The following is a 144,179-nucleotide window of genomic DNA, read 5'->3' on the forward strand; positions in this document are numbered from 1 at the left end:
AGGAAACTCACGCACGGCATGCAAATGTGCCTTTATAAGGTGCAACCACAACGGAGGGGTATCTGCTGAGAGGCCAGACAAACGTGTGGCTCCTGAAGAGGGGCAGCAGCCTTTTCAGTAGTTGCAGGGGCCCATTGTCTTCTCGATATACCCAGGGGCCTTGTAACACTAACCAAAACGGCCTTGCTGTGCTGGTACTGCGAACGGCTGAAAGCAAGGGGAAACTGCAGCCGTAATTTTTCCCGAGGGCATGCAGCTTTACTGTATGGTTAAATGATGATGGCGTCCTCTTGGATAAAATATTCCAGAGGTAAAATAGTCCCGTATTCGGATCTCCGGGCGAGAACTACTCAGGAGACCGTCGTTATCCGGAGAAAGAAAACTGGCATTCTACGGATCGGAGCATGGAATGTCAGATCCCTTAATCGGGCAGGTAGGTTAGAAAATTTAAAAAGGGAAATGGATAGGTTAAAGTTAGATATAGTGGGAATTAGTGAAGTTCGGTGGCAGGAGGAACAAGAGTTCTGGTCATTTGAATACTGGGTGATACATACAAAATCAAATAGGGGTAATGCAGGACTAGGTTTAATAATGAATAAAAAATAGGAATGAGGGTAAGCTACTACAAACAGCATAGTGAACGCTTTATTGTGGCCAAGATAGATACGAAACCCACGAATGCACAGTAGTAGAAGTTTATATGCCGACTAGTTCCACAGATGACGAAGAGATTGATGAAATGTATGATGAGATAAAAGAAACTATTCAGATAGTGAAGGGAGAGGAAAATTTAATGCCGGCCGCGGTGGCCGTGCGGTTCTGGCGCTGCAGTCCGGAACCGCGGGACTGCTACGGTCGTAGGTTCGAATCCTGCCTCGGGCATGGGTGTGTGTGATGTCCTTAGGTTAGTTAGGTTTAAGTAGTTCTAAGTTCTAGGGGACTTATGACCTAAGATGTTGAGTCCCATAGTGCTCAGAGCCATTTGAACATTTTTTTTTTTTTGAAAATTTAATAGTCATCGGTAACTGGAATTCAATAGTAGGAAAAGGAAGAGAAGGAAACATAGTAGGTGAATATGGAATGGGGGTAAGAAATGAAAGAGGAAACTGCCCGGTAGAATTTTGCACAGAGGATAATTTAATCATAGGCAACACTTGGTTCAAGAATCGTAAAGGAAGGTTGAATACATGGAAGAAGCCTGGAGATACTAGAAGGTATCAGATAGATTATACAATGGTAAGACAGATTTGGGAACCAGGTTTTAAATTGTAAGACATTTCCAGGGGCAGATGTGGACTCTGACCACAATCTATTGGTTATGAACTGCAGATTAAAACTGAAGGAACTGCAAAAAGGTGGGAATTTAAGGAGATGGGACCTGGATAAACTAAACCAGAGGTTGTACAGTTTCAGGAGAGCATACGGGAACAATTGACAGGAATGGGGGAAAGAAATACAATAGAAGAAGAATGGCTAGCTTTGAGGGATGAAATAGTGAAGGCAGCAGAGGATCAAGTAGGTAAAAGACGAGGGCTAGTAGAAATCCTTGGGTAACAGAAGAAATGTTGAATTTAATTTATGAAAGGAGAAAATATAAAAATGCAGCAAATGAAGCAGGCAAAAAGGAACACAAACATCTCAAAAATGAGATCGACAGGAAGTGCAGAATGGCTAAGCAGGGATGGCTAGAGGACAAATGTAAGGATGTAGAGGCTTATCTCACTAGGGGTAAGATAGATACTGCCTACAGGAAAATTAAAGAGACCTTTGGCGAAAAGAGAGCCACTTGTATGAATATCAAGAGCTCAGATGGAAACCCAGTTCTAAGCAAAGAAGGGAAAGCAGAAAGGTGGAAGGAGTATATAGAGGGTCTATACAAGGGCGATGTTCTTGAGGACAATATTATGGAAATGGAAGAGGAGGTAGATGAAGATGAAATGGGGATATGATACTGCGTGAAGAGTTTGATAGAGCACTGAAAGACCTAAGTCGAAACAAGGCCCCGAGAGTAGACAACATTCCATTAGAACTACTGATAGCCTTGGGAGAGCCAGCCCTGACAATACTCTACCATCTGGCGAGCAAGGTGTATGAGAGAAGAGAAATACCCTCAGACTTCAAGAAGAATATAATAATTGCAATCACAAAGCAAGCAGGTGTTGATAGATGTGAAAATTACCGAACGGTCAGTTTAATAAGCCATGGCTACAAAATACTAACGCGAATTCTTTACAGACGAATGGAAAAACTGGTAGAAGCCGACCTCGGGGAAGAGCAATTTGGATTCCGTAGAAATGTTGGAACACGTGAGGCAATACTGACTCTAAAACATATCTTAGAAAATAGATTAAGGCAATCCAAACCTACGTTTCTAGCATTTGTAGACTTAGAGAAAACTTTTGACAATGTTGACTGGAATACTCTCTTTCAAATTCTAAAGGTGGTAGGGGTAAAATACAGGGAGCGAAAGGCTATTTACAATTTGTACTGAAACCAGATGGCAGTCGAGGGGCATGAAGGGGAATCAGTGCTTAGGAAGGGAGTTAGACAGGGTTGTAGCCTATCCCCGATGTTATTCAACCTGTATATTGAGCAAGCAGTAAAGAAACAAAAGAAAAATCCGGAGTAGGAATTAAAATCCATGGAAAAGAAATAAAAACTTTGAGGTTCACCGATGACATTGTAATTCTGTCAGAGACTGCAAAGGACCTGCAAGAGTAGATGAACGAAATGGACAGTGCCTTGATAGGAGGATATAAGATGAACATCAACAAAAACAAAACGAGGATAAAGGAATGTAGCCGAATTAAATCGGGTAATGCTCAGGGAATTAGATTAGGAAATGAGACGCTTGAAGTAGTAAATGAGTTTTGCTATTTGGCGAGCAAAATAACTGATGATGGCCGAAGTAGGGAGGATATAAACTGTAGACTGGCAATAGCAAGGAAAGCGTTTCTGAAGAAGAGAAATTTGTTAACATCGAGTATAGATTTAAGTGTCAGGATGTCGTTTCTGAAAATATTTGTATGGAGTGTAGCCATGTATGGAAGTGAAACGTGGATGATAAATAGTTTAGACAAGAATAGAATAGAATCTTTCGAAATGTGGTGCTACAGAACAATACTGAAGATTAGATGCGTAGATCACATAACTAATGAGGAGGTATTGAATGGAATTGTAGTGACGAGAAATTTGTGGCGCAACTTGACTAGAAGAAGGGATCTGTTGGTAGAGCATATTCTGAGGCATCAAGGGATCACCAATTTAGTATTGGAGGGCAGCGTGGAAGGTAAAAATCGTAGAGGAAGACCAAGAGATGAATACACTAAACAGATTCAGAAGGATGTAGGTTGCAGTAGGTACTGGGGGATGAAGAAGCTTGCACAGGATAGAGTAGCATGGAGAGCTGCATCAAACCAGTCTCAGGACTGAAGACCACAATAACAATGACGAGAACCTAGGGAGGATCTAAGCATTGGATAGACTGGGTTGTAACGTAAGTATTTCGCTCAAGATTTACAGTGCTTCTCTGCAGCTCAAAAGTCAGCTGACGACCTGGTAAATGACAGAATGCATAAAAAAAGAAACAAGAATAGAGACCTTGAAGAGGCCATCTGTAGAGGTGACATAAGGAAAGACGTTAGGTTGAATATTAAGTTGCGTTTCCTGAATGTTATATTTTGTAAAGTTTATGTGCCTTTTTTCAGAATCTATGAAGGCTATAATTATGTAATTTTGTGCGCTTATTATTACAAACCCAACAAATGTTGTCTCAAGAGTAAATTTTGAAATTATGAGTGTAAGATGTGACATGTGGAAAAGTGCTTGGAATTCTGCCTGAATTTTATATTATGGTTACAGAATTATAATTAAAAAATTATCAAAATTATCATATTAGATATATAAAAAAACGGATAAGAGAAGCTTACTACATGCAAAGATATCAAACAGAAAAAAATTTGCAGAAATCTCTTAAACAGTTTCTGGGACAATGGTGCACACATTATTTTTTCAAAATAATATGTTTAAATTTCATAAAAAACAATAAAATTATATAAAACAAGGAACTTAACAGTAAATGTATTAATTTTGTGTAAAGCATGGTACACAGTGTCATTGCCATATCTTCAAAACTGTGTATGTGTTGCATCTTTTAAATATTGTTTCTTTTTCATGAATGTCCACCTTTAGTTCACAAATTTATGTAACTTGTCTCTTACTCGTTGGCGATATTTGCAGAAATGAGAGGTTATTAATATTAATTACTATGACACATTTTCTCTATCGAAAGTTTTGCGTCGATTGTACTACATTTAAAAGAGTAATGATGGCTAGATAATGTCGCTGCGATAGTGCGTTGCACGCAGCCAGGGTCATGGGTCTCGTCAAAGATGCTAGCTTGGCTTCTTCCCGCTGGTTAAATATATAATTTATTATCGCAAAGCATCAAGAATAAGTTATTTTGTAAATAGTTCCATTACTTAGATTTCGTATCATTTTTTATTCTCTATTCAAACATAAATATGGGCCATCTTCTTGCACTTATACTGTAGCGTAATTCTGTTTCGCGTTATATTTTAGCGTTATTTAATCCCATATTATATCCGAATATGGGAAACATCTTTCTCTCTTTTAAATACCGTAATGCTAACACTACAGGAGGTATCCGGCGATTTGTAGTTGTAGTCAGCTTACAGAATCACTGCTCATCGCGACTCTAATGTGCCTCCCAGTATCGATGGGAAGCGTCGGTTTGTTTCATGTTCAGAACAAAATGAGTTTTAAATGTCTATCCGATAGCGGAAGTCCCAAATCTTGATTCTTGATGTTGTGGGTCGAAAGATGTAGAAGGTGCCACGCTTCTGTTATTTTTAATACGTGGTCCAAAATCTGCACTCTGTAACACTTCGTTGATTGGTCGTGGAATGTACAAGACTAAACATATACAAATGTGATGAAATCGGCCAGCTCTCTCACGTATGGAAGAAACGTGTTCCCAAAAAGTCTCACTAGTACGAGTACATTCCTGAGGCAGCTTAATCAGCAGTAAATGTATTCTATCGGTTCTATGTCTAAAGACTTTGTGGGCCCTGACAGTGTCGATTCTCCTTCGTATCTGTTCTGCTACGTTTCGATATGAGCAAGTTGGTTTTGCAAAATAAGTGAATTAAAAGGATGTTGAGTGCTTATTTTTAAAACGAGGATGTGTTTCTTCGATTCTATCTTCAATGAAAGTTACAAAAGTTTATCCTATGTAGGTGCCATCACTCAGGTCAAAACTGTCGAATGATATTCTTCTACTTTATATTGTGACAAAAGTTTAAACTGTAGGACAGCTAGTGCTGCTGGATCTGCAATCCTCACCTGAACAAAACCTTCTTCTTTAGTATATATATATATATATATATATATATATATATATATATATATATATATATAAGCAAGTCCTAAAAGTCTTTGCCATCGGCCGAAGAAACATTTACTTGGTTTCAGGTGGCCCGACGTAATGACTTGCTATCTTGTACAGTTGATGCAGTAGAAACCATAAGATCAGTGACCAGCGGAAGGCGTCAGCCGACAGTAATCGTACTCACTGGCTGACCCATGTGTGTGTCCACCTCTGTGACTGACATCAATTTGCAATGAAATGCGATACTCTAATGATGGTGAGGATCGATATTAACTGTATAATCTAGTCACTGTAAGACTGTACGCAGTGAATTTACTAAATTCTACCACGTTTAAAAAACCCATCCAAATTAGTGAAACTGTACTCTGTAACAATGTAGGGGGTCAAAAAACCTGCCTCTGTGTCATGGTTAATGCAGAGAGACACTTTACTATCAAGAAGCGTCCTCCAAGAAACGTAAATTATGTAAACAACTTAAGCGTTTCGAGAAACATCCATATAGCCATAATAACGTCCAGAAATAACTGGAAGAGGAAGCGAATTAATGCACCAGTTGTGGAAGCTGCAAACGACAGTTTTCAGAAAGTAAAGGAATGTTTCCCTCAGCCTCAAGAAGTCACTTATACATAAACAACGCTTCGTTAACATTGCACTAATGATATATGACCAACTTATAAAGGTGGTTGCTACAGCTCGAGGTGTAAAGTACACAAATGTACACATATTCGGCTGCTAAGTGAAGCATTCATTTTAGGAATACTTCGCTAAGCTGTGGCAATAATAACTCCTGGTTGTATCTTTTAATCCAGGATTTAAATCCCAGGAGTGAAACACCAGCTCTCAAGTTTGGAAAGTAGGAGAACTGCACAATAGCTAAACTGTTCGGAGTGACCTAATGCCAGGAGGTGTTTTATAGCGGCGCACTCCACGTTGAAGAGCAAAATATTCATTCTGGATAACTAAGTTTAGAGGAAAACCTCGGGAATAGTTCCCTACACCTGTTTTCAGCCATCATGGGATGTTTACACCATTCAGTACATGACGTGTGCCGGGAAGAAACGAACATTTACGAAGAAGCGCTCGTCCGTCCCACGTAGAAAATAAGAACTACTCTGTTTTCAATGGGTTCACAGTTTCTTCCATTTGAAATTATGAGGAAAGGAAACGCTGTACGTGATTGTAAATTAAGGTATTGTTTTCTTTTCCGCACTGAGAATTTGCTGTTACAACTCAGTCGCTAAATGCAGTCAATTTTGCTGATCATGCAAACAAAGACTATGCACATGACCACGGCTGCAGTCTACATAAAAATCTTCGCAGACATTTTCATTCATATTTCATGGGCGTTTTTAGACTGTAGCAACATTACAAATAGGTATGTAGTGGAGAGGTGTAATGGCCTTAACGTATGTAACAAAACAACCTAATTCATCGCGCATCATCAAGTAAGTTCTAAATCTCTGTCCTGTTACAAAATAACATCTTTATGCTCTGAACATTAGTATGGCGATATGCACACACAGCTCAAATAATTATAATTTGCTAATCATTGACAATAACGCATACGTATGTGTCACTATGTTCCTTCTAGAAAGTAGAATCGTGTGGCATTGTTGGCTGGGAGTTCTGCAAGACAGGTTTAGCCAGCTAACTGGACATGTTCTTCTGACCTTCGCGTACAATGGCACCTTCCTTTCACTAAGTGTGAGAATTAGGAGTTTAAGTGTATCTGAAGAGTGTAGTGACTTTAAAATGTGTATGCAGTGTGTTATCATGCTTCTGTTGGATGACAATTAGAGAAGGGACAGGGTGAAACCTGTGCCCCATATCAAATAAGCACAACTGGGGCGGCCGGGCTCAACCTACTAAGTCCCAAATTATCTATTTTTGAAATCTGATTTTTTTGTTCCTTACTTCTAATACCTATACCAAATGAATCACTATAAATACGAAAATGGCGTAAGGGTATTTGTGCGTACTGACATAAAGGCTGCCCTCTAAATAGGGCACTGGGATCTATACGTATCGGTCTAGCATATTAAACTGGATTCACGTTTGGTCCTTTCTTATGATACGGCACAAAATATTTCATATACTGTGTCACAGGGCATTTAACGCAATACGGTTTTAGTTTCCGTTTGTATTCAGCTGTTAAATGTCTCCTTTCTGTGTTTCTTTGGCCAGTAGCCGCGCGGGGTAGCCGTGCGGTCTAGGGCGCCTTGCCACGGTTCGCACGGATCCCCCCCCTCGGAGGTTCGAGTCCTCCCTTGGGCTTGGGCGTGTGTGTTGTCCTTAGCGTAAGTTAGTTTAAGTTAGATTAAGTACTGTGTAAGCTTAGGGACCGATGACCTCAGCAGTTTGGTCCCATAGAACTTACTACAAATTTCCATTTTGATCAGTTATATGACCAATGCCATCAAACTTAACGCCAAGTATCACTCTCAACAGACTAGATGGAGACTCTAATGGACGTACAAATTTTTTTCTTCCAGTATCTACATTCAGATATGCAACTGTAACAGCATGTCTGAAACCAAATAACGCCAGTGCATTTTTTCCAAGCACTGGTCTGTGGAGAAGCCAGTCATTAATGAGGGTCATTTCCAACATAAGTAGGACCCAATAGCAATTTTCCGATATTTTCCCACTAATCATAGTGATCAACTCCTATCTTGTACGCACTATATGACTTCAAAATAGCAGGTTGGTGCACTTGTGTCTCCTTATTTGCTTGTCTATTGTATCTGGTAGTTGCTACTAAAGATTCAACGCTGTAAACATTTGTACCAGATGTAAAACACTTAGTGTCGTTCCATCTAACAAATAAGACCTCACTATTGCTGTAGAACTGAGAGTCATATTCATCTTGAGCTGTCCTTTACAGTAACTTGCATCTCTAAAGTGGACAATCGCCACCTCGATTCTCTCTGTCTCAATTGCACAGTAACCCGTCTGAGATAAATCAGAAGATACAGGAATTGTAACCATATTTGCGAATATGATGAAAATCCAGCTACACAGTTTATTGGTGACAGTGAAAATTTGTGCCAGACCGGGACTTGAACGCCCATTCCCGCTTTACGCGAGTGGTCGTCTTGAACCCTTCTGCTTCCTTATCACGCACCCCAGACAGATCACAAATTTCATACATCAGTCTTTTGCCTGCATCCTATACCCGCACAGATACTGTTAACTCTTAGACGGATAGGCGAATGATCAAATTCGTAGCCTTGTTTTTAGGCAAAAAATACTATATTGCGGTGTCTGTGCTGGTTCAATGTACTCTGCAATGCCCTTCAGACATGCATACAGTACATAAATCTTTCTGGCCCGAGTAACACACACGAAAATAATATATTGAATGTGTAAGACGTGTATATTTCTATTGTCTATTGTCAAACCACAATTTATGAAAGATGTTTATATTTTATTAATAGGATTAAGTAGGAAGAATTAATATGTGTCATGTTGGAAATAATTGTGGTGGCAGGGAACGTCTGCACTAAAGTATTGTTGGCAGGAGACACCGCACATTGATATAATTTTAGCCCGCATCTCGTGGTCGTGCGGTAGCGTTCTCGCTTCCCACGCCCGGGTTCCCGGGTTCGATTCCCGGCGGGGTCAGGGATTTTCTCTGCCTCGTGATGGCTGGGTGTTGTGTGCTGTCCTTAGGTTAGTTAGGTTTAAGTAGTTCTAAGTTCTAGGGGACTTATGACCACAGCAGTTGAGTCCCATAGTGCTCAGAGCCATTTTTGATATAATTATAAAAAGCGCGGGAGAGACCGCGAATGGATACATTTTAAGAAAAGAGCGGGAAAGACCGCGCATTGATACATTTTGTAACGGTAGCAGGGATTGTCTGCACCAGAAAGCATTGCTGGCGGGAGAGACCGCACTTTAGCGTTCGTAGGAAGTCAGTAGTAAGCGAGAAGTGAAGCGAGTCGGTAGCAGGTCAGAAGCGAGAGGTTGAGAGGCGCGGTGTGCCTGCCAGCCACCAGCTATGATTTACAAGAGATTATAAACGGATGTAAAGAGACATCAGCAAACTATTATCATAAGAAGTACTAATATTTTTGAATTATTTTTTTGAGAAACTCAACACTACTGAAGGTATGTTTGTGCAATGCTAGTTGTAAGATTATTGTAAAAAGTAAGTCCCATTTCAACGTTTGTAAAATCATTTCATTCAGAATAAAATTAATTTTTGCCAGCAATATTGCATTACTGATTATAATCCATCCCAAAAACCATCAACATAAAATTTAGTAAAGTTCCTCTTATGATAATAGTTAGCTGATGTCTCTTTACATCCGTTTATAATCTCTTGTATCAATGTGCGGTCTCTCCTGCCAACAATACTTTAGTGCAGACGTTCCCTGCTACCACAATTATTTCCAACTTGACAAATATTAATTCATCCTACTTAATCCTATTAATAAAATATAAACATCTTTCATAAATTGTGGTTTGACGATAGACAATAGAAATATACACGTCTTACAAATGTTTCAACAAATTGCTTGGTATACTAACAGACACTAACATGTATCACTGAATAACTGAAATGATGACGCCAAGCATCAGTGTCCTTTTTAGAGCACACGTTAATTTGCTGCAATGCACTGTAATGAACGTGGCTGGTATGGAGCTAACACTGCAAGGAGTTCAGAAGTCAGACTGCTGGTTACGAATACTCACAAAAAAGGTCATTGCCACGTTTTTTAAATATGCATATATTATCAATAATGTAAATACCTATAATATCGAAAAGTGTGGCTCAGTATTCAACAAGCAATTAAGGACATAATCTTCTGTTTTCATCTTCAGTAAGCATGAATTTGTTTTAAAAAACACCAATAAATTACACAGAGCAGTAAGAGTAAGAAAATCGCATTTAATTATAGATTCATAAATAAACATATGTAGTGTCGTCTAAATAGGACACTGGGATATAATGGGTTAAGATCACCATAAACAGTGTCACGTGACGTCACTCCATTTGATACTGTGGAGAGCTCTGAAATAGAATGTAGTACATTGTCGCAACGTCCGATGACCATGAAAGCTGCACCGCCATACCTCCTCCCGTCTGACGTAAGAGTCAAAAGGACAGCAGCCAACAGCAGGTGGCGTACCCATGCGGTTACCCGTGCAAGTACGAGTACTGCTCGACGTCACTTATCTTCGGTGATGTGATGAGAGTCGGTGTTGCCATTGTCCCATTTTAATGATGCATATTGTCAACTTTTGTTGTATGCCCCATCCTTCCTTGAGCACTTTTCGTTCACGCTAGTAGTGTTACATAACAGCCACTAAAAGAAATTGAACCTTTTCGACATTCCCCTAGGATGTCTTGTAAGAACAAAAGTTGTAAGGTGTGTGGCGGAGCGCACAATTCCCGCCAAAGTCATATTCCCCCCCCCCCCCCCCCCCCCTGTTCCACTCACGGATCGCGCGAAGGGAAAAACGACTGTCTGAACGTCTCAGTACGAGCTCTTATTTCCCTTATCTTTGAATGATGATCATTACGCGATTTGAAAGTTGGTGGTAATAATATATGCTCTGCATTCTCGGTGAAGATTAGATTTCGGAATTTAGTGAGCAGCCCCTTCTGTTTAACGCGCCGTCTATCTGCAAGTGTGTCCCACTTCAAACTTTCTATGAGATTTGTAACGCCCTCGCGATGGCTAAATGTACCAGTCACGAATCTTGCCGCTCTTCTTTGGACCTTCTCAATCTCTTGAATCAGACCCAACTGGTAAGGGTCCCATACAGACGAACAATACTTTAAGACTGGACGAACTAACGTATTGTAAGCTATTTCCTTTGTTGAAGGACTGAATCGCTTCAGGATTCTACCAATAAACCGCAATCTAGAGTTCGCCTTACCCGTTACTTGTGTAATCTATTCATTCCATTTGAGATCATTTCGAATAGTCCCACGCAGATACTTGACTGATGTTACCGCTTCCAAAGACTGATCATTTATTTTGTACTCATACATTAATGATTTTCGCCTTGTTATACGCAGTAGGTTACACTTAGTAATACTGACAGATAACTGCCGGTCATTGCACCAAGCATTTATTTTCTGCAAATCCTCATTGATTTGTTCACAACTTTCGTGTGATACTACTTTCCTGAAGACTACAGCATCATTGGCAAACAGTCTAAGGCCGCCGTCAGTACCATCAACCAGATCGTTTATGTAAATCGTAAGGATTGGAGGAAGCATACCGTATAAGTAAACAGCGTACGAGTATTGTAAGGATTGTAATGAACTAGGAAGGCATTTTAATTTATATGTACAGAGGCTGTGCACATTTCTGCAGCACTAGGTGGCGGAGACCCTGGTGAAGTAGGGCAGAGTGTCCAGTGGCGCCGGGTAGCTGTAGAGCCAGGTGGGGCCCTGTATGACGGGGTGCTCCGGGTCCGCCTCGTCCCTCCAGCTGCCCCTGGGCAGGTAGATGTCGCGCTCCACGTCGTCGTGGTACAGCACCGGCGCCACCAGCACGTCCTCTCCCAGAAGGAACTCTGCACACGCAAAGCACACACTGTGTCACTACTGGTCTGCTATCACACAGCTGATCCTGCAAAGTAAAGTCACAAAGATTTAACCACCTCTTCAAAAAAATGAACCTACGCAATTTACATTGTGTCTACTTGCTGGAACATAGCTGCAGTTCTGGCACCGCAGTACGCTACTATGGAGTCAAAACAAGATGGCACAGTCTAATCCCACTTCATCAGTGTCCTGCGCCATTATCTTTTCTTCCTTTTTCTCACATCTAGTAGCATGCTATGATACTGAGACGTTGGGTGTACTAGGACTGCAAATATAAGACTGAAAAAAAGGAAAAAAAATTGACCTAACTTTACTTTTCAGGGCAATGATAAAACTTTATTATAAGACCTTCTACTTATTAGGAAAAAGCCATACATTTAAGTTCTTTCTTGTCTATTGTGAAACACACAGACAGCAAACATAAAAGCTCCACACTTTTGCCTCGTAGCCCCACTACAAGAGATTTACATGAATCCATAAAGCGTGAGCGACACTAAAATGGGAAAGCCTTTTCTCAGTAATCGATCGTTCAATGTTTTAATATCGCTTTCAGTTCTATATCGTGTGCTAATGTTTTTCATTTCGACATATTTCGTACGTATAAGAAACGTCCTCATAAAATGTTCTATGCATTGCATTCTGTCCCTGTTTTCCTCAAAAATGCTGTTTCCTCTGCCCTCCTAAATATCTCCAATTGCCTTGCTACATCACTAACCTGTCCTTTCTTCGGTTAAATGTTTTCCACGGACATCCGCTCTTGGCATTTCTCTCCAGAACTCTGCATTTGGTATAACCTCAGTCAAGATGCACTTTAATCTCAATAACCAATTTCATTTTCTCCGGTTTTATAGTGATTCACATTACGCTGGATACAATGTGGTGATGCAGAATTATAGTATGAAAAGCATATTATTCCTTTTCATGAAATTATTTCGCAGCCATTCGCTTCTTTCATCGTACCCAAATAATTATTTTACGATCATTATACTTATTTCAATGAGGTCTGATGAATCTGTTGTTCGTAATGTCCTTTCTATTGCGATTTTCCTTTTTGGCCATTAACTACCTACTGTCATGTAGACTTATTTAAGTGTCATTTTTGTTATTACTAATACATAATTTTCTATAAACACTGCAGTATTTGTTGTACGCAGACCCCGGCAGCAGCGGTACTCAGTAGCATCACCCACTCCCCTCTGCCCCCCCCCCCCCCCCCCTCACGCCAGTATCCAGCTCCGTCCCATCGGCCACTTGTGTGCCAGCTTCCACGCCCTATCGCTACACTTCTGTGGCTATTTAGCAGTCGCAAATTTAATTTCTGGCTATTAGATATTATTTCATGGATGAAAACTGACATGCGGCTAAACAAAGGAAGGCTTAGAACTTTGACCATGAATCGAGTTACTAAAGATAATTTTATAAAAGTGGAAAACCAAATGTTGTTCTCTATGATAATGGTTTCCAACTAATTTTATAATTTTGGATATGTGAGTTGCAAGACCATGAAGTAGAACTGAAATACTTTGTGACATACCATCATCCAAGCAACTCTTATGAAAGCTACATGAGAGAGCCTGGAATGCATTTTTAGAACATACTGCCCTTAGCAGCATAGTACATGGAGATGATTGCTACAAACTATAAGGGAAATTTAACTGTTTCAATCATTACAGTACTGGGTGCACACCAATGTAAATTATGAGAGAAGGAAGAGACTAGTGTATCATTCAAGAAATTATAGTATTCCCATCTAGGAATGAAATGGGAACCGATTAGTGATAGAGGTTGTCTAAACTACATATGACGAAATGGGTAGTGGTCAAGATAATGAAACAACATGTCCAGTTACACTATAAGGCAATGACACAGCGCCCTTGTAAAGGCATAAGAGGAGAAAGGTCAACATGGTCGCTGAAAATGACCGTACGATCAAGAACATTCACCAGTAGTCAAAGTTATCAGCTGGCATTTCGAAACTGTTTCATATTTATTACGCTACAGTTGATGTAGCTGATATACCACAAACTGACGATTATTTTTTTTCGTTGTTCCTCAGTTTAAATAGAAGTTCAGTGCTGGGAACATGGATCAGAAATTGTATAACACTAGAGTGGACTTGTAACACCATAGCTCTAATGCTGTACTGATTTATTTTGCTTTTGTTTCATTTAACGTTACATTGCTGTGCTTCTGTAAATGTGTGTGATTGAATCGATAACATAAAATTGTATACTGCTTTCTTTATACAAACTTTGATGTCATGGTTTGGTTCTATGCTGTGTAGCATATCTGTTATTTAAATTCTTTGTCCCATTTGGGGGGAACAAAACTTACTGCATATAATTGTAATTTTGTGTGAATAATTTTTTGTAGAAATACTAATATGTGCAAATGTTCTGTTTTGTTTAAAATGATTGTTTGCTGTTATGTAAACTGCTGATCCTCACTTAGGGTTCTTAGTTAGTTTGTATGTAAAAGGTGTAGTGGTTCCCCTCGGGAACGGAACTGTTTAGCGCGCGCAAATTGTAGTTGGCCTAGGTAGGAAAGGTGGAACTGATAGTCAGTCGGGGACGAGCAACGAGTCGGGGACGAGCAACGAGTCTGTGCACTGCCATGTAAAAGATGCATATTGTGCTGGTTCCGGGAGAGGCTTTTCCTGCTTCTTTCCAAGGCCTCGGATGGATGGATAAATAGCTGGAACTATTCTGGAATTTGTATCTATCATCGCCACCAAGAAATGACAGTCCAGCAATTCTGCCTGCAATTCCACCTACCGACAAGCAGTTACCACCACATTGCGCAATCATTGCATCGGAATGCTATAATGATGTACAGTGAAGGATCAGCTTAATGGATGTGTTAGTGTGCTCAAATATAAGGTAAATTTTATCTGAATTTATGTACCTACCTTGACTTTTCTCCTCATCATAACACCTCTCAGGGTCCTCTCCGTTTGAACTAGATTACCGAGTGTCCTTACTGAAAGTACATTAAAACCCAGTTTTCTAGTTAATGCCCCCTTCGAACATAGTAAAGAGAAAGTTAAAGTTAATGTGGCAAGAGAGTGAGTTAAAGTTAATGATGCTTGCTGAAATAATTTTCCTAGTAAAACTGCTTATTAATGTGTTGTTGCCAACTTCAAATTAAAATTTCTCAAGACTGAGGCTTATAGAGTTTTGCTTAGTAAATGATCACATTACTGCCTGTTGTTAATCGCAGAAAGTGAGTCAGTACCTTACATAAATGTTAATTTTATGTCTCACGGTAGTAAAAGTGGAAAACTGCATAGTAGGAAATTATATGTTCATGATTACTAAGTGTTTGTCTCTCTTGTGTATTATAAGGGCATATTAACAGTATAACAGGATCCACAGTTTGTCTAGTGTGATAATGCGAGATAACAAATAACGGAAAGATCTTTATTTATGAAAATCATAATCTATTTATTAGAAAAACAGTGATAAGTAACCTGTCAGTGAATTTCTACTAACTCTCATTTTAAATAGTAAAGTATTTAACTGAGAGAGACTTAACCTAAACCTATGTCCAATTTATGATCCTAGAGGGAATGTTAATGGTAGTGTTATAAAGACCACTCAGTTTGTGTAAACCCTGAAAGTGATAGTGTTTTTCTGTACCTGTTATAATTTTGCAAATAGTTTGTGCTGCTCCAACTGATAGATTCAATCTTACCGTAAACATATGACTGTGTCAGAGTTCATTGCACTCGCGTGTGGCCAAGTATAGGTTGTGTTTATCCATTAAAGTTACTAATAACTATTTTCTTGAAAGAGAATGTTAATCATTCTCTTGCCTAGTTAGGCTGGCGACCGTTTTCGTTATCCGTTAAACAGTGCAGATAGGCAATATTTTGTTTGTCACTGTTCAAATATTTACGTAATTCTGACTTTCATTTCCGATAAGCCACCTCCGTTAGGAATAACACGGTCAACATAACAAAATTCCTCTCAGAGGGTAACACGGCTCTGTTGCTTTATACCATAATTGCTATAACAAAATAGTTTTATGTCAAAACCTGTTTCCAGTTTCGAGGTTATGGTATAGCAGTAGCAGGTGGAGTGTTATACGTGGCTTTTTCGTAACAGGACTATTTGTTCTGTTGGGGCATAATAAGTAATAAACCAAATTTGGTATTTGATTACGTGAGCTACGTAAATGCTGTTGTAGTGTTATACACTAACGAAAGTTCTTCAGAGAACCTGCAACCTACGTGGAATTGGGTGTGGTGCACCCAAGGCCCTGAGCTGCCTTTAGCAATTCTTATTCTTATATTTCTGGTCCATAAACTTTCTTAATTTATTCTATAAATCTCTAAAAGTGTTCACTGCAACTGTAAGTCTAACAGCGAGGATTGAGTCAAATGCATAAAATATAACTATGTACTGCTTGGTGATACTGTACAACTGAGGACTTTAATTTGGAAATTATTTACTACAATATGTCCAAAGTTAATGAACGTATTGTTTTCTCATTCATGACATTAACAAGTAATCTGAGCTCTAAAAATATTGATTCAAACTATTGAAGAACTCTTTTAGGGGAATTTGGATTTCACGCAACATTAGCTGCGATGCATGCTCTCTCGACTGTTTTGGTGCTTTGGTCATGGATTTTAGGTAAAGAACCTCCTCGCCAGCAATTTCTTGATCGAGTGGGCATTCCATTTTTCTTCATTAACGGACTCCCAATGTTATTCTGTGTTTCATTCTTGCTGCTCCCGCATCAGGAGGAGTGGCAGCAGCTTGTACGCATGTCAGATGGCTCCAACGCAACATCTGCCCTCTTACCACGGGCGGTGTCTCCATCTAGCACTCCACTACTCGTGTTGTGCATGTGAACAGTGCACGTTACTCTTTCTGTGCCCCTCTGCTGACATCACACGGCACGATCTCAGTATCCTTCTGCCTGTACCAATTCCTGCCATTGGTTCCATATTGCATACGAATAATGTAAATCTCTATGTCTGTAAACTAATGCGAAGTACATGGTTTCCTTCCTATTCCATTCACATGCAGTCCGCAGAGAAAATGATTCCTCATATGCCACTGGCGTGCGTTAGTCTAATCTTGTCTTGGCAGTTCTTCCGTGAACAACAACATGGGGCCACGGTCGTATTTTTCTAGATTCGTCACTTGGTGCTGATTCTTGGCTGTACGTAAACAGGCTTTCACAGACCCGTTGAAACCTGTTTTCACGCGTCTGACACTTCAGGTCACCTACACGAGTCTCTCACATCGGTCGACCAGTTACGTGACCTTTCGTGCTGCAGTTCTTTGTACACTACTGGCCATTAAAATTGCTACACCGAGAAAAAAATGCAGATGATAAATGGGTATTCACTGGACAAATATATTATACTATAACTGACATGTGATTACATTTTCACGCAATTTGGGTGCATAGATCCTGAGAAATCAGCACTCAGAACAACCACCTCTGGCCGTAATAACGGCCTTGATACGCCTAGGCATTGAGTCACACACAACTTGGATGGCGTGTACTGGTACAGCTGCCCATGCGGCTTCAACACGATACCACAGTTCATCAAGAGTAGTGACTGGCGTGTTGTGACAAACCAGTTGCTCGGCCACCATCGAGCAGACGTTTTCAATTGGTGAGAGATCTGGAGAATGTGCTGGCCAGGTCAGCAGTCGAACGTTTCCTTCATCCAGAAAGGCCCGTACAGGACCTGCAACATGCGGTCGTCCATTATCCTGCTGAAGTGTAGGGTTTCGCAGGGATCGAATGAACGGTAGAGGCACGGGTCGTAACACATCTGAAATGTAACGTGCACTGTTCAAAGCGCCGTCAATGCGAACAAGAGGTGACCGAGACGTGTAACCAATGGCACCCCATACCATCACGCCGGGTGATACGCGAGTATGGCGATGACGAATACACGCTTCCAATGTGCGTTCACCGCGATGTCACCAAACACGGACGCGACCATCATGATGCTGTAAACAGAAACTGGATTCATCCCAAAAAATGACGTTTTGCCATTCGTACACCCAAGTGCGTCGTTGAGTACACCATCGCAGGCGCTCCTGCCTGTGATGCAGCGTCAAGCGTAACCGCAGCCGTGGTCTCCGAGCTGATAGTCCATGCTGCTGCAAACGTCGTCGAACTGTTCGTGCAGATGGTTGTTCTCTTGCAAACGTCCCCATCTGTTGACTCAGGGATCGAGACGTGGCTGCACGATCCGTTACAGCCACGAGGATAAGATGCCTGTCATCTGGACTGCAAGTGATACAAGGCCGTTGGGATACAGCACGGTATTCCGTATTACACTCCTGAACCCACCGATTTCATATTCTGCTAACAGTCAGTGGATCACGACCAACGCGAGCAGCAATGTCGCGATACGATAAACCGCAATCGCGATAGGCTACAATCCGACCTTTATCAAAGTCGGAAACGTGATGGTACGCATTTCTCATCCTTACACGAGGCATCACAACAACGCTTCACCAGGCAACGTCTGTCAACTGCTGTTTGTGTATGAGAAATCGGTTGGAAACTTTCCTCATGTCAGCACGTTGTAGGTGTCGCCACCGGCGCCAACCTTGTGCGAATGCTCTGAAAAGCTAACCATTTGCATAGCACAGCATCTTCTTCCTGTCGGTTAAACTTCGCGTCTGTAGCACGTCATCTTCGTGGTGTAGCAATTTTAACGGCTAGTAGTGTATAAATTCAGCATCCTCTGCTAGTGCTGTTTGTTATAGGTCCATGTACCTGAGCAGTATTCTAAAAAGGATCGATTATTGTGGTTACGGGGAAACTATGTTACGTAGCCACTAGCCTTAGTTCCCTCATTTATGCAACAGTTGTTGTTTGTGGCGCCGTACGGTTGCATGGGATGAAACACAGTGTTTATGGAGGGTAGGGAGGGCTATTGTAAGTGCAAACATCGAAGGTTATTACGATTTTTGGTAGATATCACACTACGTGCATCTGGAATGTCTTTCCTGAATACTTAGAGAATTTGCCTTGTGCCACGCTGGGCATGATGAGATGTAGGAAAGATATATGCGGCTGTAACTCAAAGAGACGCGCAGTTGCACTGAATGTAGTTAAAAACACTGGAATCCAACTGGAGTATGATTTCCCAATGTGGTATCACTTCCACATTGGTGTCGCTGTATATTTCAGCAACTGCAAAACTATCTCATAGATTTTCTGAATTCTGCACACCTACGAAAACTTACACCTCAAACTGGTAGTGTATAATACAATGACACTTACCAGTTATAGAGAACGAAAATAAAAAAAAAAAAAAATAAAGGTTCTGGCTTTGTTACATTCCAGAGGAATTGTCACATTCCAGATATGACATTTGATTCTCTGTCCCGATGTCCTTGTTAATGGTATGCACTATTTTCCTTTAGTGGAGGGAACGTTGTATCCTTGAATTATGGAAACATGGTTCTGTCTTTTCTTATGTTTTAACTGTTGGGGTATCGTTCTGCGGTAAGAACAGGAAATAAGTCTAAAATCGCCGTGAATGTATGTTGGGATCTCGGTAACTGGGAAATGAGTGTGTGGCCAGTTGGTGACAGAAGAAGCTGCGCATCGTACCTGAGTCGGTGGCGAGGGCCGCCTCGTCTGTGGGGTCGAGCCACCAGATGGGGGGGTTGACGGGGCTGCCGTCCCGCACCGCCTTCCTCATCAGCTCGACGATGCGCGGCGCGTACTGGGCGTGGAGCGCCGCCATGCTGCGGCTGATCGTCACCGTCTGCAACACGGGCCGCTCTCAGCTGCAGGCTTGCGGGGGCGCTCCCAGTTCTCAAAAAGTAAATGTTCTGTGCTTCGTATACAAAACCACACTCTGATTAAACCTGGTAATTTCAGTGCTGTGAAAAGAGACAAGCTCAAGAAACAAACGAGGTGTAAGATTTATCTCTCAACGTATGACTGCGTGACACGCGATATCAGATAGGCAGCACACTTGTAAATTCTTTCTATTTACGGCAAAGACTTCCAACTTTGTACAACAAAATTGTCTATACAGTGTGTTACAGGTTTAAGTGCGATTATATATATATATATATATATATATATATATATATATATATATATATATATATATATATATATATATATATATTACTTCTGCGTCTAGCAATCTTCCACAAACACGTCACATAATTTACTATCTGATGTTTTCCACATGGTCGTAACTACGCCACTAAGTGGAGTGTGCCTGGCAATATAGACTGCTCGTTTTGCGTCCACGCGTCCAAACTTCAACACCTGACCTACTACCGACGGGAAAATAAGCATTAATCACTTGATCTTGGCACTTGTACTAGGAGATACTAAACACCCTAAAAACATACTATTCCTAATAGCTACAATTATTTGTTTACAAATTAAGTGAATACTGCTGTAATATTGTTCAGTACGCCGTCCTTAGTCACCAATAAAAATGTGTGCACTTGTAGCTGTTACATCCTGTATACAGGGTGTTACAAAAAGGAAATTGGCAGGAAAAAGACTCAGTTCGTGTGTGAGAGGAAGAATTTCTCAACATGAAAATCGAATCAATGTCAGTCTCTATTTAAACAGTTTTTGGGAGGCAGGCTCCCCCACTTACGTAGAACTATCTGCCCCCAGCTTGCATGATGTAAATACTGTAAGCACCAACAAATGGAAGGAAGTGCAGTATGTTAGCCACAGTTTGCAGTGACTGTTGTCCAGGAACTGGGGACGCATTTCTGCATGCAACAGAGGTCTACATCTACAACTACATTTATACTCCGCAAGCCACCCAACGGTGTGTGGCGGAGGGCACTTTACGTGCCACTGTCATTACCTCCCTTTCCTGTTCCAGTCGCGTATGGTTCGCGGGAAGAACGACTGTCTGAAAGCCTCCGTGCGCGCTCTAATCTCTCTAATTTTACATTCGTGATCTCCTCGGGAGGTATAAGTAGGGGGAAGCAATATATTCGATACCTCATCCAGAAACGCACCCTCTCGAAACCTGGCGAGCAAGCTACACCGCGATGCAGAGCGCCTCTCTTGCAGAGTCTGCTACTTCAGTTTATTAAACATCTCCGTAACGCTATCACGGTTACCAAATAACCCTGTGACGAAACGCGCCGCTCATCTTTGGATCTTCTCTATCTCCTCCGTCAACCCGATCTGGTACGATCCCACACTGATGAGCAATACTCAAGTATAGGTCGAACGAGTGTTTTGTAAGCCACCTCCTTTGTTGATGGACTACATTTTCTAAGCACTCTCCCAATGAATCTCAACCTGGTAGCCGCCTTACTAACAATTAATTTTATATGATCATTCCACTTCAAATCGTTCCGCACGCATACTCCCAGATATTTTACAGTAGTAACTGCCACCAGTGTTTGTTCCGCTATCATATAATCATACAACAAAGGATCCTTATTTCTATGTATTCGCAATACATTACATTTGTCTATGTTAAGGGACAGTTGCCACTCCCTGCACCAAGTGCCTATCCGCTGCAGATCTTCCTGCATTTCGCTACAATTTTCTAATGCTGCAACTTCTCTGTATACTACAGCACCATCCGCGAAAAGCCGCATGGAACTTACGACACTATCTACTAGGTCATTTATATATATTTTGAAAAGCAATGGTCCCATAACACTCCCCTGTAGCACGCCAGGGGTTACCTTAACGTCTGTAGACATCTCTCCATTGATAACAACATGCTGTGTTCTGTTTGCTAAAAACTCTTCAATCCAGCCACACAGCTGGTCTGATATTCCGTAGGCTCTTACTTTGTTTATCAGGCGACAGTGCGGAACTGTATCGAACGCCTTCCGGAAGAAAAATAGCATCTACCTGGGAGCCTGTATCTAATATTTTCTGGGTCTCATGAACAAATAAAGCGAGTTGGGTCTCACACGATCGCTGTTTCCGGAATCCATGTTGATTCCTACATAGTAGATTCTGGGTTTCCAAAAACGACATGATACTCGAGCAAAAAACATGTTCTAAAATTCTACAACAGATCGACGTCAGAGATATAGGTCTATAGTTTTGCGCATCTGCTCGACGACCCTTCTTGAAGACTGGGACTACCTGTGCTCTTTTCCAATCATTTGGAACCCTCCGTTCCTCTTGAGACTTGCGGTACACGGCTGTTACAAGGGGGGCAAGTTCTTTCGCGTACTCTGTGTAGAATCGAATTCGTATCCCGTCAGGTCCAGTGGACTTTCCTCTGTTGAGTGATTCCAGTTGCTTTTCTATTCCTTGGACACTTATTTCGATGTCACCCATTTTTTCGTTTGTGCGAGGATTTAGAGAAGGAACTGCAGTGCGGTCTTCCTCTGTGAAACAGCTTTGGAAAAAGGTGTTTAGTATTTCAGCTTTACGCGTGTCATCCTCTGTTTCATGCCATCATCATCCCGGAGTGTCTGGACATGCTGTTTCGAGCCACTTACTGATTTAACGTAAGACCAGAACTTCCTAGGATTTTCTGTCAAGTCGGTACATAGAATTTTACTCTCGAATTCACTGAACGCTTCACGCATAGCCCTCCTTACGCTAACTTTGACATCGTTTAGCTTCTGTTTGTCTGAGAGGTTTTGGCTGCGTTTAAACTTGGAGTGAAGCTCTCTTTGCTTTCGCAGTAGTTTCCTAACTTTGTTGTTGTACCACGATGGGTTTTTCCCGTCCCTCACAGTTTTACACGGCACGTACCTCTCTAAAACGCATTTTACGATTGCCTTGAACTTTTTCCATAAACACTCAACATTGTCAGTGTCGGAACAGAAATTTTCGCTTTGATCTGTTAGGTAGTCTGCCTTCTATTACTCTTGCTAAACAGATAAATCTTCATCCCTTTTTTTATATTCCTATTAACTTCCATATTCAGGGATCCTGCAACGGCCTTATGATCACTGATTCCGTGTTCTGCACTTACAGAGTCGAAAAGTTCGGGTCTGTTTGTTATCAGTAGGTCCAAGATGTTATCTCCACGAGTCGGTTCTCTGTTTAATTGCTCGATGTAATTTTCGGATAGTGCACTCAGTATAATGTCACTCGATGCTCTGTCCCTACCACCCGTCCTAAACATCTGACTGTCCCAGTCTATATATGGTAAATTGAAATCTCCACCTAAGACTATAACATGCTGAGAAAATTTATGTGAAATGTATTCCAAATTTTCTCTCAGTTGTTCTGCCACTAATGCTGCTGAGTCGGGAGGTCGGTAAAAGGAGCCAACTATTAACCTAGCTCGGTTGTTGAGTGTAACCTCCACCCATAATAAATCACAGGAACTATTCACTTCTACCTCACTACAGGGTAAACTACTACTAACAGCGACAAACACGCCACCACCGGTTGCATGCAATCTATCCTTTCTAAACACCGTCTGTGCCTTTGTAAAAATTTCGGCAGAATTTTCTCTGGCTTCAGCCAGCATTCTGTACCTATAACGATTTCAGCTTCGGTGCTTTCTATCAGCGCTTGAAGTTCCGGTACTTTACCAATGCAGCTTCGACAGTTTACAGTTACAATACCGATTGCTGTTTGGCCCCCGCATGTCCTGACTTTGTCCCGCACCCTTTGAGGCTGCTGCCCTTTCTGTACTTGCCCGAGGCCATCTAACCATAGTCCAGTCCACGCCACACAACCCCTGCTACCCGTGTAGCCGCTTGCTGCGTGTAGTGGACTCCTGACCTATCCAGCGGAACCCGAAACCCCACCACCCTATGGCGCAAGTCGAGGAATCTGCAGCCCACACGGTCGCAGAACCGTCTCAGCCTCTGATTCAGACCCTCCACTCGTCTCTGTACCAAAGGTCCGCAGTCAGTCCTGTCGACGATTCTGCAGGTGGTGAGCTCTGCTTTCATCCCGCTAGCGAGACTGGCAGTCTTCACCAAATCAGATAGCCGCCGGAATCCAGAGAGGATTTCCTCCGACCCATAGCGACACACATCATTGGTGCCGACATGAGAAACCACCTGCAGATGGGTGCACCCTGTACCCTTCATGGCATCCGGAAGCACCCTTTCCACATCTGGAATGACTCCCCCCGGTATGCACACGGAGTGCACATTGGTTTTCTTCCCCTCTCTTGCTGCCATATCCCTAAGGGGCCCCATTACGCGCCTGACGTTGGAGCTCCCTACTACCAGTAAGCCCACCCTCTGCGACCGCCCGGATTTTGCAGACTGAGGAGCAACCCCTGGAACAGGACAAGCAGCCATGTCCGGCCGAAGATCAGTATCAGCCTGAGACAGAGCCTGAAACCGGTTCGTCAGACAAACTGGAGAGGCCTTTCGTTCAGCTCTCCGGAATGTCTTTGCCCCCTGCCACACCTCGAGATGACCTCCCATTCTACCACAGGTGAGGCATGAGCCTCAATGTGGGCAGTATCCCGGGCAGCCACAGTCGTAGTCCGATCGTGGGATGCGTGAGACGAGCTGGCCGTCCCCGACAAACCCCCATCCGGACCCCCACAGTGATGCCCATTGGCAACAGCCTCAAGCTGTGTGACCGAAGCCAACACTGCCTGAAGCTGGGAGCGAAGGGATGCCAACCTAGCCTGCATCCGAACACAGCAGTTGCAGTCCCTATCCATGCTAAAAATTGTTATGCAAAGAACGTGTGAACTAATCTACAGAGAGCACAAATAATTCGACACAAAATTTAAACTGTTATTAAAATACAAGATTGCCTAGTAAATGCAGTAATGCTGCTACTTGCGCACTACTGACACACTGCTCGGCGGCGGAAGGAGACTACGCGATTTTACACTATTCAGGTTCTAAAACGCGATGCTACAACTCTCAAATACTATAATACGCCAGAAATTTATGAATTAAACAATGCAAGTACCAAAAACACGAAAATAAATTAAGAATTAAACTATGTAACAAATAAGCGAGCTAAGAGTATACGACTTGCTGCTGCAGCTGCTTATCCAACGGCGGCAGGGAGCACACTGGCTGTGACCAACCGGCACTGGCCGTTCAAAACAAAAACAGAAGACAGACGACTACGTGAATTTACACTCTTCAGGTACCAAAGCACGATGCTACAATCTCAAAATAATACGCCCGAAATTTATGAATTAAACAATGCAAATACCAAGAAACACGCAAATAAATTACGAATTAAACTATATAACAAATAAGCGAGCTAAGAGTATACGACTTGCTGCTGCAGCTGCTTATCCAACGGCGGCAGGGAGCACACCTGTTTGTTCACTTCTCACTCTTCACCTGGGTATGAAGATTCCCAGTACAAGAAGTAAGTTGTTCTTAATTATCCTGATTAATTTCATGCACATAAGCCTGCTTTTTCATAACTAGACTTCGCACTGGTGAATTTGATTTTCGACTCTATCTATATCTCTGTTAGTAACTCTGCTTTGGCACCACTGTCTTCGATAGTATCTCCATTGCTGTCGTGCAGAGATGGCATTGATTGTTTCTTGCCGCTGACATACTTCACATACGACCAGAATCTCTTTGGATTTTCTGCCAGATTTCGAGACAGTTTCGTTGTGGAAACTGTTATAGGCATCTCGCATTGAAGTCCGCGCTAAATTTCGAGCTTCTGTAAAAGATCGCCAATCTTGGGGATTTTGCGTCTGTTTAAATTTGGCATGTTTGTTTCGTTGTTTCTGCAACAGTGTTCTAACGTGTTTTGTGTACCAAGGAGGATCAGCTTCGTCGTTTGTTAATTCATTTGGTATTAATCTCTCAATTGCTGCCGATACTATTTCTTCGAATTTGAGCCACATCTGGTCTACACTTATATTATTAATTTGGAATGAGTAGAGATTGTCTCTCAGGAAGGTGTCAAGTGAATTTTTATCTGCTTTTTTGAATAGGTATATTTTTCGCTTATTTTTCGTGGATTTGGGGATTACAATATTCAATTTCGCTACGACAACCCTGTGTTCACTAATCCCTGAATCGGTTTTGATGCTCGTTATTAACTCAGGATTATTTGTTGATAAGAGGTCAAGTGTGTTTTCACAACCGTTTACCATCCGCGTGGGTTCATGAACTAACTGCTCGAAATAACTTTCAGAGAATGCGTTTAGCACAATTTCGGATGATATTTTATGCGTACCTCCGGAATTAAACATGTATTTTCGCCAACATATCAAGGGTAAATTAAAGTCACCACCAACTATTATTGTATGAGTCGGGTACGTGTTTGAAATCAAACTCAAGTTTTCTTTGAACCTTTCAGCAACTGTATCATCTGAATTGAGAGGTCGGTAAAAGGATCCAGTTATTTTATTCCGGTTGCCAACAATGACCCCTGCCCATACTAACTCACAGGAAGTATCTTCTACTTCAATTTCGTGACAATTTAAACTACTTCTGACAGTAACAAACACGCCATCGCCTTTCAGTGACTGTAACGATTTGAGCATCAGTGCTTTCTATTAGCGCTTGTAGCTCTGGTACTTTGCCAACACAATTACGACAATTTACAACTGTTATACCAATGGTTCTTGTATCTACGTTCTTCCTGTGTTCAGCCTGCACCTTTTGTGACTAAAGCCCTTCTTGTGTTTTCCTGAGACCCTCTAACCTAAAAAACCGCCCAGTCCACGCCCCACAGTCCCTGCTACCCATTTTGCCGTCGCCTGCGTATAGTGGACACCTGATCTATTCAGCGGAACCCGAAACCCAACCACCCTTTGGCGCAAGTCGAGGAATCTGCAGCCTACACGGTCGCAGAACCGTCTGCGCCTCTGATTCAGACCCTCCACACGGCTCTGCACCAGAGGTCCGCAATCGGTCCTATCGACTATGCTGCTATTGGTCAGCTCTGCTTTCATCTTGCAAGCAAGACTGGCAGCCTTTATCACTTCTGTTAGCCGCTCAAAACCAGGGAGAATCTCCTCTGATCCAAAGTGACACACATCATTGGTACCGACGTATCCACCTGCAGTTCGCTGTACCCTGTGTATCGTCAAGTAGGCTGATTGGCTGACAGCTACCAATCGTTGACGACATGGACATCCACGAATAGCCTCTTTCGCCCGCCGCGGTGGTCTAGCGGTTCTAGGCGCTCAGTCCGGAACCGCGCGACTGCTACGGTCGCAGGTTCGAATCCTGCCTCTGGCATGGATGTGTGTGATGTCCTTAGGTTAGTTTGGTTTAAGTAGTTCTAAGTTCTAGGGGACTGATGACCACAGATGTTACGTCCCATAGTGCTCAGAGCCATTTGAACCATTTGAGCCTCTTTCCTTCATCTTCCCTTACGCCATGACTAGCCAATCATATTAGAGGGTCAATTAAAAGTTTTACAACAGTGACGTTAGACATCGATAGTCTGTAATAAATAGAAGCACCTATCCCCATGCAAAACCAGTCGTGCTCTGAGGAAGGCCATTGAAATTCGGCCGAAACGTCGGTTTTAGTTTATTATCGTTGTTAGTGTTTTAGTAATGACGCGGCATAATACCCAGAAGAATTTTAATGACTATGACACCGGACGCAGAAGCCTACGTTCTTATATAAGTTTATTCTTTGTTTGAAATATTGTTACGTCTTCCAATTCTGTAGGGCTGTCTGAAGTTGTTCAACCATCCACTGCTTCCCTTGAAATCACTGCAGTCTATGTCGCACGCAGTTTGATGTACATCAAGTAGTAGGTCATTATCATTCACATCCTGTAAGTTGTATGGAGCATCCCTGAAACGCACAAACACCAGTTTTTGTTACAAGTGCGCCTTGTTCTACCTTGAATATCCGCAGTTTTCTTATGCACTACACAGTCATACTGCTGCGGACTTACTCGAAATCTGTTAATAATTTTTTTTTTTTGCTATACTGTGGATGATCTTCGATGTACGTAATTATGTTTAGTACCTGCTCCTTGGACAAGGATTGGCCTTTACCACGTTTCACTGGAGACGGGATTTGTGCCTCCCTGTCTCACAAGTATGATGAACTACACGGTTCGGAACCTGTTTCAATATCACTTTCGCTTGTTAAGCACCTATCGTCATCATCATACTCCTGCACATTGTCCGCACATTCGCGCGTATACGCCACCACACACTCCACTGGCTCATATTGCAGAAATGCTAATATTTCGTCTGCCTTTTCTTTCTCGCTCTGTGAAATTCCTTTGGTTCCTTGTTAACGAATTGGCAATTCGGCGGCTATTGTTGCTAAATGCAGTGCTTGCTTTGTTTATCGTTGCCTTTGTTCGCTTTATACCACACATTTAGCACAGCAGCACTGCTGAGAGTCACTCGTCGACTAAGCGGTTCGACTACACCCCTTAGCCCTACGCTGTGCTCACCACTGGATGCCGCCAGTCCCGCCACCTGTTGCCATTAGCAGTCAATATTGTAGTTTCATGGCAGACAATACGTGGGCATCGAATGCCATAATCATCATTTGCCTTTTGCGACCACGCACTAAAGGGGTTCCTTGCGACTGTGAGAATACTTTCGTAGAAAAATGCACGAGGAGGATACGTAAGATCAGATAATGTGTCAGTACTGTAATAACGAATGATGCCTGAAATAGTGTTTGTACCCGTTGAATTCACAGATGCAGCTACACTACACAAGGCACGTTCGAGTGTGCGATCGTGAGTATTTGTCATACTACGATCACTTACCACATTTGCTATTTTATTAACGAATTTTTTTAGAGAAAAAAGGCTGCCGATAAGTTTTCCTTTCAACTATTATTCTATATTTATGCTCACTTCACGAGACATACGTGGCAAGATGAAATACGTTGACTGATTCTTCATAGAAGCTACGATATCTGAATTTTAAGAGTAAACCTGTACCAAATGCAAGGCGTCTCCGATGTAATAGGAGTTTTGTGTGTGCCTCTGACTGCCGTTTTCGCATTTACAAAAAGAATTTCTAACGTTAGGAGCGGGGTGGTAATGAGGATTCTGCAGCATTTCCCATGGGGTAGGCACCCGAAAGAAGCTTCGCTGTTTGCTACGTGCAGAAGCAATGACGTCACAAGCACCCTCCTTATCAGTGACATCAATAATCTTACCACTGATATCACCTTAATCATCAGTGGCGCTATCAAGCCACGCTTCCGTCTCTTCCCCTTCCCCAGTGTACATTCAGTCAAAAACCAAAATAGCAGAATAGCGCAATTGTGCTAGTGTGATATTAGAGTCCCCTCCCCTAAATCCAGTGAATCACAGTTCAGTACGAGTCATCCAGTCGAAATTCAATACGGCAGAAATAACTCACTTGTGTCTTATACCCCACTATTTCATAACCAATCATAGTGAAGTATTAAACTGAAGCAACCAGTTGGAATGCAGTTTAATGAAATAATTACAATGGCTTACTTGTGATTTGTATCTCTTCACACACACCTCGCTGTCTCCAGCCAATCACATTGAAATATGAATATCAGATACAGTTTTAACAAATTAATGGAATAAATTACAATATATCCAAGTTGGTGGAGCTAGCCAAGTTTCAATAAATAAAGCACTCCGTCTTCAGACCACGAGTGGCCTATCGGGACCATCCGACCGCCGTGTCATCCTCAGTGGAGGATGCAGATAGGAGGGGCGTGGGGTCAGCACACCGCTCTCCCGGTCGTAAGATGGTATTCTTGACTGAAGCCGCTACTATTTGGTGGAGTAGCTCCTTAATCGGCATCACAAAGCTGAGTGAACCCCGAAAAATGGCAACAGCGCATGGCGGCCTGGATGGTTTCCCATCCAAGTGCTGACCACGCCCGACAGCGCTTAACTTCGGTGATCTCACGGGAACTGGTGTATCCACTGCGGCAAGGCCGTTGCCAAGCTTCAATATATAAGTAAAATAAATTAAACAAATTTAAAAATGCAACTTGGTGCAACTAGCCCAGTTGTGATTCGTACCCTGTGCTCCTTCCCTCTTCTTCAGCCGGCCATAGTGTAACATTAAAATGAAGTGTAAAACTTTCCAGTACTGTTTCCAAGATTGGAAAATTCAGAAGGAGCGTTGTAGAGCCAGAGGAGGGAGAATATTGAGGGTAACAGTAACGAAATATGTGTGGTTTTGAAAGGAAATGTTTTACAGTAATTGTCTAGTGATTTCGTAGCCACACCTAGTAGCCCACACGCCACATTACCGCCGTGCAGCATGTATTGGCGTGCAAGAGCGTTCGGTTTTTCATGCAGAGTATGTGCGATGCTGGCCACGGCAGCAGTTGTGGACCTATCTGTGTCGAAAATTTGCTAGTTTGTCAACAACCGCTTAGTCTGCGAGGTGGGGATTCCATAGCAAGGCACTGAGGTCCGGAGACTATGCTAAAAATATGTAGGAGTCAACGCCATACTAGGTGTGTGACTATCGTAATAAGACTGGCAACATTGCGAGCGATCCGGCAACTTACGTAGATCAGCGTATTCATCCCTTCCAGATGCTCAGTCCGAGTTTCAGCTCCGTACAGCCATCACCTGATTTTTGAGGGCGCCATCACTTCAGCCGTGGTTTTGTTGTGTGTTACGAAAATGAAACAGCGGAATTTAGAGCAACGTTATGGAATCCGCAGTTGTGGCCTTTGAAAAGTGATTCACAATGACACTGACTATCAAGAGCACAAGTTTTTCCACGGAAAAAATAATTTTTGGAAGGTCGAAAACACGTTGAAGATGAACCTTACTCAGGAAGACATTCAAAACGACAAAAACAAGGAACGTGCCCTCCTCTTGTGGGATCAGACCAACGTTTAACAATAAGGATGATGGGTGAAACACTTTCACCGTATAACAAATTTTGACCGAAGTTTTGCACATGTGAAAGGTTTGTGCCACAATGGTGTCGACAAACCTCGCAACTGAGCGGAAGATCAATCGAAGAATCGTCTGAATTGATGTTCTTGTGAGGATCACCAATCACCATGAATCGTTCAGTCGTGTAATGGAAAGTGATGAAGCTTGGATTTTTCAGTAGGATCCTGAGACAAACCGGCAAAGTGAGGTGTGGCACACTGAGTCATCTCCTCGGTCAAAAAATGGTCGAATGAGCGAGTCATTAATCAAAACAATGAGATGGCACTCCAACCAGTCGTAACACCTCAGGTTCCAGAAGCAGAGCAAGATGGTCTGTCCATCCAGCAAGATCGGGAGACTGGTGGAAATGTTAAAGACGACATGAGGTTACGGAAACCACGCATTTACAATATACCTTGTCATTGTGGCATGTCCTACATTGGCCAGACGACAAAAACAGTGGCTATCAGGTGCAAGGAACATCAAAGGCACACACGATTAAGACAGGTGACAAAATCAGCCATTGCTGAACATTGTCTAGAACTAGATTAAGCCATGAATTATGATGAAACCAAGATTCTAGCACAGCCACCCGGATTTTAGAACAATGTTGTAAGGGAATCGATAGAGATAAAAGTAACTGACTATCTCATGAACCGCGACGTGGGGTACCAGCTAAGCACAGCCTCAGTCCCTGCTCTAGAGCAGTTAAAGGAGCAAGGGGACAGCTGCAGAACTCCATGAACAGAAGAACCGGAAGCGTGGATATAGAAAACGATCGCCAGACAGAGTGCCAGGTTCACCGGACCGAAGACGGAACGTCCAGGAGCGGGTCCGACGGGCTCGGACCGCAGAGGGAACATTCAGAGCCGCAGAGGACCGAAAACTGAACGGCAGCGCACCAGAAGATCGTAGTGAGCGGGAAAGGACCGCAGGGAGAACGCCTGGCAACCCAGACAGAACCCCAAACACACCAGGAGCGGGTCTGGTGGGAGCGGACCGCAGAGGGAACGCCCAGAACCGCAGCGGACGGAAAAGGGAACAGCATTGCTCCAGTTGAGTTTAATTGATGAAAGGAGAAAACATAAAAATGCAGTAAATGAAGCAGGCAAAAAGGAATACAAACGTCTCAAAAATGAGATTGACAGGAAGTGCAAAATGGCTAAGCAGGGATGGCTAGAGGACAAATGTAAGGATGTAAAGGCTTATCTCACTAGGGGTAAGATAGATACTGCCTACAGGAAAATTAAAGAGACCTTTGGAGATAAGAGAACCACTTCTATGAACATCAAGAGCTCAGATGGAAACCCAGTTCTAAGCAAAGAAGGGAAAGCAGAAAGGTGGAAGGAGTATATAGAGGGTCTATACAAGGGCGATGTACTTGAGGACAATATTATGGAAATGGAAGAGGATGTAGATGAAGATCAAATGGGAGATACTATACTGCGTGAAGAGTTTGACAGAGCACTGAAAGACCTGAGTCGAAACAAGGCCCCCGGAGTAGACAACATTCCATTGGAACTACTGACGGCCTTGGGAGAGCCAGTCCTGACAAAACTCTACCATCTGGTGAGCAAGATGTATGAAACAGGCGAAATACCCTCAGACTTCAAGAAGAATATAATAATTCCAATCCCAAAGAAAGCAGGTGTTGACAGATGTGAGAATTACCGAACAATCAGTTTAATAAGCCACAGCTGCAAAATACTAACACGAATTCTCTACAGACGAATGGAAAAACTGGTAGAAGCCGACCTCGGGGAAGATCAGTTTGGATTCCGTAGAAATACTGGAACACGTGAGGCAATACTGACTTTACGACTTATCTTAGAAGAAAGATTAAGGAAAGGCAAACCTACGTTTCTAGCATTTGTAGACTTAGAGAAAGCTTTTGACAATGTTGACTGGAATACTCTCTTTCAAATTCTAAAGGTGGCAGGGGTAAAATACAGGGAGCGAAAGGCTATTTACAATTTGTACAGAAACCAGATGGCAGTTATAAGAGTCGAGGGACACGAAAGGGAAGCAGTGGTTGGGAAGGGAGTAAGACAGGGTTGTAGCCTCTCCCCGATGTTATTCAATCTGTATATTGAGCAAGCAGTGAAGGAAACAAAAGAAAAATTCGGAGTAGGTATTAAAATCCATGGAGAAGAAATAAAAACTTTGAGGTTCGCCGATGACATTGTAATTCTGTCAGAGACAGCAAAGGACTTGGAAGAGCAGTTGAACGGAATGGATGGTGTCTTGAAGGGAGGATATAAGATGAACATCAACAAAAGCAAAACGAGGATAATGGAATGTAGTCGAAGTAAGTCGGGTGATGTTGAGGGTATTAGATTAGGAAATGAGACACTTAAAGTAGTAAAGGAGTTTTGCTATTTGGGGAGCAAAATAACCGATGATGGTCGAAGTAGAGAGGATATAAAATGTAGACTGGCAATGGCAAGGAAATCGTTTCTGAAGAAGAGAAATTTGTTAACATCGAGTATAGATTTAAGTGTCAGGAAGTCTTTTCTGAAAGTATTTGTATGGAGTGTAGCCATGTATGGAAGTGAAACATGGACGATAAATAGTTTGGACAAGAAGAGAATAGAAGCTTTCGAAATGTGGTGCTACAGAAGAATGCTGAAGATTAGATGGGTAGATCACATAACTAATGAGGAGGTACTGAATCGGATTGGGGAGAAGAGGAGTTTGTGGCACAACTTGACCAGAAGAAGGGATCGGTTGGTAGGACATGTTCTGAGGCATCAAGGGATCACCAATTTAGTATTGGAGGGCAGCGTGGAGGGTAAAAATCGTAGGGGGAGACCAAGAGATGCATACACTAAGCAGATTCAGAAGGATGTAGGTTGCAGTAGGTACTGGGAGATGAAGAAGCTTGCACAGGATAGAGTAGCATGGAGAGCTGCATCAAACCAGTCTCAGGACTGAAGACCACAACAACAACAACATTGCTCCAGCAAGTCGCAGCGAGCGAGCGCGGACCGGGGAGAGAACGCCTGCAATCGCCGGTGGAGGAGGAAGGTCGCAGACATAAATACTGGACCAGGTCCACTCGAGGAGCAGTCTCCAGTCGCACCTGATGGAGGTTATGAGCTACGTTACTGAAATATCCTGCAAGAACGACGCTGATATCCGGCAGAACAACCGACAACCCAAGATGTTAATGCTGATTTGCTTTTTTGGCAGTTGGGCTATCGCACACAAAGAATTTGTGCGTCCAGGACAAACTGTCAATGAGGTATTTTACAAACACTCCTTGAAAGACTCCAGAAAAGGGTGAGTCGAGTAAGACTGGACTTTGCAGAGAAGTGGATGCTGCATCATGACAACATCTCATGACCACTTCCATCACGGAATTTTTTAGCACAAAAGGCATTCTTGTTGTTCCAAAGACACCTATTCACCTCAACTGAACCCATGTAACTTTTCCTTTAGCCAAAATTGAAAAACGTTTTAAAAGGATTTTGGGACTCAGATTCACCAATCCCGAAGACAGCGCGACCACAGAGCCAGCAGAGGATGTCATCAAAACGCCACGGGACGACCCCATGGAGACGGATTGTCATCCTACCGATGGGGCTGGACCCGCCCACGCCATAGCAGCCGACGCCTTCTGCATCTTGCTATGGTCCTCAGGCCCACCTCAGGGGGTGGACATGTACCTGGGGGCGTTTCTGCCAGAGTGGAGGCCAGATGGCAGGGTAAGACTGGAAGCTTGACGTCTCCTGCAGCCACAGCTTCCAGTCCCTCAGAGCATCAACACTCCTGCCTCCCCCGCCGTTGTCGAGCTCCCTATACGACGACGGTCCGTCGCTTTGGGGGGGGGGGGGGGGGGAGGAATGTTACGGCGTAAAGTCAAGTGCCGGCACGCCAGTCGGAAACGAGAGAGCAGAGAGGGCTCTCAAGAAGACGTCAGTCAATCGCACGCTGACCGACTCCTCTCCAGGACGACAACGCAACGGCAGCGGCCTCTACGCGAAGAGGACATAAGCGCCGCTCAGACTGGTCGCGGCCCACTTCTACAGATTAGGTACTTCAAGACCAGCGACTTAGGAATTCTCTAGACTGAAGAACATTGTTTATTTGTGTGTCGCCCCTTGCTTGCGACACATCTGTTTAACACACAGTGAAGTATTGTCATGTATTTCTCGTAATAAAACTCGTTAATGCGATTTGCCTTAACCATCCGAGAAGCAGGTTCCCTAGACACTCCATCTCTGACAACCAGGCAGAATTCAGACCCTACCATTTGAAGTCTTTCCGCGCTGCTACCAAGGCTGACTTCGCCGCTGTAGCTACCGAAGAGAACTACTTCGAAGGCGACATTATTGTTGTTTGAAAGAAAGTAGAAACTTTGGTAGATAAAAAATCAGCCTCATTACGCTCCTCACACATTTAGTATTTTATTGTATGAGAAAGGTGATGTAACCTTCTGTAATCATAATCGATTGTACACTGTCATCAACGTCACCTGTGGTATAATTTTCGCTGTGGTCACAGAAAGCTTTCTTGCCGCTACAGTGTTTACATATATTAACGTTTGCCGCAAAGTGCGCCAGCTTACCTCTTGGTCGAAGTCCCAGGGAACGTAGGAGAATTGTACGGTGGGCATGAAGACGTTGGCCTGCAGCCAGCGTATGAACAAGTCCTTGGTGGGAACGGCTCCTTTGTAGCCGTTCCCGCCCACCATGTCTGGCAGCACGAAGTTGTGCCCGACCATGTTCATCTGCAGCAGCGTCGTCACCAGCGACTTGAGCCCGTTGTCGATGGTCCACGCGCTGTCCTTGTCGATCATGCGGAAGTAGACGGGCACGTGCTGGCTGCGGACGCTGGCCCTCACTTCGATCATGGGCCCGAACTGGGCGGCGGTGTTCACGTAGTCCTCCGTGAACTTGACAGGGTTCAGCTCCACGGGGTCCATGTCGGGCAGCTGCGGCAGGAAACTCGTCTCGCCGGCGTCGAACTTGAACGAGTCGATCCCGGTCTCATTGCGGAGTGCCTGAAATGATTTTCGCACCACAACTGACGCTTGTTTTCGTAAATTCGCAAATAACCTCAAATCAATGCGGGGAAAAATGGAATATATCGATATTGTGTGAATGAAACCGTCTAGATCAGTGGTCGACAAACTGTGGCCCGAAAGAAGTGTCCGTACGGCCCGCGGTTCCCAGACATAATTCATAATGGCACGCTTCTAGTAACTAACACCGCAAATCCAAAAACGTCAACTAACGTTAAGAGCGTCTTAAGAGTGTATTTTTCTTGTTGAGTTACAAACAAAAATATTTACAGAGACAGTAATATTTCAAGATGCGCTTAGCATTAATTGGTGTTGGTAAATTCGGCAGGGAACTAAGGCAAGACAAGCGTTTACGTCAAGACCAGAGTGGTATGTAGCGTGACAGCTCCGCGGTGAATAGACGTAACAGGGGAAATTTTTTATTGTTTCTCTTTCAATGGTGATAACTCACGAGTGTGCCCAACTAACACCTAGAAGCTACTCCGGTATAAATGTCAGACGGAGGTAACGAGGATTCGTGATTGCGCCTTATAGAGACTGCTCAAAATGGTTCAAATGGCTCTGAGCACTATGGGACTTAACATCTGCGGTCATCAGTCCGCTAGAACTTAGAACTACTTAAACCTAACTAACCTAAGGAGACCACCCACATTCATGCCCGAGGTACGATTCGAACCTGCGATCGTAGCGGCAGCGCGGTTCCAGACTGAAGCGCCTAGAATCCCTCGGCCACACGGGCCGGCGTAGAGACTACAATCTCGAAATGTACTACATGCCCGTAGAACTCAGATGAAAACAAATTAACTTTTTTGTTATAAAATCCAGTGAGCGAAAGAAAAATGACATTCAAAACATTTAGAAAACGTTTGTAATCGTGTATCATACTACAATTACTATTATTTAATAACGTAATATACTAACTAATGTTGGGTCCCAAGTTATAGTAAGATTGATAGAGAAACGTGTGGTAAAGTGGCCAGGACGAGGAAACCGACTGTTGCATACACTACTGACCATTAAAATTGCTACACCAAGAAGAAATGCAGATGATAAACGGGTATTCATTGGACAAATACATTATACTAGAACTGACACGTGATAACATTTTCACGCAATCTGGGTGCATAGATCCTGAGAAATCAGTATCCAGAACAACCACCTCTGGCCGTAATAACGGCCTCGATACGCCTGGGCATTGAGTCAGACAGAGCTTGGATGGGGTGTACAGGTACAGCTGCCCATGCAGCTTCAACACGATACCACAATTCATCAAGAGTAGTGACTGTCGTATTGTGACGAGCCAGTTGCTCGGCCACCATTGACCAGACGTTTTCAGTTGGCGAGAGATCTGGAGAATGTGCTGGCGAGGGCAGAAGTCGAACATTTTCTGTATTCAGAAAGGCCCGTACAGCACCTACAACATGCGGTCGTTCATTCTCCTGCGGAAATGTAGGGTTTCGCAGGGATCGAATGAAGGGTAGAGCCACGGGTCGTAACACATCTGAAATGTAACGTCCACTGTTCAAAGTGCCGTCAGTGCGAACAAGAGGTGACCGTGACGAGCAACCAGTGGCACCCCATACCATCACGCCGGGTGATACGCGAGTATGGCGATGACGAATACACGCTTCCTATGTGCATTCACCGCGATGTCGCCCAACACGGATGCGACCATCATGATGCTGTAAACAGAACCTGGATTCATCCGAAAAAATGGCGTTTTGCCATTCGTGCACACACGTTTGTCGTTGAATACACAATTGCAGGCGCTCCTGTCTGAGATGCAGCGTCAAGAGTAACCGCAGCCGTGGTCTCCGAGCTGATAGTCCATGCTGCTGCAAACGTCGTCGAACTGTCGGTGCAGATGGTTGTTGTCTTGCAAACGTCCCCATCTGTTGTCTCAGGGATCGATACGTGGCTGTACGATCCGTTACAGCCATGCGGATAAGATGCCTGTCATCTCGACTGCTAGTAACACGAGGCCGTTGGGATCGAGCACGCCGTTCCGTATTACCCTCCTGAACCCACCGATTCCATATTCTGCTACAACCCGACCTTTATCAAAGTTGTGATGGTACGCATTTCTCCTCCTTATACGAGGCATCACAACAACGTTTCACCAGGCAACGCCGGTCAACTGCTGTTTGTGTATAAGAAATCGGTTGGGAACTTTCCTCATGTCAGCACGTTGTAGGTATCGCCACCGGCGCCAGCCTTGTGTGAATGCTCTGAAAAGCTAATCATTTGCATATCACAGCATCTTCTTCCTGTCAGTTAAATGTCACGTCTGTAGCACGTCATCTTCGTGGTGTAGCAATTTTAAGGGCCATTAGTGTATTAATTGATGTTGGTAAATTCGGCAGGGAACTATGGCAAGTTAAGCGTTTTCGTCTAGGCCAGAGAGGTATGTAGCGTGACAGCTGCGCGATTAATAGACGTTACAGGAGAAATTTGTTATTGTTTCTTTTCCAGTAGTGATAACTCATGAGTGTGCCCAACAAACACCTAGCAGCTGCTGCGGTATAAATGTCAGACGGATGTAACGCCTTACAGAGACTGCCATCTCGAAATGTACTACCTTCTCGTAGACATTTGTGATCATGTATCATACTACAATTACTGTTATTTAATAATGTAATATACTAACATGTTGGATCCCAAGATATAGTAAGATTGATAGAGAAACGTGTGGTAAAGTGGCCAGGTCCGCAGCTCGTGGTCGTGCGGTTGCGTTCTCGTTTCCCACGCCCGGGTTCCCGGGTTCGATTCCCGGCGGGGTCAGGGATTTTCTCTGCCTCGTGATGACTGGGTGTTGTGTGATGTCCATAGGTTAGGTTTAAGTAGTTCTAAGTTCTAGGGGACTGATGACCATAAATGTTAAGTCCCATAGTGCTCAGAGCCATTTGAACCATTTTGAAAGTGGCCAGGACAGGGAAAGGGACTGTTGCATATTTTGTGCTTGAACATTGCTGCTGTCTGTCGAGAAGTTGTCAGACGTAGTAACATCGCCATTAGGCCTACTGTCACGGAGTTTGACAGGCGAAGCTAGTTCCGTTAAATTTTAAGTAAAAACGTCTTTTTTGGTCGCCTCATGTAAGATACGTCATATATATAATATTGTTGTTCCATTTATATGGAGAGCGATAATTTTTTTTACAGGATCATTGTTCAAACAGCGTCTTTTGGCCTCCAAATGTAGTTCCTTGTTATTTATTTCAGTCTGACAGTGTCGTCTGGGGATCATTGATGTCGACATGACTACCAATAAGAGTTAATTACTTCCAAAAAACACATATAATACAACAGACAAAACCGACTTCTAATTCCTTCATACACAAAGTTATCGTTCCCCTTTGACAGAATTTTGAATTAACGGTAAGTAAGTTATACTGTTTAAAGCCGTCACTGTTCTGTTATATTTAGCCCAACACAAAAGCTCGATTGAAAAAGGTATACTGAAGGCTCTCAGTACTCTTCAAAATATTGGGGTGTGAAAATGCCGACATAATGTGTCCGTAAACCAGAAAAACAAACATGGGACCCTATTCCCATAGCATTGGCCACAGTTCCATCTTATGCACGGAAGACTGGTCACTACGTAAGCCTTCAGAAGTACGTATGTACTACCAAAATTTTCTTTTCTTTTAAGTTAACACTATTTTAAGTAGATTAAGGAAGGGCAAACCTACGTTTCTAGCATTTGTAGACTTAGAGAAAGCTTTTGACAATCTTGACTGGAATACTCTCTTTCAAATTCTGAAGGTGGCAGGGGTTAAATACAGGGAGTGAAAGGCTATTTACAATTTGTATAGACCAGATGGCAGTTATAAGAGGCGAGGGGCATGAAACGGAAGCAGTGGTTGGGACGGGAGTGAGACATGGTTGTAGCCTATCCCAGATGTTATTCAATCTGTATATTGAGCAAGCAGTGAAGGGAACAAAAGAAAAATTCGGAGTAGGAATTAAAATCCATGAAGAAAAAATAAAAACTTTGAGGTTCGCTGATGACATTGTAATTCTATCAGAGACAGCAAAAGACTTAGAAGAGCAGTTGAACGGAATAGATAGTGTCTTGAAAGGAGGATATAAGATGAACATCAACAAAAGCAAAACGAGAGTAATGGAATGTAGTCGAATTAAATCAGGTGATGCTGAGGAAATTAGATTAGGAAGTGAGACGCTTAAAGTAGTAAATGAGTTTTGCTATTTGGGGAGCAAAATAACTGATTATGGTCGAAGTAGAGAGGATATAAAATGTAGACTGGCAATGGCAATGAAAGCGATTCTGAAGAAGAGAAATTTATTAACATCGAGCATACATTTAAGTGTCAGGAAATCGTTTCTGAAAGTATTTGTATGGAGTGTGGCCATGTATGGAAGTGAAACGTGGACGATAAATACACTCCTGGAAATGGAAAAAAGAACACATTGACACCGGTGTGTCAGACCCACCATACTTGCTCCGGACACTGCGAGAGGGCTGTACAAGCAATGATCACACGCACGGCACAGCGGACACACCAGGAACCGCGGTGTCGGCCGTCGAATGGCGCTAGCTGCGCAGCATTTGTGCACCGCCGCCGTCAGTGTCAGCCAGTTTGCCGTGGCATACGGAGCTCCATCGCAGTCTTTAACACTGGTAGCATGCCGCGACAGCGTGGACGTGAACCGTATGTGCAGTTGACGGACTTTGAGCGAGGGCGTATAGTGGGCATGCGGGAGGCCGGGTGGACGTACCGCCGAATTGCTCAACACGTGGGGCGTGAGGTCTCCACAGTACATCGATGTTGTCGCCAGTGGTCGGCGGAAGGTGCACGTGCCCGTCGACCTGGGACCGGACCGCAGCGACGCACGGATGCACGCCAAGACCGTAGGATCCTACGCAGTGCCGTAGGGGACCGCACCGCCACTTCCCAGCAAATTAGGGACGCTGTTGCTCCTGGGGTATCGGCGAGGACCATTCGCAACCGTCTCCATGAAGCTGGGCTACGGTCCCGCACACCGTTAGGCCTTCTTCCGCTCACGCCCCAACATCGTGCAGCCCGCCTCCAGTGGTGTCGCGACAGGCGTGAATGGAGGGACGAATGGAGACGTGTCGTCTTCAGCGATGAGAGTCGCTTCTGCCTTGGTGCCAATGATGGTCGTATGCGTGTTTGGCGCCGTGCAGGTGAGCGCCACAATCAGGACTGCATACGACCGAGGCACACAGGGCCAACACCCGGCATCATGGTGTGGGGAGCGATCTCCTACACTGGCCGTACACCACTGGTGATCGTCGAGGGGACACTGAATAGTGCACGGTACATCCAAACCGTCATCGAACCCATCGTTCTACCATTCCTAGACCGGCAAGGGAACTTGCTGTTCCAACAGGACAATGCACGTCCGCATGTATCCCGTGCCACCCAACGTGCTCTAGAAGGTGTAAGTCAACTACCCTGGCCAGCAAGATCTCCGGATCTGTCCCCCATTGAGCATGTTTGGGACTGGATGAAGCGTCGTCTCACGCGGTCTGCACGTCCAGCACGAACGCTGGTCCAACTGAGGCGCCAGGTGGAAATGGCATGGCAAGCCGTTCCACAGGACTACATCCAGCATCTCTACGATCGTCTCCATGGGAGAATAGCAGCCTGCATTGCTGCGAAAGGTGGATATACACTGTACTAGTGCCGACATTGTGCATGCTCTGTTGCCTGTGTCTATGTGCCTGTGGTTCTGTCAGTGTGATCATGTGATGTATCTGACCCCAGGAATGTGTCAATAAAGTTTCCCCTTCCTGGGACAATGAATTCACGGTGTTCTTATTTCAATTTCCAGGAGTGTAGTTAGGATAAGAAGAGAATAGAAGCTTTCGAAATGTGGTGCTACAGAAGAATGCTGAAGATTAGATGGGTGGAGCACATAACTAATGAGAAGGTATTGAATAGAATTAGGGAGAAGAGAAATTTGTGGCACACCTGGACTAGAAGAAGGGATCGGTTGGTAGGACATGTTCTGAGACATCAAGGGATCACCAATTTAGTATTGGAGGGCAGCGTGGAGGGTAAAAATCGTAGAGGGAGACCAAGAGATGAACACACTAAGCAGATTCAGAAGGATGTAGGTTGCAGTAGGTACTGGGAGATGAAGAAGCTTGCACAGGATAGAGTAGCATGGAGAGCTGCATCAAACCAGTCTCTGGACTGAAGACCACAACAACAACAACATATTTGGTGTGAAACCTTATGTAGATTCAAAATGTGCACCCGTAAGCTTCTGTCGATAACCACGGCTTGATGAAAGTTGAATTTTTCTCGTCATTGCCACTTTTACGCAATCCCGTCCCCCCCCCCCCACCCTCCCTCTCCCCCAGTATGTGACCCACAACGTTAGAACTGGGTATGAGATAAAAATTTTTGACAAACTGCTTTTGATCGCTAAATACACCTCCTTAATTTACATCGTCGTTTCCGCTAATACTATTATCAGATCTGTAATTAAGATTAAAGGAGCATAAGAATGAGAGCTGTTTGTTCCACATTATCAGGCTACAAAAGACGAAAAATTAAGAAGTTGGAAAAGGTTTTGAATGTTCCCTCAGCAAAACTTAGAACTCGTAGAACAACTTTTGAGATTCATTAAGATATACATATATACTAAGCGATCTACACAGCTTTATTCACAAAAAATCTACAATGATCGCAGACCTGGTTAGGAAATTTATTTCCAATTTTTCATAAAACTAGTAGATAGGTATTACAGAAAAATTGTGCAATATTATAACATGGAAACTGCACTAAAATTAGCTTGAAAAATCGATTATATACCTTATAGAGGCATTCTTTTGAGTAAGACTCCAGTTGTTGCAGGAACAGAGAATAGAACTGAATTAGCACAATTGTTCGCACTATTGACATGCCGAACAGTGATAAAAGGTCGATGTATTGAACGAAATTAAAATTCATCACTGGGGAAGCTATTATTCGTTAACATCAACACTGCTTACCGCTATCCGCACTTGCTATTCATTCGCAAATGGGTGTGACAATAATTTACTTTCAGGACGTCCAGTTCCCCTAATTTCAGCGTTGTGATCTCCATGCGTGATGAACGCTGACGGAAGCAGTGTGTTTGTGGACGCGTTTGCAATGTGGGCTCTCGCAAATACGTGAGAAACCTGTTTCGCGGTACACAATTCCTTTTTTGTACCTTCTTACACCTGTCCAATACTATCAAGTCTTTCTGTCTCACATTTAAGAACTGATGTATCTCAACTGGAACTGGACGTTTTCGTCAGGTTACAGTATGAGCACCAGGCACAAAGCGGCATGTTAACGTGTTAACTAGCAAATTATCTATTTACGAGGTGTGGCTAGACAAAAACCGGACTAGTACTGGTGAAACAATAAAACGAATGCAATAAGGCTGAAAGTCGCGTGGCCTGTCACGTGACTCTCGCTCCGCCTACTGCTCGTTTCATCTACCTCCTGCACTCAGTCTGCCCGTGGCGTCTGTTTTAAGTAGTTGACGTTTTGTCTGTGCGTCGGAAAATGTTGAGTGTACAGAGAGAACAGCGTGTTAACATCAAATTTTGTTTCAAACTAGGAAAATCTGCAAGTGAAACGTTTGTAATGTTACAACAAGTGTACGGCGATGATTGTTTATCGCGAACACAAGTGTTTGAGTGGTTTAAACGATTTAAAGATGGCCGCGAAGACACCAGTGATGACACTCGCACTGGCAGACCATTGTCAGCAAAAACTGATGCAAACATTGAAAAAATCGGTAAACTTGTTCGACACTTTCCTTGTCAACTCCTGTTAACTCAGACACTGCTCTGATAGTTAAACGGCGATCTTGTCGAACAAGTTTATCGATTTTTTCAATGTTTGCATCAGTTTTTGCTGACAATGGTCTGCCAGTGCGAGTGTCATCACTGGTGTCTTCGCGGCCATCTTTAAATCGTTTAAACCACTCAAACACTTGTGTTCGCGATAAACAATCATCGCCGTACACTTGTTGTAACATTACAAATGTTTCACTTGCAGATTTTCCTAGTTTGAAACAAAATTTGATGTTAACACGCTGTTCTTTCTGTACACTCAACATTTTCCGACGCACAGACAAAACGTCAACTACTTAAAACAGACGCCACGGGCAGACTGAGTGCAGGAGGCAGATGAAACTCGAGCAGTAGGCGGAGCGAGAGTCACGTGACAGGCCACGCGAATTTCAGCCTTATTGCATTCGTTTTATTGTTTCACCAGTACTAGTCCGGTTTTTTTCTAGCCACACCTCGTAATTTCATGTTGCAGCACAAAGTGCCACAGATATCGCTGCGGTTGTAAGCTAGACGGCTCTGCTCCTTGAAATTGAAATAATGCTTACTGCTGGGGTGACATCGCTGCGCTTTCTTACGAAAGAAACCTCACACAGAGCAATTAACAGTATTTAGTGATACTTTTACGCTGACAAAATAAGCCCGTGACTAGTGGTACAGCCCGTCAATAAATATTTCTCTCACGACGATTAATCCAACATAAATGTACGAAACCGACCAAGAAAAGTCAAAAACTGATCAGATGAACTTCTTAAGCGATCTGTTTCGTGTTGAATTACTCTTCCTTACGGCTCTTTCAGTCAATCTGAACGTACAACCTGCCTTACCACGGCTAAGTTTCCATGGTTGTTCTTGTAAGGAATATAAAACTACAGCACAACTTGAAGCACAAGACAGAGCCCAGAACTATTATCATGCAACAACCACATCCTTCCGCCACTGGTCACTGTACTGCGTGATCAGCTGCAGCAACCGCTCCTGTGTCGACAGACCTGGGGCCGGACCAGTCTGAGTCAAGTCTCAACAGCCGGACAGCTGCAGATAACAACAGTCGGTCGTTGCCACTGTTCTAGATAGTTCGGCGTGACATACAAAGACTATTACTACCAGGAATTCAGCGAACAGCAGCAATATTTATAGTCAACGAAACCAGCCCGTCATCTTGCAGTAGCTGTTGCCATCATGTCCACCCAGTCTGTGACAGGCAGAGCCACTTTAGTGATACGCTCGTTTACCAACACCAGCATCCCGACCTCTGCGCGCTCCGTGCCGTCTACTCGGGGCTGCGAAGGGTCCACCCATCCTCGCCCCTGCCAAGGTATCGACGAGAGACTTGCGTGTCCAGCACCACTGGGCGTGGCGCAGTCCGATGTATTGAGCGCAGTGCTGTTATCTACACTGTCCTTGAGATCACCGCACAGGGAGTCACTGAAAAACCAGTTCACTTTGCCCACCTCGGCGCTGATAGCATCAGAGATCAACAATTGTAAACAACTGCAGAAAGAAATTCCTGTATCTTTGAACTACCTTCTCCTGCTGCGCCTGCATTCGTCTTCGGCGGGGAATAGCCCCCCCCCCCCCCCCCATTCGTTCAGCCATTCATCCTGCTGTATTCTATTTTAAATTGATCAGAAAAGTAAGTCTTGGATAATAAAACGTAATTATTCACAAGCATCTTGCCATAAGCCAACATGTTAATTCAAAAGTAATCAAGGAACACATACAGTGCACAGTAGATCTGTGACGACGAACGTTACTACTCTGAAGTGAAGTGCGTTCCTTGATTACTGTTGAAACAACATATAGGCTTATGGCATAATGCCTGTAAATAGTTATAATTTGTCATGGGTCTGACTATAATGTCACATTATACCTCAGGATAGTCCGTTTCAGACCGAAACTGGTTGTCTCATAAGGTGACGATAAAGCTGACTGCAAACCATGATTTTCCAAAACATCTTTTATTTACGTTTAAGAGTCAGCTACCAGTCATTGCAAAAAGTCGACAATCATTTTGCCACCCTCTCTGCATCCCGTAACAAGTCTGTAGCGATGCCACTCCCTTGTTCACAGCTGCGCAGTCTGTGGCCCCACCGCACTGCACTGAGGCACACTGGAAACACTGGCGGTGCCTCTTTTTGTTTATTGTGTAATATCGGCGGCGGGTGTGCCGGCCAGCCTGGATGTGGTTTTAAGGCGGTTTTCCACATCCTACTAGGTGAATACCGGGCTGGTCCCCACGTCCCGCCTCAGTTACACGACTCGCAGACATTTGAAACACATTCACACTATTTCACGATTTCCACTAGACGCAGACAGCTGGGCTACACTACTTCGGTCCCGGGGGGTATGGGGTGGCGGCAGGAAGGGCATCCGGCCACCCCTTAAAATTAACCATGCCAATTCCGTACATAACCCTGCCGACCCTGCGCACAATGCGGGATAAAGGCAGTAGCGAAAGAAAGAAAAAAGTGTGGAGTAATATCGAAGGATTTGGGGATATCAAGAACCCCAGATTAAATCTCAGGTCTTTTCGACGACTGGAATTAAAATGTGTCACCAGAACTCTTTAAGTTTTTTGATTTGGAGCGATGTTTAAAAATGTCACTATCCGTCAAGTACTTTCTTAAGTTTTGTGTGTTTGACGGCATAGTGCCTGCTTGTAAACTTAGATATATTTAGGTTTCTTTCTAGGTGAAATTTAAACTGAGTGACTCTGGAGGTATCTCACACAAAACCTTGTTCAACTTCGTACTTCCATATAATAGCGGTCAGTTTCATCCTACAAAATGACCAGGTTCTACGAATTAAGGTTCGTATCATCAATGAATACTCAGTAAGTATTCAGTAAGTAAGGTAATACATATTTCTGTAAGCAGATTGGTTTTAGTCAGGATTTCAGGACACCATATTACTCCACACTGTTTTGGCTACAAAATCCCATTTTTCAACATAATCTCTGTTCAGCACGACGGCCTTACGCCACCCTTCTGGGAGTGCTTGTATGCCCACATGGTACCCCTCTACTGTTCGACTCGGAGCCAGCGCCTTGCTGCATCAGTAACCTCACCGTCATGCACGTACTCTTCCCGCGTTGTGCATCATCCTTTGGGCCAGGAACCGCGCGACCGCTACGGTCGCAGGTTCGAATCCTGCCTCGGGCATGGATGTGTGTGATGTCCTTAGGTTAGTTAGGTTTAAGTAGTTCTAAGTTCTAGGGGACTGATGACCTCAGCAGTTAAGTCCCATAGTGCTCAGAGCCATTTGAACCAAGGAAATGGAAGTCGTAAGGCGCGAGATCCTGCCTGTAGGGTGAACGAAGAAGAACAGTCCAATTAAATTTAGTGAGCTCCTCTCAGGTGCCTAGACTTGCGTGAAACATTGCTTTGCCATGAAGAAGGAGAAGTTCGTTTGTATGTTTGCAGAGACGAACACAATGAAGCTGTTTTTTTTCGATTTCCTGAGGGTACCACAATACACTTCAGAGTTCATCGTTGCACCATATGATGGAAATCAAACAGAATAACCAAGTCAGAGTCCCAGAAGACCGTCGCTATGATTTTACCTGCTGTGGGTGGCTTTGAACTTTTTCCGCGGGGGTCTAATGCCATTTCAAGGATTGCTGTTTTTTTCCGATACGAACTGACAAACCCATGTATCATCGCCTGTGAGGATGTTAGAAAAAACGTTCTCTCGATCACCCTCGTAACGCGCAAATAATTCTGCAGAGTTGGTCCTTCGTTGCTCTTTATGGCATTCTGTTATGCGGCGAGGTATACAGTGTGCACGCACCGAAGTACCCCAGCTAGTGGACGAGTGTGTCAGCACTACCAACAGACATCCAATTGAGCAGCGAGGAATTCGATTGTGACCCATTGATCACCTCGAATCAGAGTATCCGTACGTTCCAACGTAGCAGGCGTTACAGCTGTGTGTGGCCGGCCGGCACGTGGGAGATTGGAAAGGTTTGCGTGATCTTGTTGCGATGATGACAGATGCCTCGCCCAACGACTCACCGTGCTTTTGTTCACTGCCTGGCCTCCACCTATCGGAACTTCGTGAAACTATAAGGGCTGAAGCGGGAATATTCCACTATGTCCGACAGCAAATTCCGCATTTTTTTCAACCGAAATTGGCAGAGAAGAAAAAAGTGTTGCATTACTTATTGAATGCCCCCCGTAAGTTAGGAATTGCATTTAATACTTCCATTTCCAGATGAAACGTTTGAGAATAAAGGAGGCGTGCTGCGACACACTATGGTACCAGACAGAAAATAGTGCAGTGGGATCGGGGTCTTAACAGAAACGGCATGCGGTTGCAATAGTGCTGCCAGACGCCAGACTGCACAGCGTCACGCCGCAATGTACGTGGCGGCTTTACTGCCCCCAACACTCAGTCGCCGATTAACGCCATCTTTGTTCTACCATGTTTTTCAGGCGCGAGGGAGGGCGGCGGTATTTAGTCAAACAGATTTAAAGCAGACCGTAAGCTCTTCTCCTCGGAGTAGTCTCTCCCCTAAAACTGACGTCATACAAGGATCCTCCTACTACCACTAAGCTAGTCCCTCATTCCTTAACATATACAGGGTGGTCAGAAAATGTCTGAAACGCTTGTCGTGATGTTGTAGGGCAGATTGTACTGTGACATAAATGTTAAGAAAAAAATTCGATACGTTGCGCCGTTTCCGAGTTATTTAGCATTGAAGTTAGCCAATAAGGTCTTTGGCTACATTCAGTGCTTAATAACTCGGAAACGGCGCAACGTATCGCATTTTTTTCTTAACAGTTATGTCTCAGTTCAATCTGCCCTACAACATCACGACAAGCGTTTCAGCCATTTTCTGACCACCCTGTATATTCTACATCTAGATCTACATCAACAGCCGCATTCCGCAAAACCGCTGTGAAATCCATGGCAGCAGGTTGTTTCTATTGTACTAGCTATGGGGGCTTCTTCTCGCTCCAATCACGTTCGGAGCGCGGGAAGAATGGCGCCTGTATTGGCGCTGTAATTGATCTAATGTTGATCTCTCTATCCCTGTGGGAGCGACACGTAAGGGTTTTAGTACATTCCTGGACTCATCAGTATTCTCGAAACTTTCTAAGTAGGTTTTTACAATACAGTTTGTATCTATCTCCAGCCGTCCGTCATCTAAAGCTACATCTGAATCTAAACTCTGCAAACAAGAGTGAAGTGCACTGCGGAGGGTACACCCCATTGTACTAATTATTAGGGCTTTTTGATTTTCGATGCGCGTATGGAGCGTGGGCAGAACGATTGCCTAAATGGTTCTGTGCATGCTGCAATTAGTCCATTCTTGTGTTCACAGTCCCTATGGGAGAGATAAGTAGGACCTTGTAACGTTCTTCTACATTCGTCGGTTTAAGGTGATATCAGAAAATTTATGAGTTAATTTTCACGGGAAGTTTGCGCCCATATTCAAGCGTCGGCCATTTCATTTCTTTCAGTATCTTCGTGACTCTCTTTCATGGGTCAAACAAACCTGTGGCCATTCGAGCCGTCTTTATCTGTAACCATTCAATGTCCTGTGTTAGTCCTATTTGGTACAGGTCCCATACACATAGCAATATTCTAGGATGGGTCGCACGGGTGATTTGTACACAATCTCCTTTGTAAACTGACTACATTTCCCTAGTATTATGCCAATGAAACGCAGTCTGCCACCTACTTTACTTATGACTGAGACTATGGGGTGATTCCATTTCACAGTCCCACAAACTGTTATACTCAGGTACACGTACGAGTTGACCTATTCTAACTGTGGCTCATTTGTATTATAGTCATAAAATACTACCTTTTCTTCGTTTTGTGAAGTCTGCAGTTTTACATTTCTGAAACACTGGAGCAAATTGTTAGTCTTTCCATCTTTTTGAAATTTTATCGAGAGCTGACTGAATATTTCTGCAGCTCATGGAGTAGCCTTCAATTTTGTTTATTTCGCATATTCATTTACTTCTCAATTCTGTGGAGAATATGCTCACTAACATTATTATGAGTCTACTTCTTTTTTTTTAGCTTCCTTCTTTAACGTCACATCTGAAGCATTTCAGTTCTCTTCATGTTTTACCATAGTCCACTACGATGATTCTTCGGCTACATGCAAATGCCTCTGACATCGTCACATCGATGTTAGTTCATAGTGAATGGGGTAATGGAGAATTCAACTTGAGAAGAATCATATTTTGGTTCGAGAACTGCATTTTAATGTTTTTGAACCAGGGTTCCGCCAACTCCCACAAGGAGCACAATAGACTGCACGCCGAAAAGTTCCACTAAAATTTCTCACTGGACAATTCTAGATCACCTATCTGTTCCTGACAAGCAGACGCTACTTCCTTTTGTGATCTTTTTCTCTAGTATTTTATCCAAATATTAATAGAATCATCAGAATCAAGTTTTACCACGACAACAGAGCACTGCAGCTCACAACGAACTACTAAATGTAGACGGAGTGCAAAGGAGGCCACTATAACACTGCTTGCCTATATCCCATTGTTGACGATCAGCGACATTCTTTTTCTGTTGTTTCAAAAGGTAGATATTACTTGACTCATTATTGCTTACCTACCATGGATACGCATCTAGTAATTTCCCAGTCATATATGCGAATTCAAACTTATAGAAGTGCTAAATTGATGATGAAATGTTCTTGGGCTTATATACGGGTGGCTTCGCCAGGATATGGTGACACGTCGCGGAATTTCTATGTTGCCACCTGGCTGCAAGTCCGAGAAGATTTCATCAGCAGTATACGACGGGAAAGTTTACACTCACATGCTGAAACTTTAAATGGAAATCAATGGACATATCTAAAATAATACAACAAATAAGTGAGGCCTGCATATTAATGGACTAAACAAGAATGAGATAGCCACTATTCACCACACTAAAGCCTCACCCTAAAAGCTTAGTTTACAGCTCCAACAGTTCTGCTCCCATCGACAGCTAGAAGAGAGCACATGTCCCTACTTACACCGATTTCTGCACTTTCGTCGCACTATCACACTCAGTCGAAACGTGGAATATAATGAGACGCGAAACAGCCGGGTAGTTGGTTTCAGCGACCACAGCTCACTGAACCCCTCTGCCAGTCATTCTTCCTTTCACAGCCGGATGGCCCTCTGGTGTCCAACAAAATAAGCCTTGTAGAAATTGGCAAATACGTTCCTGTGGACACCACTCATGGTATGTCTCCTGTTTGACTAGATGTCAAAAAATACGCCCGTCAAGTGAAGCCTGATCAGGTATACCTGTTGTTTGGTCACTTCAGGCAGGACTGCGGCATCAAAAGTGGAGTCATGCCCACTAAACCCACATTCAATGCGAAGACGAGTTGTCCAGATTGTAAGACCCATACAAGGTGGTGATTAACCTTTTTTATCAAGGGTTTTCGTATGCGGCTGGAAAGGCCAACACCATGTTAACAAATTAGAAATGTATGGTCATACCGCGGTTTAAAGAGGGATATTTAAATGTTGTCCTTTCAAGAGGCTGGAGACAAACGAAATTTAAGAAAGGGTGAAAAGGCTTTCTTCCCTCCTCCCGGTGGAATGCGACAACTTACTGTAGTGTATCCTATCGCTAGCAGGTGGTGTGTCATGTGCCGCAGACAAAGCAGAATCCAGTTCTCTCATCGAGAATTTGAACGCCCCCACCGACTTCAGCAGACACACTGCGGCATCTTAAAGTTAAATCCATATTGACCGGGGAGGGGGGGGGGGGGGCAAAAAGATGAGACTGGTTTCGCACTAAAGCAACGATTGGGCGTCTCCTACCTGCCAGACGGACCTTCTCAATCGTCTCCTCTGGGCCTATTGTGTTCTGGGATTTCTGACACGATCTCTTCTTGCGTACCATAATTACCCGTTGACGTGAAGCCTCACAACCCGAAATAACTTACAATCGTGAAAATAACTCTTCGTCATGCACAAAATAGTACACTATGCATGTATGTGGGTGTTGTAGATGTAGAACTGAGCAAGAATACTGGCGGACTGTGACACGACGCAGTGTTAAATGTGTCTTTACCGTCTCAATTTAAGAACGACAATTCATAGGACCATTCACGGTAAATTTGGGATCCAAACCCGCTTGTGCATAGGGGCTATACCATACTTTTGACCGAGCGAGGTGGCGCAGTGGTTAGCACACTGGACTCGCATTCGGGAGGACGACGGTTCAATCCCGTCTCCGGCCATCCTGATTTAGGTTTTCCGTGATTTCCCTAAATCGTTTCAGGCAAATGCCGGGATGGTTCCTTTGAAAGGGCACGGCCGATTTCCTTCCCAATCCTTCCCTAACCCGAGCTTGCGCTCCGTCTCTAATGACCTCGTTGTCGACGGGACGTTAAACACTAACCACCACCACCATACTTTTGAGTCTTGTTGTTATTACGTCTGTCAGACGACGCTCACTGTACGACAGCTCTGCCATTATACGGACCATGATTTCCGCAACAGCGTATTGAAACTGGAGTTTGAAGGTGAAATTTCGGATTCTACAATCGTGGTGTGAAGCGGATGCGATGGGCACAGGACGGTTTGTTGTAAAATAGTATAAGATGTCACTGAAGACACCACCACTGGTTCAGCTATATAAGGATCAGGACATCGTCTTCGCGGCAATAATTTACCACCTGACGGTGACCTAGGATTATCCTGACGAATACTCGTGGAAAATTTACCATTTGACGTCTGTATAAGTTCGATAATACAGTGCACCATCTTATTGATTCCGAACGGAGCTAAAATAGTTTTTAAAACCGTCTCTGCAATATTGCAGACTTCTAGTACGCTATCGGGAGCAATATCAGTGAGTAACTGGCGGCATTTGATAGGCCATAGATCAGGCTACTGCCCAAAGGATGTGGTTTCTCGCGGACTCCTCGCTGCGTCACGCCGCTGCCGACATAGCGGCGATAGGAGGTCCTACAAAGAAGTTTATTGCTCATGAGTCCAGAAACTAGGAACCTGAAACGATGCTACTTACCCAGAGTCGATTCGCCCACCACGCTGCTGCTTCAGGATTAGTGAAGTCGATGATATGGCCTACTCCGTTCCACCAATTAGTGCTGGAGCTACCGTTGGTGTCATTTAGGAAGAAGGCGTTCGCTATTCCCTCCGAGAGGTAGGGCTCGCATCCGCGATTCACAAACGGATGTATCCAGAGGGTTACACGGAATCCTAAAGCGTGCAGGTCATTTGTGAGTGTTTTTATGTCAGGGAACTTGGTCGTATTAAATTCGAAGCTTCCGTAGCAGGTTTCCCAGTTGTCGTCTATTTCAATCTGGCTGTTGTTGAATCCATAGGCGAGGACCTCGGCGGCCATCTGCCTGACCTTCATCTCGTCGACGTCGTCCTTGTAGCGCGCCCACGTGGACCAGATGGGGTGTGTGGTCATACGCTCGTCTGGGATCCCCGTCGGCGTGCCCAGGTAGTTCTGCACGGCGAACTCGTGGGCCTGCCTCGCATCGTCGAACATGCACAGGTCCCACTCCAAGACGATGAGCGGTCTTCCTGACGGGTACGGATCCTGGTTCTTCGCAATGAAGCACAAAGCGTCGACCGAATCGTTGGTATTCTGGTCGATAAAAAGAGGAACGTGGGCTGGAATATGGACGAATCTCCCGTCAGAGAACAACCAGTAACGCACAGCAACTCCGACGTGGTCTGATTGTTTGGTCACGTACGAATACTGGCTGTAAACGTTGTTCTCTATGGGCCAGTACTGCCGGTACTGCTCGAGGCCTCCAAAGATGTGACTACCCGAGTGGTTCTGGCAACTGGTGAGGACTGCCGTCGAAGAGTTGACCCACTGCCTGAAGGTTGCACACTGGCTGACTCTCTCGTTCCTGCGGACGGTTATTTTAGTCCTGCTGAAGTGGAAGCAGTCTTCGTCAGAGTCACTCTTAGAACACGCCGCAGGAAGGCCTTCGTCGCTGGGTGTCAGAATGTAGCCCAGCTCAACCTCACGGCCATCTGCAACATGTAGTTAGTCAGTTTATTTACAAGTAAAGAATGAAGAGCGCATATAACATGCAGAAGTAAAAGTCATGCCAAAAATTTGAAAACATTTAATGATTTTACCCTGTGAATGAAATTATAGAGAAAGGCGTATAACATGCTGAAGAGAAGTACAGAAAATAGTTGGAAAATTTTCTAGGTTGTGTTGTCTGTCAAGTGATACATGCTCTAATAGCATTCGTAGATATCCAGTTCAAGCTAGAGGACGGAAGCCAAAGTATCTAGAGAAGAGGCGGGGCTGAGAAGGTAACAAACACATTATCTGAGATAACAATTTTGAGAGCTGTCGGTTGCAATTACGAACTTCCTCCATCATAACTGAACTATCATTACATAAAAATAAATTATTTGATCAAACGACAGTTTTCTTTACCATCTGTACATAGTAACACATCTATTTTTCAGGTCGAAATCATACATTTTCACTCAGCTCTGAAATCGAAATCTCTCCTGCTTCGATGCAAAACAATGAATAATGTCTCCTACTGATACTAATGAGTAGTGAGACATATGCTTTGTTTCTTGTGACTTAAAAGCTTTAACACATCATGGATATTTAGTCTTACTGAATTTGATTTACATTACGGATTCTTACGTTTACTTCATACTGCTTTTTTATTTTTATTACAAAATGAGTGCTATAGCTATCGTTACACAAGAATCGTTTTAGATTACAAATTCGTTTCCTACTTCAGGTTGTTGCAAAGGAAATGCTACTTTCAGTTCACCATAACACAAATACAGTTTTAGGGCCCTGTGGACGATTTGTTGGCACATTCATAGTCGGAGCCCTTTCCTTAGTACACTTGTCTCATGCTACGTCCCTCGAGGTACCCTTTCTGAGTAGGATCTATGAAACATGACTGAAGTTAGACTTCTTTTATAGGTTTCTCAGTCTTCCGAAGTATTGTCAAAGTCAAGTTTTATGCATGTCTTTTTCTCTATATTGTTCCACTACATTTCATTTTATGGTGAAACTCATTTCAGTCTTATGCCAGTTATGCCACTTGCTTATTATACTAGTGAAAGCGTACCTTTCCTAATGTACAGCTTTATTTACGTATTGTTTTGATGTTGCTAAACTATTAATAGAGATGGTACCTACTGTCTCAATTAAGTAATTTCCCAACCAAAGACCATTCTTCTCAAAGAAATATTTTTCGAAAAAAAGAAAAACAATAGAGTTGCGTTATTTTCTGCAAGAACACATTAAAGAACTTTTTTATAGTCGTTATGCGACAATCACTGTCGTAAAATGCAGTTAATGAAGAAAATAATTATGAAACGCCATACTGCAACTTTTCTACTAATACCTTTTCTTCACCAATGACCGTACACGTATAAGCCAGTACATTCTTTTTTATGGTGACAATGGACGTGCTTAGTCGAATATTTCTTATTATATCTTTACGAGTATGTGTATACTCTTTAATGTAACTTCTTAAGGTGTATCAGTGTTTTTAGGCTCATATGAGAGAACTACACTTGTTTTAGTAGTGTAAGAGATTTAGTTCCTGAGATTTTCATCCATATCTTCATCTATGTGGATACTCTGCAAATCACACATAAGTGCCTGGCAGGGGGACATCGAACCTTCACATTACTCTCTGTTATTCCAATCTCGAACTGTGCGTGGAAAAAAAACTAACACCTATATCTTTTAGTGCGAGCTCTGATTTTCCTTATTTTATTATGATGATCGTTTCTCCCTACTCGGAGGAGGAAGTTGGTGATTGATAATTCGTGAGAAGATTCTGTCGCTACAAAAAACACCTTAGTTTTAATGATATCCACCTCAAATTCTGTATAATTTTAATGACACCCTTTCCCCTATTTCGCGATAATACATAACTTTCTGCTCTTCCTTGACCTTTCTCGATGTACTCCATTAATCCTATATGTTAACGATCCCAGATCGAGCAGCAGTGCTCCGAAAGAGGACGGACAAGTGTTGTGTAGGCTGATTCTTTAGTAGATATGTTGCATTTTGTTAGTGTCCTGCCAATAAAAGACAGTCTTTGGTTCGCCTTCCCCGCAACAATTTCTATGTGTTGTTTCCAATTTAAGTTGTTCGTAAGTGTAATTCCAAGGCATTTAGGTAAATTTACGGGCTTTAAATTTGACTGATTTATCGTGTAAGCGAAGTTTAACGGATTCCTTTTAGCACTCATGCGGATGACCTCACATTTCCCATTATTTAGTGTCAATTGCCAATTTTTGCACCATACAGATATCTTTTCTGATTAATTTTGCAATTTGTTTTGGTCTTCTGATTACTCTGCTAGACGATAAAAGACAGCATCATCTGCAAACAATTTAAGACGGTTGCTCAGATTGTCCCCTAATCCCGTCAAATAACTGAGAGGATATTCCACAAACACGCAGTTTCACTGCAAGTCTCTTATGTAGTATAGTGCCAAAAGCCTTCTGTAAAACTAGAAATACGGAATCCATTTTATATCCCTTGTCAATAGCACTCAACACTTAGCGTGTGTAAACAGCTAGTTGTGTTTCACAAGAACGATGATTACTAAATCCGTGTTGACTATGTGTCAATAGACTGTTCTCTTGAAGCTAATACATAATGTTCGAACACAATACATGCTCCAGAATTTTGCTGCATACCGACGTTAATGATATGGGCCTGTAATGTAGTGGATTACTCCTATCACTTTTTTGGATATTGGGGTGATTTGTATAACTTTCCAGTCTTTGGGTACGGATCTTTCATCGAGCAAGCGGTTGTATATGATTGTGAAGTATGAAGCTACTGCATCAGCACACTCTGAAAGGAACGTAATTGGTATACAGTGTTGACCGGAAGACTTGTTTTTATTAAGTGATTTGAAGCAACTTAAATCACTTGCTTCACTTCTCAGAGAACATCTAAGTTTCTCATGTAGGCAGCTTCTATTTATTCTTTAATTTTCTAGTTATTTTACATGTATGGCAAGTTAAATTGTTCACAAATGGCCCTATAGTTTTGTTCTTTTCCTCGCAGAAACATTATGACCAGCTAACTAATAACTTGTTGGTCTAAATTCGGGAGAACGACGGTTCAATCCCACGCCCGGCCATCCTGATTTAGGTTTTCCGTGAATTCCCTAAATCTCTCCAGGCAAATGCCGGGATGGTTCCTTTGAAAGGGCACGGCCGACTTCCTTCCCCGTCTTTCCCTAATCCGATGAAACTGATGACCTCGCTGTCTGGTCTCCTACCCCGAACAACCCAACGCCCCCCCCCCCCCTTTTCCCCTCTTCTCCCCGACTACTGTCTACCTGTGAAAGCCGCTCTGCATGAAATGGATTCAAAAAGTCCTAAAGGTTTCGAGTGATATGTAGCCGCGGATGTCAAAAATCACACAGTTCCCGCAAATTACTGACCGATGGTGTGTAGGCTCGAACCTAGCGTCCGACAGCATCACAGATGTGTTCGATCGGGATCAGATCATGCGAATTGGTGGTCAAGACGTTAACGTGAGTTAACTATCACGGTCATCAAGCCATTACAGCGCGATTCTGATCTAGTGGCATGGACAGTCGTCCTGTAGGAAGATGCCATCCTCGTCGACGAAAAGTCAAGCTTCAAGTGACGCAGCAGTCCGCAATAACGTCCAAGTAACCCGCAGCTGACATTGCGCTTCGATTACCACCACGGGTGCCATGGAGGCCCAGCTCACTGTCCACACTGACCTTTATTCATGGCACGAGCATCTGTACGCCTGGATTACGGCATATGCAGATTCAACCATCGAGCTGGCATAACAAGAAACGTGACTCAGTTGAACAGGTCACTCGTTTCCACTGACCCACGGTCCAGTCTGGACGATCCTGTACCTTGCAACAATAACTATGTCATCGGATCACCATGGCAGCGCATCGTCTGCTGTGGGACCCCATGTTCAACAATGTGTGCTGAAAGGCGTACTCCGTAGCACCTGTGCCTGCACTACCGTTGCCGCTGTCGTTAGGTTTGCAACACGTAGCCGCCCAATCCGATTTACAGAAGTAGTTGTTACAGCAAGTGATGTAACAAGGCCCACTAAGACGTCTGAAGAAGATATTTTTACAAATGTCGAAACCTAGGTCCTAAGTCAAGAGCGAATAAATCTTTATTTGCAACTGCTTGGCTGACTTTTCTTCTTGTATACGGGGTGGTCCATTGATCGTGACCGGCTCAAATATCTCACGAAATAAGCGTCAAACGAAAAAAACTACAAAGAACGAAACTTGTCTAGCTTGAAGGGGGAAACCAGATGGCGGTATGGTTGGCCCGCTAGATGGCGCTGCCATAGATCAAACGGATATCAACTGCGTTTTTTAAAAATAGGAACCCCCATTTTATATTACATATTCGTGTAGTACGTAAAGAAATATGAATGTTTTAGTTGGACCACTTTTTTCGCTTTGTGATAGATGGCGCTGTAATAGTCACAAACCCTTAAGTACGTGGTATCACGTAACATTCCGCCAGTGCGGACGGTATTTGCTTCGTGATACATTACCCGTGTTAAAATGGACCGTTTACCAATTGCGTAAAAGGTCGATATCGTGCTGATGTATGGCTATTGTGATCAAAATGCCTAACGGGCTTGAGCTATGTATGCTGCTCGGTATCCTGTACGACATCATCCAAGTGTACGGACCGTTCGCCAGATAGTTACGTTATTTAAGGAAACAGGAAGTGTTGACCCACATGTGAAACGTCAACCACGACCTGCAACAAATGATGATGCCCAAGTAGGTCCTTTAGCTGCTGTCGGGGTAATCCGCACATCAGTAGCAGACAAATTGCGCGAGAATCGGGAATCTCAAAAACGTCGGTGCTGAGAATGCTACATCAACATCGATTGCACCCGTACCATATTTCTATGCACCAGGAGTTGCATGGCGACGACTTTGAACGTCGTGTACAGACCTGCCACGGGGCACAAGAGAAATTACGGGACGATGACAGATTTTTTGTACGCGTTCTATTTAGCGACGAAGCGTAACCGGCATAATATGAACTATTGGGCAACGGAAAATCCAAGATGGCTGCAAGTGGAACATCAGCCACCTTGGTGGGTTAATGTATGGTGCGACATTATGGGAGGAAGGATAACTGGCCCCAATTTTATCGATGACAATCTAAATGGTGCAATGTATCCTGATTTCCGATGTTACTACGTTTCACTGCATGAAAAACCTGACATGATAAGCAAATCCAGTAGTAAGTCACATAGCTCCGAATAAATCCTGACATTAAATTAACCAAAGTACACTGCTGGCCACCGTAAATGCAACACCAAGAAAGACAAGAGGTAGCACAACAAAATTTATTTTGTAGATAACATGTTGACCAAGTATCAAATGATTACGTTTACAGACGTCTGTGACATGTGGTTCCTGCCAGAATCAGTAGCCAGAGTACCCGCCATTGTTGGAGATCACCGCTGCCACACGTCTCGGCATTGAGTCAAAGAGACGTTGGATGTGCTCCTGGGGTACAGCAGCCCAAGCAGCTTCCACACGTTGCCAAAGATCATCTGCTGTGGCAGCTGGGGATGTAATCTGGGTCACTCGTTGAGCAACCATGGACCACATGTTTTCTATCGGCGAAAGATCCGGAGAGCGAGCCGGCCAGGGAAGCAATTCAATCTGGTTGTTGACGAAGAACCTTTGGACAATGCGTGCCACGTGTGGTCGCGCATTATCCTGTTGAAATATGGCTGTGGCCGATCCCTGAAGGTAAGGAAGGACAACTGGCTCCAGCACCTCGGATATGTAGCGCCGGCTATTTAAAGTACCGGCAATGTGTACTAGAGGCGTGCGAGAGTAATATCCAATACCGCCCCATACCATGATACCCGGTGCAAGACCAGTGTGGCGGTGCATAATGCAGCTGTCCAGCATCCTCTCTCCACGGTGTCTCCACACTCGAATCCGACCATCGTGGTGCTGCAGACAGAAGCGTGCCTCGTCAGTAAAGACAACGTCATTCCATTCTGCCGTCCACATCCGTCTGTCATCACACCATTGGCGACGGAGACGTCTGTGGTTCTGCGTCAGTGGTAGACGAAGCAATGGACGTCTTGCGGACAGACCACTCTGCTGTAAACGGCGTCGAATGGTACGCGCAGACACTGGATGATGCGTTACAGACGCAATGTGCTGTGCTATGGTTCGGGATGTCACTGAGCCATCCGTCACTGCCATGCGCACAATTTGCCTATCATCACGTGCAGTGGTGCACCGAGGTGAATGCGATCGACCACGTCGGTCCGTCGTACCCTCCTGCACCCAACGGTCACATATCCGTATTACAGTTGTTTGGTTTCATCCAACACGACTAGCGATTTCTCTGTATGATAATCCACAATCTCGGTAAGCCACTATCCTTCCTCTGTCGAACTCGGATACTTGATCAAAATATGTTCGCTGTTGTCTACGAGGCATAACTGATCGTCTTGTGAAACAACCACAAGGTAAACACACGTGCCGAACGTACACTCGTCGAAATCGCCAAGCCTTAAATGGCGCTATGAGGTGGCGCCACAGGCGCGCGTGATGTGCGTCTGCGCTGAAATTCTAATCAGTTGCATATCTCATCGCTGCAAACTCATGGTGTAAATTTCACTTGATTCGGATGCTTCCTTCAGGGTGTTGCATTTACGGTGGCCAGCAGTGTAATACGGGTAACGAGTGAGCAAATGGAATACCACAGACTAACACAAGAATGCCTAAATGCATGTCATACCTTCCCACCGTGAGACAGACGCAGTTCCGAGGGGAGAAACGAGAACAGAAGCCGAGAGCAGAACCGTGTTAAGTTAGAAGGCCCTACGATAAGGGACGGACACCCACGTCGCCAGCTAACCGTTAGGACCACTCCCAGCCCATGTTACATGCCAGAGCCCTCCAGAAGAACAGTATAGATCTTACGAAAACACAAAAAGGGCCACCCCCAGCCACAAGTTTTAGCGTGAGACTTTTCGCGTCTCTGTTACGTCAGGACCACCTGGGGGGTCATGTTAAAAGCTAGAGCCCTCCAGAAGAACAGTATAGATCTTACGATAACACAAAAAGGACCACACCAGCTGCAAGTTTTAGCGTGAGACTTTTTCGCGTCTCTCTTACGTTACAAACTTTAAAAACATTGCCCCACCACGGAAAGTATAACGTTTCTCATTGGATAGACAGAATTTTTGTTGGCGGAGCTTAAGGTTAACATTGAGACCCTGATCGGTCAGATGAAAACACAGCCAGATAGTTTTTTTAAACCAACTTCGGTAAATTGTAGTAAGGAGAAGTTAGGGGGGGTTGCTTCCGAGACGGCGAGGTGAGCCGAGCTGTGCTGTCCGCCGCCCCCTGACGAACACCGACAAGGTAATGAACGCACGCGATGCCGCATAACAGCGCATAAAGCTTCACTCAGAACTGCAGAAGTCTCATCTGTCACACCCCCTTTTTGCGTAATACTAGTGTCGATCGTCAATTAAAGCTCATGGTGTTCACATTTGCCACTTGAAGTAAAAATCTGAAACCCGATGATTTTTCTGTTATAAAGTTATTGAGAAGCCACATCAGCCACTGTAATTTACGACAAGTTAGATAAGTAATTAAAGATAATTGAGGGTCACTGTAGACCATTTTGATAGTTTTCTCTTTAGTGAAACTTAATTTAAACCTAGATTATAGATGTGATATGGCATAGGTCATCCTCCGATCCATTGTAGAACTTGGAAACCCATTCAGGGAATATTCGTTCACATTTTTGTTGAACGCAGTTGGTTTTTACCACCCTGTATTAAAACATTCCATTTTATCAATAGTGTAATTTATAAACGATGTTTTGTGAGTAGAATAAAATTTCCAATGGTAAACTTAACTGCTTTTTCGACGTTATTTTACCAGCTAACTAAAAATAGGAAAGCCTTGAACCCCTTCCACTAAATTTAGTTAGTATTAAGATTCTTTTACAGGGAGTGCAGTGGGGCTGACGCTGAAATCATTAAGTATTTGGTTATATCATCGCTAGTCTCACTGAACTCTTCTGAATTCTACATGTCATGTGTGGTCTGGCGTCTCCTTACCAGCAACAGGTCCCAGGTTCAAACAATTCCCTAAAAACATGCTCAGAGCGTCGTTGCGCGAAAGTGATAGGGAGACACGATATAGAACAAACAGACTCCACGCAGAATGTTAGAGTACTTCCAACATGATGTATGTCCGGCATATAGCTCGCGTGCGGTTGAAGTGGTACTGAATAGGATATTTCATGATACGTGGATTGGTCGTCGAAGCACCATACCATGGCCCGCACGTTCACCGGATCTGACGTCCCCGGATTTCTTTCTGTGGGGAAAGTTGAAGGATAGTTGCTACCGTGATCCACCGACAACGCCTGACAACATGCGTCAGCGCATTGTCAAGGCATGTGCGAACATTACGGAGGGCGAACTACTCGCTGGGCCAACCATAGCGCCATCTGGTTTCCCCCTTCAAGCTAGACAAGTTTTGTTCTTTGTAGCTTTTTTCATTTGTCGCTTATTTCGTGAGATATTTGGCCAGGTCACGATCAATGGACCACCCTGCATGTGCAGATTAAAGCGAGAAATGAAAATTTGTACCAAAGTAGAGATCCGAAACCTGGTCTCCTGCTTAGTAGGTAGATAATAAGCACTACACCACACTGGCACAGTGGCTTTGTACAACTGCACGAATTACCGTAGTACGCCTTCCTTCTCAATCAGCCGGCCGTTGTCACCGAGCGGTTCTAGGCGCTTCAGTCTGGAACCGCGCTGCTGCTTAAGGTCGCAGCTTCGAATCCTGCCTCGAGCATGGATGTGTGTGATGGCCTTAGGTTAGTTAGGTTTAAGTAGTTCTAAGTCTAGGGGACTTATGACCTCAGATGTTAAGTCCCATTGTGCTCAGAGCCATTTGAACCATTTGAACCTTCTCAATCCAAACTCCGATTGACGCCTCAGCCCACACACAACAGAAAAGTATAAGACTTGAAAAAGGCTCTGCAACCACGAAGTATGGTTGGATTATAGAACTTGTACTGGGTTTAGGCAGGATCCTCCGTTTCTTTCGATGCTGCGGTGCTATGCCAATTCGGTTGGAGATCCTCTGCAATATTGTACGAGTTAAGGGGGGAGGGGTACCAAGTGGGCTGAGGCGTGAATGGGAGTTTGGATTGAAGCGGAGGAGCGCTAGCGCCGTCCGTGCATTACTGAAAGCCACTGCGCCAGGGTGGCGCAGTGGTTAGCGCATCTGCCTAGTGAGCAGGAGACCCGGGTTTGAATCCCGAACTTCGTACAAATGTTCATTCGTTGCTTTAGTCTGCATGTATACATTGACAGAAAAAAAATCGCAACACCAAGAAGAAGTTGTGCGAAATAAACGAAATTTTGTATGATTTTTCCTACATCTGAAAGATGATGTCTACTGAAATTCAGCGCTCGCAGCATAAGAGTGGCACTAGTAGCACCAGTATGAGGATGCAAATGAGGTTTACTTTAAATACACTACTGGCCATTAAAATTGCTACACCAAGAAGATGACGTGCTACAGACGCGAAATTTAACCGAGAGGAAGAAGATGCTGTGATAAGCAAATGATTAGCTTTTCAGAGCATACTCACAAGGTTGGCGCCGGTGGCGACACCTGCAACGTGCTGACATGAGGAAAGTTTCCAACCGATTTGTCATACACAAACAGCAGTTGACCTGCGTTGCCTGGTGAAACGTTGTTGTGATGCCTCGTGTGAGGAGGAGAAATGCGTACCATCACGTTTCCGACTTTGATAAAGGTCGGATTGTAGCCTATCGCGATTGCGGTTTATCGTATCGCGACATTGCTGCTCGCGTTGGTCGAGATCCAATGACTGTTAGCAGAATATGGAATCGGTGGGTTCAGGAGGGTAATACGGAACACCGCACTGGATCCCAACGGCCTCATATCACTAGCAGTCGAGATGACAGGCATCTTATCCGCATAACTGTAAAGGATCGTGCAGCCACGTCACGATCCCTGAGTCAACAGATGGGGACGTTTGCAAGACAACAACCATCTGCACGAACAGTTCGACTACGTTTGCAGCAGCATGGACTATTAGCTCGGAGACCATGGCTGCGGTTAACCTTGACGCTGCATCACAGACAGGAGATCCTACGATGGTGTACTCAACGACGAACCCGGGTGCACGAATGGCAAAACGTCATTTTTTTCGGATGCATCCAGGTTCTGTTTACAGCATAATGATGGTCGCATCTGTGTTTGGCAGCGGTAATATATACATGCTACCATTTCGGCTTGGAATGCAAGCTTCCCATTAACAGCAACAAAGTATCGAGCGGAGAGCGATGGTTATAATGGAAGGGAGGCAGAAAATAGTCGTAACAAAGAGGGCTGATGGTAGGGAGGAAAGTAAGTGTTAGAACCTCAGATGAACCCCACACGCCGGCTGCAGACGGCGAGATGGAAGGTGAGAAGACTTTCTGGCCCCTGAAAAACTAGTGGTTAGCCACTATAAACTAACGCATAGGAAAAAGAAGCTTATAAAAGTAACAACAATTCCGATTCGCTGAAGTCCGCCTCACCAAGAATCAGCTCTGCCCCATAAACTGAACTGAAAAGGTAAATTCTCATAACTTCAGGAAACACTGTTGTTGCTGACGTCGGCTAAAACTGTTGCGTCTGTCTCGTCCGGGAAACGCCACTCCGTACACTTGCCGTAGCAGCATACCGCTGTGCTCCAGTACAGTCCTCGAGAGACTGTAAGTTCACTCCATGTGGCGTAATACGAGGGTGGTTTGAAAAGTTGTCGAAATCACCACGAGAGGTCGCCGGTAGCGCAACGAATTCTTTACGTTATATTCATTCGACTGTTTCCTGTAAACACGTGCCACGTCAGTGCTTTTGGAATAGAGCTGTGGCGGTGACGTAGTTATGTTGCTGTTCCCGCGTAGTGATTTGCGAAGATGGAAAAAATCGAGATTCGAGCAGTGATTAAGTACTCCGTAAAGAAAAGTATGAAAGCAAAGGACATTCACGCCGATTTCCAGAATACACTAGGGGAATCTGCTACTTCATATTCAACTGTTGCAAAGTGTACAAATGAATTTAAATCTGGTCGGGAGAGCTTAGATGATGATTCGCGCAGTGATTGTCGAAGATGTGTCACTACTCCAGAAATCATTGCAAAAGTGCACAAAATGGTCATGGAGGATCGCCGATTGAAAGTGCGTCAAATTGCTCACGCTTGCCAGATGTCATCTGGAAGGGTATATCACATTTTAACTGAAGAATTAGGAATGAAAAAACGATCTGCAAGATGGGTGCCGCGACTCTTGACGCGCGCCCGCACACCTGTGGCGTCGCCATGAGAAAATTACACGAACTAAGGTATGAATTGTTGCCACATCCGCCTTATTAACCTGATATGGCTCCGTCAGACCTCCATCTCTTCCAAAAACTGAAAATTTTTCTCTGTGGACCAAGATTCACTTCAAATGAAGAACTGATAGCCGGAGTTGGCAACTATTTTGTAAGCCTGGAGGAAACTCATTTCTGAGATGGCATCAAGGCACTGGAATATCGTTGGACCAAAAGCATTAACCTACAAGGAGACCACATTGAAAAATAAAAGAAATTTCAGTGATATAAGTATTTTTTTTTCTATTACGTTCCGAGAACTTTTCAAACCATCCTAGTACTTCACAGCTTGCAGCCATCTCATGCTTCGGGATCTGAACAGAAAACATGGTGTGACCGAGCCAGCACCAATTAGCCTGCAGGGAATACGCAATGAGTCCATGGAGTGGCGTCATCCTCATTCACCACAAAAGTAGAAATTCAAGACAATCCCGTCTGCCAGAAAAGTCATGGTCACAGTCTTCTGGGATTGTGATTGCATCATTCTCATGGATCTGATGCCAAGAGGGACAACCATAAATTCAGGGGCATATGTGAAGATTCTGAATAAACTCAAAAACTGTTTACAACGTGTTCGATTGGACAAGAATCTTGCTCCAACACGATAATGCACACCCACACACAAGTCTGAGTACCTGGGCTGGACATCATTGCCTCATCCAGCCTACAGTCCAGTCCTGGCACGCTCGGACTTCCGTCTCTTTGGGCTGCTTAAAGATTCTCTACAGGGAGCACACATTGAAGGTGACGTGAGTATCAGTCGTGGAGTGAAAGCATGGCTGCGCCTACAGGACAAGAGCTGTTACCAGCAGGGAATACATGCTCTTCTACAACGTTGGAAAACGACCATAGAACGTAGTGGAGAAGAAGTAGAAAAATAGGGCATGGACAAGAAATGTTGATGTACATTTTCACCAAATTCTGACTCTTAATAATAAATACGTTCTGAGAAAAAAAATGTGAGGCATTACTTATTTAACAACCCTTGTATATTATTGAATGCACTTAATGAAAAAAAAATTATAATCAGTTTAAAATCATTCTCCCCATACACTGGCAACAAAGTTGCACAGGTCACACCAATATTCAAGAAAGGTAGTAGAAGTAATCCACTAAATTACAGTTGACGTCGATATGCAGCAGGATTTTGGAACATGTATTCGAACATTATGAATTACCTCGAGGAGAAAGGTCTATTGACACAGTCAGCATGGGTTTAGAGAACATTGTTCCTATGAAACACAACTAGCTCTTTATTCACATGGAGTGTTGAGTGCTGGTGACAAGACATTTCAGATCGATTCCGTATTTCTGGATTTCCGGAAGGCTTTTGACGCTGTACCACACAAGAGGACCGTAGTGAGATTGCGTGCTTATGGAATATCGGCTCGGTTTTGTGACTGGATTTGTGATTTCCTGTGAGAGAAGTCACAGTTCGTAGTAATTGACGGAAAGACATCGAGTAAAACAGAAGTGATTTCTGGCGTTCCCCAAGGTAGTGTTATGGCCCTTTGCTGTTCCTTATCTGTATAAACGATTTGGGAGACAATTTGAGCAGCCGATGATGCTGTCGTTTATCGACTAATAAAGTCATCAGAAGATCAAACCAAACTTGCAAAAAGATTTAGAAAAAATATCGGAATGGTGCGAAAAGTGGCAGTTAACCCTAAATAACGAAAAGTGTGAGGTCATCCACATGACTGCTAAAAGGAGCTCGTTAAACTTCGGTTACACGATATATCTGTCTAGTCTAAAAGTCGTCAATTCAACTAAATACCTAGGTATTACAGTTACGAACAATATAAATTGGAAGGAACACGTAGAAAATGTTGTGGGGAAGGCTAACCAAAGACTGCGTTTTATTGGCAGGACACTTAGAAAATCTAACAGACCTACTAAGGAGACTGCCTACGCTACGCTTGTCCGTCCTCTCTTGAAATACTGCTGAGCGGTGTGTGATCCTTACCAGATAGGACTGACGGAGTACATCGAAAAAGTTCAAAGAAACGCAGCACGTTTTATACATCGCGAAATATGGGAGAAAGCTTCGCAGAAATGATACAGGATTTGGGCTGGAAATCATTAGAAGAAAGGCGTTTTTCGTAGCGACGGAGTCTTCTCACGAAATTCCAATCACCAACTTTCTCCTCCGAATGTGAAAATATATTTTTGACTCCGACCTACATAGGGAGGAACAATCATCACGATAAAATAAGGGAAATAAGAGCTTTTACGGAAAGATATAGGTGTTCATTCTTTCCGCGCGCTATACGAGATTGGAATATTAGAGAATTGTGAAGGTGGTTCCATGAACCCTCTGCCAGGCACTTAAATGTGATTTGCATAGTATCCATGTAGATGTAGAATCCCCTTATACGAAGGCCTTAAGTCTCTACTGTTTGTCGGCCACCACCAGAACCCGGCCAGAGTCACCGAGGGTGAACATCAATATGTGGACTGAAACTCCTCCACATTTGTGAACCAGATTACTGTTGTTTGAAAAGTATTTCCCTAGAAACCCAGATTGGCTCGTACCTCCCCTCTTTGTGAGAACACGTGAGTGTGGGAGAAGGGGAGGAGAAATATTACATTCGAATGTTGCTTCAGAGACGAATTTACGGCTGCTGGTGGCAATGGGTTACGTCACAAATAAAGGCATAGCCGAGACCACTGTCCACCCGACGTCAACACCCCACAGTGGCTTCACAAGTGACGATGTTCCATTATCAACATAGTACGGTTAATGGGAAATCCGCGTGTATTTTTATCTAACAAATGTCCTGCATCGAATTTAATCATTTGCAGAACTCTTGAAGTGAACTAGGAGGATCCGCTGCATTTGGACTCTAACTGAATTACAATATTTTGCGGACTATAAGACTCACATTTTTCCTCGATTAATTGCCTCCAATGTTCAGATGCGTCTTATACTCGAAACTAATACAGAAATATTCAGTGTTTGAATTAAAATTCCCGCGAGTCTTAAAAATGGTCATGTATTCGATGCCGCGGGAAACCTACCTCTATCTGGCAACACTGGATTCCACTGGCAGCAACACTTCACCGATACGACGAACATTAAGTTGCAGGGATTCACAAGCTTGCTAACAATGTCTCCCTTCCGTTCCGTTGTCACAAACCCAGAACACTGTGTAGCATGTGATGTGTCATTGTAGTCTATGGTGCCAGTGAACTTGAACTGAAAGTGATTTGTGTTATCAGTAACAAAACAATATGTTTTGTCTGTAGCTAGTTTCTTAATGGAAAAAAAGAATAAAAGGTATGAAACTTCATGGAAGATTAAAACTGTGTGCCAGACCGAGAGTCGAACTCGGGAACTTTGCCTTTCGTGGGCAAGTGCTCTATCAACTGAGCTACCCAAGCACGACTCACGCCCCGTCCTCACAGCTTTACTTCTGCCAGTACCTCGTCTCCTACCTTCCAAACTTAACAGGAGACGAGGTACCGGCAGAAGTAAAGCTGTGAGGGCGGGGCGTGAGTCGTGCTTGGGTAGCACAGCTGTAGCGCACTTGCCCGCGAAAGGCAAAGGTCCCGAGTTCGAGTCTCGGTCTGGCACACAGTTTTAATCTGCCAGGAAGTTTCATATCAGCGCACACTCAGCTGCAGAGTGAAAATCTCATTCTGGAAGAATAAAAGGTATTCATAAGATGCGGTCTATAAATTGAAGTAATAGTAAGTCCAGAAGAACAGGGAAACAGAGCGGCTGAGCGGCATTTCGGCCCTCCACCAACAGAAAAACCATTCGCGATTGGCATGCTAGTAAAGAAGAATTGAAAAAGATGAGGAAGACTCAATGTGCAAATAGGGGACTGAATGCAAAATAGCCAAAACCAGAAGATGACGATTTTATGGGATTTTATAAGTCAGTTAGGTTTTATAAACTAAGAATTATTTTTAGCCTGGCTTTGTAATCTAATAATAAAAATGATAAAAATATTTTTTTAACAAAATTGCTTAAAAATAAGGTGCATCTTATAGTCTATAGTGTCCATAGTGTCCGTAATATGCGGTACATGATTCGCTTCTGTGAGCATACTTTCCGAACTTTGTAGTTGTCAACAGGGAAGAGTCGGCACACTTGTGGCAGTGACTTGCGGGCGGGTGAGGGTGTGGGGTGGGACGCTCACCTCTGCTGGTGGAGATGGAGACCCGCCCACTGTGCTGGTCGTAGCGCGTCTTCAGCTCCGCCGCGGCGCTCGTGGTGAACACCAGCAGCAGCAGCAGCAGCAGCAGCAGCGCCTCGTGTGCAGCTACGACAGAAACAGGCAGAACACCGGTCATCCTCGGTTCATTTTGCAGCTGCGTAGCGTGCTTAAAGTCGCTAGTTCCAGCTGGTGGCGACAAAAGTGTCGTTTAATATTGGCAACATTCAAATAACACGTTAAGGCCGCGCAAATAGCCAACAACAATCATTCAAAGGGTCGCGTTCTATTGCGCGTTCTGATATTCTGAAAAAGAAATTAATTTCCCAACAAGTAGGGATCCTAAAGATACATAAATAAAGGTTTTAAGTGCTAATGAACACATACATTTAACCAAAATGCAACGTAACTAAACGTAAATAAATCGATATTTTAAGTACAATTACGTTGAATGATAATGTATTTTTTCTGTACATTTTTACGTATGTCTTTCAAATATCGTAACTGTCTTAAATCATTGTACTGTTCTCTCCAGGGCAACCAGTACAAACTGATCGATAAAATCCTCAGTGGGTGTCTTAACCTGGATGCTACGTATCTATTCAATCTTGTGGACTGACTTCCTAAGCGAATCCAGGCGATTGTTAAGTCCAGGAGCGGAATTACACGGTATATTAACTGATGCTTATAATGATTTGTATAGGGGTAACTAACTGTGTGCCTGATGAGCTTAGTAGTCTCGCAAAGAAATTGGAGCAATACGATCAGTTGTCGACGTAGAGGGAAATGTACCCGGAAGCTGATAAGCAGGGAAATTTACCTAGAAGATGATAAGTTTCAATTAGTAAGAAAATTAAATTCATTGCGGGCAAATTATAAGAAATAGTTGAAAGTAAATACGAGTGAATGGTAAAGCGGAGCTGGTGCTAACGAGCTACAGGTACTTCGATCCCTTGAATATTTTGGAAGGGCAAGAAATACTTGAGCACAATATAAATAAAAATGTACCTATTTCTTGCTTTTAAAAACTGGATCCTAATAAATAAATATTACAAAGATGTAATCACAGTTATAGATGTAGCCATTTCCAAAAGCACATTTGATAAGAGGGCACCCACCCTCAAAAAATTCCGATAATTATCATTAGCCTCGCTTTCCTCGACTCACTCAGTAAAAGTCATTCATCCATCTACGCCTCCTCTTTTCCTCACGTGAGCGCAAAGCCTGTCCAAAAGCGAAATAGCAGCTGGCGTCCGTATCCGTAAGTACTGCGTGTCCTAGATTTGTCACAAACATTGCGCGCTAACGATTCGTTGTCTAATGCCAACCGTCAGTACGTCGCACCATGTTGTTGGCCAGTATTATTGACAGTCTAGGGGCAGCTTTGTCTTAATGCGCTTAACGTCACTGGTCCCAACCGATGCTACCAAAAGTCGCCGTAAAAGACTGTCCTTGTTTTGACGGGGCGTCCATGCCCTACGCGAAGTTTCCCTGGTACTTACTAGTCGCTTTCCTGTAATACCACTTGACGCAGCAACATATGCAACATTCTTCAATGTGTCAGGCAGTTGTTCATACAGTGAAATGAAAACAGTTGCTAATTAAATGTTCTTTTATTGATAATAATCTAAAAAACTGTAACGTTATTGAAAATTGCACACTACAGCGTACTTACCAGCGTCGACATCACAAAGCAAAGGTGAGCTCCGTCTCAAATCGTCGGGCGACTCATGCAGATTTTCACAGCACTCGTAGGAAGGTAATTTGTGTAAGCATAATGATCGTTGTTACAAGTAGTTGACCTAGTGTATGTGGTGTAACGCAGTGATTACCTTGTACGTCCTACTGTGTGCTTTCACACTTCTTCTTGTTACAACATCACCTACAAGTTTTAAATGCCTTCAGCATTCAACGTAATTACGTCACCGTTCACGACGTTGTTAAATTGGCATCGCTTGTTCCAAATGCCTGCGATGCGATATCTCTCAGACCATTCATTTCCCACCATAACCCATGTCTTTTTATCTGTTCGCCTGCCACGTAAAACTTAGATAACATTAAATAAGTTCGAATGCACACGGAGTGGTATCAACAATTTGTCCCCCTGGGAGCCATAAACGACTGCAACAGAACGGGGTAAATTATTATAGTATATCACTTCGTCCCATCCGTCACACTTCGTAGTGTGACAAGTGGATCGTTGAAGTATACATATAGAGATCGTGAAATAACTCCCTTCAAAGAGGTATTTACTTCCAGAAATAATCATAAACTAAAGATTTGTATTTAACAATTTCTTAACGACGATTCTGTACCTCACGTCTGTACTACATACATTTAGAATGTCAGTCTTTATATTTGAATATGGTATTTATGTTCCACACAAATACCAATTGCGTAATGTAAACCTTCCCGGGACAAGTAATTTTTGGCAATAAGACCACTTTTTTGACAAACACTTGCAGTACACTCGAATAAAAACTGCGTGGAGTTTCATGCACGACAAAGCTTAAAAATAAATCACCATAGTTTTGTTATCATTACATGCGCCTTACATTCAGCAGTTACCAGAAGGTTCTTGTGCGGCTCGTTGTGAGACAGAAGAAGAGGACGCATGATTACTCTGCAATTCGCAGTTATTAGGTGCCTCGCAGAAGGTTCATCTAAGCACCTTCAAGCTATTTCTTTACTTCTCCACTTTCGAACAGCGCGCGGAAAAAAACGAACACTTAACTCTTTCTGAGTAACCTCTGATTTCTTTTATTTTATTATGATAGATGTTTTTCTCTGTGTAGGTGGGCTAGAAAAAATATTTTCACACTCTGAGGAGAAAGCAGGTGATTGAAATTTCGTGGAAGATCCTGCAGCAACGAAAACCGCCTTTGTTTTAAGGATTACCAATCATGTCTGAAGCGGATCCCACGCCGCTCATCCTGCAAAAGAAGGTGAACAAGCGTAATGTAACCTCTTGCTTTTTCTGAGTGTTTTTCCTATAAAGTGCAGTGTTTGGTTAGCTTCCTCCACTGCATTATATATATAATCGATCCAGTTTAACTTATTCGTAACTGCAATCCATAAGTATCTAGTTGAACTGACAGTCTTTATATTTGTGTGATTTATAGCCTAACAAAATTTAGCGAAATCCTTTTTTTACTCATTTGGATGACTTCACACTTTTCGTTATTTGAAGTGGATTGCCACTTTTCGCACCACACTGATGTACTGTCTATATCATTTTGCAATTGGTTTCGATCATCTTATGACTTTACAAGACGATAAAAGACAGCATCTGCAAACAACTGCAGTTTGGAGAAACAGTGGAAAAATAAATGTACAACGGGACAGGGCTCAGAATGCCACACGATACGAACACTAGGCTAGCACGTTACCACTGTGTTAACTCAATAGGTTTTCGCCGAAGGACTGCGTCGAAGACAGCCAGGCTGTTAAGTGAATCGCCGGCCGGAGTGACCGAGCGGTTCTAGGCGCTACAGTCTGGAACCGCACGACAGCTACGGTCGCAGGTTCGAATCCTGCCTCGGGCATGGATGTGTGTGATGTCCTTAGGTTAGTTAGGTTTAAGTGGGTCTAAGTTCTAGGGGACTGATGACCTCAGAAGTTAAGTCCCATAGTGCTCAGAGCCATTTGAACCATTTGTTAAGTGACTCGCACCATAGGCGCTAAAGGCAAACCGCATTCGCGTCAAGTGAAGAGTAACTGTGAGTGAAAACGGATCTTCTGCGATTGGGATTCATCATCATCGTCATCATCGTTCTCCAACTCAGTTTCGCGGGTGCGGTGTACAAGCACTCCTCACCTCCCTCTGTCTTCATACGTCTTCTATTCCAGGGCAACTTTGCATTTGTGTCCTTTCTCCTCCACATCTGATCTTACAGTCTCTAACCAGCGTTTTCTTCGTCTTCCTCGTGATCTTCTTCCGATGAGGTTCAGGTTGAAATAGCTTTTGCCAGGTCTTTCACTGTTCATTCTCATTATGTGCTCATATCACTGAAGCCTGCGATTCTTAATGACACTGGTAACAGGAACCTCAATACCAGTTACTTTTCTATTCACCTGATTCCTGATTTTGTCCTTTCTAGTTGTTTGGCTCGTAGGCCTAATGAATCTCAATTCTGTTGCTTGAGTTCTGCTGAGGTCTTTGTTTAGCAGAGTACATGTTTCTAAACCATGTGTTAGTATTCGTACGAAATAGGTGTGTTACATGGTCGCTTTTCCTTTTCGTGGCATTTTATCGTCCCAGAGAAAATATGCATGGATGCATAAACTGATATCCATATTCTGAGGTCAAATAATGCTTTCTCCTTATTTATAGACTAGTAAATGAGGACTATTATTTTGACAATTTGTGAACTGGTGGTCCTTGTGACTATAACACTGAAAATATAACTGTGGTGTCACCGCTAGACACCACACTTGCTAGGTGGTAACTTAAATCGGCCGCGGTCCTGTAGTACATGTCGGACCCGCGTGTCGCCACTGTGTAATCGCAAACCTAGCGCCACCACATGGCAGGTCACAAGACACGGACTAGACCTCGCCCCAGTTGTACGGACGACATTGCTTGCGACTAGACCTACGAAGTCTTCCTCTCATTTGCCGAGAGACAGATAGAATAGCCTTCAGCTTAGTCCATAGCTACTACCTAGCAAGGCGCCATTTGTATCAGTGCTTATAGCTTACTAATAGTAAAGAGAGATGTATTCCAACAAGAGAATAAAGATAAGTATATTATTCCAGCTACGTACTTTTCGTCTTATTCATTAATAAGTCTCCTGTTCCAGACTTCAAGCCCGTCTGCGTTAGTTTAGCGTGCACCTAGCTACCTCATTGTGTCTATGCTGTATGAAATAGACACAACAATAACACCACCATCTGCATTCTTAAGAATGAAGACATATTCTGGCCTATAAAATTCAGAGTATTTTAAGGTTGATTACTAAAATTGTGCGCTAAAAGTCTGATATCCTCACATCTTCCGCCGGAAACTTGAGTGAGGATATGAGAACGTCTCTGGCATGGCGTACCGACATATCGTAATGCGTAGTCATATGCAGGGGACGAAACAAATTGTAGTCCATCCTGAATCCACATGGAAACAAAACTTTGAAAATTAACGAGCAGACTAATTGCCACCTGGCTATGGTATCTCATGTACCGTTACGAATGTTACTTGCTCATGCACATAATTAATAACGATTTTTAAATGAATTTGTTCACAATAAACAAAACGTAATTATCCTCTGTTTGTGATGTGTAGTTTTGCAATTTCAGGTGGCGTGCACATGGCTGTACTCCGTTCAAGGCGACATCGTCAGACAATAGTAAGCACTCCTACGTTCAAATTACTGCTCAGTTCAACAATCAAGACTGAGTCGAATTGTGGAGAAATTCGTGTAATTTTCAAATGTATGACTGCTTATACGAATTACATTTACTGCTCAGTTGTTTCATAGGAGCCGGCCGGAGTGGCCGTGCGGTTCTAGGCGCTGCAGTCTGGAACCGAGCGACTGCTACGGTCGCAGGTTCGAATCCTGCCTCGGGCATGGATGTGTGTGATGTCCTTAGGTTAGTTAGGTTTAATTAGTTCTAAGTTCTAGGCGACTGATGACCTCAGAAGTTAAGTCGGATAGTGCTCAGAGCCATTTGAACCAATTTTTTTGTTTCATAGGAAACGTACAATTTCCCTTTATAGGTATGAATGAGAAGGGCCCAAAGAAATCAGTTTATTACGTCTATTATCTGAGGTCCTGAAGCGAGGGAGAGACAGTTGAAGTCAGAAACAGATCAGCGCGAAAGAACGATTCGTGTGTTACAAGGAACAATCACGATATGGGTGTTTTTTGTGTATGTAGGTAGAGTCTCCTACAGTCTGATGTAGACGGGCAGATGGCACTGTGAGGTAGTAGATGATAATTCCACTGTGTTCTATTCATTTCTCTTGTTGCTTTCCATGAATGAATTACAGTCAGGTATATTTTGAAATTGTTAGCTTCTACCGTACTGACTAGCACATCATTGTGGATAATGTCCCATTGTTCACACCGGCAATTATATCCGAGCATCTTTGAACACGAAGAACAGATTCTATACATGGTCTGTTAGTGGAATCGCAGTTCATTTTATGTATGTAAAAATTGGATTGTCTACTCTAGTTATCACAAAGTAAACCATTAACACTCTACCATTGCTTCTTTCTATTTTGTTTAGGATAGCTGTTGTAGGAAAGAAATGTGATGGTGCAATGTCATATTAATCATATTCGACTAGACTTTTAACCGTGTAAAATACTGTTCACTGGATGTTGTCGAGATCTATATCGACGAACATAATTAGGGTCTATTAAAGCCTGCCTCTGAATATGAAGGTGTAAGGTTTTTATTTGGCTCAGATGTTATATACAGTAAAACATGCATCCATTACTATGCAGTATACTGGCTTAACCTGTGTTTCAGTCTTGCAAATTGCTAGTGGGCAGTATGGAGAGGTAACTGATGTAACGCCAGAACCGCAAGTATTCTTTGAAACTGCTGCATAGCTATCAAATACTGTTAAATTACGCCATCAGATGAAATTACTTATTTGTAATAGAAAATCGTTTTTTTATTCGTCAAAGCAATTATCTGTGGTTATCTACCTGTGGCTATCTATCTATGATTATCTGTTACGAAGGTGAAGCTAGATTGGATGACTATGCTCGTATTCTGTATCCTATTTGAGTTGGCTGTTACGTTATAAGTGCACTTGACAGCAGTGACAATGACGAAACTCATCACTGTTGCTGTATGAAGCAAAAATAATAATTACAGCCAAAAGCCTTTGATTTTCTTTGAATTTTTCAAGATTCTGGTGCTTTACTGTAAGGAACCAAGTGAAATTGTAATTTCAAAACTAATGATTTTGTGCAATAGCTCTATTCCACTTCTTTAATGAGGCACCAATTTCAAACAAATAACAAAGAATCGTTATGTATTAAGGCAACATGTGTCAAATACTGATTTTTGAAAAGTGTTTAACAGCCTTATATCATCACTTGTTCAAAATAATCTGAAATTATAATCGTGACTGTGGAATGTGTCTTTTACAGAGGTTTGAAGGACATAAGATCGATCAGTCATCGGTGACTGGAATTCGTCAGTAGGAAAAGGGACAGAAGGAAACATAGTAGGTGAATATGGATTGGGGCTAAGAAATGAAAGAGGAAGCGGCCTGTAGAATTTTGCGCAGAGCATAACTTAATCATAGCTAATACTTGGTTTAAGAATCATGAAAGAAGGTTGTATACATGGAAGAACCCTGGAGATACTAAAAGGTATCAGATAGATTATATAATGGTAAGACAGAGATTTAGGAACCAGTTTTTAATTGTAAGACATTTCCAGGGGCAGATGTGGACTCTGACCACAATCTATTGGTTATGAACTGTAGATTAAAACTGAAGAAACTGCAAAAAGGTGGGAATTTAAGGAGATGGGACCTGGATAAACTGAAAGAACCAGAGATTGTACAGAGTTTCAGGGAGAGCATAAGGGAACAATTGACAGGAATGGGGGAAAGAAATACAGTAGAAGAAGAATGGGTAGCTTTGAGGGATGAAATAGTGAAGGCAGCAGAGGATCAAATACGTAAAAAGACGAGGGCTAGTAGAAACCCTTGGGTAACAGAAGAAATATTGAATTTAATTGATGAAAGGAAAAATATAAAAATGCAGCAAATGAAGCAGGCAAAAAGGAATAGAAACGTCTCAAAAATGATATCGACAGGAAGTGCAAAATGGCTAAGCAGGGATGGCTAGAGGACAAATGAAAGGATGTAGAGGCTTATCTCACTAGGGGTAAGATAGATACTGCCTACAAGAAAATTAGAGAGACCTTTGGAGAAAGGAGAACCACTTGCATGAATATCAAGAGCTTTGATGGAAACCCAGTTCTAAGCAAAGAAGGGAAAGCAGAAAGGTGGAAGGTGTATATAGAGGGCCTATACAAGGGCGATGTACTTGAGGACAATATTATGGAAATGAAAGAGGATGTAGATGAAGATGAAATGGGAGATATGATATTGCGTGAAGAGTTTGACACAGCACTGAAAGACCTGAGTCGAAACAAGGCCCCGGGAGTAGACAACATTCCATTAGAACTACTGACAACCTTGGGAGAGCCGGTCCTGACAAAACTCTACCATCTGGTGAGCAAGATGTATGAGACAGGCGAAATACCCTCAGACTTCAAGAAGAATATAATAATCCCAATCCCAAAGAAAGTAGGTGTTGACAGATGTGAAAATTACCGAACTATCAGTTTAATAAGTCACAGCTGCAAAATACTAACGCGAATTCTTTACAGACGAATGGAAAAACTGATAGAAGCCGACCTCGGGGAAGATCAGTTTGGATTCCGTAGAAACGTTGGAACACGTGAGGCAATACTGACCTTACGACTTATCTTGGAACAAAGATTAAGAAAAGGCAAACCTACGTTTCTAGCATTTGTAGACTTAGAGAAAGCTTTTGACAATGTTGACTGGAATACTCTCTTTCAAATTCTGAAGGTGGCAGGGGTAAAATACAGAGACCGAAAGGATATTTACAATTTGTACATAAAGCAGATGGCTGTTATAAGAGTCGAGGGGTATGAAAGGGAAGCAGTGGTTGGGAAGGGAGTGAGACAGGGTTGTAGCCTATTCCCGATGTTATTCAATCTGTATATTGAGCAAGCAATAAAGGAAACAAAAGAAAAGTTCGGAGTAGGTATTAAAATCCATGGAGAAGAAATAAAAACTTTGAAGTTCGCCGATGACATTGTAATTCTGTCAGAGATAGCAAAGGACTAGGAAGAGCAGTTGAACGGAATGGACAGTGTCTTGAAAGGAGGGTATAAGATGAATATCAACAAAAGCAAAACGAGGATAATGGAATGTAGTCGAATTAAGTCGGTTGATGCTGAGGGAATTAGATTAGGAAATGACACACTTAAAGTAGTAAAGGAGTTTTGCTATTTGGGGAGCAAAATAACTGATGATGGTCGAAGTAGAGAGGATATAAAATGTAGACTGGCAATGGCAAGGAAAGCGTTTCTTAAGAAGAGAAATTTGTTAACATCGAGTGTTGATTTAAGTGTCAGGAAGTCGTTTGTGAAAGTATTTGTATGGAGTGTAGCCATGTATGGAAGTGAAACGTGGACGATAAATAGCTTAGACAAGAAGAGAATAAAAGCTTTCGAAATGTGGTGCTACAGAAGAATGCTGAAGATTAGATGGGTTGATCACATAACTAATGAGGAGGTATTGAATTGGGGAGAAGAGCTTGTGGCACAACTTGACTATTAGAAGGGATCGGTTGGTAGGACATGTTCTGAGACATCGAGGGATCACCAATTTAGTATTGGAGGGCAGCGTGGAGGCTTGAAATCGTAGAGGGAGACCAAGAGATGAATACACTAAGCAGATTCAGAAGGATGTAGGTTGCAGTACGTACTGGGAGATGAAGAAGCTTGCACAGGATAGAGTAGCATGGAGAGTTGCATCAAACCAGTCTCAGGACTGAAGACCACAACAACAACAACAACAACAAGATCAAATAAGGCAGAAGGGATGGATAACATTCCATCGGAATTTCTAAAATCATTGGGGAAGTGGCAACAAAACATCTGTTTTCGTTAGTGTGTAGAATGTATGTATGCGATATACCATCTGACTTCGAAAAGCCGAGCGGTCTAAGGCGCTGCAGTCATGGACTGTGCGGCTGATCCCGGCGGAGGTTCGAGTCCTCCCTCGGGCATGGGTGTGTGTGTTTGTCCTTAGGATAATTTAGGTTAAGTAGTGTGTAAGCTTAGGGACTGATGACCTTATCAGTTAAGTCCCAAAAGATTTCGCACACACACTTCGGAAAAATATCATCCACACTTTTCCTAAGACTACAAGAGTTGAAGAGTGCTTAACAGCTCATGTATCAAAGTTGCTGACAACAATAATACACAGAAGAATGGAAAACTGAGGATGTATTAAATGTCGATCAGTTCGGCTTTAGGAAAGGTAAACGCACCAGAGAGGCGATTCTGACCTTGTGGATGATAATGGAAGCAAGACTAAAGAAAAATGAAGCCACCTTCATGGGATTTGTGGACCTGGAAAAAGCGTTCGACAATGTAAAATGGCACAAGATGTTCGAAATTCTGTAAAAAGTAGGGGTAAGCTATAGGGAGAGACGCGTGACATACAATATGTACAAGATCCGAGAGGGAACAATATAAGTGGGCGACTAAGAACAAAGTACTCGGATTAAACAGGGTGTAAGACAGGGACGTAGCCATTCGCCCCTACTGTTCACTCTGTACATCGAAGAAGCAATGATGGAAATGAAAGAATGATTCCGGAGTGGAAGTAAAATTCAAGATGAAAGTATATCAATGATACGATTCGCTGGATTGCTATCCTCAGTGAAAGGGAAGAAGAGTTACATGATATGCTGAATGCAATGGTCTAATGAGTACAGAATATGGATTGACAGTAAATCGAAGAACGAGGAAGGTAATGAGAAGTAACAGAAATGAGAACAACGAGAAACTCAATATCAGGATTGATGGTCACGAAGTAGATTCAGTTGAGCAATTCTGCTACGAGGCAGCAAAATAAGCGGTGTCGGACGTAGCAAGGAGGACATCAAAAGCAAACTAGCACTGACAAAAATGGCATTGCTGGCCAAGAGAAGTCTACTAGCATCAAACATAGGCCTTAGTTTGAGGAAGTAATGTCTGAGAATATACGTTTGGACCACAGATTGCACGGTAGTGAAACATGGATTGTGGGAAAACCGGAACAGCAGAGAATCAAAACATTTGAAATGTGGTGCTACAGACGAATGTTGAAAATTAGGTGGACTGATAAGGAATGAGGTAGTTCTGCGCAGAATCGGAGAGGAAAGGGATATGTGAAAAACACTGTCAAGGAGAAGGGACAGGAAGATAGGACATCTGTTAAGACGGAATGACTTCCACGCTGCTAGTGGGAGCTGCAGAGGGTAAAAACTGTAGAAGAATACAGAGATTGGAATATATCCAGCTAATAATTGAGGACGTAGATTGCAAGTGCTACTCTGAGATGAAGAGATTGGCACAGGAGAGGAATTTGTGGCGGGCCTCATCAAGCAAAGACTGATGAGTCAAAAAAAGAAGTAAACATTCTTCAAATGGCAGAACGATGAATAGATCTACTGTGACCTGCTGGGAAACTCTCATCACGCAGTAAGTATTGCTCGTAAGAGGGTGCAGAACAATTCAGCGACACTGTAGTTTATTCCGAGTACAATGATTATCATAACGCGTTTTGCAGACTACTGCATCCCCCGTCACATACTATTTCACCGATTGGGTCAGCAAGCAGCCAAAGCTTGACTCATTCGTGAGAGTTTGGCTGTTCTCGATATCGATTAGTAGATTACAGTTATTCAGATAGTCATCTTTCATACAATAAAACTGCTGAAGTCACGCAAATATGTCACAATTATTACGTTATAGAGCTTCTTAATGCCACGTGCCTGGCTGTAGTGTTTCATAACCGAGTTATGTTCCCTTACAGTCGACGATCTTGCCACTAGAGCTGGCAACACGTTCCAGCCTCGTTTTACGCGCAGCCAGCATAATTTAAGACGTCAGCACAGCTGCTGGAGGGTTCCAGACCCTAAGGCACACAACCTCTTCTTTAAACGAGATAACAACCGTCAGCATCATGTCCCGCTGGAACGTGACTGAAAAGGGGAAGCCAAGACGTTTGGAACGCGGATTTACTGCAAACTTCGTACAGTCGTGGTACTCCATGAGGACAACAAAATGTGTAAGCAGTAGCGCGTACTTCTCAAGCGCTACTGAGAAAATCGTAAGATAATTTCGGTCGTCAAATATGTATCTGCGTGGCCATTTTAACCATGAAGCGGTTGCAGCCGAGTGGTGCCGGCACGGTAGCTCAGCGTGTTCGGTTAGAGCGTTAGCTTACCTTTATAATTAAAATACTGAGGGAACGGATCATCGAACGCCCGCCCTCAACAAATTCAACGAACAATATAGAACAACTTTATTTTAAGTGTTTGGCGTTCAAGCCGCTGGATCGAGTTCCGTTCGTCAGTTTCTTTTATTATTTATATTACAATTGATATAATGGGGAAAATACGTGTAATCGGATGAAATTTTATTAAATTTACAATATTATTTGGCAGTCTACTAATTTTTATTATCAAAAATAATGTAATACTCATAACTATCGACTAGTAAACGACCAAACGCATAAAGTGATACTGAAAATGTATGCTTGTCCGTGATTTGAGAAATCCCTTATACCTGGAAGGAGCCCGAAACGACTTGTTACCTCCAAGTTTTGACCGGCACAGACGGCTTTCGAAAGATGTACAACTAATCGTCGCTTTCGACATTACGAGTACAAATTGCAGGATGGTATTTTTCGTAACAACATGGAAAACATGAAGTTAAACGGCACCAGCTGCATTGAATAAATGCTATGTTTCCGCATACGCAAGGACTTGCGACGTTTTCTGTGGAAAAACAAACCTCGTTAACATTTTCAAAAACCTCTCTTTCAGACGATAGTTTGGAAGCAAACCATGCATAACGCAGTATTTCCTTAAAAATCGGTGCTGGTAATAGGTTATGCCGTATCGAGTGTATTCTAATAGCGTCTTCCGAGAAGCAATTTCTCGTTCTCTTTCGATTAAATACGAACAGATTTGATGACACGGACAAGCGTACATTTTCGGTGTCACTTTATGCGTTTGGTCGTTTACTAGGCGATAGTTATGAATATTATATTATTTGTGATAATAAAAATTAGTAGACTGTCAAATAAGACTGTAAATTTAATGAAAGTTCATCCGATTACACGTATTTTTTCCATTATATCAATTGTAATATAAATAGTAAAGAAAATGACTGTGTTGGAAATAAAAAAAAACTGACGAACGGAACTCTGTCCAGCGATCCAGCGGCTTGAACGACCACCATTTTCTTTTTTTTTTAATATTTTGTTGTGTATTGTTCGCTGAATTTGTTCAGGGCGGACGTCTGATGACACCCGTTCAATTTGTTCGTTCATCCGTTCGCTCAGTTTTTTTTATTATAAAGGCAGGCTGAGGCACTGACCGAACACGCTGAGCCACCGTGCCGGCACCAATCGGCTGCGGCTGCTTCATGGTTAAAATGGCCACGCACACATATATATATTTGACGACCGAAATTATCTTGCGATTTTCTCAGTAACACTTGAGAAGTTGGGTTGGGTTGTTGTGGGGGAGGAGACCAGACAGCGAGGTCATCGGTCTCATCGGATTAGGGAAGGACGGGGAAGGAAGTCGGCCGTGCCCTTTCAAAGGAACCATCCCGGCATTTGCCTGGATCGATTTAGGGAAATCACGGAAAACCTAAATTAGGATGGCCAGACGCGGGATTGAACCGTCGTCCTCCCGAATGCGAGTCCAGTGTGCTAACCACTGCTTGAGAAGTACGCGCTACTGCTTACACATTTTGCTGCCCTCATGGAGTACTACGAGTGTACGAAGTTTGCAGTAAATCCGCGTTCCAAATGTCGTGGCCTCCCCTTGTGAGGTTATGTACTGAAGAGACGCGAAGCAAGATATTTGTTAACCTGTCGTACCATGTAACGGAAAAGAGTTTCAAACATAATTTCTACATCTCACAGTTACATAAAGTTAACTTTAATTATATATCTTATATCATGGTATAAAGTAGAAGTCATATCTTTCACTTTTATTTAAAACAATCAATTGCTCACCTTTAAGCATTGTGGAGGACGCTGTGCAATACTTCAGAGCTCCTACGGTTTCCTTGTGACTGATAGGTCTCTGCAGGCTGCCCTGTATAAAGCCTTACATAACAAGCTCTTATCGTCTCATCAGCTGCGCCAGTTAAGTGAGAAAGTACTTCCCCTCGTGGACGATATGATTGCCAGCAAGTAATCAAGCGATAATCTATATAAAGCCACAAATCGATCCCACTTCACTACTATCCCATTGATTGTGTGATGGCTGGCTTGTCAGATATCAACGCAATGGTGATTAGCAATAGGAAAATTTAAAAAAGATTCTTTTTGAGATAATTGTATACCGATGTTCTCTTTGTGCTGGACCTGTTACTATTTCGTGTAGTGGTTTAGTGTGGGGTTGGCATGGCGTGATAAACTTCCCACGTGAACAACATAATGCCCGCGTGTGGTCCGAGGGTCGGACTGCCTCGGCACTAATCAGTACGTCTCGGCTTCGCTCGGTCATTCTCGGTATATTGCGACATTTCATTTAGCAGTACGAAGCGACACTTTCTCTAAGCATTTGGTGCGGCTCATTTTGATCGAAATGACTTTCTTCAGTTCAGCAGAATCGTGGTGTAAGCGCTTTTTATCTTTCGCTATATGTTAGTAGTATAAAGGTGGCTCACAGGTACCGTAGCTGTTTGCACAAAAGAGGCAGTCTAGCTACTATCGTCGCAAATAAAATCTTTGAACATTAATGGGAATGACAGAGGAAATGTATGACAACTGCCAGTATCTATTACGTAGTCGCATAATCGACGAGTACCACAATTATGCCAAGAAACGGCATTACACCACCATGCAGAGAGAAAAGAGCTTAAACTTATAACAATCGACGAACTATTTGTTCGGCAATCATTGCTCTGAATATAAAAAAGTACTTTGTGTTAAATATGCAGGTACAGAAGACGTGATGGAATTTGGTGATGCGAATAGTACATTTTCTCATGAAATTGAATGAAGAGGCTAGAGCCATTATACATTACTGCATGTTGGTTAAGACAGACATGGCTGGAGCGAGTTTGCGATTTAAGCCCGACAATTGTTGAATTTATGAAGCAAAAATAAAGCAGGAACGAAGTTTAGAGAATATGGAATGGAATGCATTTTAATTAGAGTTGATTCCAGACTGCCATCGGCAAGACGTAGTAAGGCGAAAGTGGGTGCACTTAAAGAATGTTTATGGAAGCGATTGCTTCTGAGAAGAAACACTATCCTATTGGCTAAGTTCACTGGCGTTAAAGAAACGCGAATTTTGAGCAGTCCACTCTGGAGTTGAAAGAATTACAAGAATAGTTCTTTAAACATGTGAGGACGTACATCAGGTTCTGAGCTGTTCCTGAGACTGTTTGCCATTGCAGTTGAAACTGCCCCTGTGCACCTGCGGATGGAAATCTTCGATCTGTAGTGTAATTCCCGTTAAACAGACAAATTAAAGCTGTCGAAGAGTTCTGCTGTGTTTTGATCGGAATGAGTCTTCATGTCTTCATAATAAGACTACAAAGGTGATATCAATGCTTCGATCAACATGTGTGTATGAAAGGCTTTTTTTTCGATTATGTCAATATTACGTGGCAACATGAGTGGTGGAAATCTGTGAAACTGTCTGAGTTTGTCCGAATACTGACAATTTCAGCCAGATGTAAATATTATCATGCCTTCAGTGCGCCAAAAATAATAGAACAATACTAAGAATTTGTATTGTTTATGTTGTTGAGAAATATGAAATTTAAAACAAAGCTGCATGTCGCGTTCGGTGCTTTCGCAAATTCCCCCGCTTCCCGCTCAGACAGTGTGGTGTGGACTAATGGATTTACTTTCTCTCTTCGTACGTTCTGTAGTAATACTGAGGACGACACCCCCATTCTGAGAAACGTCTGGTACTCTGACAGTAAAGAGCAGAGTGTGACAGTGTCCTGTGTGCTTCCCAGTTCATCTACACGAGCTACTAAATTTTATCCAGCCTTGTTACATTTTTTACCGAACTGATCTGCAATGTGCTTGTGGTAGTGAAAAGAACATGCCAGTATTGTTTAACGTCTTAAGTTTAATTTACATCATATAATGTGTTATAAGTCTTTGAGCCATAAGTAAATATTTGGAAAGCTAGTGTGTCGTTGCATGCCGTACAGTATCACATCCTTATTAACAGAGCTACAGGTAAAACTTTTGTGTAGAAGATCAGCATGTGCAGTACACAGACCATTAATGAGAAACACGTACCAACAAATACACTTATAAAAGTGCAATAGTCACAATACAGGCTACGTCCTCCAGCATCTCGTGAGACCCACATTTATGAATAGGGCACAGTAATCTATACCTACACAAAGACCACTCGGAAACAAACCTGCTGTCGTCTATACAATACTTAAATTCTCACCCTCGTCACCAAGTGTTAAGCAGGGACCCAAATCAGCTAGCAATGCTTTCCCGTGCTATAGTTCACGGGGCGCGGTAATTGTTAACTTTATGGAGTTAGTCGTTTCCGCAACTGGTGATCCTACTTAGTTGTTTGATTTGCAGGGTACGCTTCGCATTTGTGATTGGTATTTGTTCTTCTGACCTCACCTTTCATTAGTACTTTCTGATATGGCCTTTTCTTTACCATTGGCAATATTCATTACGCATTCCTAAAATTGGTACTAAGATCGAAATTAAACACAATGTTCTCAATGTTCGTTATCATTCGTATCTTGTTGAAGATTTTCGCACATTAATGCTCGTTAAGAGAAATAAATAGCATCTATTATAAACTAGCATTTTCATTTAATACAGGGCTTAACAACGGGCCGGTTTTGGGCGCGAGTACTCGCGCCTGCTCAGGCACGTGCTCGCGAGCAGGTGCAAGGACGCCGAGTAGGGAGGGAGGGGAGGGAGGGTAAATGCGCGCGCACGTTTGAACAGGGCCGCAGCGTGTCTGTTGAATTCGCGCCGACTGTGTAACGTTTAAAGTACTACGATCAGCTAAAACAGTCACTTCGCAGGTTACGAATCATGTCGTGTAACCCCAACCATGCTTTCGCAGTTCAACGCCCATTGGGAGGAATTGTATCTCTTTACAGTAAAAGATGGTGTTGCAAAATGTTTAGTACGTCACAAAACGCTGAATTCTTTTAGGAAATTTAATTATCAGCGATATTATATGTCGTACCATGCGAAAGACTACGGAAGTGGAAAATGTGATGGACCAGATCGTGCACAAGAACTTATTAAACTTAAAAGGAAGCTATCCGAAGAAGATCTGGACGACGAAGAAAAATCAACTGAGGCAGCTCTCAGAGTGAGTTACAAAATTGCTTTGCTTTTAGCAAAATCCCTGCGCCCCTTCACTGATGGCGATTTAATAAAAGAATGTTTGGTAGTTGCAGCGGAACATTTGCGTCCATCTCAAGTTGAACAGTTTCGGATTGTGCCATTATCTAACATGACCATTATGCGTCGCATACAGGACATGGCAGACGACGTCCAGAGCCAGCTTGCAAATATCTGTAAAGATTTTATGGCGTATTCTCTAGCTCTGGACGAAAGTGTTGATATCACTGGAACAGCGCAGCTTGCCATATTTATTAGAGGTGTTAATAGAGATCTTCAGGTGAGGAAGGAGCTCCTCGATGTAGTAGCCATGAAGAACACTACAACCGGAGGTGATATTTTAAGTAGTGTTGGAGAATGTGTTGAAAATATAGGATTGTCGTGGAATTCTTTAGTTTCAGTGTCTACAGACGGTGCACCAGCGATGACAGGGTACAAATCAGGTTTCATTGCGCTGTTGAAGGAGAAAATGAAAAAACTGACCGTGCCGAATGAAGTAAGGGGCGTTCACTGTGTGATCCACCAGGAAAACGTATGTGCAAAGAGTATTACTCTAAAAAATGTGATGAGTGTTATTGTTCGTACAACCAATTATATAAGGAAGCATGGGCTACAACACAGGCAATTTAAAAGCTTTCTTGAGGATGTAGAAAGCCAGTATGGTAGCCTGCCTTATTACAGCGAGGTCCGCTGGCTTAGTCATGGCGAATTATTAAATCGATTTTTTCCCTATTACATGAGATAAATATGTTCATGGGAATAAATAACGTGTGTGTTCCTGAATTGAAAGAGCCCTCATGGAAATGTGATCTCGCGTTCTTTGCAGATTTAACTAGCCATCTGAATGCTTTGAACATTTCACTGCAAGGTAAAGATCTGCTAATTACTCATTTCATAGATCGAATACGAGCTTTTAAAATGAAATTGACACTTTGGGTGGGTCAGCTGGAAACAGGAAATCTAGCTCATTTTCCTAAATTATCATCCATGCAAGATGTTCACAAAGACTGTGAACGCTATTCACATAGTTTAGTTGCCCTTAAGGAAGAATTTGATCAACGCTTTCAAGATCTGACAGCACTAGACAGTGATTTGATCTGTTCTCCTCTCCATATTCAGCGAATATTGAAGAGATTCGTCCTGAGCTGCAACTAGAACTTATTGACCTGCAGTGTGACAGAGAATACAGAGACAAATTTCAGAACAAGGAAAACATTTTGGAATTCTGCAGACACTACCCTCAGGATAGATTTCCTCGTTTGCACAAACTGGCGGCTACAATAATATCAATTTTCGGTTCCACGTATGTTTGTGAACAACTGTTCTCTGGAATGAAATGTAACAGGACGCGCCTGAGAAACGCATTGTCTGATCGAAATTTAAAGTGCACGCTGCGCCTACAGTGCACAAGAACAATTACTCCGAACATAGACGCAATTGTAAAGGGCAGAAAGTACAAGATAACCGAGAACCCCACACTTCAGTGACACCTTTTATTGTGTAACAGTTCACAAATTAATACGAATGTAGAGGCATACACTAAGCTAATAAAATTATGTGGCACGTGTACATTCTCCGTTATTTGTTTCATTTGTCGCAGTAATAATTCGCGACTGATATCCCTGCAGGTGGCCGCGGATTTACATTGACTGACGGCAGCTGGTGTGTGCCCCACGTGACTCTCCCCACTCTCCGCTCTGGTCCGGTAGTGGGGGTAGCGTGCTCGCGCTGCTCCGTGCTCGCGCCTGGCTGCTCACAGCTTGCTCTGCGAGCACGTATGTTGTGAAGCCCTGATTTAATAGCTAGATGCCTCCTCTACCGAAAATGTGCTGTTGTGTGGCGGTTTACCTGTGAATTTCATGCGACTTTAAATGTAGAACTACACTTCTTACAATCAGACTCAAAAAGACATTGACCGTTGCGTGACTGTTTCATTACCCTTTAAAAGTAAATTCGCTTCAGTGAATACGGAGCTTCACTCCGTTTTCCGATCACGCGGACTTTAATTTTGCATCTCAGGGGTGTGCACACTACAACCACAACCACTCCATCTCACATTATACCCTAAAACCAACTAAGAATAGGTCTCTCTAAGACAGTTGTTGTAGTGTACATAAGAAGGGTGTCAGGAGTAATGATGTCGGACACCAGTTAAGCTACAAATTCTGAAATGACGATCAGTCGATTTGAGACCGAGCGTGGGCTCTCAATCGATCGTTCACGAACCACCGAGCCAACATCGGGCCACAGCTGTAAAATACTACATCTGCTGTCGTTTAATTGCTGATGACAAACGAGTCTCTTAAAAGATATCAGTACCTAAGTCTCTTATTCGATCAGTGGTCCTCATATGGACCAGCTGGTACAGTGCTGTTCGCGGAATGCAAAAAAATCCTAACATATTTCATCTCACCAGGAAGATCCAACTGCGTCGCAATATTGTACTAGTTTTACTAGCTAAAAGATGCGAAATCCACAGCTCTGTGTTAGATAGATAAAGTAACAGCACATCTTGTTGACTATGCAGGAATATAAAGAATATTTTTGATCTAACGGAGGAACCAGCAGCCACTCGGTTGATTCATGCTTTTGATTGAAAATATTCGGTAGCCTGTATCGTGTCAAAGTGTCTTATCTCTTACCAGTGTCGTCAGCGATCGTCAGTACCACTCCACTTTTTTTGCCGACAGTCTTCCAACACACAGTTTGTACAATTTCATTTTTAAGTTTGTTTACGCTCCCGATGAGTAATCAGTACGGTCGCTGGCGACACTAATGGCTTATCTACCATAGCTGAAAGTCTATTGTGCACTGCCTGTGAAGAAAGATGGTAAAATTTTGGAGCTAATGATGATAGGAGTTGTTTACTGTAGAAAAAGAAAATCGTGTAACGTGCAGACCACGACAGGGATCGAAGGACTTAAAGAAAACGCACTTCCGGATAGAGAATATACTACTGGAACATACTCATTTTCAGTTTGCAACGTTAACCAGAACTCATCCGTCGAAACACTTTATGAACTTCCTGAACTACCTATGTATGACAACTGTTTCCATTCTGCTCGTAGCACTCTGCGGCAGTTCAAGTAGTATACTGATCCTCGATGTCATTTTACTGTGTGTGTTGTTGCAATTGCCTTCTCGCTTTTTCTCAGAGCCAACTGACAAAAATAACTTCTGTTACGAGGGCTAGTCAAAAATCTTCTTCCTAGACCAGAAATCGCACTCATCTCAAAGACAAGCGGTATTGTTACGTTGGTACATGGTGCGGAGTAACACAAGAACGGTTTATCCTCGACTTGAGGCAATGTTTTGTCCATACAACTGTTTAAAGTATTAAAGTAAGGCGTTCCTCGTTAAAGAAGATAAAAGTCGTTCGTTCGACCTAACGCCACAGTACATCCATCCCATATTGGGGAGCTTCTGTAATAATCATTTCGAAATGCTACCAAATGAGTAGTTAAGATAAACGTTCCTTATGTTCCTTAATGGCGATCCAAATGTAAGACAGCCGATATCGATATTTGTGGCGATGTAGCGAACCGTATTTTTACTCATCGTTAAGCGGCCCTAACCAGTCAGTAATACCACACAATAATATTTTGCAGTTTACTGAATTTCTCCCTCGCCTCCACTGTAATATTGTCAGTAATGTTCTGCAGTGGTACTGCGGTTCAGAATGTTGTAGGATAAAGACGCTGTTGTTGTAGTAATTGTTCAGTTTGTATGGAAGCAGGATAAAGCATTAAAATTGGTTCAAGGAGAATCAAAAATAACTAACTAAAAGTTGTTCAGAGAACTGAGGTTGAAAGAAACGCTAAAAGATTATCATTATTGTATCTACTACTGGTCAGTGATCTTAGGTATTTGACTCTCTTTGGTAAAGATTTTCCAAAAGTGTTAATTTTATTATGGTATGGTTATTATGTAAATTGTTGTATTCTTGATGGTTGGAGAACATTTTGATAAATAAAAAGGTTTCCTATGTCCCAATAGAAAGATCCCTTTTCGAGGTTTCTATACGATAGAGAAAGAAGTAAACTGCCAGTTATATGTATGCACTGTGAATGTACACTACTGGCCATTAAGATTGCTACACCATGAAGATGACGTGCTACAGACGCAAAATTTAACCGACAGGAAGAAGACCCTGTGATATGCCAATGATTAGCTTTTCAGAGCATTCACACAAGCTTGGCGCCAGTGGCGACATCTACAACGTGCTGACATGAAGAAAGTTTCCAACCGATTTGTCATACACAAACAGCAGTTGACCGGCGTTGCCTGGTGAAACGTTATTGTGATGCCTCGTGTAAGGAGGAGAAAAGCTTACCATCACGTTTTCGACTTTGATAAAGGTCGGATTGTAGCATATCGCGATTGCGGTTTATCGTATCGCGACATTGCTGCTCGCGTTGGTCGAGATCCAATGATTGTTATCAGAATATGGAATCGGTGGGTTCAGGAGGGTCATACGGAACGCCGTGCTCGATCCCAAAGGCCTCGTATCACTAGCAGTCGACATGACAGGCGTCTTATCCGCATGGCTGTAACGGATCGTGCAGCCACGTCTCGATCCCTGATTCAACAGATGGGGACGCTTGCAAAACAACAACCATCTGCACGAACAGTTCGACGACGTTTGCGGCAGCATGGACTATCAGCTCGGAGACCATGGCTGCGGTTACCCTTGGCGCTGCTTCACAGACAGGAGCACCTGCGATGGTGTACTGAACAACGAACCTGGGTGCACGAATGGCAAAACGTCATTTTTTTTCGGATGAATCCAGACTCTGATTACAGCATCATGATGGTCGCATCCATGTTTGGCGACATCGCGGTGACATTGGGTGCCGAACTGTAGTACAACACGCTGTAGCACCGAGCGGGGTGGCGCAGTGGTTAGACACTGGACTCGCATTCGGGAGGACGACGGTTCAATCCCGCGTCCGGCCATCCTGATTTAGGTTTTCCGTGATTTCCCTAAATCACTCCAGGCAAATGCCGGGATGGTTCCTCTGAAAGGGCACGGCCGACTTCCTTCCCCATCCTTCCCTAATCTGATGAGACCGATGACCACGCTGTCTGGTCTCCTTCCCCAAAACCAACCAACCAACCAACCAACACGCTGTAGATTGGTCCCTGCTGTGCGAAGCTATGGAGAGGAAGCGGCGGTGGCCGTCACAGTCGCCAAGTGCAATTTGATTGATGCGGCAGGACCTGACATAACCGGCTACGAGACGGTAACGTATCCTTCACTGTCCAGATGAGCTGGTTACAAGGTTCAGAAGCTTCAAACGGTCCTTCGTTGTTTTGTCTCCTTGATGTGGGTTTCGTAATTGTCACACTATTCGGCGTCCAGAAATTTTCCTTCAACAGCCAGTACAAAACAATCGGTTTGTTAGTAGCTGCGACAGTGTGTTAGCGCACGTTAATATACACTACTGGCCATTAAAATTGCTACACCAAGCAGAAATGCAGATGATAAACGGGTATTCATTGGACAAATATATTATACTAGAACTGACATGTGATTACATTTCACGCAATTTGGATTCATAGATCCCGAGAAATCAGTACGCAGAACAACCACCTCTGGCCGTAATAACGGCCTTGATATGCCTGGGCATTGGGTCAAACAGAGCTTAGATGGCGTGTTCAGCTACAGCTGCCCATGCAGCTTCAACACGATACCACAATTCATCAAGAGTAGTGACTGGCGTATTGTGACGAGCCAGTTGCTCGGCCACCATTGAACAGACGTTTTCACTTGGTGAGAGATCTGGAGAACGAGCTGGCCAGGCCAGCAGTCGAACATTTTCTGTATCCAGAAAGGCCCGTACAGGACCTGCAACATGCGGTCGCGCATTATCCTGCTGAGATAGAGGGTTTCGCAGGGATCGAATGAAGTGTAGAGCCACGGGTCGTAACACATCTGAAATGTTCACTGTTCAAAGTGCCGTCAATACGAACAAGAGGTGACCGAGACGTGTAACCAATGGCACCCCATACCATCACGCCGGGTGATACGCCAGTATGCCGATGACGAATACACGCTTCCAATGTGCGTTCACCGCGATGTCGCCAAACACGGATGCGACCGTCATGATGCCGTAAACAGAACCTGGATTCATCCGAAAAATTACATTTTGCCATTTGTGCACCCAGGTTCGTCGTTGAGTGCACCATCGCAGGCGCTCCTGTCAGTGATGCAGCGTCAAGGGTAACCGCAGCCATGGTCTCCGAGCTGATAGTCCATGCTGCTGCAAACGTCGTCGAACTGTTCGTGCAGATCGTTGTTGTCTTGCAAACGTCCCAATCTGTTGACTCAGCGATGGAGACGTGGCTGCACGATCCGTTACAGCCATGCGGATAAGATGCCTGTCATCTCGACTGCTAGTGATACGAGGCCGTTGGGATTCAGCACGGCGCTCCGTATTACCCTCCTGAACGCACCGATTCCATATTCTGCTAACAGTCATTGGATCTCGACTAACTCGAGCAGCAATGTCGCGATACGATAAACCGCAATCGCGATAGGAACGTGATGGTAGGCATTTCTCCTTCTTACACGAGGCATAAGAACGTTTCACCAGGCAACGCCGGTCAACTGCTGTTTGTGTATGAGAAATCGGTTGGGAACTTTCATGTCAGCACGTTGTAGGTGTCGCCACCGGCGCCAACATTGTGAGATTGCTCTGAAAAGCTAATCATTGGCATATCACAGAATCTTCTTCCTGTCGGTTACATTTCGCGACTGTAGCACGTCATCTTCGTGGTGTAGCAATTTTAATGGCCAGCAGTGTATATTTGAACACTGGTTACGAGTTAAAGGATAAATGCCACAGTGTTTTAATGGCTGACCATCTTATTTGAATATTCAGTATGAGGGTGTATTTGTTTTGAGAGTAACTTCCACAATGTGTTAGTGCGCATGAATGTATCTGAACGTTTCTTGCAAGTTAAGGAACGGAGGTCATAGTGTGATACTGGCTGAAAACTTAATTTGAATAGCCAGTATACAATTATGTCTGTTCTGAGAGTAAATTCCAGAGTGTGTTAGAGTACGTCAATGCATTTCAACTTAGGTTTCAAGTTAAAGTATAAATGTTACATTGTGTTAGTGGTGGAAAAGTTCATTTGAATGGCTAGCACTAACCGTTTCCATTTGGTGGCGGTTGTCACCAGGTGTTAGCGACCGTAAATACGTTTGAATCTGTGTCTCTAGTTAGAGAATACGTGCTACTATCTGTTAGTAGAGGTTAACTCATTTGACAAGGACTTATAAAACGGTTAGTGCTTTGGTAGTAACTGCCCCAGGCTGTTGTCATACACCGTTAATGCTTAGACGGTTTGCACGGGGTGTGTATACCGTTTCATTCTTTGAAGGCAACTGTTCCACTGCACTACGTCCTGTAAGATCGTCGAAACTTTGGTACATTCCTTTCAAGAAACAGTAACTGCTGTCGTGGGCAGTGCCCATAAATTGCATTCTGAGGAAAATGTTAATATTTTAGTGTTCTAATATTTTAAAGTTTTTAATATTCAGTATACGTTTTTTTAGCAGGGTGTAGTTGCTGCATTGGGGTAATGCTCGTAGTTCTTAGCTCGTGCAAAAAAAGTTTGTTTTCTACTACCCGTAAGTTCATTTATTATTCGGTATAAGTTAATTTTAACAAAAGTAATTGCTATAGTTGAATAGTCATCATAAATTTCACTTTTTGGAAAGTTTTTAAAATAACTGTTGCTCAGTGGCAAATTGTTGGCAACTTCGTTTGTTAATAAACTGTTATTCTAAAAGTTCAGCTTCTCTTAGCTTACCAGCTCTAAGGTACTACAGACCTTTCACCATGTGTGCAGTCAGCCCCTGGTAGCTGAGTGATACGCCGGCACGGGAACTCACCGCGTTCCGTCAGAGGGTTAGCTGCCCTGTGTAATAAAAGAACTGAGTTAATGTATCAACGGCGAACTGAAACAGGTGTCTTGCGATGTCCGCCACGAGTAGATGCAATGAACAGAAAACGAACAAAATGAGACAAAAAAAGGGAAAGTGCGAGAGAATGTCAATCCTAAAGGCCCGGGTTCGATTCCCGGCTGGGTCGGAGTTTTTTCTCAGCACAGGACTGGGTGTTACGTTGTCCTAATGATCATCATTTCATCCCCATCGACGCGCAAGTTGCCGAAGTGGCGTCAAATCGATACTTGCACAAGGCGGTCTACCCGACGGGAGGCCCTAGTCACACGACATTTACATTTTATTTACCATGTGTGCAAAGGTTGAATAATCTGATATTAACGTATACACGGAGACGGCGATAAATATCTATGTATACTTTCATTCGTTATGTTTGCATTAATTACATTTTTTAGAAACGTCTTCCTTGAGGGCGTTCACTACATTTTCTGAGCAGTATGATTCATTCCTAACAGTTTTCTTTTTGTACTCTTATATTCTAACATACCACAATGTGGACAGTGATTTATACATTTTGATGCATTATAAATAATAATACCGCTCTTTCGTCGTGTTCTGAACTCATTTTCCATGCAACGACAGCAAAGTTAACCTAACCTTACTTTACGTCATTCGCCTGTGTAGCAAACTGTCAAGGATATTGTCAATACTGCCCACAGACGGTACAATATTTCCGGGCAGTGCAGTATATTTTCCAAGTTTTTGATGTTGAAAATATTATTGCGCAACCTCTCAACCCGACTAGTCGACTGTCAGTATTACTGCGCATCCGGGAAATATTGCCAATATTATTAGCCGTCCAAGGGACGCTTAAGTATACGTAGACTACCTATGCAGAACGCGCCTTATACATTACGTAAATGAAACTACACATATCAAAAAAAGTTTTGCATCACCCCGGTTCCCAGAACTCCTGAAGATAGACGTTGACTGTGGATACTGTATCACAGACACAGTCCCTTTGACTGTTCGGAGATGTCATTAAAACCGCCCAAAGATGTAAACAACCATGCATGAGCGGCGTCTATTAGACGGAGGGGGTCCGACAGCCGATCAGTTCCAGTCATTTCACCAAGAAGGAGGTACACGAGTTCTCTGTAGTTCAACCACGCCTAGACGGTCAATACCGTGGTTCGATAGCGTCCGCATTGTTACTTTGTGCCAGGAAGGGCTCTCAACAAGAGAATTGTCCTGGCGTCTCGGAGTGAAACAAAGCGATGTTGTTCAGACGTGGAGGAGATACAAGGGCTACTACTGCAGTGGGTAACCGCTGCCTACGGATTATGGCTCGGAGGAACACTGACATCAGCGCCACCGTGTTGAACAAAACTTTTCGTGCAGCCTACGGACGTCGTGTTACGACTCAAACTGTGCGCAATAGGCTGCATGATTCACAACTTCACTCCCGACGTCCATGGCGAGGTCCATCTTCGCAACCTCAACACCATGCAGCGCGGTACAGATGTACCCAACAACATGCCGTGTGGACCGCTCAGGATTGGCATCACGTTCTCTTCACCGATGAATGTCGTATTTGCCCTCAATCAGACAATCGGTGGAGACGTGTTCGGAGGCAACCCGGTCAGGTTGAACGCGTTAGACACACTGTCCAGCGAGTGCAACAAGGTGGAGGTTCCCTGCTGTTTTGGGGTGGCATTATGTGGGGCCGACGCACGCCGCTGGTGGTAATGGAAGGCACCGTAACGGCTCTAAGACACGCCATCCTCCAATCGATAGTGCCACAATATCGGCAGCGTATTGGCGAGACATTCGTCTCCATGGACGACAATTCGCGCCCCCACCGTGCACATATTGTGGATCACTTCCTTCAGGATAACGACATCGCTCGGCTAGAGTGGCCAGCATGCTCTCCAGACATGAACCCTATCGAACATGCATGGGATGGATTGAAGTGGGTTGTTTATGGACGACGTGACCAACCAACCACTCTGAGGGATCTACGCCGAATTGCCGTTGATGAGCGGGACAATCTGGACCAACAGTACCTTGATGACCTTGTGGATACTATGCGACGACGAATCAACGCAAGAGGACGTGATGCTGGGTATTAGAGGTACCAGTGTTTACACCAATCTGGACCACCACCTCTGAAGGTCTCGCTCTATGGTAGTACAACATGCAATGTGTTGTTTTCATGAGCAATGAAAAAGGCGGAAATGATGTTTATGTTGATCCAATTTTCTGTACAGTTTCCGGAACTCTCGGAACCGAGATGATGCAAAACTTTTTTTGATGTATGTATATGATCCCAGACGCCTCTTCAAGCCTGTCATCTATGATGTATATGTACAGATTCAAGCGGGAAGTGAAAATTTGTAGCGAGGCTAGGATTCAAACACAGGTCTCTTGCTCAGATGAGCTAATCACTACCCAACCCTGGAATAGCTGCTTTGCGTAACTCCGCGGACTACCCTAGCACGCCTCGATCCGAAGACCCTTTCGCGCCTCAGGCGACTTGCGCACCTTGGTCAGATGGAGTGGACTGAGGCGTGAATGGGCCTTTGGATCGAGGAGGGAGGCTTGCTAGGGTAATCCGAGCAGTTGTTCAAAGCCGCTCTTCCAGGGTGGCGTAGTGATTTGCACCATGGCCTAGTGAGCAGCAGATCCAGGTTCCAATCCCGAGGTCGGTACATTTTCATTTGCTGCTTCACTCTCCGTATATGCATTATGAATTGGGGGCGCTGTTATGAAGATTAAAACAATGTCCAATCTCAGCAACGCATGGTGGTTTCTCCAACCTGTCTGGCAGTAGAAACTTTGAGGCCACGTGGTGTAGTTCGTAATGAGGCATGGGGAAAACATATCGAGGGGAGGCGGTTGCAGGTTGCCTGTGCCGACTCAGGCCTGCCAGAAGCTTCCACAAAGACAGAGCGCAGTTCTGTAGCGCTCTTCTGGCCATTTCAACGAACCATGGTTTCTAGTTAAAGGTGTGTTATTGACCTGAGATGACCATTACGATTCACTTCTTAATTTTTTTATGTTTCAAGACTGCAAATGAACGTTCTCTGTGGTGACCAAGTATTCGGTGGGAAATTTCCCCTTCTGACATCCCCTCTTGCCGTAAAGTGGCAATGTGCAGATGCCCTGAGCTTGGAATGACGCTCAGAGGCACGTTGTCAGACTGAATAGTACTCACAAGGCGCGTTGTCTGCTTCATGCTGAAATAACATTCTGAGTAGTGAAATCGAAGTTTATTTATATCTCTTTTACAAAGGTGGCTGTATGATGCAGTTTCCTATGGTCAGAGAAATGTGGAGAATCATGTTTCCAACAAATGTTGTAATTCTTGAGACTTACAAAACAAATGCCTAAATCATTTGTGAAACAAATATTTACACTAGAGGCATGAAAAAGCAATTTCTGACCAGTTCTATAACACATTTGAATTTCATGTACAATATCTACATCTACATTTACACTCCGCAAGCCACCCAACGGTGTGTGGCGGAGGGCACTTTACGTGCCACTGTTATTAGCTCCCTTTTCTGTTCCAGTCGCCAATGGTTCGCGGGAAGAACGACTGCCGGAAAGCCTCCGTGCACGCTCGAATCTCTCTAATTTTACATTCGTTATCTCCTCGGGAGGTATAAGTAGGGGGAAGCAATATATTCGATACCTCATCCAGAAACGCACCCTCTCGAAACCTGGACAGCAAGCTACACCGCGATGCAGAGCGCCTCTGTTGCAGAGTCTGCCATTCTAGTTTGCTTAACATCTCCGTAATGCTATCACGCTTACCAAATAACCCTGTGACGAATCGCGCCGCTCTTCGTTGGATCTTCTCTATCTCCTCTGTCAACCCGACCTGGTAGGGATCCCACACTGATGAGCAATAATCAGGTGTAGGTCGAACGAGTGTTTTGTAAGTCACCTCCTTTGTTGATGGACTACATTTTATCTCTCCCAATGAATCTCAACCTGGCACCCGCCTTACCAACAATTAATTTTATATGGTCATTCCAATTCAAATCGTTCCGTACGCACACTCCGAGATATTTTACAGAAGTAACTGCTACCAGTGTTTGTTGCGCTATCATATAAACATACAATAAAGGATCCTTCTTTCTATGTATTCGCAATACATTACATTTGTCTGTGTTAAGGGTCAGGTGCCACTTCCTGAACCAAGTGCCTATCCGCTGCAGATCTTCCTGCATTTTGGTGCAATTTTCTAATGCTGCAACTTCTCTGTATGCTACAGCATCATCCGCGAAAAGCCTCATGGAACTTTCGAGTTATTAGTATATACATAAAGATGACAGAAGTCATGGCATACCTCTTAATATCGTGTCGGATACCATTTGCCCGGCGTAGTGCAGAAGTCGCCGTAGCATGGACCCAACAATTCGTTGGAAGTCTCCTGCTGACTCTATAGTCATCCATAATTTCAAAGGGATTGGCAGTGCAGGATTTTGTGTACAAACTTACCTCTGCATTATGTTCCATAAATGTTTGATGGGATTCATGTCAGGCTAGCTGGTTGGCCAAACCATACACTCGAACTGTCAGAATGTTCTTAAAACCAGTCGTAAATAATTGTGGCGCAATGATACGGTGGATTTTCACCCATAACAAATCCATTGTATTTTCCAAAAATGAGGTCCATGAATGGTTCCAAATGGTCTCCGAGTAGCCGAACATAACCAGTCCATTCTAAGTAAACACAGCACAGCACACAACATTATGGAGCCACCACTAGCTTGCACAGTACATCGTTGACAACTTCGGTCCATGGCTCGGCGAGGTCTGCGCCACACCCTTATCCTACCATCGGCTCTTACCAAATGAGAGCGGGACTCATCTGACCAGGTGAGAGTTTCACAGCAGTCTACGGTCCAACCGCTATCGCCACGATCCCAGGAGATGCGCTGCAGGCGACGTCGTGGTGCTAGCAAGGGCCCTCCCGCCGGTCGTCTGCTGCCGTGCCTCATTAACGCCAGGTTTCGCCGCACTGTTCCAAGGGATACGTTCGTCGTACGTCCCACATGGATTTCTGGGGTTATTTCATGCAATTTTGCTGCTGCGGCCATAATAACGTCGGATACTTTTTCACATGAATCATCTGGATACAAATGACAACGCCGCCAATGCACTACCCTTTTATACCTTGTGTAAGCGATACTACCACCACCTATATAAGTGCATGTCGTTATCCCATGACTTGTGACCTCAGTGTATACAGGGTGATTCACGAAGATATGCAAATACTTTAATATGTTATTCTACAAGTAAAACTAAAGAAAAAAGTTCATATAGACACACACTACTGGCCATTAAAAATTTCTACACCAAGAAGAAATGCAGATGATAAACGGGTATTCATTGGACAAATATACAGGGTGATTCAAAAAGAATACCACAACTTTAAAAATGTGTATTTAATGAAAGAAACATAATATAACCTTCTCTTACACATCATTACAAAGAGTATTTAAAAAGGTTTTTTTCACTCAAAAACAAGTTCAGAGATGTTCAATATGGCCCCCTCCAGACTCTCGAGCAATATCAACCCGATACTCCAACTCGTTCCACACTCTCTGTAGCATATCAGGCGTAACAGTTTGGATAGCTGCTGTTATTTCTCGTTTCAAATCATCAATGGTGGCTGGGAGAGGTGGCCGAAACACCATATCCTTAACATACCCCCATAAGAAAAAATCGCAGGGGGTAAGATCAGGGCTTCTTGGAGGCCAGTGGTGAAGTGCTCTGTCACGGGCTGCCTGGCGGCCGATCCATCGCCTCGGGTAGTAGACGTTCAGGTAGTTACGGACAGATAAGTGCCAATGTGGTGGCGCTCCATCCTGCTGAAATATGAATTGTTGTGCTTCTTGTTCGAGCTGAGGGAACAGCCAATTCTCTAACATCTCCAGATACTGTAGTCCAGTTACAGTAGCACCTTCGAAGAAAAAGGGACCAAAAACTTTATTGGCTGAAATGGCATAGAAAACGTTCACCTTAGGCGAGTCACGTTCATACTGAGTTGTTTCCCGCGGATTATCAGTGCCCCATATACAGACATTGTGACGGTTGACTTTCCCGTTAGTGTGGAAAGTTGCTTCATCACTAAACACAATCTTTGAAACGAAAGATTCATCTGTTTCCATTTGAGCAAGGATAAAATCACAGAAATCGATTCTTTTAATCTTATCAGCTGCAGACAGTGCTTGAACCAATTTCAGACGATAAGGTTTCATAACTAACCTTCTTCGTAGGACTCTCCATACAGTTGATTGTGGAATTTGCAGCTCTCTGCTAGCTCTGCGAGTCGATTTTCCTGGGCTGCGAACAAATGCTTGCTGGATGCGTGCTACATTTCCATCACTCGTTCTCGGCCGTCCAGAACTTTTCCCTTTGCACAAACACCCATTCTCTGTAAACTGTTTATACCAACGTTTAATACACCACCTATCAGGAGGTTTAACACCATACTTCGTTCGAAATGCACGCTGAACAACTGTCGTCGATTCACTTCTGCCGTACTCAATAACACAAAAACCTTTCTGTTGAGCGGTCGCCATCTTAGCATCAACTGACGCTGACGCCTAGTCAACAGCGCCTCAAGCGAACAAATGTAGAATTAAATGAAACTTTATAGCTCCCTTAATTCGCCGAGAGATAGTGCTTAGCTCTGCCTTTTGTCGTTGCAGAGTTTTAAATTCCTAAAGTTGTGGTATTCTTTTTGAATCACCCTGTATTATACTTGAACTGACATGTGATTACATTTTCACGCAATGTTGGTGGGCAGTTCCTGAGAAATCAGTACCCAGAACAACCACCTCTGGCCGTAATAACGGCCTCGATATGCCTGGGCATTGCGTCAAACAGAACTTGGACGGCGTGTACAGGTACAGCTGCCCATGCAGCTTCAACACGATACCACAGTTCATTAAGAGTAGTGTCTGGCGTATTGTGACGAGCCAGTTGCTCCGGCACCATTGAACAGACGTTTTCAATTGCTGAGAGATCTGGAGAACGAGCTGGCCAGGCCAGCAGTCGAACATTTTCTGTATCCAGAAAGGCCCGTACAGGACCTGCAACATGCGGTCGCGCATTATCCTGCTGAGATAGAGGGTTTCGCAGGGATCGAATGAAGGGTAGAGCCACGGGTCGTAACACATCTGAAATGTCCACTGTTCAAAGTGCCGTCAATGCGAACAAGAGGTGACCGACACGTGTAACCAATGGCACCACATACCATCACGCCGGGTGATACGCCAGTATGCCGATGACGAATACACGCTTCCAATGTGCGTTCACCGCGATGTCGCCAAACACGGATGCGACCGTCATGATGCTGTAAACAGAACCTGGATTCATCCGAAAAATGACGTTTTGCCATTCGTGCACCCAGGTTCGTCGTTCAGTACACCATCGCAGCCGCTCCTGTCAGTGATGCAGCGTCAAGGGTAACCGCAGCCATGGTCTGCGAGCTGATAGTCCATGCTGCTGCAAACGTCGTCGAACTGTTCGTGCAGATCGTTGTTGTCTTGCAAACGTCCCAACCTGTTGACTCAGGGATCGAGACGTGGCTGCACGATCCGTTACAGCCATGCGGATAAGATGCCTGTCATCTCGACTGCTAGTGATACGAGGCCGTTGGGATCGAGCACGGCGTCCCGTATTACCCTCCTGAACCCACCGATTCCAAATTCTGTTACAACCCGACCTTTATCAAAGTTGTGATGGTACGCATTTCTCCTCATTATACGAGGCATCACAACACTGTTTCATCAGGCAACGCCGGTCAACTACTGTTTGTGTATGAGAAATCGGTTGGAAACATTCCTCATGTCAGCACGTTGTAGGTGTCGCAACCGGCGCCAACCTTGTTTGAGTGCTCTGAAAAGCTAATCAATTGCATATCACAGCATCTTCTTCCTGTCGGTTAAATGTTTTGTCTGTAGCACGTCATCTTTCCTGGTGTATCAATTTTAATGGCCAGTAATGAAGGTCCGCACATGTGTAGTTACTGAGTTACGGCTAATAAAAGAAGTTGCCTGAAATTTAGGAACTTCTCTAACACGAAGCCATCGCAATACTGTACGAGGTTAAAGTAAAGCACGATTTCCATCTACTTTGTTGTTTTTGGTCTGGTGAATCTAATAAAACACGTCCCAGATGTGCATCTGCAGTAGTTTTCTAAAACATACGGAGAAGCAAAGACGTAATTTCGTAATTTTTTTAACTTATTAATTATGTTGCCCAATTTGTTTCTTAAATTCCAGACAATCGCACAAAGTTTTCAACAAAAGTTGTAGGGAATTTAATTTTGGAAAAATATTGTTAATTTTTCACAACCTCAGAAAACGACATTTCCTCACCAACCTAATCAACAGATGAGAAACAATAATCAAAACAATCCGTCACATGCTTTTTCGAACACCGCCAGTTACAATAACCAAGGAAACCCTACCATTTTCTACACACAGGTGAATCAAGCAACAAACGCGATGCCAAATGACCCGCAATGAAATGACTCACAGTACGTATGGAATACGAACGCAGATTTCCAGCCAAATATGACACAGAATACTAGTCAGTTAAAAATAACTGAAAGTTCATTTCCACCCAAGATGGAAAACCAGTAGCAGCTTCTTTATGCCTCCACGGAGAAGCTGCGGAACATTTGGAGGGCAAGTTCATTACAGGAAATATCAATGTAATTAGATACGAAGAAGACAGCGACTGAGGGGTCGACCTATTAGACGAAAAGAACACATACGACAACGACGACCTGTGGAAGAACCAAGTCCAGGAGTCAACTCGCATTCACATCTCTGATATACCTGTCATTGCAATTATCTACACAGGTGCAAACATCAATGCTTTGTTTATGTGTCTAGACAAAAAGGTGTGCTCTGTAACAAAAATTCCTTCACTCCATATACAAGTATGTACTGTATCCGGAGCAGTGGGCTCCCTGGTACAGAAGGTTAGCCTGCAAGTACAAGCACCGATACAATCTGAATCCGACTGTGTACAGCGCACATTTTTAGTAGTTAAGAACTTGTCTGTTCCATGCTTGTTAGGAAGGGACTTTCTAAGAAAAAATCGTGCCATTATCGATCTAGCTGAAGGTAAATGTACGCTAGGACTCAACGATAGGACATTAGTCATAGATCTAAGGAGAAAAAAAGTCAGGATAACCAACCTTGAGCGCTGACTCTCTGACAGGCATCATTATTATCGTGCGATTTACGAGTCTAGCGACATCAAAAATAGCCCTGATTTGTTACCAACTGCAGACCAGCTACGCAAGAAAACTTTGGAAACAAACGGACTCGACGACTGACAGAAACACGAACTGCATGATATACTATCAAAATTTGTGAACATTTATTCCCGAAAACCAAGTATCATAGCTAACTATGAATTCGACATGAAGGTGAAACTCCATGATACTTTTTGTAAAACAACCTATTCTGATCCGCAGGCCCGTAAGGAAGCAGTCGAACAAGAAGTTCGTAAAATGTTTAAATGGAAAATATTACAACCATCCGACTCTCCGTACAGCAGTCCTTTGTTGTCTATTTTTAAACACGATGGAAACATCAGACTTGTCTTGGACGTGAGGAATATCAATAAAATCATCATACCACTAGGCACCAGACCTGAAGCCCTGGAGGAACAATTACAAAGATTCCATGGTCTGAAATTTCTGTCCTCCATTGACCTCCTCAGTAGCTATTGGCAAGTGAAACTGTCATCATCAGCCAGGAAGTACACAGCATTCATGTTTGCTGGTCGCTCTTATCATTTTCGAGTGGTACCTTTTGGTCTTAACATTAGTTCTGGTGTTTCCATTGCAGCGATTCATCATGTCAAAACGTCTACGTTGATGATTTACTAATAGCAACGACTTCCTGGAAAGAACATTTAACTCTTCTACAGCAGATCTTTCAAAGATTCTCTGATTTCGGAGTTACCACCAATTTGAAAAATCCAAATTCGCCAAGAGAGAAGTAAAGTTTTTAGGACTTCTAATTTCTTCGGAAGGTATCTCTCCTGATCCCAGCAAGTTAAGAGCTATAAAAATTTTCCTGTACCTTGCATTAAAAGGTAATTAAAAGGTTTCATCGGATTCACCTCATTCTTTCGTCGCTTCATTCCAGATCAATCAATGAACCATCCAGCGTTGTTGAATTTACTCAAGAAAAACGTCCACTGGATGTGGACTTCTGAATGTGAAAATGCCTTTCAGAAAATCAGAGAAGCTCTTCTAACGAGTAACATTTTAAGTCATCCGAACATAAATTTAGATTTCTGTATTTCTTGCGATACATCATTTCAAGGATTAGGTGCACGTTTATTCCAAACAGAAGAAACTGGTGGCCAGGATGAAATCAAAATAATCAGTTTTGCCAGTCGAGTCCTAACCGAGCGTGAGAGATCATATTCGGTAACTGAATTAGAAGGATTAGCTGTTCTGTGGGCTTTTCGCCGTTTTAATTACTATATTTATGGACGTAAAATCAAGGTATACACAGATCATCAAGCACTAAGCTTTTTACTCTCTTCCAGACTTTATCATCCTACGCTTACTCGATGTTTAGCTGTAGGAAAGATCAGAACGGACCACGCTAATTAAGAAATGCAAAGGGAACTAGAAGCATAACGCTTATCAACTGGACTGACGGAAGCACAACCGCAATTAATGTACCTATTCCAGGCATTCATTCTGTGTCAAGTAGTCTCATTACAAGCTTTTTCTGGTAAAACATCTGAGAATGTTAGCTGTTCTGGATGGTGTTAAGGAAGCAGCTCGGTTGGGATACGTAATATGTTTTTCTGTGGCTAAACTATGATTCACAGGTGACGCTAAAACGTATATCACATACCGTGAAATCTTTGGTGAGGCACAAACGTTTGAGCAACTGGCTGAAGGACTGACGAAATGCTATCGTAAGCAAAGTAGTGGTAGATTTTTAAGAGAAAATCTCATGTAGTTGATGCAGAAAAATAATGAGTCAGTAGAGGCATTCACTGACAGGATTCATAACCTGAACACGCGGGGTTATGAAACAATGCAAATTGCTGAGGCAGATAGAGTACCTTTGCGGGAAGCAGAGAACAGGACCATCAATGTATTTGTGACAGGTATTTCCGTCGATACTTCGTGAAGGGTAAGAAAGGAATACCCGAGTTACACTCCTGGAAATGGAAAAAACAACACATTGGCACCCACCATACTTGCTCCGGACACTGCCAGAGGGCTGTACAAGCAATGATCACACGCACGGCACAGCGGACACACCAGGAACCGCGGTGTTGGCCGTCGAATGGCGCTAGCTGCGCAGCATTTGTGCACCGCCGCCGTCAGTGTCAGCCAGTTTGCCGTGGCATACGGAGCTCCATCGCAGTCTTTAACACTGGTAGCATGCCGCGACAGCGTGGACGTGAACCGTATGTGCAGTTGACGGACTTTGAGCGAGGGCGTATAGTGGGCATGCGGGAGGCCGGGTGGACGTACCGCCGAATTGCTCAACACGTGGGGCGTGAGGTCTCCACAGTACATCGATGTTGTCGCCAGTGGTCGGCGGAAGGTGCACGTGCCCGTCGACCTGGGACCGGACCGCAGCGACGCACGGATGCACGCCAAGACCGTAGGATCCTACGCAGTGCCGTAGGGGACCGCACCGCCACTTCCCAGCAAATTAGGGACACTGTTGCTCCTGGGGTATCGTCGAGGACCATTCGCAACCGTCTCCATGAAGCTGGGCTACGGTCCCGCACACCGTTAGGCCGTCTTCCGCTCACGCCCCAACATCGTGCAGCCCGCCTCCAGTGGTGTCGCGACAGGCGTGAATGGAGGGACGAATGGAGACGTGTCGTCTTCAGCGATGAGAGTCGCTTCTGCCTTGGTGCCAATGATGGTCGTATGCGTGTTTGGCGCCGTGCAGGTGAGCGCCACAATCAGGACTGCATACGACCGAGGCACACTGGGCCAACACCCGGCATCATGGTGTGGGGAGCGATCTCCTACACTGGCCGTACACCACTGGTGATCGTCGAGGGGACACTGAATAGTGCACGGTACATCCAAACCGTCATCGAACCCATCGTTCTACCATTCCTAGACCGGCAAGGGAACTTGCTGTTCCAACAGGACAATGCACGTCCGAATGTATCCCGTGCCACCCAACGTGCTCTAGAAGGTGTAAGTCAACTACCCTGGCCAGCAAGATCTCCGGATCTGTCCCCCATTGAGCATGTTTGGGACTGGATGAAGCGTCGTCTCACGCGGTTTGCACGTCCAGCACGAACGCTGGTCCAACTGAGGCGCCAGGTGGAAATGGCATGGCAAGCCGTTCCACAGGACTACATCCAGCATCTCTACGATCGTCTCCATGGGATAATAGCAGCCTGCATTGCTGCGAAAGGTGGATATACACTGTACTAGTGCCGACATTGTGCATGCTCTGTTGCCTGTGTCTATGTGCCTGTGGTTCTGTCAGTGTGATCATGTGATGTATCTGACCCCAGGAATGTGTCAATAAAGTTTCCCCTTCCTGGGACAATGAATTCACGGTGTTCTTATTTCAATTTCCAGGAGTGTATTTGTCTTTGATGACCCGAGAACAGAAGATCATGTTCCTGTTGCAAAAGTACCTAAGCTGACAGAAATCTGCTTCTCTCACGAAATACACTTCACCTCCTTTTATACTTGTGTACCAGCCTCGTGTGGCCTCCAGTTGTTAATTTCGCCATACATAGCGGTGCCTAGGTATGACTGATCAGACAATATACACTACAGGCCATTAAAATTGCTACACCACAAAGATGACGTGCTACAGACGCGAAATTTAACCGACAAGAAGAAGATGCTGTGATATGCAAAAGATTAGCTTTTCAGAGCATTCACAATAGGTTAGCGGCGGTGGTGACACCTAAAACGTGCTGACATGAGGAAAGTTTCCAACCGATTTCTCACACACAAGCAGCAGTTGACCAGCGTTGCCCGGTGAAACGTTGTTGTGATGCCTCGTGTAAGGAGTAGAAATGCGTACCATCACGTTTCCGACTTTGATAAAGGTCGGATTGTAGCCTATCACGATTGCGGTTTATCGTATCGCGACATTGCAGCTCGCGTTGGCTGAGATCCAATGACTGTTAGCAGAATATGGAATCGGTGGGTTCAGGAGGGTAATACGGAACGCCGTGCTCGACCCCAACGGCCTCGTATCACTAGCAGTCGAGATGACAGGCATCTTATCCGCATGGCTGTATGATGGTCGCATCCTTGTTTGGTGACACCGTGGTGAAGGCTTATCACCCGGCGTGATGGTATGGGGTGCCATTTGTTAAACGTCTCGGACACCTCTTGTTCGCATTGACGGCACTTTGACGGTGGACGTTAGATTTCCGGTGTGTTACGACCCGTGGCTCTACCCTTAGTTCGATCCCTGCGAAACCCTACATTTCAGCAGGATAATGCACGACCGCATGGTGCAGGTACGGGTCTTTCTGGATACAGAAAATGTTCGACTGCTGCCCTGGCCAGCACATTCTCCAGACCTCTCTCCAACTGAAAACGTCTGGTCAATAGTAGCCGAGCAACTGGCTCGTCACATCACGCCAGTCACTACTCTTGATGAACTGTGGTATCGTGTTGAAGCTGCCTGGGCAGCTGTACCTGTACACGCCATCCAAGCTCTGACTCAATGCCGAGGCTTATCAAGATCGTTATTACGGCCACAGGTGGTTGTTTTGGGCACTGATTTCTCAGGATCTATGTACACAAATTGCGTGGAAATGTAATCACATGTCAGTTCTAGTATATTATATTTGTCCAATGAATACCCGTTTATCATCTGCATTTCTTCTTGGTGTAGCAATTTTAATGGCCAGCAGTGTATATGTGCTTAGTCATTTTTAACTACAGTGTTTTATTTTCTTAAAGCAGGTCAGTATACTTGCTGCTCAACCTACCTGTTGACATTAAAACTTAACAGCGTACTAGATATATCTGGTAAATTCTCCATCTGTGGCATTTCTTGCATTTCGCCTTACCATTACATGGCACTCTAGTGAGCATGAAATCTAGCGTGGATTGCTTGATGTTACCTTAGTTTTATAAATTCAATTTTAACAAAACTTATCGGATCGAAAGTAAACGTAAATACTGCTATTAATATTGTGCGCTACCCACTTGTCGGATTATATTTTGCATTTCGGCGAACAGTTAGTTGGCTACACCATATTAAGATTTCCGCTGCCTACGTACAGATTCTTAGTTTACGTTGCTTACTGTCTATAGCTAGTCGTGTGATGCGATTCTACTGCAATAACATTCCTCCAACTGTTTTAATTTCAGGATGGTAGTGGCTTACTTCAGAGCAGCTGTTTGCACAAGTAACGATCAATTACACAGTCTTTTATTGCATTTCATGGACTAAGTCAAATTCTCGAGGCCTCTTTTAATGCAGAAGAATTATGTCTTCCAACATATTTTCTTCTCTTCTAATCATTTTTTTAATTTCATTTTGTCACACTGGGCGTGGCCTGTTACTGTACTTAGCTATTACCTTCTGAAGGTGCCTGCACGGAAAGAGTACTTTATTCTCGTCTGATTGGTTGAATGGGTGTTCTCATAGTCTAACGGATCACTCGACCCACTGTGAGCGGTACATTAACCGGTCTTGGTTGCCATGGCTTTCCTAAGAGCATGTAGATACATAAATGTCCATGCAGACGGAGCCTCGCAAGCCTGCGTAAACCTTGAGCTTCAGGGTTGGCGGCTAACAATTGTTGCAAATTTTTTTTGTTTCATGGAAAGGTTTCTAATTTTCTCAACTCATGATGGCTGAGCCTATACCCCGGACTTTGCGTCGTAGAAGTTTCTACCGTTGCGCCAAACGGTGGTTGCTGAAACAAATCCAGAGTTACATAGGACTGACGAAGCTGACCACCCTCAACTCCGTAACCTCGGGTTCGCCATTTCAAAACCATCATTATTGACTGAAATTCCTGATGTGTTTACAATTTGCACGAACAAAGAGCCATGTGTCAACAGTCGAATTCAAAGACGCGTGGGCATTAATTCCGGTGGAAGCGCTAAACACATGTTTAGAGCTATTCACGAAGCAACGATTTTGCATGTAAATATCCGAATGGGATACTTACACCGAAGTAGCCGAATGGTAGTTAGCTCCCGTGGTTTAGGGGCATGGAGTATCGACGCCGCATGTGGTGAGTTCTGGAAATGTTTCTTTGTATTTATTTCTTCCTCTCCCATGCAGTACGAGCACAAAAATAAAAGAATACGAACATAAAGTATGTACGGCACAGTGCTTAAGTGAAGACACGAAAAATTGGTAGTGTATTTGTTAAATAACCAAAATTTCCTCGGTCCCTGATTTGAACACAGCCATCACTTAAGTTTTGAATAAAAGTGATCAGCAATGGTGGCTGAAGTCATCCTCATTCTGACAGCGGCCTTATCAAAGATGGCGGAAGAGAGGACAGAGATGTGGGCACTCTCTTTCCCTTCGCTTGCGAAACTGCCACTAAAAGGCAGAAGAATTAGCGATGACCAACGGCATGAGGAAGCACAAGGCAATGGAAAACACTGCATTAAAGACCCAGAAGATGTATCCACTGGACATGTGGCCTGGAATTTGGAAAGATGTCCTAATGATCAGTCCATTGGCATTAGATTCCGGAATAGTCTACCATTAGGATCTCGGGGAGGGGACTGCCAAGGAGGAGTTGAACATGAGAAAAAGATTGCATAAACAACGAGAGGGTAACGTTCTTCGAGTTGAACGTGGAATGTCACAAGTCTGAACTTTATCAAGAAGCCAGAAAAGAGAAGCAAAGGCACAATCTAGATATAGTGGGCGTCAGTAAAGAGAAAGGGAAAGATGACAAGGATTTCTTTTCAGACAACTGGTAAGGTAATATCAACAGCAGCAGAAAATGGCATAATAGCATTAGGATTCGTTATGATTGAGCAGATGGAACAGAGAGTGTGTTACTTTGGACAGTTCCATAACAAGGTTGTTCTCATGACAATAGACAGCTGACCAGTATTGACAGCCATTGCTGTGGTATACATGCCGACGTCGGAAGCAGAAGATAAAGAGATAGAAAAAATATATGAGGGTATTGAACAGGTAATTCAGTACGTACGGGGTGCTGAAAATCTAATAGTCATGGTGTATTCACGGTTTTAGGGATAGGAGTAGAAGAAATGGTTACAGGAGAATATGGGCAGGTGAGAAAGAATAAGAGACAAGACAAACTGAGTTCTGCAACAAAATTCATATGGAAGTAACGAATACAGTCTTCAAGAATCACAAGAGGTTTACTGGAAAAAGGCCGGGATAGAGGGGAAAATTTCAGGTAGATTACATCATGGTCAGAAACAGATTCAGAAATCAGACATTGGATTTCAAAGCGTACCCAGGGGCAGATGCAGACACAGTTCAAAAATCAGATTTTGGATTGTAAGGCGTATACAGGGGCAGATACAGACTCAAATCACTACTTAGTAACGATGAAGAGTATCCTGAAGTTCAAGAGACTAGACAGAACTATGAATGCGCAAAGAAATGGGGTACGGAAGCACTAAGGAATGAAGAAATAGGTTGGAAGTTCTTTGAGCCTATACGCATTGCGATAATGAAATGCTCATTAGGCAGTTCATCTGAAGAGAAATGAACATGTCCTAGAAGGGCATTCACAGAAGTTGGAGAGAAAAATGTAGGTAGAAGAAAGGCAGCAGCGAAATAACCATGCATAACAGAAGAGATACTTCAGATGATTGGTGAAAGAAGGAAATACAAAAATGTTTCGGGGAATTCAGGAATACAGAAATACAAGTCACTTTGGAATCAAATATATAGGAACTGCAGGGAAGCTAAGAGGAAATGGCTACATGAAAATGTGACGAAATCGAAAAAGAAGCGATTGTCGGAAGGACGCATTGAGCATACAGAAAAGTCAAAACAACCTTCGGTGAAATTAGAAGCAAGGGCGGTAACATTATAAGTGCAATGCGAGATCGACTGCAGAGGAGAAATCGAATAGGTCGAAAGCGTACATTGAGATACTCTGATTGCCTGGTTGGCTGTCCGGCTGATCGGTCGACCACCTTAAGCACTGCACAGTGAGCTATGAGACAGACAGTCTAGCAGAAGGTTTCGTCCAGCGAAAAATGGCCATAACGATGTAAGCTATGTCCGCAGCGACATATAAAGAAAAATTCAGTCCGTACCAGTTCTCGGAAATAGTAGAACATATGTAAACACCGAAGCTAGAGATGCAGAAGGGCACCGGCAGCAAACCCTCAGGCAGTGTATCGATCCCTATACAGTGGTACATACTAAGAAAGTACGGGAACCGAGGCAACCCATTCAGAGATCCGGTAATCCCCCCTGAGTTCAGTTATTGAAAATATTTCACATGACATCAATAACAGTGTGAGACTGCAGCCACTGCACGACCAGGGCCTATATGTAGAAAGACCTGGAGAATGCACTCAAGGCTAAGGTATGTGCAATGGCGTGATCATCGATTACACCAAAAAACATGGCGATCGAAAATGCCTCCACAATAGCCAGTCCAATATGGCCTCCGTATAACCTTTGATCACTTAATTACAAACTGTACAGCCCAACCAAAGTGATTATCAATTAAACCGATGCGTCAGCCAGAGCCTCTGATAAAAGCACGAAATGTGAAGGCACGCACTTTGCCTTCTTATATCCATGTTACAACAGACATGTGGAGGCAACAAACACATAAATGAGAGCACCCATGAAAGTACTGGACGACCCCATGCCTGTCGCACAAATACAAGACTATTCCCAGGAGCTAGAGCTGGGGATACTGTTGAAGGACGTCTTCTTCTGAATCCTGGCTGGAGCCCTTGTATCTTTTCCGAGACACAAGAGGTATTAAAAGTTATTAACCAGGTACCCCACCAAATCATAGAACAGGGAGTCAAGGCAACAGACTGGCAACAGACTCCACATAACACTGCAGGACCGAGTGAGACCAATGCCACACCTTAGCATGACAAACGTATCCCAGGCATCCTACACTTAACACAGTACACCTCACAATACTCATGCACAACCCAGAATGAGCGAAGAAATAGATCCCACCCGACAAACATGAAAGAGTGTCGCGATAGCAAATAATCCAGAATACCAACAACTGAACTTCCTCTTTGGAGCTGCACAGGGAATGAAGAACAAGCGAACCCTATTGCGTATCATGGATACTCCAAAACGTACACTTAGCCAACGTCGCCGAAATCTGGCTGACAGAACTCAGAAACCTCCGAGATACCTAGCCGCCAACGACAGATTCATTCTGCTAGCTAACCTAAATGCGCGACATCAACAATTAGGAGACACAGCAGCCAACATAAGCTGCCAAATGCTCCTCGACTTCATGGCAATCGAACTAGTAGGTCAACCCACATTATTAAATAACAGAGGGCAGCGAACACGGGAACACGTCCTCAACAGCCCAGTCCATCTGAGACCCTAGCGTTGGAAGTTCCATCCGGAACGATCATTTACTAACACTCTCTAAACCAAACAAGTTAACACCGCCACATCCACAATCCACGAGGCGCACCATACTGAATTACTTGAAAGGTGAGTGGGCAAAATACCAAGACAATTAGAGCTGACCATCTCGGCAAATGTGACTCATGATCTCTAAACTAAACAAATAAACGTGCCATACAGGAAGATATATCTCAAATAACGACCGTCAACTGGAAACCGTCAATCCCCTGTGAGGCCCTCGACATAATTCACTAAAAGGAATGACTACACATTGAGAGATGCGACGACACGTAACACTGACCTCAGACGCACATGGAACAAATTCAATAAACTTATCAAACGCAGCATATCATCATTCAGACAAAGACAATGGGACGAAACTTGCGCGATACTCAACTAGAAACGAGATAAAATTCTGAAAAAGGTTTAAGACATTAACAGGAAAAAAATAATTCAGTGACAAATACCCTCATGTCAAATAATGAATCAAAGACTATCATCACCACGAAACACAAGAACAACAACAACAAGCAGACAACTTGGAATATGTACTGGAAGACGTATTCTCGTTCCCACACAATAACATTTTTGACGAAGACTTCAGGCAAACAGCCATTAAGCAGCTGACACAAACCCTCGAAACACTAGCAATACAGATAGAAAAGACCTTTACCTCACAAAAACCATAACCGACAACGAAAGCATTGACACCATACTTACAGGACGAAACACTGTCCCAATACAAAACGACACAACACTCATTCACCTGCAAAACGCATTATTCCATACAGTCATATCTATCTTATTATTTTTCAGTTGCTGCATCAACAATGAAATCATCCTGACCGCTTGGAAGACTTGATAAACCTGAAAAACCAAGGACAGGTCCATACTCGTACAAACCCATCCCTCTCTACTCGACATGATAGGAAAGGCGATAGAACGAATAACAGCTGACAGACTGAAGACCTACTCAGACTCCAATGGCCTACTCCCCATGACTCTTGACGGTGTCCGTCAGCACCATTCTACCACCGACTTGCCGTTCAAATTAACAGGTGGAGACATAGATGGCTTCATCAACGGACAATGTGCCCTCACGTTGTTCTTAGAGACAGATTTTGCATTTGAAAAATTATAGCAAGATGTTCTGCTATTTATGTTACACAAACGGGGATTACACTCAAAAATGATTAGATTCATCAACTCCTCGTTAACAGGATGAATCTGAAAAGTTGATCTCTCCATAGAGGCATTACAAACATTTACCCCACAAGCAGAGGTTCCATGAGGTCTACATCTGCATCTCCATCTACACAGATACTCCTCAAGCCACCGTACGGTGCGTGGCGGAGAGTAACCTGTACCACTAATACTCATTTCGTTTCCTGTTCTACTCGCAAATAGAGTGTGGGAAAATCGACTGTCTAAATGCCTTCGTAAGCCCTAATTTACTGTATCTAATCTTCGTGGTCTTTACATGCAATGTATGTTGGAGGCAGTGGAATCGTTTGGCAGTCAGGTTCAAACGTCGGTTCTCTAATTTTTCTCAATAGCGTTTCTCGATAAGAACGTTACCTTCCCTCCAAGGATTCCCATTTGAGTTTCCAAAGCATCTCCATAGCACTTACATGTAGTTCGAACCTACAGGTAAGAAATCTAGCAGCCGCCTCCTAATTGCTTTGATGTCTTCCTTCAATTCGATGTCGTAAGGATTCAAAACACTCGAGTAGTACTCAAGAAGCGTCCTATATACTGTCTTCTTTACAGGCGAAGCATTCTGTCTTAAAATTCTCCCAATAAACCGAAGTGGACCACTCGCCTTACAGATCTCAGATGCTCGTTTCATTTCATCTCGCTTAGTAACGTAACACCCAGGTATATAAACGACTTGAGGTTGTCAAGCAGGACACTTGTAATACTGTATCCGAACATTACAGGCCTGAACTTCCTACTCATCCACATTAACTTACATGTTTCTATATTTGGAGCTAGCGGCCATTCATCACACCAACTAGAAATTTGGTCTGTATCGTACCTTCCTGCGGTCACTCAACTTCGACATCTTACCGTACATCACGGCATCATCAGCAAACGACCGCAGATTGCTTCCCACCCTGTCGGCCAGATCATTTATGTATGTAAAGAACAAAAGCGGTCCTGCACACTTCCCTGTGGCACTCCTGACGGTACCCTTGTCTCCGATGAACACTCGCCGTTGAAGACAACATATTGGGTTCTATTACTGAAGAAGTCTTCGAGCCATTGACATATCTGTGAAGTTATTCCATATGTTCGTACTTTAGTTAACAGCCTGCAATGGGGCACCGTGTCAAATGCTTTCCGGAAATCTAGAAATATGGAATCTGACTGTGGCCCTTCATCCATTGTTCTTAGTCTATCATGTGAGAAAAGGGCAATCTGAGTTTCGCACGAGCGATGCTTTCTAAAAGTACGCTGATTCGTGGACATAAGCTTCTCAGCCTGAAGAAAGTTTATTATATTCGAACTGAGAGTATGTTCAGGGATTCTGCAGCAGACCTATGTTAGGGATATTGGTCAGTAATTTTACGGATTCGTTCTTTTACCCTTCTCAAATACTACAGTCACCTGCGCAATTTTCAATCACTTGGGACTTTGTGCTCGCGAGAGATCACGATAAATGCAGGCTAGGTAAGGGGCCAGTGATGTAGAGAACCCATTGTAAGACCGAACTGGGACTACATCCAGACCTAGTGATTTACTTGCTTTCAAATCTTTCAGTTGTTTCTCAACGCCCGTACGGGAATTAGTCCTATCGTCAAATGACGGTATTTTTGTGGGATTCTCCTCCGTGAATGATTTCTTCAATTTGAAATTCAGAATGCTGGATTTCATTATGCTATCTTCAACTGCCACACCAGACTGGTCAACAAGGAACAAACATCCAACAGTTAACTTTATTTCACCTACACCTGTTATATGCGACCAGATAACTTCACTGTCACACACAACTTCGACCTCGACAGAGACAATATTTTTGTCAACTCCACTGAGCACTCCCCCTCCTGTGGTCTCTAATCCATCTTTCCTATATACATTTAATGACTAGCTAAACACCTCAGAACTTTACAATTCCGGTTTCTGACAGCTTTGGTTCCCAAGAATAGTTTGAGCGCGAGAACTTTCCTGGAGGGCAGCAAGTTCGGGGACTTTATTACGAATACCTATGCAGTTTACTGCTAAAATTATGACAGTTGAAGTGTCTTCTGAAAGCCGTTTGACTTCGCTTGGTGCATACCTGCAAGTCAATATACTTCTATTTATCAATTATTATATTGAAAGATGACATTGTTAAAGAAGTAAAGATCCACGCAGTAGACACCAAGTGAAAAAGCTACTCCTTATGTTTCTGATGTAGACTGCCATAAAAAAGCGAAGGAATTGTTAATCAGAACTCCTAAACATGACGAGACAACAAAATGATGAAAGAAACATCATACAAAAAATACTTATCTAACAAAAGCCTTACTAAAATGGGATCTATGGTGGACAAAGTGATCTGCTGCAGATCGACACACGACACTAACCAGAACACTACTCGCTCTATCTCACTTCATACACGTTAATCCAGGTTATGGCATCAAACTATGCCACTACCAAGCACCTATATTCTACCGTACAAACAAAAAAAAAAAAAAAAAAAAAAAAAAAAAAAAATAAAGGAAAATATGGTTTGAAAGAACAGGGTGCTGAGAAATAGATATTAAAGCCCTACGTCACAGCAGCGAATACTTTACCATCCTACTGGTCAAGGCGGCACACTACGATGCGTTTGGCGACTGAAGTCATGGACGGCGGCAATCTGTTATTAAATGCGCGTTCCCGAAAAATGCATGTACGCGCTCGCGTTCGGTTCATTCAAAACACAGGTACTTCCCTAAGAGCCTCTGAAACCCTGATGGGTTGCAGTGTGCAGGTGGACCCGTTTGCTGGTCTGCCAAACCAATTTGACTCCGTGCCATGACTGTGCGTGTCGGAATACGTAAAATGTTTGGACGGCCGATTCAAGACAAATAAGTACACGCACACGTCACTCGTTGTGACCGTGATGACACAAGTAGTACCTCTGACGGTTCAGAAGGTGACTGGCACAAGCTCTAAGTTGCACACTAGTAAAGGACACAAGTCTCACTGTTTAGGTAGAGACTTGCAGTTCTTTACTAGCGAAGCGCCAGTACAAGAGTGCCAATCTTCCTTTCTCTGTGTTTCCTCCTCAGTTTGGTTCCAAAAGCACATTTCTCTTTTTGACTTTCCCCCACTTTCACATAAGCCAATCACGAGCTGGAGCCTGGCATTCTAAGCTCGGAGAATAGTCTTTGCACTGCAAACCGATTTGACCGATCAGTGACTTTAAAGTTAATTGGCAGAAAACGGAAAAAATTCAGCTTCGCGGCCTCTTTCCCACATGTTTGCCATGTCTTTTACTAACACAATACAGGGTGGAAGCACAGCCGCCCATAAACAGCTTGTTATCTCCCCTATTGCGTCCATTTCAAAGTTTGCAAAGAAAGGCCATAAACTCGCATTGACACAACATATTTTGAAACAGAGTCTGGACATCTGGGCGCCAGTTTCCCTGTCCCACGGACATTTGCAGAACGTTTACATTTTTTTTGGCGGCTTGCTCGCTAACAAAGCCTACAATGCGCTGTCGGCGACTTTTGAGCGCTTGGCCGTATACCTGGCCGTCTGCCACCTCTCTGGCGCCAAGCTAATGTGTTTTGCACAATGCGACCGCTGCACGAGGCCGTCTGGAAATGTCTCCTCATCGTTCCCCTGAAAAAACGCGCTTGGTCGGCCCACCAACGCCATGCTTTTACTGCAGTCATTTAAGTCGGCACCCTGTTCCTTTGAACGCAGGTAAAGCTTACTGTATTTCTTTCGCTACAGCACGCAGACAAGACAATAAACACATGTATGAAGTCAAATCGCCGTAGATCGTATTCCCTACACCAAATCAGAAGTGAGAGTGCCCTGTAACCTCTCAATATGTTTCTGTAGATCCCATTATGTATTTTACAACAACGACAACCACAGTTCATTATAACATACATGTGAACAACAATTCCAATTTCGAAAATTATATGTATTAATTTAGTTTAAATGAATATCAATTAACTACTGAAAATGATAAATGATCACCACCATTACTTCAAACGAATTAATGGTGCTGTATAAGGATAATAAATAAATTTTAATTCTCAGTTGGTTAAAATGTGCAAAGCAACCATTAGAGTGCGCTGCTCTTCCCCATCAGTGGGAGAATGAAATGTGCTAAAGAGAAAAATATTCGATGGCCAGTTCAACTCCGACGAATCGCCTGCCGCGCCGAGACTACGCTACGGTTCGCGACGCCTGCCGCTGCTGCAACCAAACAGACACTGCTGCCACGCACCTTCACCCGGCTACCAGCCGTTGCAGTGGGACAACCGATCCGGAAGAGACCGCTTCCTCAGCTCATCGCTGCTACCGACGGTCGGTGATCTGGTCCCAGTGTGCACTGACTGTATGCTTGCATCACCACAGAAATTTCGGTTTTATGTCTTGTGTGCTCTTCGCCCCCGAATTGTACTGAATTTAGTTTATGTTCAATTAACAAACCGTGTTACATCGCTCCGCAGAACACTTTAGACATGAGCCTCGATTTGCAGTTGGCGCTCATTCGCCGCCAGCAGGCCGCCTCCAGAATTCGGACGTCACCCCGTGGCAAGCACACAGTCCGGACACTGGCGTTCCCTGCCGACATGCTCGCTAATTCCGTGAGAGTCTCCATTACTCGCCTAACGTCGAAGCATCCAATGACGAGCAAAGCCACCCTCTGTAGTTATCTGAGTCTTCCAGTAAGATCGGCCTCAAAGGTTTCCCAAGGGAAGAGGCGTCCACGGTAGCCATTGAGACATGAGGAACCCAAGCCACTGCAATTTATTTTTGCTCAGCAGTCATAATAGATGACTATCTAGACAGCAGAGCTCTCTGAAATCAGTGCAGTTTCAAGAATGCTTCGTATCAGTTACACAGAGGAGTGTAAGAGCAAATTTAGAGTATTTTCCGGTCCTACTGGTACTTTCTACAATTGTAATACTTATCAGCATCTATGCGTGTATCCAAGGGGGTCATGGGGGTCATGCAACCCCCGTCCACGTGGCCCCGTGGCTTGCGAAGTATTGATGTAGATATAGATGTAACACTATTCTGATACCGTCGTACCTCATTCGGCAGCTTTATTCCGGCCAGTACTCAGGGACTACGTACACGCTTGCACATTTCGGATGAGAGTTTCTCTGAAATCCGTTGGCCTATTGCAGTCTTCCAGACCTTGGATGGGACGAAAATGTGCAGTACATATTTGCCATCTTCCCCGCATTTGACGTCACTGGACATCTATCGAGAGAGGCAAAAGACATCGCATATCGTGGAAAACTAATTATAATGAAAAAGAGTTGGAGTTGAAACCATGTGTGCAGTGATTTGAGTGGACAATTTGACAAATGTTTTACTAGCAGCAGTGTTTTCTTTCAGCAGATTTTCGGTATCTCTTAGCTATATTGTCAGACGAGCAACGTATCAAACGAATAAGAGACAGATAGGGAAAAGGAAGTACATTGTCTATTATCTCAGAAGTATTCTCCATACCCATTAATACAGGTATCCCACTGAGAGACTAGATGACCAGTGCCTTCCTGGGAAAATGTAGCGGTTGGCTGCGGAACCATTTTTGTACCCAGGCGTGCACCTCTTCGTCGGAAAAAAAATCAATGTCTTCGTTCAGGGTTACAAATATATAGACCATGTCGCAGATGCCACCATTTAAATCTCCACAGCTCATCGGTTGAGAGGGTTTTACCGAAGTACGTATCAGTGTGACATGTCTAGTTTCCAAGTTATATTCGAGGATATTTGCTTATTCATGTCGTAAGCAGAATTGAGTAAAATTCACTTCTTCTAACTTATATACGTTTATGACATGTAATAATGGTTTGTATTCTCCTGAAATTTGTCGTACGGATTCAAAACACTCGACTAGTACTCAAGAATAGGTCTTAAAAGCGTCCTATATGCTGTCTTCTTTACAGGTGAAGCATTCTGTCCTAAAATTCTCCCAATAAACCGAAGTCGACCACTCGACTTACAGATCTCAGTCTGTTGAAAATTAAAGAATTTCAGCTATGCAGCTGACGAGTGATTTTATTTTAAATGTAGACACGTGTCCAAAACATTCGAGGATATAGTCGAACATCTGAAAACATTGGAGACTATTCGTGAACATCTGAAAACATTCTTTAAGACTCGAGAATATTCGTAAATCCTCCTTGTGAAAGAGTCTCAAGATGTGCTGCTGGCGAGCACGTTGTGATGTCGACCGCTTCCATCACACGTATCTCCACAACTACAAAAGCTGCCACCACACAACCATGGGCAAACTACAGGTAGCACCAGACGCAAATACCATTGATTGGCGGTGGGTGGTTTTGGAGGTGTTTCCAATTTATACAGGATATCACAGGAGGAATTGTCTATATTCAAGGATATGGCAGGAACGGCCATTCGAAGCAAAAATATCTACTGAATAAGGGATCTCAAGTGCATACCTTAGGAGCCATCAGCACTTTTCTTTAGTAGAAGAGATATATTTCATAGTGGCGAAGATGAGGGCGCGTAGCTCTTCGGGTATGCACTATAGAGCGAATGCGTACTGGCCATTTTTTTTATTGTTCTGATCCACACTTCCACCTCTCAAAATATGGGAAGTAAACAGCTTGTATTATAATATATTCAGTAATATATTCAGTATCGAAGATGAAGAAGTGCTCATAGCTCTTAATGTATGCATTTTACAGCTCATGTTTACTAGACTTATTTGAAAAAGTAAATGTTTTAGTCTACAGTCGCAGTTTACCATCATCTTCAGGCCGTCCCCTGGTACCCAGGCAGCACGCAAGCTTCCCAAGTAGTTGTATCAACTATTAGAATATCTGACACACATTGCTGAGAAGCCAGTGTGACGATTGCGTGCCAGAGGATCGCTTGAAGATTTTACTGAGTACCGAAAGCGGTAGCCAGTTGTCAACATAAATAATTAAGTAAACTGAGGCGAAAGACTAAATCATATACTTTTCTTGACACACCTACTTGTCAAGCCACTGTGACTGTTGCGTGCAAGGGGATAGCCTAAAGATGCTACTGTGTGCGGAAAACGGTAGCCGACAGGCAAAATACATAATTTGCGACTGCAGACTAAAACAAATATTTTTTTCAATATTGCATTGGTTGCTGTTCCACCGACAATATGTCGACATGTAGAATTACTTGCTTCGAACGATCGTTTCTATCACTGAATGCTGAACAATCCTTCTGGCACGCCCAGTATATACCAGCTGCTTTTGTTAGTTCATTCAGTCTACTGTCCTTCGATAAGAGATATTGAAGAAATTAACATTTTAACACTGAGGACGTCCCATTTTTTTCGGAGTAATCAACATTATAGAGTACGTTAATATTTGTATCAATAACAACATTTATGAACTTTGCGTTTCTACACGAGAGGTCTTCTACAACCTGTAAAGTAAATATATTTTTTAAGATTTTTTCGCATTTTTCAGTTTAACACATTTTGGTACAAATAATACAGCACTCATACTATCTATTTAAGGTTTTACGACTGAAACAGAAAACACTTTTCCCAAAAACTCAATACCCAGTAATTGTACGAGATTAAGACATGAAAGAGAGAAATTCTTAAATTATTTGAAGGCAGCGTCTTCCCGGTGGTACTCTATGATAAGCGATTAATCAATTTTAGTCATGTAGTGGGTAAAATAGGAGAAATACTATCAGAACTTTATAATGGTAATTTTCTGTTAATTAGAATCATCGAAACATTCCAGTGGTTTTATTTACTTAGCAGAAATCGTAGTCATCGGAAATCGGTTGCCCCCTGAAGTGTAAATCAATGTTTCTATTTCATTTTTTGTTGAACTCTGCAGATGCCTCCCAATTTTATTCTTTTTCATGTCATTCAGTACTTGTCTGTTACTTTTTTCGGCGTAGTATACTTGTGGTATGTAACTGCGACATCCACTACAAAATAAAGTTGCTTACGTTGCCTTGCCGATACAGGTCTCCGTCATGTTCGCCAGGCTTTGGGTGCTGCTCGAGAGATGGCAGTGCACAGCACTCCTGTGACTAAACTTAAGCTTCCACTAATTGACGGCACATGGCCCTTGTGGGCAACACGTCGCAGCTTCGGTGGGAAAACCAGCTGAGATTGAGTTGTTTAAAATTCGTTAGTTCTGACACAAATTAGTGTCCCTACCTCTGATCGTGTAGACAACATATTTCACTACTGTGCAGTCGATTTGAAGTTTCCATTTCTTTGGTGTTCGTTTGGCCGGTTTTCGAAATGTAAAGTTAAAGATCGCACATGTCCGAAAGAACAGATACCATCTTCAAATAGTTAAGGCTATCCGGCCATTGACCTGCTTTTTCTGTGCTAGATGCACACGCATTGGCCGAACTCTTACGAGACTCTGTGAGGTTGTCTGCCGCGAGAAATGAGTGTAATGGCCAGGGGGACTACGAATGTAGTGTGTGGACATTAAGTTGGGAGCACGCAAGGGAAAAGTCCCTGCAGTCGCGCTATGCTATTTGCCCTCAGTGGCTCATATGGATAGAGCGTCTGCCATGAGCAGGAGTTCCCGGATTCGAGTCCCGGTCGGGGGACGCAGTTTCAACTGTCCCCGTAGAGGTATATCAACGCCTGCCGACAGCTTAGGGTCTTGATTTAATTATCATTTCATAAATTTAACATAGCCGCCCGTTTTGCCGCGCGGTCTTAGGCGCAGCTTCCCGAGCGGGAAGGCGTGTCGGTCCCTGGTACGAATCCGCCCGACGGATTAGCGTCGATGTCCGGTGTGCCGGCCAGCCTGTAGATGGCTTTTAAGGCGGTTTTCCAAGTACTTCGGCTAGTTCCCCTTATTCCACCTCAGTTACACTGTGTCAGTGACTGCTGCGCCGTAATTATTCTACCACGCAAACATTTGGGGTTACAATCCTCTGGTATGAGACGTTTCCGGGGGCCAAACCGTACAATAACCCTGTGTTTGATGTGGGGCGGTGGTGGGGTGGGTGGACTGTTGTGGCCTCTTGTGAGGGCTACGGCAGGACGAAGCCTTTGCGTCGTTCTAGGTCACCAGTTTCATGCACACATACATACTATACATACATACATACAAAGTTAACTCAACTGATAGAAACAACCGGTAACTGATAATTAGCTGTTACTGTAATAGCACCTCATCTGTTACCGTACTTCGTTCATCGTAAGAATAAACCTTCCGTAAACAGTATACTATGTGAAACTTCCTGGCAGATTAAAACTGTGTGCCCGACCGAGATTCGAACTCGGGACCTTTGCCTTTCGCGGGCAAGTGCTCTACCAACTGAGCTACCGAAGCACGACTCACGTGCGGTCCTCACAGCTTTAGTTCTGCCAGTATCTCGTCTCCTACACCCACACTTTACAGAAGCTTTCCAGCGAACCTTGCAGAACTAGCACTCCTGAAAGAAAGGATACTGCAGAGATTTGGCTTAGCCACAGCCTGGGGGATGTTTCCAGAATGAGATTTTCACTGTGCAGCGGAGTGTGCGCTGATATGAAACTTCCTGGCAGATTAAAACTGTGTGCCCGACCGAGACTCGAACTCGGGACCTTTACCTTTCGCGGGCAAGTGCTCTACCAACTTTTTTTTTTTTTTTTTGATCGTTTTGTTTGGTCGTGGCGGACGTCACATGACATCCAGTCAAGTTCGTTTTGTTGATCCTTTCACTCAAAAAAAAAAAAAAAACTGAGTGAAAGGATAAAAAAAACGAACTTGACTGGATGTCATGTGACGTCCGCAACGACCAAACACAATCAGCGCACACTCCGCTGCACAGTGAAAATCTCATTCTGGAAACATCCCCCAGGCTGTGGCTAAGCCAAATCTCTGCAGTATCCTTTCTTTCAGGAGTGCTAGTTCTGCAAGGTTCGCTGGAGAGCTTCTGTAAAGTGTGGGTGTAGGAGACGAGATACTGGCAGAACTAAATCTCTGCGACCGCACTTGAGTCGTGCTTCGGTAGCTCAGTTGGTAGAGCACTTGCCCGTGAAAAGCAAAGGTCCCGAGTTCGAGTCTCGGTCGGGCACACAGTTTTAATCTGCCAGGAAGTTTCATATCTCCGCTGCAGAGTGAAAATCTCATTCTAGTATACTATGTATTCTTCCGCGTTTGCTGGAATCTCACTGGATTTTCTTTCACGTCAAGCGGAAGCGAAGCTGTCTTCAGTATAGTCAAGTGCGATAGTAAGAATATGTTTTATACTGTGAGTTGCGCTCATATCGACTGGGCGATAACACCTGACAACAGCTTTACTGGCGCATATACGCGGACAGCACTGCCGAGCCGGCTGGTCAAATTACCAACAGTGATGTGAACTGCTGCAGTAAAGACGTAAAATTACAAGAGCACAGAAACAATAGAGCTAAAGTCAATTAATTTCTAACCAGAATGAAATGTTGTTATTGTTGTGGTCTTCAGTCCTGAGGCTGGTTTGATGCAGCTCTCCATGCTACTCTATCCTGTGAAAGCTTCTTCATCTCCCAGTACCTACTGCAACCAACATATTTCAGAATCTGCTTAATGTATTCATCTCTTGGTCTCCCTCTGTGACTTTTACCCTCCACTCTGCCCTCCAGTACTAAATTGGTGATCCGTTGATACCTCAGAAAATGTCCTACCAACCGATCCTCTTCTCCCCAATTCTATTCAATACCTCGACATTGGTTATGTGATCTACCCATCTAATCTTCAGCATTCTTCCGTAGCACTACATTTCGAAAGCTTCTAATCTCTTCTTGTCCAAACTATTTACCGTCCACGTTTCAAATCCATACATGGCGACACTCCACACAAATACTTTCAGAAACTTCCTGACATTTAAATCTATACTCGATGTTAACAAATTTCTCTTCTTCAGAAACGCTTTCCTTGCAGTTGCCAGTCTACATTTTATATCCTGTCTACTTCGACCATCATCTGTTATTTTGCTCCCCAAATAGCAAAACTCCTTTACTACTTTAAGTGTCTCATTTCCTAATCTAATTCCCTCAGCATCACCAGACTTAATTCGGCTACATTCCATTATCCTCGTTTTGTTTTTGTTGATTTTCACCTTATATCCTCCTTTCAAGACACTGTCCATTCCGTTCAGCTGCTCTTCCAGGTCCTTTGCTGTCTCTGACAGAATTACAATGTCATCGGCGAACCTTTGTTTCCTTTGCTGCTTGCTCAATATACAGATTGAATAACATCGGGGAGAGGCTACAACCATGACTCACTCCCTTCCCAACCACTGCTTCCCTTTCATGCCCCTCAACTCTTATAACTGAATGAAATAATATAATACAAAACTGCGGCAATACGTTTCTTGGAGCACCAAATGAAAAACGTAACATGCTCTCGTTCTTAGCTAACATGGTACTGTAATTAAAATCAAGAATGAGAAAGGTTGATAAACACTGGGTAATGTTTCTGCGTGAGCTACATGTGATGGAAAGGCATATTGCTGGGATTCCACCATACAGTTAAATACTGAAGCTATGAAGGTACTACTTAACAGTCAGTCATCCGTTAATCTCTGAAGTTCTTCCGTATCCGAATCGGAGGAAACCATTTCAATAATGAAGCTTTCGTCGGCTACGGTGATAACGAGGCAACCAACAACATACTCCAAGAAGTCACATAAGCGCCGCATTTTCCCCTCTTCTTTTATGCCGTACCGTTCCTCATCCCGCCAGCATTCGGCACTGATGCGTAACAAAGCTTCGTGCACTGGTTGCAGCAGCTCTGCCAGCTTAAATAAATGCCAAGCGACGAAAGGGGGGATGGGATGGGGGGTGGGGGGACCAGGAGTTCCGTCATACCCCAGGCGCCACTTGCAGAGGGGCGCCAAATGGACTCCAAGACAAAAAAAGATGTTTCGGAAAATAAATTATTATTAGAGTAAATTTCACTTTACTATTATTTATTATATTACTGTATTTATTTGCGGAAAGGGGACGCCAATAAAATATAGTGTCGTGCTCCGGGCGCCGGGAGGAGGGGGGGGGGGCGGAAAGGGTGAAAGGACGTGAATGAAGTGTCGTGTCCCGGGCACCAGTTATGTTCGCTGTGCCACTAACTTGGATCCAGATCAGTTCTATTGGGTTAGGATTACAGCGGTACGGTAGCAAGTGCTAAAACGTAGCATTTGCACGGTATCCTCGATGCCGTGAAAATTATTGTGTTTCACGTTCCTACGATGCTTATCAGCATGGCTCGTTTGATACCACATTTTTGGTATTAAACAGTGAACGGAAGACAAATAAAAATTAACACTACTTGGCTTTTCATTTTTGTCCCAAAAGTTTAATTTGTAATGTTTTCTTAATACGAGGCGTGTTTTCGAAGTAAGTACCGTTTTGAAATTAAAAAAAGACGTGGTAAGGTATCTCAATAATTTTATTTTTACATGAAAGCCTGCACCTTAATCTACTTTTCTACATAATTTCCGTCAAAATTGACGCACTTGTCATAACGTTGTACCAGTTTTTGAATACCGTCCTCATAGAAGGCTGCCACCTGACTTGTTAACCACTGCATCACCACTGTTTTGACTTCGTCATCATCTTGAAGACGCCTACCACCCAGGTGTTTCTGCAAGTGCAGGAACAGATGGTAGTCACTGGGCGCAAGATCGGGCCTGTACGGAGGACGATCTATAGTTTCCCATCGAAAAGATGTGATGAGATCTTTGGTCTGATTCGCTACATGCGGACGGACATTGTCTTGCAGCAAAACGATGCCCTTGCTCAACTTGCCACGTCTTCTATTCTGAATTGAACGGCGCAGATTGTGCAATGTCTTACAGGAACCTGCTGCATTGATTTTCTCATTACGAGGTAGAAATTCCACAAGCAATACTCCTTTTATGTCCCAAAAAACTGTGCACATGATTTTCCGGGCAGAAATTCTTTGCTTAAACTTCACTTTCCTGGGTGAATCTGAATGCGGCCATCCCATGGACTGTTGTTTTGATTCTGGTGTGACGTAGGCCACCCATGTTTCATCTTGAAGAAACACCTCGGCGGTCAGCGTCTTCAAGACGATGACGAAGTCAAAACAGTGGTGATGCAGTGGTTAACAAGTCAGGCGGCAGACTTCTATGAGGGGGGTATTCAAAAACTTGTACGACGTTATGACGAGTGCCGCAATATTGACTGAAATTATGTAGAAAAGTGGATTAAGGTACAGACTTTCATGTAAAAATAAAATTATTGAGATATCTGAGCACGTCTTTTTTAAATTTCAAAACGTTACTTACTTAAAAAACACGCCCAGTATGTACTACGTTTGTCAACGGTGTTTTATCTAATTCCCATAACTAAGAATTTATATTTGCAATATAATCTGTTGTTTTGCATGTAGTCTAAAGTCTACATCAGGACCAGCGGCAGTCACAACGCTTCTTATTACTGGTTATACGTTGGCAATGCGTCAGTTTCGCGTAGCCAGTGGGATAGTTCTTTAACATAACCAATGACAGCCGAGCAGAGACGCAACGTATTTCTAGCGCCGAAATTGAAACCATTGTGTTGTTCGCTGTTTTTCCAGCGAGTGTCAGAAAGTGGAATGATTGAAGTGATTTAGTTCTCCACGGCGTCGTCCTTCGTTGGTGCACGCCTCATGGGTTAATTCCAGACACGAAAATGTATCAAATGTGTTGGTAAAATGAATCCGCAATTGATCTACGGGAGCATACTAAGTGGCTCAGTGTTTCTTAGTTAAATCTTGGGGGAAGGTAGATGAATCAATGTTTATTCGTAAGAGTCTATATATTAATAAACACTAATCCATCTGCGTTCTCTCGTGATTTAATTGAAAAACATTGCTCCACCTACGTCCTCCCATGATTTTATTAAAAACGCATTGATCCACTTATTCAGTGTGCTCGCGCAGACGGATTGCTCAGTAACACAGAGCAAAGAAATATTTGACTGCTTTTTCGAACATATCATGTGTTGCGACGCAGTCCCTGGTTAGCAGCTACTAGCACAGTTAAACAGCTACGACTTAAATAAGGAGCAGTTAAACTTATGATCCTTCTTCACAGCAATATTTCACTCTTTCTCATGAATGTGTAACTTCGAATCACGACGACTGCCTGCTTCTCTCACATTGGGTGTGAGACACAAACAGCTGACGCACGTTCTTTTGCTACCATCACACCTCAAGGCATCTACATCTACTTCTACATGATTACTCTGCAATTCACATTTAAGTGCTTGGCAGAGGGTTCATCGAACCACAATCATACTATCTCCCTACCATTCCACTCCCGAACAGCGCGCGGGAAAAACGAACACCTAAACCTTTCTGTTCGAGCTCTGATTTCTCTTACTTTATTTTGATGATCATTCCTACCTATGTAGGTTGGGCTCAACAAAATATTTTCGCATTTGGAAGAGAAAGTTGGTGACTGAAATTTCGTAAATAGATCTCGCCGCGACGAAAAACGTCTTTGCTTTAATGACTTCCATCCCAACTCGCGTATCATATCTGCCACACTCTCTCCCCTATTACGTGATAATACAAAACGAGCTGCCCTTTTTTGCACCCTTTCGATGTCCTCCGTCAATCCCACCTGGTAAGGATCCCACACCGCGCAGCAATATTCCAACAGAGGACGAAAGAGTGTAGTGTAAGCTGTCTCTTTGGTGGACTTGTTGCATCTTCTAAGTGTCCTGCCAATGAAACGCAACCTTTGGCTCGCCTTCCCCACAATATTATCTATGTGGTCATTCCAACTGAAGTTGTTCGTAATTTTTACACCCAGGTACTTAGTTGAATTGACAGCCTTGAGAATTGTACTATTTACCGAGTAATCGAATTTCAACGGATTTCATTTGGAACTCATGTGGGTCACCTCACACTTTTCGTTATTTAGCGTCAACTGCCACCTGCCACACCATACAGCAATCTCTTCTAAATCGCTTTGCAACTGATACTGGTCTTCGGATGACCTTACTAGACGGTAAATTACACCATCATCTGCGAACAACCTAAGAGAACTGCTCAGATTGTCACCCAGGTAATTTATATAGATCAGGAACAGCAGAGGTCCCAGGACGCTTCCCTGGGAAACACCTGATATCACTTCAGTTTTACTCGATTATTTGCCGCCTATTACTACGAACTGCGACCTTCCTGACAGGGAATCACGAATCCAGTCGCACAACTGAGACGATACCCCATAGGCCCGCAGCTTGATTAGAAGTCGCTTGTGAGGAACGGTGTCAAAAGCTTTCCGGAAATCTAGAAATACGGAATCAACTTGAGATCCCTTGTCGATGGCGGCCATTACTTCGTGCGAATAAAGAGCTAGCTGCGATGCACAAGAACGATGTTTTCTGAAACCATGCTGATTACGTATCAATAGATCGTTCCCTTCGAGGTGATTCATAATGTTTGAATACAGTATATGCTCCAAAACCCTACTGCAAACCAACGTCAATGATATAGGTCTGTAGTTCGATGGATTACTCCTAATACCCTTCTTAAACACTGGTGCGACCTGCGCAATTTTCCAATCTGTAGGTACAGATGTATCGGTGAGCGAGCGGTTGTATATGATTGCTAAGTAGGGAGCTATTGTATCAGCGTAATCTGGAAGGAACCTAATCGGTATACAGTCTGAAGACTTGCCCGTATCAAGCGATTTGAGTTGCTTCGCAACCCCTAAGGTATCTAAGAAACTCATGCTGGCAGCTGTTCGTGTTTCAAACTCTGGAATATTCCATTCGTCTTCCCTGGTGAAGGAATTTCGGAAAACTGCGTTCAATAACTCCGCTTTAGCGGCACAGTCGTCGGTAACAGTACCATCGGCACTGTGCAGCGAAGGTATTGACTGCGTCTTGCCGCTTGTGTACTTTACATACGACCAGAATTTCTTCGGATTTTCTACCAAATTTCGAGACAATGTTTCGTTGTGGAACCTATTAAAGGCATCTCGCATTGAAGGCCGTGCCAAATTTCGCGCGTCTGTAAATTTTAGCCAATCTTCGGGATTTCGCGTTCTTCTGAACTTCGCATGGTTTTTCTGTTGCCTCTGCAACAGCGTTCGGACCTGTTTTGTGTACCATGGAGGATCAGTTCCATCTCTTACCAATTTATGAGGTATGAATCTCTCAATTGTTGTTGCTACTACATCTTTGAATTTGAGCCACATCTCGTCTACATTTGCATAGTCAGTTCGGAAGGAATGGAGATTGTCTCTTAGGAAGGCTTCTAGTGACACTTTATCAGCTTTTTTAAATAAAATTATTTTGCGTTTGTTTCTGGTGGATTTGGAAGAAACGGTATTGAGCCTAGCTATAACGACCTTGTGATTACTAATCCCTGTATCAGTCATGATGCTCTATATTAGCTCTGGATTGTTTGTGGCTAAGAGGTCAAGTGTGTTTTCGCAACCATTTACAATTCGCGTGGGTTCGTGGACTAACTGCTCAAAATAATTTTCGGAGAAAGCATTTAGGACAATCTCGGAAGTTGTTTTCTGCCTACCACCAGTTTGAACAAGTATTTTTGCCAACATATCGAGGGAAGGTTGAAGTCCCCACCGTATGAGTGGAGTATTTATTTGTTACGAGACTCAAATTTTCTCTGAACTGTTCAGAGCAAGCAAGCGCTGACAGCATTCCTACACGAAATACGTAAGTACACCACTGACCCTGTTCTAGATTTTTACTTTGCATGTTATGTGTAATTATAAACAAGAAGACGTGCATTTTTCATAAAAAGATGAAAATAGTCACGCGTTAATTAGCAAATATTTGACGAACTTTTACAATTAGATGACGTAGATATTCGAACTGAACGAAAAAAACGAAAAAAAAATTAGATCAAACTAAGATTGGAGACAGCGCTGTACAGAATACCCGATAACAATTCTCCGACGCTACATATTAAGCTGCATTCGTCGTTTAGATACACGCTTTACTAAACATCGAAGGGAAACTTCAAAGCCAAGCTCCACGCGCGGCAATTAGAGCACAACTAGCGTTTAGAGATTTAGAAGTTTATGTAGGAGAGAAAAGGGAAGCGAGGTAGGAAGAGATTTCAGATACTGAATGACGTGATGGACGATACAACGTACAGCATCCTTAAGAAGGAAGCAATGGATCACGGAAAATGGAGAGGCAAAGGACCTACTAATACAACAGAAAACTGATGATAATGATGAGCGTTTACAGAGACTGTCGTTTTACACGATCTTTGAAATAAAAACTAAGTAGTTGAAGCATCATTAGATAAACCTTGACGGCTGTTAATACATTAGAATATCTCGAACTTTCATTTACAGTAACAAAAAAGCAATACATAAATAGGATCTACTTCTAAGAGCGTAACAGCACCGGTGTACGTGTGCTATGGTTGTTGACCAATCATCGTGTTCGTGCTTGTTTACCCCAATTTCATTATTATGATGAACTAAGTATACAAGTTATTTTAATGACTATCGATTGTGCGTGGCGCCATCTGTTTACCGAAGTGCGTACTACACTTTCGCGTCATCTGAGATCTGACTAAGGATAAATGAACAGGGTAGAGGGACGGACCATCTGTAAGACATTCTATAGTGCAGGCAAATAACTGTCAGACCACGCGCCAAGTGTTCATAGACCTGTACACCTCGCTTTCCTGCTGTATAGCTACCTAGAGTGATCATTAAAAATTCATGCGACTGTGGAAATAAAGAGCGAGCCTATCAGTTATTTCTCTGTGGCAGTTACTTTTCACTCACAGTCCCTTCTGTATGGAGGTTACAGGCTACACTGCAGGTAATCTGGAAGTTGATAAACGTGTCTCGGATTCCAGTGGGTAATGGAAGACGATTATTTTTACAGAGACGGCAGATTTTGGCGTGAAATAAGTATTTCCGTACGTCTACTGAAATAGCCGCTAGCCGTTAGGGGTTTCCACAAAACTGATTTCAGATTTACTCCCTGATGAGCTTGATAACTGATACTTCCAACATAACGCAGAAAGGGATGGCAATGCAGTACTTTACGTATTAACTTTCTTTCTTGTGTGGTGTGTCGTGGAAGGCGTTTGCTTCTCAGTCTAATGTTGGTACAAACCGATTTTAAACTAACTTCCAGATGAGCTAGAGACTCCAATCTTTCGACATAGCTCACAACCGGATAACAGTATATCATTAACTCGCTTTCGTGTTTCGTATGTAGCGGAGGGCAGTTTGTGTACCACTGCTATTTGCTCCTTTTCCTGTGGCAGTTGCGAATGTTTTGCGATCAGAACTATTGATGGTAAGCCTCCGTATGAGCTCTAATCTAATTTTTATCTTCACGGCACTCTCGCATTATGTATTTAATAGGCAGCAATATATTGGTTGACTCACATGAACAAAAACTGAAATCAACCTGGAATTTACGAAATAGCTCTGTCGCAGTCTGATCAAAATGTTTGAAATCATTTGAAAAATTTCACACACACACACAAGACTAAAAACCAGAAAATAACCACTTAAATAAGAAACGTTTTTAACGTAATACGATTTTAAAATAGACTAAGAATTTAACATAATTTCTCATGGCCCCTACAGATTCCTAAAATTTCCTGAAGATTTCTGCTTGTGAATTTTTAAAAGTTATCGCACTACTTGTATAATTTAAGACGAGAAACGTGGGGTACATGGAATAGATAATAGTAACAGAGCAGCTGTCGTTTTCGAAAAATCACACAAAATTTCACTTCATTGACATTGCAGTGAAATTGTTGGTGAGTTTAGTGAAATACACTATGTGGTCGTAAGTATCCGGACACCTGGCTGAAAATGACTTACAAATTAGTGGTGCCCTCAATCGGTAACGCTGGAATTCAATATGATGTTGACCCACCCTTAGCCTTGATGACAGTTTCCACTCTCGCAGGTACACGTTCAGTAAGGTGCTGGAAGGGTTCTTGGGGAATGGCAGTCCATTCTTAACGGAGTGCTGCACTGGTATCGATGTCGGTCGGCGAGGCCTGGCACGAAGTCGTCGTTGCAGAACATCGCAAAGGTGTTTTATAGGATTCAGGTCAGGTCTCTGTGGAGGTCAGTCCATTACAGCGATGTTATTGTCGTGTAACCACTCCGCCGCAAGCCGTGCTTTATGAACAGGTGCTCGATCGTGTTGAAACATGCAGTCGCCATCTTGGAATTGCTCTTCAACAGTGGGAAGCAAGAAGATTCTTAAAACATCAGCGTAGGACTGTGCTGTGATAATGCCAAGCAAAACCACGAGTGCAAGCCCCTTCCATGAAAAACACAACACCATAATACCACCATCTCCAAATTTTACTGTTGGCACTACACACGCTGGTAGATGACGTTCATTCGGCATTCGTCACGCCCACACCCTCCCATCGGATCGCCATATTGTGTACCGTGATTTGTCTCTCCACACAACGTTTTTCCACTGTTCAATGATCGAATCTTTACGCTTTACGCTTTTGGAGTATGGAAATCTCGCGTACAGACGTATGATACAAGTGACATCCAATCACCTGACCACGGTCCGCCCCCGGTAGCTGAGTGGTCAGCGCGACAGACTGTTAAGCCAAAGGGCCCGGGTTCGATACCCGGCTGGGTCGGAGATTTTCTCCGCTCAGGGACTGGGTGTTGTGTTGTCCTAATCATCATTTCATCCCCATCGACGCGCAAGTCGCCGAAGTGGCGTCAAATCGAAAGACTTGCACCAGGCGAACGGTCTACCCGACGGGAGGCCCTCGTCACACGACATTTCATTTTTTACCTGACCACGTTCGAAGGCCGTGAATTCCGCGGAGCGTCCCATTCTGCTCTCTCACGATGTATAATAACTACTGAGGTCGCTAATATGGAGTACCTGGCAGCAGGTGGCAGCACACTCCACCTAATATGAAAAACGTATGTTTCTACGGATGTCCGGATACTTTTGATCACATAGTGTATTTACGCATCTCTCACCCATTGCATGTGTTCCAAATTTTTATTTTTATTTTTACAAGTATGGTCATGGCTATTAGAAATTCACAAGAACAAAGTTGCAGTACTACCTGTGCGGGGTGGGAAACTGTATGGGGCTAGGAGGAATTATTTTCTACCTTTAAGTGTGTTTTAAAAAGCTGTTATAAGTAATGCCACACGTAAGATATACACAACAGAGTGAAAAATTAAGACTCTGGCGGTAGATAGAAACATTTAGTAGAAATCGAGCAGTTCTTTCAAATCTCTCATAAAACTTTATTATTATTAAAACGAATCTATCACGTTACAGCTATTACTGCGTACCCTACTTTACGGCCCAACACTTATTGCAGTACATGAACAGCACAGGAAATTATGCTTCGAATTTTGCCGACAGTATTCAGCTTACATATTAATTTACACTTGCAAACACACGTCTTTAACATTTTACTTTTAATAGTTAAAAATAAAATAAAAAACAGTCTCGATGGCGTTTCCAGATTTTTCGTTAGCATCCGGTTTCGGCACTTTCGTCAGATCATCTTCAGGCTTTTGCCCTCCGTTTTGGCCGCCGGTGGCGGCAGATGGAGCGAGGTCCGTAGAAGTGAGGATGTCACTGAGGATCAAGAATCTAAGATGTCACCGTGGGTCTCACTCCGTCTGCAGCCGCGAGCACCTACAAAGGCGGGTAATTGCCTGAAGATGGTCTGAGGAAAGGATCGAAACGGGTTGCTAACGAATAAAAATCTGGAAACGCAATCTAGACTTTTTTACTTGATTTTTAGCATTTTATACCGAGCGTTGCCTTGCACCAGTTGCAGAACGCGTTCTAAGATTTTACTTTTAATAGTGCTGTGACAAAATTCCTTATAGTTTCTGTAGAAGCTTCGAGAATTACATTGCCAATTGTGACCGAGGACCTTTATACACGTAAGAAGGACACCGATAACCCTTCAGAGATCAACTGAAATGTAACGGACGGTTAATCGGCTCGATTCATCCGATGCTCTTAGCTGTTCCAGTACCCGCAGTTTTAATTATACTGAGAAACTAAGCTGATGAATTACATATACTGAGTTAGTTAACTGTGCCTCGGTATGGCAAATTCGGCACTTAAAAAAACTGACAGCTACAAACAACTGCTGAAAAAAAAAAAAAAGGTTCAAAAGGCTCTGAGCACTATGGGACTTAACATCTGTGGTCATCAGTCCCCTAGAACTTAGAACTACTTAAACCTAACTAACCTAAGGACATCACAAACATCCATGCCCGAGGCAGGATTCGAAGCTGCGACCGTAGCAGTCGCGCGGTTCCGGACTGCGCGCCTAGAACCGCTAGACCACCGCGGCCGGCAACTGCTAAAAGAAACTGGTACAAAAAACTAACAGTAACTGTGACAACTGATACTCCGAAATAACCGTTTGGTCCACCTCTAGTGCATAATAGAACAACTTCTTTGAATCAAGAGCGGGGAAGCTCAGTGATCAAATTGTGTACTATACGTACCTGTGATTCCAAAGTATTAGTCCCATTCAGCATGTAACGAAAAAGTCAATTTTTGTAACTTTATCTGTGTAGGTATCATCTTAGCTTTCAGTGCATTCGTTATGGATGTAAATTTACGGGGAACACTATTTTACAAACAGCTGTTTCGAAGATTTGGCAGGTTGTTCGTTTCTGGGAAAATGACTTAGTCTCCAGATATAAGTGCCATATTTGTAACTGTCCAGTTCTCAAAAAACAACTTTCTCAACACTTAAAACCATTTTTACGATGGCGGGATGTCACTGAAAAGCTAAAGTATTCACACACTACCCAGCAACAGTTCTAATGTATACCTGCCAAAAATCGAGTAATTTGTGGCGCCCATTTTGAAACATAATGCGGAAATCATGTACTAACCTATTACGCAACATCATTCGACATTTGATTCCTCGTCACGTATACTGTTGATTTTCACCATCTCGGAAATATTTACATTCGTTCTGTCGTTTACATGAAGTGTTTCGTAAATCTCACTACGGAAAGGAACAATTTTGGAAGCAGATCGGCAAACCTGAAGATAGGTAACTATTTGTTTCAAATATAAATTAATTTAGTTGGCCGAGTTGATAATTAATATCAGTAATCTACAGTGGTACTGGTATTCAGACATGCTACAAACAGACTATGATACGTGTAGCTGAAGAGCCGTAACTCTACACAAAGCTTCTGCTTCACGAATTACACAACGATACCATGATTACAGTTAGCTTGTCGAAGGATAGCTGTAGTTGATTGATTCCGAGTATTTGTCGAAGACAAATATTGATAATGAGGAGTTATTTGGGAAAGACAGGGTGCACGGAATAGAGCTTTATGTATTTCTGCCAGTAATTAGGACTCGTAAATCCGTCGACACTGAAGAAGAGTGTGAAAGTTATGCTTTGGTGCTTGCACTATTGCCGGACACATCTGCAGCATAAATTAAAACTTCAGAAATGGGGCCTACGTGCTTATTGTTTTATTGCGAGGTAGAGGGCACCGAGTGCTGTAGTACGTCATTTTGTGCCAGTCTCCTCATCTTATTACCAGTACGCACTTTGATGTATGTTTCCCCCAACGTTTTTTGCCCTTATGGCTCCCTCTCTCATCATGTAAGTTATTCCCTGATGTGTCACCGCCATCTTGCAGTTACTGTCTTCTATATACCGCTTTTGCCGTCGATTTTTTGGAGAATCTTATGTTACTAGTTCCTCTGAATTGCACATCTTTCTACATTTCGTATGAAATGCTTCGATTCTCTTCCTTCCCAATATTTTCACAAACTATGAGAAGCATCCCAAAGTGCTGTGACTCAGAGGGTCGTTCTCAGAAATTTGTTCCCACTTAATGCTTATTTGATGGAAGAATTCTTTTAATGAGGAGAGCCCTTTTAGCCTATGCTGCCCTCTCTCTTAAAACCTACTTGACCGGAATATGTCAATTTCGCTCCCAAAGCAGAATTCCTTCACTTCACGGACTACAACGTCGCCAGTTTTGATGAAACCGCTGTCGCTAATCGTACTTTTACTGGTATTGAAACCCTTTGTCGTTTCCTGGTTTACTTTCAAGACGTCCTCTATTTCACCCACATTTCACTCAGATTACCAATGTCACTACCGAATCTTCTCACTTCTTTGAACCTGAATTTTAATCCCAACTTCGGATATTTTCTTCCATTTAGTACTTCTCTGATGTGCAGATTGAACATTCCAGTACTTCTTTCTTTGTCTTACAGTCTTACTGTTCCCTCTTGGTTACTGTAAATATTGTGTATTCACTGTGTTTACGTAAAGCGCGTATTTATTTGTCTGTCTAGCGTTGATTAAGATGTACTGCGAGTAACCTCGAATATAAATGTATAAGTCACAAGTCCACAACATTGGCGAATGTATGTATTCTTTAAAACTGTCAACCGCAAATCTTCCTTTACATTTCTGAGGTTGTCTCTTCATTATTTTATCACTACTATTATCTAACGTTACGAACTACAAAAGCTTATATGCTGATTTCACAATGGTTGCCACGTACCTTAGTCCTGGCCCTTAATTTACCGTTTCCTCAGACATATAACATTCATATAATCTATGATGTTAAGGAAATGTTATCCAGTCCTCCGAGAGGTCCTCGCCCTTGAGTTTGTTCTGCACAATTCTCCTGTAGTTCCCTGTCTTCCAGAGCTGGAAGTGCATGTTCAGTCCAACTAAACCTCATTATGTTGATTTTGGATATGATGTGTAACAGTCGGTCTAAATCACTGACCTCCATGTTTGTCTGTTTTTCCCATTCTACTGTGGTTTTTCTTGGGTTTCTCCAAATAAGTTTCGCAAAATTTTCTTTTTGAAGATTTTCAGTTTTTAAGTTCTTGATTTTTTTGTATCTCCAGGCCTCATTAGCGCAAATCAGGACAAGTTGACAAGAGTTTTGTGGATGCGTCTCTTTGAATTTCTTGAGATAAGTTTGTTTCTATTTTATCCAGCTACACGGTTTCTGTATTCTACTATTATTAATTCCTTGCCACTGCCGTCTGTAGTTAACATACATTTTTAGAGATAAGTACTGCAATATTTTATCGTGAGACGCTAAAGTGTTCAGTTTTAACAGCATTGGTTGGTTGGTTTTGGGGAAGGAGACCAGACAGCGAGGTCATCGGTCTCATCGGATTAGGGAAGGACGGAGAAGGAAGTCGGCCGTGCCCTTTGAAAGGAACCATCCCAGCATTTGCCTGGAGTGATTTAGGGAAATCACGGAAAACCTAAATCAGGATGGCCGGACGCGGGATTGAACCGTCGTCCTCCCGAATGCGAGTCCAGTGTCTAACCACTGCGCCACCTCGCTCGGTACTGCTTTAACAGCATTAATTTACAGTCATGTTACAAGAAAGCTACAGTATAATATTCCAGCGAGTGCATTAATTTATTGATTCTCTCCTAAAATTACTACTACTGCTAATTCTTTGATTTCCTCCCATCAATAGTTTTTCATCCATTATGCCTTTGAATAAATTACATGAAAAATTTGGCTTAATATATTTACTTCTCTCTCACTTAATAAACAGAAAAAAACCTTAGCAGTAATTTAGAATGTGGAATTATATGTGAGTGACATCAGTCTTACCGATGTAAATCCATGTCATGTGACATGTGTAGCACGTGTCATGTCTCGACCAGTATGTGGCACATATTGTTTCTCTCCCCAGTGTCCATAATTTCAGGTGAGGCAGTTTAAGAAATAGCTCATCACTGTTTCTGCCATAAGCAAATTATGGGTCAAATTGACTCTATGACTCATAACATAATAGTTAGTTGAGTTATGCTTAATTTACGCCAACGGCCTATTTATTGTGTAGTTACGTTTATAACATAAACCAAAGACCTTCAAAAATGGCTGATTCTGTATACGTGTAAATAGTGTATATTAAGGCGCTGATTGGATGGCTTGACATTAGACTGGAAGTGCTAAGACATAAGCTATTACCACAATATTAAAAAAAATAAAAACTGAATGGAATGTTGTACTTACCCACATTGTATCATAGAATTAAACGAAGGAAAAATTCATCAGGAATAATATTTTGTCAGGGTAGCGTCTATGAATAATAATCTATGATCTATGTGCAGTTGCTTCAGTTGAATCACATTAATTAAATCATGTTATTGAATGGGAGTGTTGGCGTCTGTATCCAAGTATTTTGGCCCTCTACAGCGTCTGAGATGTTCAATTTCATTAACACTCAGTTTATGAAATTCATTTAAAATGAAGTAAATCAGTCTTCTATTCACAACCAAGTAAACTTGTCTTTTCGTATCATAGGTTTGGTGGAATCGGTGGGTCGATGCTGCTGCTACAAAACCTGTTGTCTCATTCCGCATGAAACAAGGTTCTGTTTGCAAATAAATGTTAGCAACATTATCTTTGCCTTGACAGTTTACAGCTCAGGCTGAATCTGTTTGGAACGTAAGCCTCTCAATCTACTCTTGTTTTCCCAACAACTATGTATGTTAACTCTCGTATAGGGCTCGCCTCTTTTTTCAATACACCCCTCCACACTTTTCAACCATCAATCCCTTGCTCTTCCTCTTGTGCGTTTCCTTTCTATCTACATGTCATATATCCTCTCGGGAATCTTCTTGATTTTCAATGTCTTAACCTTGCTGTTTGTGTCCTGCTCTGCACTATCTCTCACTATTTTCAATACCATTTAATTCCTTGTCCTCTCTCTCCCTGTTACTTCTGCCCTACTTCTGAGGGACTTCATTTCACATGCCCGTAACAAATTAGATCTCTTTTCTTCACTGTCCATATTTCAGATGCATGATTCAGTGGTGGGATGCAGCAACTTCTATACATTATTTCTTCACTCGTTTGTCGGACGTCGTTGTTCAAGTCTGGGCTCCATACACTCCGCAGGAATGCCTCTGCCTCTCTGTCACATTCACTGACCTCATTTCTTCCATTTTCCTATATCACATTTCCCAAGTACTTGACACTTTTCTTCAACTTAAATTGTTTACCTCGAATCCTTATTCAGGTCTGTTTTTCTTTCTAATTGTAACAAGTGCCTCACATTTATTTGTATTGAATTTCATCCCATGCTGTCTCGAAGTGTATTCCCAAGCATCCAGCTTATCTTGAATTTCCTCCTCCGTCTTTCCCCAGGTCAAGTCACTGACGAACATCACTGCTTTCCTCTTGTCTTCTCCAGTTTTTTCCTTGCACCTTAGTCATTATCTCATCCAAGACCACAATGAAAAGGAGAAGTGACAATGCACTGCCCCGTTTCACACCATTTATTTGCTGAAATCGATCCGCTTTTTAATTTCCGACTTACATAACTCACACCTCCACTGTACATCTCGTCTACTCTGCTTATTGTCCCCCTTTCCACTCGCTTCTTTTCTAGTGCTTCCCATACCTTTCTCTTATAGACGCTATTAAATGCCTTTTCTGTATAGCGAAAGGCAATCACAAGGTCTTCGTCAGTTTTACGGTGGTCCATTTGTAGTTTGCACACAACAAATATAAGGTCAGAACTTGATCTCCTAGGTTTCAAGCTAGGCTGTTCGACTGAAAAGAAGCCAAACGCGAAAACACGGATCTAATTATGACAGTGGTTTGTGTAAGTACATGAGAAATAACGGGCATGAAATAGACAAGGAAATACCATGGAATATGAGAAGTAATTGGTACGAAATAGACGAGGAAATATCATGGAATTTTATGTTGCAATCGAAAGCGTATGTTATGTTACAGTAAAACCAATTTTAAATATTTGAAAACTTTCGGTAGAGAAGCAAAATACTTTTGGTCAGAAGGACGCCGTCAGATTGTGATGTACTTTTTGCATTTGTTGTTTTTATGTTTTCGTTTCCTTCGAGGGCAAAGAGAAAATGTGAAGCGGTAGCCCAGCGTAGAGCCTGCGCCTACCGTCATGTATTTTTGATGTTCAAATGTTAAAATTCATAAGATGGTTTTCCTATTCGTAGGTAAGAGGGAGGACTCGCTGTCTGTTAATGAACGAAGGTAGACGCACGTTATTTTACAGCAAAATCGGCGGTAGCCATTTTGGTTGTGAGAATAAGTAAAAAGTCTGTATTTTTGATGTGCGTAAACGGAAGAATATAGTAGTATTTCACCAGTGAAAAACTGAGTTATTGTTCCAAATAGTATTGTAATATATAATAATCAAAGAAGCCCACCTGTGTACTTCAGAGTTATTAAGAAAATATGATTACAAAAGGAATGATGGACAAGGGAAAGATTTTGTAGGTATATATGGCGATCGGACTTAACATTATTAACTGGTAAGCATAAATCTACAACAAAAGAAAGACTATTTCGTTTATGTGGAACTAATATGAAAAGATTCTTTACCCATTTGCAGGCTTAGCTCAGCTTATTGTGCTTGTCCGACACGCCGAAAAATTAATCTTATTATTTCCATATATCTAAACATTTAATATTTTTTTGTTATATTATAAGATTTAGACAGAGTTCTTAATACCTCTCTGTTGCTGTAATGAGAGCGGCATATTTTTTAGACTCACGTAGCACATATTCCTCAGCCATGTCATAGTATTTGAGGAAGATTTTGTAGGTCTTAGCGTAGATAAGAAAGATTAAAACTTTATGGACGTTTAGCGAAGCAAAAGTTGTGCGAAATAATTCTATATGTTATCATTACTTGACATTGTCAAGAGGAGACCGATCTCTTACTATGAAAAATATAGTCGTCTTGTGACAAAAGTTTTATTTGTCCAGATCGCAGTAGTTAAACATGTAGACGACTAGCTTCAGAAATTTTATTTGTCACCTTCAGATTATCTACACGCATCAAATATTGTGCCTCTCTGTGTGATGCACTGTCATCTAGTCATGAACATGCAGGAAGTCAATATGATGGAGCAGAAGCACCAGTGTCACAATTGACATCAAAAAATAACACCGTAATTTTGGTAACCACTCAGAAGTTTCAGTCAGCTGTCAGCACTGACAGAGCCAGTACTGCCTTACGCACCAGTGTAACATCATACATCAAATAACAAAACCATAATTTAGGTAAACACTCAGAAAAGTTCCAGTCAACTGCCAACACTGAAAGAGCCAGTAATGCCTTACGTGCCAAATGTATTTTATCAGTAACGTTTGTGAATGGTTAGCACAGTGATTGTTTATTACTTGATGTGTAATGCTACACTGATGCGTCTGCTACAGCGAGTTGATCTCCTGAATGTTCATGACTTGATGATGGTCTACTACATCGAGCGACACAGTATTTGATTTATGGAGATTATCTGAAAATGGCAATTAAAATTTGCCGAAACTAATTGTCTATATGTGTAATTACTGCGATCTAGGCAAATAAAACTTCCCAAAGAAGACGATTGTATATTTCAGTTCCAAATCTATTGTATGAAAACTATCCAGAACAGATGCCTCGGAAACCAAACATTATAGAAACTAATTCTTAATAAAGAAGCCTAATCTCTGGCGACGTTCACATTCAAACTGGGACCGTAATCACCTTGAAGTACTAGTAACAAACATTACCAAGCTACATATTATTAGAAAACAATCAATACTAGATGTTTGAGTAACGGAGGGCTACTGAGCCAATCGTAAAGAACCATAGTCAAATCCTACCTCAGTGCCTTCCCCAAAATAGTAGGGGAAGGCGGGGCAAGACGGGGAGGTGGGGTAAGATGGGGAAGGGCTATAAGCTACAGTTAGAGTGCTGCCATCTGTGGATAGCTACGTCAACATCATCAATACACAGGTCCCAATGTGTTGACATTGCTGAGCCTTAGTTTCGCGGCGGTTTCTGTGAGCTTTGCAAGGTACGTACAATTGTGATACTGATTTGCAAAGTTTTACACCTTTCGAGGTCCTGAAACATGTGTTTCGTGAATATTTGTCCAGACTGTATATATAGTACTGAATAGTACGTCTTATTAACAGTTAACTGCTGTGTCAGTAGTCAACGTTCAATAAATAGTGTTCATGTAGGCGTAACATAGACAGCATGGTAGGGGGCAAGACGGGGATGGGGCAAGATGGGGAGCTTCCCTGTCTCGCCCCTACTATTTGTTCAACCATTACGTTCTTATCGCCTCATGTGTTTACCTCGCTGCGGGTTTTGAACACGTAAATTATGCGTTGAATACAATTGCAAATAGAATGGTATTCGTTATTCCAACGTTTCCTAATTAATTACAAAGTATGCCTTAGGCTATATGGTGAATAAAAATACAAAAAACGTGCAGAGTCAGTATTCTTGCTATGCTTTAACTACTGACTATTGGAAATGTGGTATTTACTGTATAATATAGATTACCAGGAATGATCTGACGCAATAGTACGTTCCACGTGTTTTATTTCAGATGGTTCGCAAGTATCGGCGACAAACGTCTAGGCAAGATTGGTCATTGGAGTCAATGGAAGGAGCTGTAAATGCTGTTATGGAAGGTCATATGGGTTCTTTCAGGGCTGCTCGATAGTTCAACGTGCCACAGAAATATGTTTTTCAGCGTCGGGGTGCCCACGGCAATTGTGCAGGGACAGAAAGTGATGATGACGAGGCTGTCCACACTTGTGTACTATGTGAAAGTAAGAGGCATAAATAAGACGTAATACCTGATCCTACAATTCGTAGAACAATGTTTCGAAACCTTATCGTCACATGATTTCGTTATTCCAGTCCTTATTTAAGCTTTAGAGATGAATTCATGCTAGTTCCCCATCTTACCCCGCATATGAGGCAAGATGGGGAATTGGTAGTTTATGTTTCAAATCGAGATATTTCTAACTAAATGTAACAAGTTTGCAGGTTTCTTTGCGTGCTGTTGTAATTCAGTGGTTAAATAAACAAATGATAATCAAACCTACTTGAATTTGTTTATTTTTCTCCCTTTCGTAAGGGTTTGAAGTTAGCTTCCCCATCTTGCCCCGCCTTCTCCTACATATTATTTACTAGTACAGCTATTCAAATGAACTTAAGTCATTGTGAAACATCTAATAATGGAAGACGCCAGAACGCGGAACATGCAAAACAAAAGCCGATATACTGAATTTACAAAGGAAACTAAAAGATCGAGGAACAATCCTTTATAAAGATGAATATATATTGTTTCCACGACACTTGATTAATCACTCCACATGTGATCGTGAA

At 43.2% G+C, this 144,179-nt stretch overlaps 1 protein-coding gene and 1 pseudogene across 1 annotated transcript; both read right to left on the bottom strand.

The window, feature by feature from the left end:
• Positions 1 to 11,667: 11,667 nt before the first annotated feature.
• On the bottom strand, positions 11,668 to 69,329 carry LOC126199440 (myogenesis-regulating glycosidase-like). The gene is made up of 5 exons (XM_049936358.1): positions 69,176 to 69,329; positions 52,574 to 53,562; positions 35,290 to 35,724; positions 19,575 to 19,731; positions 11,668 to 11,944 (listed from the first exon to the last, which is right to left on the bottom strand). The coding sequence occupies exons 1-5, from the start codon at positions 69,327 to 69,329 to the stop codon at positions 11,745 to 11,747; spliced, it is 1,935 nt and encodes a 644-aa protein (XP_049792315.1). The 3' UTR covers positions 11,668 to 11,744.
• Positions 29,646 to 29,763, bottom strand: LOC126199822 (5S ribosomal RNA; annotated as a pseudogene).
• Positions 69,330 to 144,179: the final 74,850 nt, after the last annotated feature.

This window comes from Schistocerca nitens, chromosome 8 (assembly GCF_023898315.1).
Source record: "Schistocerca nitens isolate TAMUIC-IGC-003100 chromosome 8, iqSchNite1.1, whole genome shotgun sequence".
Taxonomy (NCBI): domain Eukaryota; kingdom Metazoa; phylum Arthropoda; class Insecta; order Orthoptera; family Acrididae; genus Schistocerca; species Schistocerca nitens.

Excerpts from the sequence above, each read along its gene's own strand:
- LOC126199440 (XM_049936358.1), bottom strand. The coding sequence starts at position 69,329 with ATGACCGGTGTTCTGCCTGTTTCTGTCGTAGCTGCACACGAGGCGCTG. Across the intron at positions 35,725-52,573 it reads GGTGGGCGAATCGACTCTGG|GCACTCCGCAATGAGACCGG; the intron begins GTAAGTAGCATC and ends AAATCATTTCAG. Across the intron at positions 19,732-35,289 it reads CCTGGGACTTCGACCAAGAG|ACGGTGACGATCAGCCGCAG; the intron begins GTAAGCTGGCGC and ends CCCGTGTTGCAG.